Raw genomic sequence first — 144,179 nt, 5'->3', positions numbered from 1 at the left:
AATACTGATATTTTATCTTTAATGACTCTTACTTCACACAGAAAATAATAAACATTGAGCCTTTATTCTGTAAAACTAGTGTTAAAGACACATTTGAAATTTTAAATCTACTTTTTATAATTAATGTTAGAAGGCATAGCACCCAAGAAATTTCACTAATTTTTAAGGTCTTAATTTCAAAACTGTGAACTGGAAATAAAAGAGTTATATTAAAAATGTATAATTGCAGTTAAGAGGTACACAAAGAAATATGTTCTAACCCCTTCATATGACAGAGTTGTTTAATCTAGGCTGAGAAAATGTTAGGGTTTCCAAAAATCTTTAAAGTAGAAAGTGACAATGATCTAAATTATCAGTAGTTCTTTAATTACCCTGAAGGCTGATATCAGACTTGGACGTTTTAATTTTCTTCTGCGTTGAATGAGGCCTACATATGTCCTCATGGGTAATTTTTTTTATTATTTTTTAATTTTATTTACATCTCAAATGTTGCCCAATCCTGGTGCCCCTTCACAGAGTTCTTCACCCCAGCCCTCTCCCTTTTGAATCTGAGTAGTACCCCCCTTCCCCCAGGCCCAGGCATCCACCATTCCCTGGGGCATGAAATCTCTGCAGGATTAGGAACATCCTCTCCCACTGGAGTCAGACAAGGCAGTCATCTGATACTTATGTACTGAGGGTCTCTGACCAGCCTATAATTGCTCTTTGTTTGGTGGCTTAGTTTCTGGGAGCTGCAACCTAATATTATCTCATATACTTACACACACACACACACACAAACACACACACACACAGAGTCACATATATATTATAATTTTTTACCATGTTACTCTCCTTAGTACCACTGAAATATCAGTAACCATATATAGCCATTAACTTTTTGTTGTTATTTTTGCAAAATATAGAATTTTAAATAAGCATATATAAAAATTAGATTTGGAGCAAAATAACTTTAATTTTTTTCAAGTGTTTCATTTCAAAATGATCTTAGAAGACTAGCTGATAATTTTAAGTCTGCTTTAATTGAAGCTATAGAGGCCCTCTCATAATCAGAGCAAGTACTTCTAAGTCAATGGTATCATCATCCTATTATACATCTTACTTGCCCGGGGGGTGAGGGGAGAACAAGAACAAAACCAAAAACACCCAAACAAACAAAACAAGAGTGTATTTAAATAATCTCTACACTACACTAGGTTTTAATAAGTGAGGATGGGTAGAATCAATTTGATAAGCATGGAAGCTTGGGGCAATAAATTTAACATATCACTAGATACAAAACAATCCTTACATTTACCATTTCTGCAAAACCGTGATGTTACTGCTCATATGTGGATTTATATTTCTTTCAGTCACATATTTCTTAGTCTTAGATGAAACCATTGAGAAAACTGCTCATGTCATATTTTTTCTCCTCAGATACAATCCATGCTTACACAAAAAAAAAAAAAAATCTCACAAGTCATCTTGTTTTTGAAAGATTTGCAGCAAGATTTTCTGACAAGATCGTTTGGATAAATTAACTTCAGATCCATATCTGAAATGAACTTCGTCCACAGTGAGTTGTATCCTGGACTCTGCCATCAAACAGTAGTTGACATTCATAAGCATGCAGAAAGGGCTTCGGCCAGATGCCTACTGAGAAAATACCTGTGATTACAAGAGTTATGGTGAACCATTTTTTTTTTAATTTTTAATTTTTATTTTAAAGCTTTCATGCTTCTGTACAGTTCCCACTGAATGGAAGTCATTTAACTCAATACTCTGCTTATATGTTCCTTTAAACTCTTCATAGCCATTCCCTGAAACTAACAAGCCAAAAGGCGAGCAACTTTGTTAGATTAACTCTCTCTTTTTGTTTATAAATGGGTTACCCCACCACAGTTTTTCCCTGTTGAAAATCACTATTCTTTAGGATATGTATTCGAAAACTACAGCATCAACATTTTTACACTTTTAATCTTTACAGTTCCTTAGAATTAGTGGTTGAAATTAAATAATGATGTTACCTGCATGACAATTGAAAAGTTTGTTTTGCTTTGTTTATATTCCTGCTACTCAGAACATTTTAACTTGTCTCATTTTACTGCAAGCTGACATGGAGAATACCTTGTAAGTTTTTCAATTGTTGATGAGATGGACACTGTGAACAGTGGGACTAAGAAAATTGAGCCTTTCTTATAGATCCTGGCTTGCTCTGCTGAATTGCTGTCCTAGTAGACATCAGCTGTTCTCTCTGTGTGTTCACACCATGAAGCTGAACTGTGTAGGCAAGGCTGAGTCAATTTAGACTCTCCAAGCCTTGCATAAATTACCACAGGTGAAAAAAGAAGTGAAAGAAATCACCGGGGATCAAGGACAGCTTAAAATGGAAGCCATACAGAATCAGCACCAGATATAAGTATGCTATGTTCCATTAATATGCCACAAGACATTACCAACTAGCATAACGTGTTGGAGATCCAGTATTGGAAGGGAATCAGAGGAAAAAAAAAAGAATATTTGTAGCAAGTCCTGGTTCTTCCTCAAGTGAAAAGCATATTATTTCACTTGGATTTGAATTCCCATTCCAGTTCAACTTGTAATCTGAATAACATCAAACAACCCCTAACGCTATCCTTGTTGTGGAATCCTGTGTTAACATGTGCAAGCCAAGGAAGTAGAACAAAGTAGCAACATGGAATTCCCAATAGTACACCACAGGAAACGGGCCGGTACAAGTAACCATTGCATTTATAGAACAAGAAAAGAAAGGAGATCATTGAAAAAAAGAAAAGAAAAGAAAAGAAAAGAAAAGAAAAGAAAAGAAAAGAAAAGAAAAATCTTTCTCAGCATCAAGAGGTATCATGAGGCATCATCAGACTGGCTCACAGAAAAGCACAGCTATGGAGTTTTCTTTGAATATTTATTTCTAGATTTCACCTTCTAGCTGTATAGGCCACATATTATATTTTTAAGTAAACCTGTTTTTATTAAAATGCACATACCAAGTTCTCTAAAAACTAATCAAATACCTCATAAAATGTTTAATAAAAGGAAATATATTGGAATTTACCTGGAAGTTGATGACTTTAGATATTATAAAGATATTATAAACTCTTTGAAGAAAAGGTTGCAACATCCTCTGGTTCAATTGCTGATTGAAGTCTGTTGCTGATTTTATTTCAACTTTTGAAATTTACTCATCAACTACAGTTGTGTGATCCGAAATGCCTGATGGAATTGTGAATGTTTATGCATGAAATTAAGTGTCTTTAATAAGAAGAAGAAAAGCAAGAGAGGTGCATCAAAGTTGCTAAAGACATTACCACATTCCAATAACTCATAAAGACTACCGCTGCCATCTTGTGTCTTTAAGACTATTTACCTAAAACTTATATGCACATTTTCAATCTGATTGTAAACACAATAGCTCAGTAAAGAAACATTAGGCAAATACAATTCAAGCAGCAAATTTTTGACATTATTTTTACTTAAGCATAATTATCTCTAAAAGCAAAATTATGAAATGAAATAAAAATAGATAGCTATAGTGTGTGTGTGTGTGTGTGTGTTTCTGTGTGTGTGTGTGTGGTGTGTGTGGTAAGTGAATGAGGATGTCTGCAAGACAAGGACAGGATATTAGTATCACATAAATTGGAGGTAGAATTGCAGGCAGATAGAGATAAGCACCCCTGCACATGTGCTGAAAATAGAAATTAGGTCCCCTAGAATAACAGCAAATTTTTAATCCACAAAGTCACATCTTCAGCCTTTAGGATTCCTTTCTAATGTCACATACTTTGAGTGATTTATTTTTAATGTATGAAAGATTACAAAGGAATGTATAAGCAAAGAGATAAATATTTACATAATATGTTGGTTTACATAACAGATATACATTAATAATCAACATATTCAGTTCGCAGAGCATGTACTTTATTTTTCTCGAAATATAGCCCATGAACTGATTAGAGAAAAATTGGTATTTTATAGCATTTTTTTAGGGAAAAAAATATTTCTATTAAAACAAAACTGGGGATCAGATGCATTTTATAATCACACAATTAAGTACTTGATACAGTCTGTTCATTTTTCCTCTCTTACATAAAGAACCATATCTTTCGTAAAACAATTTTTTTCAGAGCATTTGACCATTTACAAGCTAATGTAAATTTGCCATTTGAAGGAGGCAACGTGAAAATGATTATCCTATGAAAGTATGGAATACTCATTGAATACATTAAGATGCAGCACGTAGAATAAATGTGTATGTACATAGAGATATAAGAGTATATATTACCTAATATAATGTTTAGTAGAGCCTTTAGAACCCAAACATCGAACAAGGAACCTGATAATTTTCCAGATGGAGACCTGTAGCTCTTAGCTGCAGACCCAATTCAAGGCCAAATATTGAACAGCCACAAAAGTAAATATCTTAAGCCAAGTTTTTTTTTCATACAATGTTTATCTGTCTTTCGACACCATAACAATCTCCCCTGAAGATTTCCATATTCTCTTGTTTAGTAAGAAATACAATTTACAAAAATCAATGATGTATGTACATGTATTATGAAGAGAATTGTTCTTTTATGCATCCTCAGTGAAATGAATAGGTTGATGTATTGGACAATACAGTCTATATAATGTTATGAAATACTTGGTGCGCTGCTACACTTTGTTCAACAATTTATTTCTCAATTTGAGTTGTTATTTGTTCTGAACAAATCACACAGGGTGATTGTATTAACACACTCAGATCTAGGTTAGTAATTGACTGCTGCTGTCTGTGAACTAAAAAAGCAAAAGAAAAACAGTAGATAAAGAAAAGACATTTGGCAACGATTTGAGTTATTCTGAAGATTTCAGACTAAGTGAGTTTCTGGTTATGTATTTCTATTTAAATAAAGATACAAAATAGGAATAAATAATAGCCATAATTTAACTTTCACAAATAGCTCTTGCATGCAATATTCTGCTTGTTTCTTAAAACAGTCTTACAAGACAAGAGCTATCACTGACATTTTGCAGATGTGACCCGGCCTTGAAGGGGTTAAATTACTCCAACAAGCCCACAACAGGCAAATAATGAAATCAGGCTCCAGACAGACTTGTAGATTATACATTTTCATGAACTGTCACCATTCTATTACACTATAAGAGTTCTTTCTTCCCCCTAAACATTTGTAAAAGTGATTTATTTGTCTTGTTAGGTATTTTTGTATCATTGCCCAAAGTAGAGATTTGCCTTGTCCCTCATGGGTATATTTCTTGAGATTGTTGAACGTTAGGCAATTTTGTCTGCATATTGAATAAGTAATTTAGAGCATTAAGCAAACCTTTACAGTTGGCATCCTCCTAGTGCTGATAATTCTTTGTTCTATGGCCAAATGATATCGTGGGATGAATATCATTGGGGAAAATTTCACACACAGAAATTAAGAAAATACTAAAATGAATCTCTGATTATCTATCACGCAGCCTCAAAAACTTGTCCATCTGCTGCCATTTCTGTACCGATGCTACTCTCATCCATATATTTTTTAATTTTCTTATTAATCATTCTATTCATTTACATCTCAAATGATATTACCTTTCCAGTTATCTCTCCACATCCCCCGTTTCCACATCTGCCCTCTTCCCCCCTCCCCTTTGCCTCTAAGAGGGTGCTCCTCCACCCACTCCAGCTTCACCTCTCCAGCATCCCCCTACACTGAGAAATCAAACCTCCACAGGACCAAAGACATCCTCTCCCATTGATGTCAGACAAGGTCATCCTCTGCTACATATGTATTGGAGCCATAAATCCTTCCATGTACATTCCTTGGTTGGTAATCTATTCCCTGGGAACACTGGGTGGTCTAGCCAGCAGGCATTGTTCTTCCTATGCTGTTGCAATTCCCTTCTGGTGCTCCTCTTTCTGCAGCTCCTGCACTGGGGACCTTGAGCTTTGTCTGATGGTTGGCTCCAAGCATCTACATCTATATTGGTCAGTTGCTGGTGGAACCATCCTGGGAACAACCTATACCAGGTTCCTGTCAGCAAGCACCTCTCGGGGTTTGGTGTCTGCAGACTGAATGGATCCCATTTGTCTGTGTTCCAATTGTCAGTCTGTGCTCCAATTTTTGTCCTAATCTTTTCTTTGGACAGGAACATTTCTAGACTAAAAACATTGAGTGGCCCCATAACTTGACTGGGAACCATGTCTATCTTATCCATATTTACTCAGCACTCTATGGAAATGTAAAAAGAGGATGTCACCTGTGTTAACAGCCTTTCCTAGATGATAATGGCGCTATTGGGAGATGGTAGGCATTTTAAAGGGCAGGCTTCAGCAGAAGGAAACTGAGCATCGAGGACATAATTCTGTCAGGCCACAGGTTGAAATTAGGAAGTCAAACAACTATGAAAAGAAACTTCTAACACCATAAAGGGAAACAAATCTTTCTTCTCTTGACTTGCCCAGTTTGTTAAAATTGTAAACAGCAAAAATCACATACAGTAATTGCAGAGCATAAGAACACAGACATGTTGATTCTTAAAGAAACATCTACCCGGTTCCATCCATTTACCTAAGAATTTCTTGAATTCATCACTTTTAAAAGCTGAATATTACTCTATTGTATAAATGTACCACATTTTCTATATCCATTCCTCTGTTGAAGGACATCTGAGTTATTTCCAGCTTCTGGATATTATAAATAAGGCTGCTAAGAACATTGGTGGAGCATATGTCCTTGTTATATGTTGGAGCATCTTCTGGGTATATGCCCAGGAGTGGTATAGCTGAATTCTCAGGTAATAGTATGTCCAATTTTCTGAAGAACCACCAGACTGATTTCCAGAGTGGTTGTGCCAGCTTGCAATCCCACCAACAATGGAGGAGTGTTCCTCTTTCTACACATCCTCGCCAGCATCTACTATCGCCCGAGTTTTTGATCATTGCTATTCTGACTGGTGTGAGGGGGTATCTCAAGGTTGTTTTGATTTGCATTTTTCTGATGACTAAGGATGTTGAGCATTTCTTAAGGTGCTTCTCGGCCATTTGAGTTTCCTCAGTTGAGAATTCTTTGTTTAGCTCTGTACCCCATTTTTATTAAGGTTATTTGGTTCTGTTCAGGTACCTTTCTCCTGTGCCTAAGTGAGTTAACCCAATCACAAAAGAACATACATGGTACTTATTCACTCATAAGTGGATGTTAGCCCAAAAACTTGAAATAGCCAAGACTCAACACAGAGACCACATGAAGCTCATGAAGAAGGAAGACCAAGTGTGTATGCCTTGGTCCTACTTAGAAGGAGTAACAAAAATACTCAAGGGAGCAAATATGGAAACAAAGTGTGGGACAGAAACTGAAGGAGGGGCCATCTGGAGACCATTCCACCTGGGTATTCATTCCAGGTACAATCACCAAAGGTAGACACTGATGTGGATGGCAGGAAGTGCATGCTGACAAGAGTCTGAAATATCTGTCCTCTTAGAGGTCTGCCAAATCTGGCACATTCAGAGGCCGATGCTCATAGCTAACCACTGATCTGATCAAGGGTTTCCCAGTGGAGAAGTTAGAGAGAAGACTGGAGGAACAGAAAGGGTTTGTGGCCCCATGACAAGAGCAACAATACCAACCAACCAGAGCTCCCCAAAGTCTAAACCACCAGCCAGGGAGCACATAGGGAGAGACTTATGACTCCATCTGTACATGAAGGGGAGGATGGCCTTGTTGGGCATTGGTGGTAGAGAAGATTCTTGGTCTCATGAAGGATGAACACCAAGTTGGGGGGGGTGGATTAAAGGGTGGGAAGTCAGGAGTGGGGGGTAAGTGGGGGCACATCCTCATAGGAGCATGAGGAGGGGGAATGGCATAGGAGGTCCCTGGGTGGCGGTGAGAAGAGGGGTTAGGGGATAAACACTGAAATGTAAATATAATATCCAAAAAAAAAATATTTTTTTTAAAAAAGAAAGAAACGTGTACCTGTGTTCTGGAGTATAGCTTGGTTTGTTTTCTGGGGATTGATTTCTTCTCTTAATACACATACTTAAACTTACATCTAAGAGAGTTTTTTATAAAGTTCAATCCTGCTTAAAAACAGAATGCAGAACTTGGCAGAGGATGTGGTTGCTCTTAATTCTTACATTATGTACCTATGATCTGATTTCCTTGCCTGGACCTCCTTTTCTCTTAGTTGCACTTCAAATAAAAATGCTTTTCTCATAGTTATTGGTTCAAGAGTGTGTGGACATTAACAGTCTCCAATCTTCTTTTCAGCTTATAGCTATTGACCACACTACCTGTGAACACAACACAGAGTACATATTGAATTTTCTTCAAATGTTGGGTAAACTTAGCTATGCTTCCCTGAGCAGGAGGCTCTGGGGAGATCTAAATACTACCACCTGTCAGTTCCAGCCTTTTGGTTACCAAAACACAAAGAAAATAAAAACAATGCTGATGGTGATCATGATGATGATGTTGTTGTTGTTGATGATGATGATGATGGTGATATTGATACTGATGATGATGATGAAGAAGAAGAAGAAGAAGAAGAAGAAGAAGAAGAAGAAGAAAAGAAGAAGAAGAAGAAGAAGAAGAAGAAGAAGAAGAAGAAGAAGAAGAAGAAGAAGAAGAAGAAGAAGAAGAAGAAGAAGAAGAAGAAGAGGAAGAAGAAGAAGAAGAAGAAGAAGAAGAAGAAGAAGAAGAAGAAGAAGAAGAAGAAGAAGAAGAAGAAGAAGAAGAAGAAGAAGAGAGATGATGATTTAACTTTGCAAAAAAAAACTAAGTAGGAGAGATGAGATGGAAGTTTGACAGTGGTGTGTTGCGAAAGAGAGGAGAAGATAAGGGAATATGGTCACAAAAATGCATTATATACTTGTGGAAGACTGTCAAAATTATATTAATACAAAAGAAAAAAGTATTTTTTTATGAACACAATGTTCACTTGCTAGGCAACCATAAGATATTTCTATGTGTGAACTCAACTGTATTATGAGTATTTTTTGTACCGTCTTCTCAGTGATATGTTCTGGAATAGGTTCACTTTCACATAGTGAATAGTAAAAGTACAAACTTAGCTCATTCCCTTTCACATTCATATATAAGGTAAAAGTGGCAATAATGTATTAGTTACTTAGTGTTTCTGATGGTTAATCTAACTGAGTTATTTTGTTCTGATTGGATTTATTAACATTGCATGAACTGATAAATATTCTCAAGGAGAACAGATAATATGTTTTTCTTATTTTTGAACCCATGGAAAGAATGGTCTCCCAAATTTTATGAGTTAAGGATTCAGTGCTGAAATCTCCAAATTCTCATTAGAAGTAGAGGTAGCAAAATTAGACATTTCTTGGCCCAAAGTCTACATTGCATTTGTTTAGCCTAATTAAAACATTGCCTCCTATATAAAGAAAGAAGTACCTCAAATATCAAGATGTAAAAATTATAAGGCCCAGGATACATACATACCCTATTCTCTCTCTCTCTCTATCACACACACACATATTGCATTCATACATACATATTTCATTCACAAACTCACATTCACATACATACTCAAATATATTCCCAAATATGCACACAAACATTCACACACATACACACACACATACTCAAATATATTCCCACAATACACACACACACATTCACACACATACTCACATATATCCCCCCACACACATTCCAACACTTACACATATTCACACACACACTCATATGTATTGCCACACATATACACAAATTCACACACCTCACAAACATTCACACATACAATCACACATTCACACACATCACACACACTTATGTCACACACACTCACATACACACTAACACACATACATACATATACTACACATACACACATACACTCACAAACCATACATACCCAAACATACACATTTACACACATACTCACACATATATGTACACACAGATATGTTGATGAGACTTTCCATTACATTGCATGAAAGCTGTATCTTTGTCTTTTCAAGTGTTAATTTTGTACTGACAGAGAGTGAAATGCTGGCAGGATTTTGATATTGTCATTTCTATGGCTGATCACTGGATTTCTTCATGTACATGCTTGCTCTTTCTTGCCTGCACAAAAGAAGGTTAGGTAACCCTCATTGCCTAAAGGTAAATCTAAGAATCGGTTGGGCATTGTCTTTGTGCTGGTTGGTTCAGACTGCAATATGTTTTTTGTATAATAAAGCACCTGAAGGCCAGACCTGAGGCAGGAAGTATGGGGGTGGGACTTCCCATCAGAAAAATGAAGACTTAGGAAACTTGAAGAGACAAGGCAGGGACGAAGAGACAGGGATAGGAACAGAAGGGAGAGAACAGATGTGTAAGCAGGCAGTGAAAAATGTGAGGAGTGAAAAATATGCCATGGTGGAAAAGGTAGGATGAGTTTAGATGAACTAACTGAGAGAATGCCCCGGCATATGGGGCATAAGCTTTAAATTATGTAGAAGTCTCTGTATCTTATTTAACCTGCAAGCATATCAGCAAAAGCCCCACATTATATACATACCCCTAAATAAAAATAAAATAAATCTTTTAACAATATCATTGAGGGGCTAGGAGTATGGCTCAGCTGATAAAGTGGTACTTGCCACAATATGACAATCTGACTTTTGTTCCCCAGCATCCATATAAAATGCTAGCCTCTCATATAATGCCAGCACTGAAGTTATAGAAAAGCAGATGCCAGGGGCTCCTTTAGCAACCACAGTAACTGAAATGTGAACTCCAAAATCAGTGTAAAATCCTGTCTTTTAAAAGTAAGATGTAGAACTTGTTGGTGAAGAAGCCCATGTCTCAAATCAACCTCTGACACCCACATAGATGGGCGCACTTATATATAACATGTAGATGCACACACACACCACCTACATACATACAAATTAACTTTGGAACATTAAACCATAAAACAAAACATTAACTATTAGCTTGTTTCAAATGTTTCAAGGTTGTGAGAGCAGAGACCATGTAAAAGGGACTAATAAGTGTCTGCATAAAAGAGACCTCTGATGTTGTACTGTGTAGCATGTGAGATAGAGTGGCTTAGGACATGCTGGATATGTGTCTCTCTATCACAGAGCCATTGGAGGCCCACTGACAAAATTCTGTTTCTTTGTGTGAAAACCAAAACAACAAAACAAAATCAAACAAAACCAACTACTGCTACAACAAAAGCATCCGATTTTCATGCAGAACTAGCATGCTGGTTGTGCTAGGATACTACCTGGCCAAAGGACTATCATAAGGAAGAAGGGGTCCCCATGAGTCATGCTTAAAAATAGAGCAGAAATCTTTCAGGAGATACTGTCCTATATCGTCCCAAAGTTCCTAGTACAGTAGCTTAATGAGACATGGCGTTTGGATACTTGGTTTTATGACCTACTCAGAAAAAGATAGCTTCCATACTTTGTCATATCTCGTTTTCTAAGCCTCTGTTCCCTAAAATTTGGGCTTGACTCTTTCTCTAAAGCGCCTCTACCAGCCCTGAGGCTGCTTGTCCACCATGTGGCTGACCTCATGTTGACTTAACTCACACAGCTTAATTTTTCCTCTAGTCAGCTGCCAGGAATTACAGCTTCCCCACCCTGGGGTTTTACTTTGAAATAGTAATAAAATTGTCCTTGCGCTTCTATTTGAGTACGCTCTTAAATTCTTTTATAAATAAGACAAGAAACCCAAGGGGACTCTGATTTTCCTGGCATCCCATGGCAATCATTAAAGCATTCCTAAAATCTCCAGTAACATTTTTAAACCTAAGAGAAGGGCTACCATGCATATATATATATATATATATATATATATATATATATATATATATATATATATAAACAACTGAAAGGACTAAGATAACAATTATGACAGAATGCAATGTCCTCACCTATGAAGGGCTATAGTGATTAAGAAAATGCATATACAAATCTTAATAACTTAAACTGCACAGAAGTGACAGAAGAGTCATTGTGTTAAATTACATGAAAAATAATTTTCCACATTTTAACATAATGATTAACATTATTCTGAATGTCATAAACACCTTTTGTCTTTTTTTTACAAGATTTTATTTATTTGAGTACATTGTAGCTATCTTCAGTCACACCAGAAGAGAGCATCAGATCCTATTACAGATGGCTGTGAGCAATCAGTGCTCTTATCCACGAGCCACCTCTCCAGCCCCACACCGTTTGTCTTTCCAGTACTCATGTGATTCCACTGAATCACATAAACCAGTAGTTTCACAGTTGCACTATTCTAGGTATTATGTAGAATTAATTAATAGGAATTCCTGCTGTCTACAGTCACATCAGAAAGCAATACAGTTTGCCTCAATGCTTTCCCTCATCTATGGAAAGAATTTCTCAATCAGTTTTCTCAGTAATCACCTAGTAGTATTAAAAAGTCACTGCATTGTTGAAAAAAAAAAAAACCCTCAAAGTTTATTGGTCAATTGAAGCCTTAGAGCTAGTTCAGAGTTGTCTTCATACATTCAAATGCTAAACCATAGGCTTAATTGTGTCTCTGGTTAATTGAGAGCTTTTTTGTTTGGTTGGTTTTTGTTTTGTTTTTTGTTTTTGTTTTTTTGTTTGTTTTTTTGTTTTTCAAGACAGGGTTTCTCTGTGTAATCCTGGGTGTCCTGGAACTCACTCTGTAGACCAGGCTGGCCTCGAACTCAGAAATCCACCTGCCTCTGCCTCCCAAGTGCTGGGATTAAAGGCATGTGCCACCACTGCCTGGCCATGAAGGGAATTTTTAATGAACAAAATTAAATGAACTTTCTAAAATATGTCTATCTCAGTAGGAATTCATCCAGCATGTTAACATTAGCAAAAATGTGGCAGAACACCCAAACAGTGGGGTAGAAAATCTTTGAAACTTGACCATGCCTCATTAGTGGACTCAGAGGACCTGTTACAGATGGCTTCATCTCAAGTAAAACAGGAACTAAGACATTGTGGAAAGATGACAAAAACAGGGTATATATATATATATAGGAATAATCAGGAGAATATGTATCTTCTGCGGTTTTATGTAAAATGATATTTTATATAACAATGACATGAATATCTTCCCTGAAAGTCATCCATTTTCACTAGGGATTTTTAGAAAAGTAAGAATCCTACAGAAATATTCAACAGCAATGCAAATGGAAACCTAAGACTCAGCTTCATCTGCCCACGGCAGCCTGAAGAAGGATTCTGAGAGACTTCCATTCAGGTTGAGCAGAGGTTATTTACTTTATTGCCAAGGAGGCATTCATAGGTGTAAGTCACAAAGTATATTAAACACAGTCTGAAAGATATGAATTGTAAATACACAAATTCACAATTATAACAGACCACTACTTTTTACTCCTTTTATTGCAAACAGAAACAGTAGCAATTGTGAAACTAGAAAACCCAAATAAGGGGACAGTTAGAATAAAGAATTGTACACACTTCTGTATCTTAGCATCAGCATTTGTATGGTTTTGTTGGCTTCTGAAATAACTCTGTTCAATGGGGATCTAAGGATCTTTTATTTAAAAGAAATGAGATACTTAGGTTCATTACATATTATTTGAGCTAATAAAGTAAAACCATAAATTACAAGGTTTGATAAGGGAGATAAGACATTCCTTATATAAATATTTATAGTTATTTGTGAGATTACAAATAGGTACATGCTTCTATATAATGAAGGAATAAAAGCTGGTATGCTTAGGCTTTAACTCATTGTTATCTTAACATTATTATTTAAATGCCTCTGTATAAAAGTACTACTATTTCTATTAATCAACCTTCATAACATTTTTTTAAATAGATGTGAAGTTCTTCATTCTGGTGTGGCAGGAGATTTGAAACTGATCCCACGGGGAGGAGGTTCTTTTCCCTTTCATTGCCCATTTAATGTTAGTTTTATCTCAATTTATTCTTATTAAGACAATAATAGAATAAAATTAACAGTTTGATAATGATTTAGTATGCAAACATTCATCAAAAGAAAATCAGGATGGCTACACGAGTAAAACTTAGGTTTCAAATGATGAATATTATCAGAGAGTTTAGCTAATCTGATAATCATAAAAGTGTCAATTTATGAAGAAGACACAGTCATTATAAATGGATTTGACAGTATTACCTTTAAAAGTATAAAAAAATCTAAAAATATGAGAAGTAAAAATATGAAAGGTATAAACAGAAAAGCAGACAAATTTACAGCAATAGCCACATAGTTATAGATAATTCTATCACTCACTAATAAACCAGGTAGAAAATCAACAGGTATAAAAAGATTTAGTCACTCATATTGACCTAATTCATTTTTCTATTTGTTGCACATAATTCTATTCTAACATACTTCATTTTTGAATTTCAAAAAAATACTTATGAAGGTAGACTACATTATTTCTAATATTTTGTGATTCAATACATTTTAAATATTTTAAATTTTTAAATATTTTTGATCATACGACAATCCATTTCAATTGAAATATTTTCATTTTTCTTTAACTTATATGTAACAAGGTTCTTTATGAGATTTAAGCAAAAATTATATCTTTTATAAAAAATAATTAAAATCTTACTTGGTAACAAAAAATAAGCAAAATACATTTCGACATTTATTATTATTTTATAAACTTGGGCAACAGTGACTAGTTCACTATCAATAGCATATGAAGATGTCTGTTGTCTAAATACCTAATCTTTCCTCTTAGGTAGATCTCTCTAACATTCTTTCCCTACTTCTAGCTTGGTGAGTCTTCCTGACCTCCCATCCTTGCATCTTTTCCATCTCTAATACCAAACCAAGATTGCATGGCTAACCTAGCAGTTTTGACAGACCATCAAATTTCTGGGTTCTGTCAGGACTCTCCCTACCTACTACCTCACCCATAGGCATTTCTGTACCACATCTAGCCTTCTCAACCAGCCAGATCTATATCTATCTTCTAGTGTTAGATCAGGAAGTACATCTATACACCAGTGTATTCCCCTCTGTACATCTAATGTATGCTACCTTATTTAGTAGGGGTTTCTATTCCTGCACAAATATCATGACCAAGAAGCAAGTTAGGGATGAATGGATTATTTTCAGCTTAGACTTCCACATTACTGTTCATTATCAAAGGAAGTCAGGACAGGAACTCAAACAGGTCAGGAAGCAGAAACTGATGCAGAAGCATGGAGGAATGTTACTTACTGTCTTGCTTCACCTGGCTTGCTCAGCTTGCTTTCTTATAGAACCCAAGACTACCAACCAAGGGATGGTATTACCCACAGTGGACCACGCCCTTCCTACCCCTCCTCTCTAGATCACTCATTGAGAAAATGCCTTACAGCTAGATCTCATAGAGGCATTTCCTCAAAGGAGGTTTATTTCTCTGTGATAACTTTAGCTTTTGTCATGTTGACACACAAAACCAGCCAGTACATTACCCAAATCATTTCCAAACTCTAGGTTTGAGCTGCTAGCACATCCTTACTTCTATTCAAACATACTTTGTTCATTGTTCAAATTTAGAACTAACTAAACAAATTCATATGTCTATACTTCATCATATACACACACAAACACACATAACACAATGTAAAAACTGACACTGGAATTTTCCCTCAAAAACTCACCAGTCTTGTAGAAAAGTTTTCCAATGAGGATTACCCAAATGAAGCCCAAGACACACATTTAGAAACAAAATAAAAAACAAACAAACAAACAAACAAACAAACAAAAAGGCAGAAGATCTAGACCAAATGAATAAGGAATATAAATGCTATTTTAAAATAAAGGAAAAGAACATATGGAAAGTGTGAGACACCACAAATAAAATAAAGCCTTCAAATTCTAGGTATAGATGAGGCCCAAGAATCTGAAGCCAATGGCATAGACACTAACCACTGTCTTCAACAAGATCATAAAAGAACATTTTCCAAAGTTAAAGAAGGATATATTCATGTAGACAGGAGATGCACACAGAACATCACATAGAAAATCTAAAAAAAGAAAATTTAGAGTGTATATAGTTAAAAGACTATACACAGCAAAAGACTACACATAACAATGAAAGTATATTATATTGAAATGCTCAAGAGGACAAAAAAGCAGAACAAAACAAAACCCACTATTCACATTAAAAAAAAAGTATTCAGAGTAAGAGCTCTTTTTTTTCTATAGAACATTTGAGAAAAACTTGGGCAATATATTCCAAACTCTAAATGATTATGATTTCTATGCTACAATAATATAACATGTAAAACCTGTAATAAATAAAGGTAAAAGAAAAATCTTCCATATTATAAATAGCCTAAAAATAAAATTATATCCAAAAAAATCAAAGAAAATACAGGAAGCAATATGTCACAGTGAAGAACAAACACAACAATGAGACTGTAAAAATAAATTTGTTACCATTATTATTAAACATAAAGTACCACTGAGAATACAAAGAACACATTCCAAAATCAACTATATTATGATCTTAATTAGCATACAAATCTCAATAAACAGTGTAACTGTCAGTGGCCTCCATTCTCTAATCAAGAGGCAAAGGCTGATTCAATGAATCAAGGAAACAAGTCTTATATGTTATCTACAAGAAATATATATTACTTCTAATTATAGACAGTGCATTAGACTAAAATGATAGACAAAATTTCTACAGTAAAATGGGACCAGGATGTCAGTAGACATCTCTTTGTTAATATCTAACAAACTAGACTTCAAACTAGACTAAACAGAGAAACCCATGATTCTAATGAAGAAAACAGTTAACCAAAAAAAAAAAAAAAAAACCGAACAGAATTCAAAAAATATATATATCAAACTGTGTTGTATCCAATTTTATTTAAAATAAAGAAAACTATGTAACACTGGATTTAAAGGCACAGATTTTCCAATTCATTAGTAGTGGGTGATTGTGAGAGCCAACTTATTCAATCTAGATAGGATCATCTGAACAGAAACTGTTAAGAAACATCGGAATTAGTTGTTATCATACAATGAATGAACTTAACAAATACGTACAGAGCAGTCTACTGACACACCAAAGAATGCACATTGTACTCAGAGGCACATGGAAGCTTTTCTAAAACCATAGTCTCAGACATATCTTTAAAAATTAAAATTATTCAAGTCATTTATTGCATCCTATCTCAACCCAGTGGAAAAACATGGAGAAAAAAAAAGACAAAAATAGAGAAGAGCTCAAAGAGGAGTGCAAGGTAGAGTTAAAAAGAAGAAAGGGGATGAAGGAAATGATGTAATTATTATAATCTCAAAAATAAAATAATTAAAGCGTGCCAAAAATAAAGTACATAAAGCATTTCAATTTCTTAGAATACTAATACTTTCTGTGAAAAATAGCAATTGTAGAGTGAAAAATTATGAAGATCATTTTATAAAATATATACAGGCTTTTTCTTTACCCCTAGACCTGAGCAAAATAATGCAGGTTCACTAGTTCCAGAAAGCGGAACTGAATGTAAGATTTCAGGCCTTCACTGTCCCAGGATACATTTCAGGAGGAGTACATTATCCCTGAGTCAGAGGACACTTGCTAGATTAGCATTCCTCAAGCCTCAGGGAAGAGAACCCACCTGTGGGTGGGGAAGGTTTAAAGCAGGAAGACACATTCCTGACTACAAAGAAAGATGCAAGTCATCTGGGTGGTCCCAGGAACTGGCAGACCACAAGATGAATGGTTGGGTGAAGTTACATCCTTACAAAAGATAAGTGTACTTTCTACTATTTTTATGTTATATTTCCTTAGCAACCCTTCACCCCCTCCTCACTCTTCAGGTTTGTGGTTTCCCCCTTTAAAAACCCTTCTCAGACTGATTGGCTTGGTCAAATTCAGCTTCTGCATGGGCAAGCGATTTGACTGTTGGCTAGCCAACTCTCCCTAATAAACCTCTGCTGATTGCATCCAGGTATGGTGTCTTGTGATTTTTGGGTGGTCGTGACTTCCCGAGACTTGAGTAAGGGTCTCCCGGTTTGGGGGTCTTCACAATCATTCTACATTATCCCTTACAGTAAGTGAGAGGGTAAAATGTTCTTCTTTCTACCATTTTCTCATAGGCTCTTTACATGACCTGCATACCACACTGACACTATGTAAATTAGCATAAATAAGAGCCATTATTCATTTTAGTTATGTGCCCATAAAACTTTGTACTTGTAAGATACAGTAAGTAATAGGAAGAAATTAGGGAGACCTCACAAACAATTAGAAGTTTTTAAAGTATTAAGTGATCTCAGTTCTTATGTAATAAACAGATAACAAGATACCTGAAAGCCAACAAAAAGCAAAACAAAAGAAATGATAATAATGTTGCCCAGAGTTATAATTACAGGCAGAACAGATTTCTCTCTCTCTCTCTCTCTCTCTCTCTCTCTCTCTCTCTCTCTCTCTCTCTCTCTGTATATCTGTCTTTCTGTCTCTGTCTCTCTATTTCTCTCTATCTATCTCTGTCTCTTTCTCTGCATGTGTGTCTGTTTCTGTCTCTATCTGTCTCTGTTTCTCTCCCTCTCCACCCTCCCTTTCTGTCTCTCTCTCTGTCTCTGTCTCTCTCTCTCTCTCTCTCTCTCTCTCTCAACCCTTGGTCTTTCACCTTAGTCCCTACCCTCTACTTTTTTCAGTTTCACTTTTCTTCTCCTTCTGAATGAAACCTTAGAATGCTTGCAAGTTTTCTGAATCATGAGTTATGTCGAGGTGAAAGCTAAATTTGTGTGTAAGCAGCATCTACACATTACTATAGGTGTGCAATTTTAATGATGTGGATCTATGTTTATAAAAGAAGAAAGTGGAATTACTTTCCAAGAGAAGCTATTTAGCAAATCAACAGAAAATAGATTCCCCCAAATTTCAAAGCCCCAACCTATTTTTTCCTTTGAATTTCTACTTTGCAGTATTAAAAATCATGTGCAAACCTTTACACAGAATAAGGCACTCTTTGCGTTTTTAGTCATGTAATTCCAGCTAGTATAAGTACTTACCTGAAACTATACTCAGTAATGCACCTGAATTCATGTTTCCTAAGCAATGACAAAAAAGCTATCATATTCATTCCCCCAAATGTTGATTGCCCACCTTGGTTTCTGTTTCACATATATTTGTGTACACACATAAAAAATGTGCTAAAGGCAAAATAAAAAGGAATTATAGAAATAACAGCATTCAGTTACATTGATTTTGACTGGGAAAACATTCCATGTGTCTATATTTTTAATTTTTAAAAATAAATTAAAAATAAATTTAGAAATGACTGATCTACCTATTGTAAATATAACCAGAAATTTTAGATCTTTGAGTCTATAAAAGTGGGCTCTAACATGCTGTTTAAAGAGAAAGGTAATGATGAAAACCTGACAGACAACTTATTCGATATGACCACATTAAAAGAGGTACTAATAAAGGGTGCTAGTGAACACAAACTTGTTTTGAAGGTATCAAATAGAGAAAGAATTAGAATAGGGAGCCGAAGTGTGTGTCTAAGATGAAGATGATCTCCCTTCTGAATCTGAAACACAGGCCTCAGAGGCACTTATGCCTGATGGACCAATCAGGTTCTTTCAAGATAATTTCTGAAGAGTTAGAGTCCATTATCATGGACAATGGTAGATCATCTAGGCAGGAATCTGTCTTTTGAGGCTGATTTTTCTCTAGATCCATGGTAACTGGAAGTTAAGGACAAGGAGTTGTCTCTGACTTCAGCAGAACGAGAGGAAACAAACATCCAACATGAAGGCGGAGATGGTAGACTTTCAGCTATTTAAGTGAGTTAAATGTGGAATGATATTATTTTGAGTTAGAAAAATTCAGCATCTATAGCCTGTTATGAAAATTGCTTCATGCATTTATGCATGCTAATGTGTTGTTATCTTGCAAAAAATGAAGAGTATGGATTTTGTTTTGCGTGTGGTAGTTTGAATAAAAATGCTTTCCAAAGGTTCACATGGAGTAGAGCGGTTAGAAGGTGTTGTGTTTTGGAGTTGTGGGGTTTTTGGAAGAAGTGTGTCATTTTTGCATCCTGTTGTATGTGAATCCAGTTGTGGAGCTCTCAGCTACCTCTCCAGCATGCTGTCACGACTCCCGTCATGACAATAATGACCCAAGACTCTAAATTGTAAGCAAAAGTTACCATGGTCACTGTGTATCTAAACACAGTAATAAAACTAAGACATAATCTGATATAAAATTTATTTTGAAAAGCCCCTGTTCGGGCTTTCCTTTGTCTCATATTCTGATATAATTGGCATTTCCAAGCTCTACAAGGAAGATCATTATGTATATAATTAATGTTCTAGCATTTATCCACTGCATTGTTAATTAAATCATGCAATTATTCTTTAGTATTTTATATTTCACCACAACTGGCTTTTAGTATGCACACCTTGATCGCTCACCACAGATTGACCTAATCAGTTATAAATGACGTTTACCAGGTAAATCGTTTCCAAAGCAATGCCACGGACACCACGCCCCGAGACAGCAGTTCACATGGTGACAAGCGATATATTTTTTTTTTTTTTTTTTTTTTTTTTGGCACAATTCATGCTGGTCTTTCTCCAGTTGGGATGAACAGCAATTCACAGTCTCAGCTTAATGTCTGCAATGATGCCTCCCGATGAGTGAGAGCTTTTCTCAGCATGACTCTTATTAGCATTTTTCTGTGCTTGGCAATAAGCAACTCAATACTCCCCATAGCTTCACCCCTTCACTGCCCCCAGCAGAAGGCTGATTTCTTTAAAGAAGAAAGCATTCTCTACTGGCTGAACAAAACACTTAAAAAAAAAAAAAAAAAAAAAAAAAAAAAAAAGAATCTTGCCCTACTGGAGACAGGTGAAAGGCAGCAGAACAAGAGACTACCTCCAAGGGTTCTTTGCATTAATATGTAAAGCAATAATCTGTAAGTAGTACTTTTTGACAAACAACAGGTGGCTTTTCACTCTGAAAGAGGTAGTATCTCATTGTGAATCAAAGGTACCCTGTGGTTCTGCCATCACTTCTCTGAACCTCCTACCAGCTCAGGGGATATAGATATCAGCACCTACTACAGCAGTCAGCTCTCCTCCTCCAAGTCGCCTTGCATGCTTAAATTGAACTTCAATGGTCCAGCAAGTTGCTTCATCGGGTGCACTTTCCTTGCACTCTAAAATCACAGGAGGCCTTTGAAGTGAAAAGGCAGGCTTCCTAATCAGAGAAAAGAAACCATAATAAGGAATTCTCAGAAATATTCAACACTGGAATAAGCACATACATTGAAAGCATCCCCCTCTCCCCCACCAACAAGATCATACTTAACTACCCAGGACCATGTGCATGGGACTGAGATAATGAACATAAAATTCAGTTATGAAACACATTTTAATAAATAAAAAAATTCTTGTCTAGCTGTTTAATTATATCTTGTTGAGTATGGCAGTACATTTACAATAATGGAGTCATAATATCCAAAGACTACATAGGACATTTTCACTTTATGTATGTGCTATACACTGTGTTAGCATATGTGACATAAGGTAGAGCAGAAAGAGCTGAACTCATACTTCCTTCATAAATGAAACTAACATAGAAAAAGCAAAAAAGGAGCCACTGCACCGATGTTTTATATTTAATCCCATTTTTAAACAGCAAAAGGTCATAGATGTTTGGTTAGCACGTCCTTCTTTCATATAATGAATAAATTACCTAGAGGAGTCCATTGTGATAAGTATATTCACCTGAAGTTATACCAAAACATTTTGCAGTTGCTTGTATGCCCAAATATAATTTTATAATGTTCAGCATTGACACAAAGCCTTCATACACGGTAGACAAATGCTATACTTCACTATATTTCTATTCTTCAGATTTATTTTAATAAAATATGTATTGTCTTCATCCCTATTATTATCTGTTATGAGTTTTGACAAGACTTAGATAAAGAAGACAGTATGACATGTCAGAATGTAGAGAAATCCTAAAAGATATTGTAGAGTGAAAAATTATAAAGGCCATTTTATGAAATATGTGTAGATTTCTTTGCCCTTAAACCTGGGCAGAAAAATGCAAGTTCCAGAAAGTGGAACTGAATGTAAGACTTTCACTACCCCAGGACACATTCTGGGTGAAGGACATTGCCCCTGAATCAGAGGACACTTGCTGGATTACATTCCTCAAGCCTCAGGCAGCAGGCCCACCTGTGGGTGTGGGGGGGCCCCCGAAGCAGGAAGACACATTTCTGACCATAAAAAAAATTCAAGCCATCTAGGTGGAGCTGTGAATGGAGGAAGTGAGAAATATTTTGTAATGACGGTATAGGGGACAGTGACTTGGTAAGACTACATTTTTGAGAAAAATGATTGTACTGAGTAATTTCCATGGCTATTAACCTTTCAGGGTGGGTTTCTCTGGACTGTTTCACTATTCTTATGTTATGTATTCTTAGCAACATCTCACCCCCTCCCCACTCCCCTGGTTTGTGGTTTTCCTCTTTAAAAGACCCCTTAACCCATCACTGGAGGCCAAACCTTGCTCTTGAAAGAGAGCTTGTGGTTTGACCGCTGGCCAACTTCCCTAATAAAGCCTCTGCTGATTGCATCCAGGTATGGTTTCTTGTGAGCTTTGGGTGGTCGTGATTTCCTGAGACTTGAGGAAGGGTCTCCCGAGTATGAGGGTCTTCAATATAAATTTCTACTTACTATGACATAAATCAAATGGAAGACTTATAAAAATTATTAAATTACTGACTTCCCTACAATGTGATACACAAAAATATTTTAAAACTTCTTAATCTCTCTCATGTATCTTCTTAAAATAGCCTTTTTAAAAAGCATTCAAATGGATCAGCTGTTTAAATCATCTTATTTTCTTATTCATAGAATAGTAGCAATTTATAAAGAACAGAAATGAGATTGACTCACAGTTTCTTCTACTGGGTTTCCTTGTCCACTATTAATATGAGAGCATGTGCCAAGCCTTTTGCAACATGATATGTCATGTTTGGTTGATATCCTTGGGAGGCCTGTCCTTTTTTGAAGGAAAATGTGGGAGAAACGGATATGAAAAAGAAGGTGGGTGAAAGGGGGAAAGTCAGGGAAGAGAGAATGTTAAGGAAACTGGGAAGGGATCCTAACATATGAGAGAAAAATTCATTTTAAAGCATGTGTGCAAAAAATTAAAAAGACATAAGCATGTGACCTAAGATTTTGAAATTGTTCACACTAGAATTACATCTTTTTGACATTATATTTAACGTATAAAATAAAGAATTTGCAACAGTCTATTCTAGCTTTACCTACTGTGGTTTTAAATTTCTACTTCCCCAATGAAGTAAGTGAACCCCTAAGACTTAAAAGGAGTTTATTTAATGATCACTCAAGTGAAATGTATTGAAGTAAATTACTTCAGAGTATTTAATGTGTACTTTAGAATTCTGAAATATGCCAGAATCAGTTTAACAATTTAAATTGATGATGGATGTGTCTTTATTGTGTTTATATGTTGCAAAAAAGGGGTTATTAGTACACAATTCTACAGCTTTGGTAGTGTAATATAAAATGCCACATCCTAACAAGGAATTTGTATCATTTCAACTCATGAAACAGATACCAAAGAGGTTATAGTTTAAGTAGGATTGACTATCTTATAGAAAGTTCTGACATTCTAATTTGCAAAATAAACTTTTCATGATAGTGCCATTTTGCCTTTCATATTGTCAGAGCTTTTGTGTCCAACCACCTTTTAATTATTGTTTAAAAATGTTTTTACATATTTTTATGTGTTGGGTATTTTGCCTGTATGTATGTCTATGCACCATGTGCATGTACTATTTGCAGAAGCCAGAAGAGGGCATCAGATAGCCTGGGGAAAGAGCTAACAACTATCATCACTTGCCATGCGCTTGCTGGGAACCAAATCAGGCTTGTGTGTGGAATCCACAAGTGCTCTTAACTCCTAGGACTGCACTCAGATTCCCCTCATCATCCCTTAACCTTAAAATTCTGACCTCTAAGCACTGCTGCACTGATGACTAAGTTTTCAGCACAAGATATTTGGAAGAAAATACATACAACCTAAATCAGGACACAAATATTAGACTAACATGTCTTCAGAGATTGAAAGTATTGCAGCCTGTTTGTTTGTTTGTTTGTTTTTGCAATGTGCCACATGTTGTCTGCTATAATGATATTATAGATCTAGATTTTGGACTGAGCAGTAAAGTAGCTGTGTATGAAATGTGAGCTTGCTAGATATATGACTTTAGTTGGAAGGGATTGTTTTCAATAAAGGAAATAGACATCTTAAATGAAAAAGATCCAGTATCTGTCAGGTAGCCCTATATATAATATGTTTCTAACGTCTGTCTGTCTGTCTGTCTGTCTGTCTGTCTACCTATCTATCTAAGCTAGCTATCATCTAGCTATCTACCTATCATCTACCACTCTATTACCTATTTATCTATCATCTATCCTATTTATCTATCATCCTCTGACATGTAACATACAAATTTACTCACATAACAATTTGTGTTTTTCAGCATGTAACAGTAGGAAATAATTTAAGCACCTGTACATTCTTTCTCTAACTTGCTAGTGATCCTTTTAAAATAAACTTCACCTGCAAACACACCGTATTTGGAGAATAACATGTTTATCATTCTGGAAGAGCCACATTATAATTAAATACATGCATTACCAAAGTCACTTGTCGTAGATGTAACGTAGTTACAAATAAGCAGCCAACAGAGTGACAAAAATAAATAATGAGCGCCACATCTCGTGATCTCAGGCTGTAACAATCGTAACTGTGTCTAAATTTACTACTTAGTCTCCTGTGGTTATCTGGGCATATAATTCACTAGGATAAATTAGCCACCTAATTTAATATAATTATAAATCTGTTTTTAATCTAAATGTTTCACTACCAAGAAAACACTGTAACATTCCTTTAAATGGAAAACATTCAGACAAATTAACAAATATGCTTTAAAAAAATGAAGATTGTTGACTGTGATTGTTGTATAATCTGGTTTCACACCCAGCATGTGGAAAGGAGATAAGAAGCTGGAGAGGCTGGCACAGACTCACCATGTTCTTAAAGTACTAACAAGCTAAACACCATAATTTAAAATATTTATACAAAACTATTATGCAAATCACATATGGGTGAGTATTATTTATGGGTTTCTCCCATGTAGTAATTGCTTTGATCTGATAATCTCTGTTGGAGTTGGACTTTCTAAAACTTAATACATTCTTTCTGGAGCTTAAGTCATGTTTAATAGCATGCATGAATATAACAATGCTCTTCCAGATTCATGCAAGTTTGTTCAGACATATGCCCGTTAGTTGTTTCTTGATCAAAACAAAAGTTAACATATTGCATAAGTTTATTTTGTGATTAACAGCTACCGAGCTCTGGTGAAGTGCAGAATTATTTGAGTCACGCCTTTCTAAATAACTAACTATAGACTGTATTGTTGTCTAACAAGAAACATATAAGACAGCACTTTGAAACAGGGTAACACAAAATTGGACTATTTAGTTTCTAAATGTTCTATCTCAGAATTACTTTATTATATGCCATTAAAAACTGTGCTTTACTACAGATTGTCTTTGTCAGTCTTTGTATTTTTCTTTGTTGGTTTTTAACAGTAATTTTGTAAACCAAGTTGTTCTTAGACTCCATTTAAAAAACTCAGATGAGTTTGGAATCTAGTATGCTTGTTTCCCCACCAGGTATAAACAAAGTCACACCAATAATTTAAAATGGGATATTTGAATTGAGAAATATTTCCAGTTGAAAATATGACAGCCACAGCAATCAGCATGCAGAGACACATTTTTGTAGTCTGCACAATGTAAAACAAAACAAACAAAAAGTCTCCAAGAAAACCAAATACACAGATACAGACACAGACACACACACACACACACACAAACAAACAAACAAAACAAGAAAAAACAATAAACTTGCCTAGCAAATAAAAGGATGATGCAACAGATGCAGTGAATTTAGGAAACTCAAAGGCTATATCTATAGTGAAAAAAGATCTAAGGCAAGACAGGTTATTATAGGTGGAAGCTACATGGTAAAGTTCAGAAAACAAAGTTCTTAAGCTTATTTATTCTGTGTTTTTTTTCCTCCCCTCTTACGAGTATTCTGTTAGCTAAAGGACTATACTCTCTTTAGAGATACCTTTCCACTCTCAATTGTCAGAGCATTTAAAGATTTGTGTTGGGAAGAGACAAAAATGTTTTGTGAAGTTATTTTACCCAGAGCTTCTGAGTCTACTGATTTGCATAGAGAATTGTGTGTGAGAGTATATACATAAATCAAGAAAAAACCAAGTTCTTTCCCTCTAGTCTCAAAAGGAGTGATTGGTAAACACCAGATTGGACCAAAATGTGCTTGCATCTTTCACCTCTTGGCTGCTCTTTGAATCAGCCTGTCTGCCCTTGACATATGTGATTGACAAAGAGTAGTCAACCATACCAAGCTAAAGGAGGGGAGATTTATAACTGTTTAATAGAAGCTAGTCATAAAAAACAAGCTTCATACAAGGATGCAGTAAAAAGGTTCGCTGGAGTATGTCACACATTATGGTAATATTTTATTCTTTATTTTTTAAAAAGGGAATTATCAAAAAGTCATGAACACAAGGCAAAACGCTTTTTAATTCATGTATAGATTTTCTCTATAAATAAAAATATGTACTGTACGTTTTCAATGTGGATGAAGTAAAAAATAGCTATTAATTTAAAATACTTTTTCAGAATATTAATATTGCTACACAAATACAGTTTCATTCATGGCTTTAGTCAGGTAATGAAGATATAATTTTTAATCACAAAAAACTCAAGGTAGAATAGGCATGCCTAAAAGTAATTTAAAATAAAATTAGATGTGAAATAGAAAATAAGTATAATATTTACTTTTCTATCACTTCCATAATTACTTTAGGGCAATTATAATAAGTTTAACTAAAAAAACAGAGAGAAAGCAAGTATGATCTGGGTTGAAAGTGTGGTTCAAAGGAGGTTTTTCATTCCTACATCTGTTAAAACTCAAAATTGAGCAAGGATGTCACTAGCCCATGTTGAAGGACCAGTGACATTTTTCATGTGTTTTTTACAAAGAGAAATGGCCATGTTTTCTACCAATACCATTAATATTACTTACAGCCAAAAAAAAAAAAAAGTTTCCACCATATTTCATAATATGACCTTCTATATAAATAAATAGTTGACATTATTAGATATTGTATTTTAGTACTGATATCTAAGTTAATTTTAAAGTTAAACTGTAAAATACACCCAATATTCTAATTCCACCAATTATTGACCATTATGTGTTACAGGATTTGATTTTAATGTCACCCCGCATTTAGCTGCTACTATAACTCTTATTTTGGTCTGATCAGTCATGGTTTTTTTTTTTTTTTTTCATTTTTTTTTTTTTTATTTTATCGCCTTGAGAGATTTGAGATATATTTTGTAGTATGTTCTTCAAATTGACCAGGCCTGATATGAAAGTAACTAAGACTCAGTCTCTGTGATATTAGAATATCATATTTGATTTATCATTAACTCTCTTAATATGATTCTCAGAATATAATGAAAGAAAAACTGAAAAAAAATGTTCAACTATATTCCCACCATTTCACTGTTTTTATAAGATATATGGAGTTTCTCCCATATGAGTATTAATTTTCTATTGTATAAAAACTTCATATTCAGATCAATTCATTACAATACAGTTTATTTCTGTTACTGTCTCACTGATATTAGATGCTAACCTCCTACCTGGTTTTAAGTTTAAGGACTCTTAGCTTCTGCCACACCTCCTGTAAAATGGCAATTTCCCTGAAACTTATTTCAAATTCAGTCATGTTCTCAAGCTAGTCACAGGTCTACCAAAGGTGGAGTACTTAAACACAGGTACTTTTAGTAACACAGTACCTTGCAAAGAATACAGATGAACATGGAAATAGACCAGGGTCACGTGGAACAAATCCCCAACATCTTTGCTGCCCAAAGAGGTTCCATTAATCTCACTAGTGCACGCATTCAGCATGTCTTGACTTCATTACTTAGCGTGATTGATTAAATCATTGGCCTGTACAGATTCACTACACCATCAACCACTCACCCTCCCTGGAAAGCAAGAGGGTAAAATCTTAATTTCTCATCTGGTAATCACCTTATAGGCTCCCAGGGCATCATCCCCCATTCTGAGAATATTTGAGAGCCCATCAATCATCACCTATCTCCTTAGCATGCATGATTCTATGAAGTTGTACACACTCAGTACCATTTCTGCTTTATCTTCATGTATTTTTTAAGCTTGAATGACTCATAGTTAACCCTGGGACTAGAGGCTGCCTCTTTTGTTTTCCATCAACCTTGCTGCCTCAAAGATTTCATTAAATTTTGAGGCTTTAAATACAGGTATATATAGATGAACCTCAAGACAACAAAAGATGCTGTACTATGTCAGCATTAATATATGAAATAAATAATGCAACTTCCACTTCAAAGCCTTTAATGCATTCTTTGCTTAAGAAATATCCTGGTCCTAGTTTGAGATGAATAGTGGTCACAGAAAATATTTATTCATGCAAAGTTATCAGGACACATTGTGATAGTCAAGGGTGACTTTCAGGCTGTTGTTTGCCTAGTTTGACAGCACAGTGAATGCCAACAGATAGCCAGACATATGCTAGTGAGAGATTAAGCATGCTCCCTTATTGTTAGAAAAACATTAATCATGAATCTAAGGCATTGGTCTACATAGATCAAGGGAAATGTTCTATCAATCAAAGACAAAATATAGAGGTAAGATTTTCGGAGTGTGTAAAGAACTAAATGAATATATTATATGTATACATGTGCACATGTTATAAAATCATCATAATATTTGCTGTCATCCACTCACCTAAAAACTAGCTGTATAATAAAAATGGATCAACACCACAGAGATTTACATGAACATCTCACCAAGAATAACTGTGCCTAGATATGTAATCCGAGGCTTTTAAATAAGAAAACTACATCACATGAAACATTAAGCTTTTTCTTGAGAATCTATTCAATCATATCAATCTTGAGCTATTTTATTCACACCATGGTTGCCGCATGAATGAATAAGACATGTATTTAAATCTGAATTCATGATAAAATGTCTATTATTGTAATAATTAAAGACTGGGGTTACATCAATAATTAAGTCACTATTCTTTTACTAAATCTCAGCTTTACCTGTGAGTTCTACAGTTTTGTATCTCTTAATCTGACAACATTAACTTTGAAAATATTAGTCCAATCCTAAGTGTTCATTAATTTATATAATATTTATTTGTTGAGTAATTATTTGTAGCCATAACATTAACGTACATTCGAATAACATGAACAACAATACATACAAGAGTTCCTATAAGAGCTTATTTTTTGGTAAAGAAGCAGCAAAGAAAATTGGCATTTCTAGACAACATCAGTTCTGCAAAAGCTGCTTTAGTGGATATTGGGACAAGTGGATGTAGAATTATCTCAGTTATTCATGAGAGTACGGCAGGTATCAGGATGAAGACAATACTTAACTTAATTTCTGAAAGACAGCAAGGTTAGACCCACTAAAGAAGTCCTCGGTGTGTCTTACACCACTAATAGAGAACACTGTAGAATGAGTTATTTATAATGATAGAAAAATGTGTCTTGGGCTAGACAATGAATCAGAAGTAGATTATTTATCCAACATGATAAATCCCCTGTGGTTCAAGCATCATACTCTATTAAACTGATAGCAAATTTTCTGTTATAGGAAGAAATGTTGTCTTTTTAATGAATTCTTGTTATTTATTTCTACATGTTATTTATCTTAGTCCATAAAATTGGATTAGGTGGCCCTTCCCATAGTTTACTACAGTGGTCATGTTGTCATGCCATGTTTTTTGTACATAAATGTTGATAACTTTTCAAATTTTATTTTCATCACAGAATGTAATGACTTCTTTCTACCTTTTCTTACATGATTTCCTTAATCTTCTTTTTCTTTCTTTTTCTTTCCTTTTTTAATTTTTTTCCATGAAGTTTTCAGTATAGTTCAGGCTGGCCTTGAACTCATAGCTATATTCCTCATTTTGTCTCCAAAATTCTTGGATTAAAGGCATGCACTACCAGCTCTGGCACTCACACACTCTTTTTTCTTTTCTTTCTTTTCTTTCTTTCTTTCTTTCTTTCTTTCTTTCTTTCTTTCTTTCTTTTTCCTTCCTTCCTTCCTTCCTTCCTTCCTTCCTTCCTTCCTTGCTTCCCTCCCTCCCGCCTTCCTCTGGCCGTGCTTCCTTCTGTGCTTCCTTCCTTTTCTCTTTCTTTCTTTCTTTCTGTGTTTCTTTCTTTCTTTTTTTCTTTCATTTCTTTTTTCTTTCTTTCTTTTTTATTGGATATTTTATTTATTTACATTTCAAATCTTATCCCCTTCCTTGTTTCCCCTCATAAACCCCCCTATCCCATTCCTCTTCCCCCTGCTTCTATTACGGTCCTCTCCATGCCTGCCTTCCTGCCCTGGAATTCCACTACTCTAGGACATCTAGCCTTCAGAGGACCAAAGGCTTTTTCTCCCACTGATGCCAGATAAATCCATCCTCTGATATGTATGCAGCTGGAGCCATGGGTTTCTCAATGTGTACTCTTTGGTTGGTATTTTAGTCCTTGTTAACTCTGGGGCGTCTGGTTGGTTCATATTGTTGTTCTTCCTATGTGGTTGCAAACGCCTTCAGCTCCTTCAGTCCTTTCCCTAACTTCTCCATTGAGGTCCCAGTGCTAAGTCCAATGGTTGGTTGTGAGACTCTACATCTGTATTTGTCAGGCTCTGGCGGAGCCTCTCAGGAGACAGCTATATCAGGCTCTCACATACACATGGAAGCTGAAAAACTCTACTCAATGATAACTTGGTCAGGGAAGAAATAAAAAAGAACTTAAAGTTGTTTTAGAATTGAATGAAAATGAAGGCGCAACATACTCAAACTCATGGGACACAATGAAAACATTGCTAAGAGGTATTCATAGCTCTTAGTACCTCCAAAAAGAAACTCGAGAGAACATACACTGGCTCTATTTCTATTGTAAGAAATGAAGTTAATAAAATTATTGTTCCTATAAGTTAATTACTAATATTAATACACTATTTTTCTAATCACCTAGGATTATGCACATTAAATAATTATCCCATTTAACCACGAATCAGACTTCTAAGTAATATGAAAATAATCACTCTTTTACCTATTGAAAGATAAACTAGAGAAGCATTTAAATATTTCCAAATATATGAGGTATAAACTATCTGTACTATGACTTGCAGTGATTCTGAACAGAAATTTGTAATTTTCCTCCATCTCACCAGATACTTGTGAGGGAAGCAGTTGTTACACTTTTAAGCACTTAAAAGGTTTTCCATCATTAAAATTATAATTAAAGACATATGTACTTATTTTAGAGTCACATTGTAATTCATGCCTCAAGCAGAAATTTTTTATCCTTGTTGCTAAAATCTTTACATAAAAATAAGTAATAACAGTAAAAGTTAGTGCATATATATATATATATATATGCATACATATATGTTTGAAATGCAGGTACGTGAAAGAAACATTCAAAATAATAAATTACCTAATCTGACATTTAAAAATATAAACTAGTATAATACTTTGATAAATGATAATAAATAAAATTGAAGAATTATATCTAATTGTAGAGAAATTCAAATGGGGGTTTTTCTAGGCTCTGACTTTTAACTCTCTGATGACAATGTGATCACCATTATTCTGAAGGGACAAGTGATGAACAAAGAAGATCTACAGTCCCATAAATTTCAAAATTATACTCCCATTGTAGTTTTCTTAAAATAGAAAATCCAGAAGGGCATTTGTAAACCCCTGATTAATTGGAAAACAGGTCGCTAAACATTTTGTTCCAATGAGAAGAGCTGCAGAGATAGAAAATGAGATGATATAATTGGTGTTCTTGTCTACATGGTATGAAATATTCAGGAATTTCTTTATTCTACTTGAATAATGTCTATTTATAAAGCCTAAGTATAATTATATTAAAAACTACATTCTTTTAAAAAGACAAACATAAGAATTAAAATCTCTCAGTGCAGATATTGGAACAGAAGTTCTAGTACTTCAGTTCATCAGCATGATTGGCATGCTACTCTACCCAGGGTTGTGACAAGTATCTTGTATTGGTCACTGGGAAATTAGTTGTTGACTATTAGTCTCCATCAAAATCACAAACTAGTCAAGTCACAGGTTTCCTGGGTATACAGTAACACTAATTTCCTAACCTTTACATTACTTTTACTTGTGACATTGCTTGGAAACTTTAATAAAAAAAGACACCTTCATTCTTTTCTTTATAAAGAAGTTCATAGGAATTATAAGAGGAAAAATATCTAAGTAAATGAATAAACATTTTGAATCTGTGCAGATTTAGTGCAAATGTTTATTTTGATAGAGGTAGAATATGTGGCTAATAAAATTGTCAGAATAAATTTTATGATTTTTATGGTTTAAGCCATAAAAGAAGAAACCTTAAGGTTTCTTTTGTGGCTTATCTTAAAGTAATGCTGTAATTTATATGGGACATTTATAGGTAGTTAAATGTGTCTTATATCCAAGAATATAATTTATTTTGATGCAGACTCATTGTATGACTGGGAAAAGTATTACATAATAATTTGTTAGTTTCCTAAAATGATGTTTATATTAAAATTTTCTGTGTGGGGAGGTTAAAAGTCTTTAAAATATCTTAAAATGCCTAGACATAAATTCATTCAACACTATTTTTTTAAGATGTGGAGCAATTTAATCTATGAAGAAAATGAGCATAGATTTAACAAAAAAACCATGCATTCCATTAACTATTGTTGCTCTCTTCTTAATATTGAACTATCACTACCACACTGTGAAACATATGGGTTCCTGCCACCTCCCACATCTTATTTCAGTGACTTTATTTAGTTAAATAATAATAGAAATCCAGCATGACATTCTGTATGTGATATAAAAAAGGGACAACAAGGAAATGAGATATGATGTTGAGAAAGAAGAAAAATGGGAAAGAAACCAAAGGGAAGGGTGAAGTTGTTCCAAGGGAAGCAGTGTGTTAATCCACAGCACATAAGCAAATGCACACAGTCATCCTGAACGTTTCTGTGTGAGAGGTTATTATCAGTATTGATTCTACTTTACAAGTCTGCAAGTTCTTTTCCTGCTTTCCCCTTTGAGATGGTAACATAAAATCTATAAATAATACTCATCCAGAGAGTCAGTCTCACTAGAAGGATCCTGAGAGCAACAGCCCATTAATCTTATCACCACACTGGTCCACTCAGATACAAAATTTAGAATAGTCTCCTGAGGGTTTAAAGAAATTAAGCCCTTATCACTGATCTCAGCTCCCTAGAGAACTATTTAATGATAGTAATATAAATCAAGAAATAGTCATGCATGCAGATATATATATATATATATATATATATATATATATATATATAAATCCAGAATCACGGATATTGACAACTATAACAGGACAAAGTATGCTACTTAAAATTGTGGGCAAACTAAATATTCACAACGTCAATAGGAACAACTTAGTCACAATTATGACCCCAGTGCTGAACTTTTGCCTCCCGACTACTTACTGTCTATTATTGATTTGTCTCATGTGACATCTGCTGCTCTAATCCACCTCTGCTAGGCATGAACAGAAACAGGAGAGATATTTGAAGTAAATACAGAATGGAGTCAGAGATAACCAAGAGAAAGGGTACCACTTTCAGCAAAAGCCTTTTCATGGTCGGTGAGCAAAGGTTAATTTTCTTCACAATTTATTGAAACAGGACAATCTTTACACCAACCTTCAAGTTCTTCTTCCACTGATGGGAATAAAAACAAAAAAGAACAAACAATATGCGCAATCTATTTTACTACAAGATACATTTGTTTATTCTTGACCATTTCATTTAAGGATATGACAAAATAGATTAAAGATAACTTTCAATTGCTTTCATAAGCCAATATGAAAAGCTTTATAGGTTTTTGACAGTTTTTGATAGACAACTAAGTCTAGTTAGTGCTGCTATATGGGAACAGATATGGAGTTATCCACTGGACCATGGGGATCCTATGCCATGTGACCACATCCTCAAAAAGAATTATCAAAATCATAAAGTTATTCACTGCTCATTGTTCTGATATGCCCCACCTTCTCCAACTTGACAGAGTACCATCAAGGGGGTTCTTTAAACAACACATTATGTATTCCAAATTCTGGAGGCCAAGAGTATAAAATCAAAGTGTAAATAAGGTTGTACTCTGATGAACCCTTTCTCCATCACTAGAAGAGGACAGAAAACTCAACCTCCCCTCATGTGACCCTTCTTTTATTACTGCTACATTTTCTGAAGTAGCAGTCTCTGATTTCAATGAGCCTTGATTTTTCTTTCCAAAGGGAGAAAAAAAAAACCAAAAAACCAAGTTCCTCATGTTGTAGACAAGGGTCTTCATATGCATTTTGATAGGACACAATTGTAAAATACTCTCAAGGGTATAGATGGGCTATGATGTTCGAAATACTTGCTGGCTTCTTGGTGCTGCCCTTCATTGACATGGTTAATATTAGATAATCAGTTTTATTGTTCATTATTTTGTTTCTTATCAGTAAATAGAGACTAGAACAATGATTGTATCCCTTGACATTTTGTGAATTGAAGATGACTGTTCGTTTCAGTGCATGGTAACTGGGTAAATACATAAGGGTAACTAATGAAAAGTTGTTGTCAATATAATTGTATTGTTTTTAACAGTGGTGTATACAGAGGAAGAAAACTGATCTTTTTGAATTGTGCAATTATTTCCATATGCATGAGGACACAATTTTGTACTTTTGTACCTTTGCTTTCATGTCAATAGAATGAGAATACAATGTCATGTCACAATTCATTTATCACAATTATGGTTTTGAAATGTAACTGACAATTCAAGCTCATTTTGAATCAAAATGTTCACCTAATAAATATTCATGTGAGAAAAATAAACAAAATCAAAACATTTTTTTTAAAAAAAAATGATATAACAGATCCATCTACAGCTTTTGTCATACCTGTTTCTTCATCACAATATGGTACCAAGCTCTAGACCAGAAGAAATGTAATTCAAGAGTATACATGTATCTACCTTTAGAATATCTTCTTGTCCTTAGGGTTTGAAGACAAGATCACAGCTAATTAGAATGTATTCCTTCTTGCCATTTTTTTTTAGCACAAGATCAAAGTTACATAGACATCTTTCTGGAAGGTTTTCTCAAGGATACAACTTCTCTTCACAAACCTGCCAATAGTGGGTCCACCAACTCTCAGGAGCACCTTAGACTAGGAGCTAAGTCTTCAGCACTGTTCGTGGTGGATTTCAAGTCAAGTTATATCAGTGTTATGAACAAAATGAATAATAAATAAATTGGAGTATTGTTTTATTCCCACCCTTAATGCATGATATTAGAAAATGACATTTTTTTTTACTTTATTTGATTCCTTTCACCATAGCCTTCCTTATATTCCTCTTTGAATAGGATAGAAAAGCTCAAATTATTACATCATGAACATCTGTAACTAAGATTGAACTATCAAAAATAGAATATATGTATAAAGAATATTTAAAAATAAATTATAAAATTACATGTGGATATTTTGAAATGTCTTTTCCATATTAAAGTTACTCTAAAATGAATGCATTTAAGTCAGAATTTTAAAATTATTAAGATGAATAAATGGTATGCAGATAGAAATAAGACATAAAACCTTAATAAGTAATTATGCTGAATATCAATTTGTATTCAGCAAAAACTTGGTAAATTACTTTTAGCATCTATAAAAATTGTTTAATTTTATTTCTAGTTGTCTTTATTTTATTTTTTTCTTTGTTTTCAGAGGTGTATTTGTGGGAATATATGTATGTCTGTGCATTTGGAAGTTATAGGTCAAAGCCAGAGTTATTCCTCAGTCACTTGGGATATTATTATTATTATTATTATTATTATTATTATTATTATTGTTATCTGACCTACTGAACCAGACTGTAAGAAATTGACTGGATATGCTGTCAAGCGAGCTCCAGGTATCTCCTGGTCTTCACTGCTCCTCCTTCTGGATTACATTTGCTTCCACAAGGCCGGAATGTGAGTAGGTTATTTGGATTTGAACCCATACACTGACATGAAATTCTTCTGTACATAATTGTGCCCACTCAAAATCTGTATGCCAAGCCTATCTACAATAAGAATGTCTTTTAAGCAAAGTCTTTTGAAGAGATAAAAGCCATAAAATCTTCACCATGACACTTGACAATCACTCTGATGATTTTCTATATATAAATTGCTGGTTCAAATTTTGTTTTCCTTTAACCAGGAACAATAACAGCAGACATATGTATAAATCTATAGAAATTCTCTCTAGTTTCAGTAAACAAGATAACCAAAGAGATTTCCACATCTTTGGTTATATTTTAATAAATAAAATGTAATTAGCACATGTGTTTCAGAGGACAATCTGTGCTCTGCGCACCAAGTAGTTCAAGACACTTGGCAAGTATGAAAATATATTCTCAGTTGTTGTGTTTTCATTACAATAGCAGAAAGATATTCTTACAAGAAGAACAGATGATAATGTATACTGAGAAAACTGTAATTGACAGAACAGATACAGAAGGGGTCCCCATTGTAAATCTCAATCACAAAGCATGCCCAGACTAGAAACTTCTGGCTCCATCCATTTTCAGTAGTGGATCTGCAGGCCAATTGTATTACTGCAAGTGGATGTTACTGTCCTCACTGGAATGGACTAGTTTCATGAAGAGAAATTACAAAGAAATGTTTGACACTACATAGGACCAAGAATTGATGAGTTTATATTGCCCTGAATTACAAGTCAGGATTCTATGTGAGGAAGTTACATGCAAAAAGCTCAGCAACTGACCTTCCTTTCAGAAGGAAAACCTAGGCTCCCTTTGCCATTTGTTGGCAATTACTCCTTTACTGACAAGCTGGTCAAATGTATGAACAGCATTAAAGAAAGTTCTTTTATTTTGACTCTCTCATCTAAAAGGAAATTTTTAAGCCACATATAGAACACCCATATGCACAGATGTTCTGGCATTATAATGTGTCAGTAATACCCAGCAAAATGACTTCTCATTGGCTTATGTTCCTCCCAGGAGAAACTACAGATGAAGAAATAGTCAAAGTGAAGCAGCATAGGCCTGTCTCTTTCCACATTTTCTCATGGTCTTTTCTTATCTGGGCATGATTTCTTTTCTTTTCTTTTCTTTTCTTTTCTTTTCTTTTCTTTTCTTTTCTTTTCTTCTTTTCTTTTTTTCTCTTCTTCCTTTTCTTTTCCTTTTCTTCTCTTTTTTCTTTACGTCATAGTTTGTCACAAATACAGGGGGAGAATAATGAAAGGCATAGTGATAATATATCACTAATCAAATATTCTTAAAGAACCATTCCTCAATTACAGATTCACTTTTACTCCGCAGTTCACAGCGGATCTCCTGTTCAAGTCACTGACAACTGGCAAACATTACTGACTTCTTTTAGAGCCTGATGTGGGTGTTTTTATCTATTTTCAGATATTCATCCTTTAACAAATTCTTAAAGAAGCCTTACAACATCATCCGAGTTCAGAAGCAGTATACATTTACGGACAAAAGGAAAGCACAAAGCTTTATGTTGTGTTTTTTCCTGTGTTTACAGTTGGAAAGAGACTGTGCACTCTTCTACTTGACATACAGTACTACTAAATCAGAAATATATATATATATATATGTGTGTGTGTGTGTGTGTGTGTGTGTGTGTGAAAGCAAACCACCAATGGCTTACTAGTGAATATTTTGATGTTGAAATAATGCTTTATTCATTTTCTTCCAATTTCTTTAAACTTACAATTAGAGATTGGTGAGCAACCAAATAAAAATCAATTAGAAGGAATTACTTGTAAGTCAGTTGAACCTTTCTTGCTACCGTGATAGTTAACTGACAAAACTACATGCTCCTCCATTTCTGATCATCTATGCCAAAGAATTTAAACACATACAGTCTTGAGAAATTCTTAGGGCCACCTATGGTGATTGACAAAACCTTATGAATATATCCATATTATAATACAGTAGAGGATCATATATAATATTTGTTATTAAAATTTGCATTTAGTTATTTTGATGTTACTCAGTTAACTTAATAAACTATGAGTTTGGATTTTTCTTTCATACTTTTCAACTGCTCTATTGCAAAGAATCTCACTGTGAAAATGGATAACTTTGGGCTTTGTTTGAGATTAATTTAGATACAATGCCAAAGACACAACACTTAAATGAAAGACTTAAGAACCTGGACTTCATTTAAACTATACTATTGTAGAAAATTATTGCAAAGAATGAAAAGTTAATCTACAATATTGAAGAATATATTTTAGAGACACATAAGTAAGTTAATCTACAATATAGAAGAGTATATATTATAGGCACATATGTAATGTAGTACTAGTTAAAATGTAATAGAAACATTGAGATTCAATAGAAAGAAAATGCAGATCTCAAGTGAAAGATAAACCAGGGGCCTTTACAGGCATTTTACTAAAGATTAGTAAATGGTAAATAACTAAAGAAAAGTGATGCTACACCATAGAACACTTGTGAATTGAAAGTTAAACACAAAAATATAGCTCTAGGTATAGCATACGTTGCTCAATACCCACAACCCTGACAATACCAAATGTACTGCAAGATGTGCAGGCACATTAATTGTTATTTGTTCTAATAGGATTACAAAATGGTATCAACTCAAGGGAGTGGACTGACTAAACTTTCGCTCGAGTGGGTGGAGGAACACCGTCATAGAAGCAGGGGAAGTGGGATTAAATAGGAGGTTTCTGGTGAGGAAACTGGAAAATGGGATAATATTTGAAATATAAATAAAAAATATTCAATAAGTAAAGTAAAAAAGAAAATATATATTTATGCATATGCAGAAATGTGTAAACCATGTAAGTGTTGTAGCCATATATGGATAGTAAATGTAATCTTAAATTTTCTTTTCTTTGATTTTGCTTGTTTTGTCTTTGTGTTTTATTTTTCTTTGTTTTGCTTTGTTTTATTTTGGACAAGATCTCTTACAGAACCAGGATCTTGCTAATTTGTATAGACTGCCTGACCAGTTGAGCTATGTACATCCATAGCTCTCTGCTTTTTGAGGCACTGTTCCAGACAAGGATCACTGAACTCTGCTTTTTCTATGAATACTGGGAATGGAATTTGGGGCCTCATGCTCACACAGTAAGCACTGTACCCACTGAACCCTCTTATGCCCTTAACTAATCATGAACCCTGCACTGATAAACCAGCTGAGTTCTTTCCAAAAGCAAAACACAACCTCTCAAAACAAAAACAAAAGAATGATTTTACTTTTTCCAAAACTGAAAGTCTATTAATGGACTCATTTCCTTAAAAATAAAGAATAAATTCAAAATTTGACTTAGTATTCAAAGTAAATTTTAAAGTAAAGGATCACATTGAAAAACTGGCTTATATTTTCATCTGATTATTATTTTTATCACAGTGGCAAGTGAGAAAATTCAGAATGCCAAGCAGAAGAAAATAGTTACATGGTCATTAAGAAGATTAAATCTTTGCATATTTTTCTTATCTATCCCTCACTCATATTGAAGAACATTAATCAGAATTCTTAAGCCATAGTAAATTGTCATAATTAGTTCAAACACAACTACTCTCCAGTTATTGTTGGTTAGTTTATTTTGTTTTGGCTATAGGACGATTCTCACATAAAAGTCCATCACTCAACACATATACTAAAAATATGCGTAATATGTAGCATGAATCAGGGATTGTGGTTTCATTGGATATTTTGATATACCTCCTAAGTAATGCAGCACTGCAAAGCTGAGTTTATTTTTGTCAGGATGAAACATTAGGAACAAGCAAGAATAATCCTAGATGAAGAGAGAGCCCCTGGGTAATTTGCAAACATTCCTAGTACTCTTCTTCTTCTGATGGTTAATTTACATTCTGGGTAGGAACACAGAGATTCCTGGGGAATTGCACTTAAGAACAATGGACTGTGGTTGCAGCCCATGACTTCCATCTGCCTCTCATCTCATAATAGAAAAGGCAGAACAATTACTTGTGCAGTGTTTAGTGGTTTTAAGATCATGGGAAGAATGTAATGCAGTCAGAGTCTCTGAATAATTCCCTCTTTGATGCAGCAGGTTCAGAATATATCCCTTCTGAAATTTCTGCACGAAGTTCTTTGCCATTGGAATGATGTTACTGCACAATAGCTATCAGGTGGTGTTTCCAAACCTTTGTTTCATTTCTTAGCCCATGCCATAAACCTCTGATTTTCTTTAACTCCCTGTTATATTAGAATGACTGTGTCTTCTCATTGTCACTTCTTTCTGTTAGAGTCTTAGAAAATGAATTTCTGTTGTTCGTACTTCTCACATTAGAAAGTTTTTCTTTAGAATTCATATAATCAAAGTTGCAGCCTGTTTAGTGATGCCATTTATCAGGAGAAAAGTGTCTTCAATATTGGCTGAAGAGATATCACCTAACAGGAGGGATGGCATCTCTTTTCCCCTTCAGAAACCTTTGGTATTTTCTACAGTCTCAGACCAGAGGGAATCTCCTCTAATGATGGCTTAAAAGAATGACTATAATCTTATAGCATAACCCTATGATGCACTTTCTAGCTAACTTTACAACAGCCAAGCTAACTGTGAGCTAAGCTAGCCTGCACCTGCTGGGCTCCCACAGCAAGCCTCTGTCCTTGCCTCTCTAGGAAAAGCCTGACTCCAGGAAGCTTGCAGGCACTAATGCTGATCTCTCTACATAGTTATTTCAGAGAGCCAGCTTCACACTCCCTCTGCCATTCCACCTTCTTTATATATATTTTAATTTTTGTCTAAACAGACCCTCCCACATGAACATACTTCTACACTGCAATATAACATAATCTTTTGCTTATTTACCCATGTTTCACTTGATGGTGAGGAATCCACACAATGTGTCCTGGTATACCCTTTCTAATCAACAAGCTTGAAGCAAATGTTGTTGCTCTTTTTATTACCTAAGGTTTCAGTTTCTGTTTTATTATTACCTTGCAAGAAGGTAATTCTATCTTTCAGTGGGTTACATGCTGGACAGTCCTCTGGGAGCACATCAGCCCAGTTTGTAAAAGACAGGAGCAGAAGTCAGATACGACAGAGTGCTGGTAGCTTTTTCACATTTAGTAGGTAGCATCTTGAAAAAGTTTGATGATTCTCTGTCCCTATGCACTAGCACAAAAGCTTTGCAGCCTTTGGCATCATTACCCTGGAAGATGTCTATAAATGATTCCACTATTGTCTGACATATCTTAATATACAGGGGCATTCTAATTGGCAAATCCTTGGGCTATAATTCACTCTTACAAAATTTGTCTCCTCTTAGTTCCCTATCCTTGAGTAGAAATCTCTTAAGTGACACTGTGTCTATGTAAATATACAACCTATGTGTGGTTTTTATCATGATTTCCTTGATATCTGATAGAACATAAATTTTGCTGGTTCCTTCCTAGCCTTGCCCCAACAGGAAGGCAAATATTCTAGAGTTATCCTAGTGGCTATCAGATTATTGAGACAATTCACTCCATGGTCCTCTTACTGGATAAAGAAAATTGTTGAAAACCAATGTCAGCCAGAGTGGTAACTTGTGTCTTGGAAAAAGAATTTAGAGTTCAGACAACTTATCAGATCTCTTTTTACATTTTATTTATTTATTTATTTATTTTTAGAGGGCTGACATTTTATTAAAGATGTTGGTTCTAACAGATTTTCTTTCCCCCCCCCTCTTTTATTGGATATAATATTTACATTTCAAATTTTATCCCCTTACCCCATTCCCCCCACCACCCAGGAACCCCTTATCCCATCCCCTCTCCTCCTGCTTCTATGAAGGTGTGTCCCTACCTACTCCCCACTCCCACCTCCCCACCCTCAGATTCCCCCCCCCCAGTGTTCAGACTTCATGGGACCAAAGATCTCCTCTCCGACCTATGCCCAACAAGGCCATCCTCCCCTACATATACAGCTGGAGTCATGTGTCCTTCCCTATGTGCTCCTAGGCTGGTGGTTTAGACCCTGGGGAGCTCTGGCTGGTTGGTATTGCTGCTCTCCTCATGGGGCCACCAACCCTTTAGGCTCCTTCAGTCTTCTCTCTACCTTCTCCATTGGGAACCCTTGGTCAGATTAATGGTTAGCTGTGAGTGTCTGCCTCTGGGTATGTCAGACTCCGGGGGACCTCTAAGGAGACAGCCTTTTCAGGCTGCTGTCAGCATGCACTTCCTGTCATTCATATCAGCATCTATTTTTGGTGATCTCTTTTTATGAGCAAAATGAGACAATATAAGGCCAGGAAGACTGACTGTGACAAAGACAGTTTAGCTATGCATACGTCTGGCCCTCTAAAACTAAAGCTTATGTCTGACACTGGAAATAGAGTTGTGATGATGTCACTGGACCTTTTTGTTTCTTCTCTCAATATATCAAAACTGAATAAATATTTCCTTGTATCTTTTTTATTATTGTATCTGTCTTTAATTGGACAACCAAGGGTAAACAGTGGAATCTGGCTAGTTAGTGGGATTCCCAAGGCACTCTAATTGGAATAATACTTACAAATGGCAAATTGTTTCAATTATTTCTCTAAGATATGTTTGTCCATTCAACATTTTGGAATATGCCATGCTATTAACATGATTAAAAACTCGAGTCCATATGAAATATATGTGATTTAGATAGAGTTTAAAATGACTCCTATTATAGAAAAACACCATCTATAAATCCTTAGTAGTTATTTGAAATGATAAGTCTCCTTACTCCAAAGTCTGGGCCATGGTTATGTCTATCTCCAAAAAGCCAGAATATAGAGGTGGCATAGAAAGGATAATAGTGTGTCTTCCAGAGGGAATTTTGTGACTGCCAAAAAAGACTCGGCTTTGTGCTAATCTGCTTTCCTCTTTCTTATCCCTTGTGAAACCTGGCTGTGTGCAGCATCAGAGTAGTGCTGGCAGTGTATCCAATAAACAAGATGAGGAATCTCTCTCATATCAGGCTCATAGGATAATAAAGACATTTTAAAAATAGGGCGTATAAGTTTTTATATTGTGCATAAAGGGTTGCTGCTGGTAGATAAACATTCTTTTTCTGTTTGCCAGGAGAGGTAAATTCTCTGTTCAGGAAAACAAATTTGTCTTTAATAATGGAATATGTGTAGCTTTTCTTATTCCATGGATAGGCAGTCTTTGACTCCTTATTGAAAGAGAGTAGACTCAATATAAAAAAAACAAATTCTAATTATAAAACACTCTTAACCTGCTGAGACAAATTCACAGAGTAATAAGTCAAAGGAATAGCAAATTCACATCTTATCTCAAATTTATTCTACCTTTAAAATAGGAAGCATCACATGGCCATAAAATGTTAAATGAACCAAATTGCTTAATGAACGTCTCAGGGCAAGCTTGTCTAATTCAGATTTGCCTCTGTACTTCTTTATGGACTAGATGGTATACAAAATTTTAATTTCTCCATTACATCATCAACATCCAAGATAATGAAGTTTTGACATATCTAACAGAGAGTAAATTTAATGAAAAAAACCATATACACAAATTAAATTAGATTTAGATGTTTTTCCTACTTATCATCAAAATTAAAAGTGTAATTTAATATGGATTTTAAATTAAAAACAGATGGCTCACATCTGTTCTGAAAATGGGAGAAAAACCATTTCAGTTGAAAAGTATAAGGCATTGTGTTAATGTCAGATTAAAGAAAATATGGTGAATGTATTTTAATTGTATCTTCATCAATATTTCTATATATCACTAAAAAGTAACAAAGAACAGAGCAGTGTGTTTACCCATGTGCAAAGGGCTTTAAACATTAGTTTTATGAATTCTTAAGTAATATATATCCTTATCCAGGCATAAAAAATTACTCTCCACAAGTGGTCCAACAAGGTGCATGTATTGAAAGAACTGGAGAAGATGCTGCAGTTAAGCACTAGCAGATTTCAGATGATTCCAGCCCCTTGATCTATGCATTTTGAGTTATCATTTCCCCTTGAGTGATAGGAATTATGGTGCTGTTATCCATCAAAATCGGCGACACATGATATCACAATACATGTATGTTATTATTTGCATACAGCTGCATCGTTCAGTTAGGAATAGAGATAGGATCCTCTGTTGGTTGGAGAAACTTGAAGGTCGAGTGCTGATACACTGAGAAAGCCCAAGTTGGAAAGCAGCCTCTGAACAAATGCCACAAGACAGGGTACCTCCTTGGCCACAGAGTGGAATTAGTTAAGTTGTGTCTTCAGTGAAAGGAGACTAGAAGTCACACTCTACCCACTCAGACCTAAATCGAGACAATAATCCCTGGCTTATCTAATGTTGAAGGTCAAAGATGTAAAATTTGAGACTCCTGCATTCTAAAGCATATGTTTGAGATGATAAATGGGTATTCAGTTAAGCCTGTAGATTAATGGCAATATTATTATGTACCAACTGATGAGTCATGTTACCATGATCTCTCTACACTCCATCTGATATTCACTGCCACTAAAGTAAGTCAGATCTTCTCAGTGATGTTGCAGGAGACAGATGTGGAGTCCTCAAAATGGCTCAGGGTCACACAGAGTTTTTCAGCCCTGCCTGCTAAAGAAAATAATAGACACTTTATAGACAAGTATCATTTTAAAAATTCTGAAAGTATTAGTGAGAATAAAAATTACTTTTGTCAAGCAGAATGGTACCCTGAAGGAAATAGTCTCTTTTTCTCATCAGCTCACTTCTACAATACATCAGGAAACCTATGCATGGGGCATCTTTCAGGGTGCTATTTTAAGAACACTGAGAGCACTATCTCTAAGACAAAGAGCTCACATTAGTTTTAGAGAATGCCACCTTGATACAAGTAAGCATATGGCTAAGAATATCTTCCAAGTTGAAATCTCAGGTCAGACCTGTATATTGAAGACAAAAGAAATTACGCTGATTTCTATAGGTAAAATCTCTATTATGAATTTGTTGAATTATGCAGACTAGTAATGAATGAATCAGTACATAAAAACAATCTTAATATATATTTATATGCTATTTTAAATATGTCACTATAACTTATAATTCATAGATGAATTTTGAAGAAATTGTGATATCAGAAAAATGCTTCTTGACTTTGGTATCAATTGTGAGTAAATGTGTTTTTCCAAGATATATGCTAATACAAATTTGTTGTGTTGGGATAACATTTAGTAAACAATTATACAAATTAGGAATTTTATCTTATGCTTTTTAATTTCTACAATTTTATTAGCTTAATTGATTTCTTTAAGAAAATGATCTAGAAGTGTAAATGCATTGCTTTCCTCTTGTCAGTTGTTTTTTTATTTTCTTTACTGCAGAGTATGTCTTCTAGATAATTGATTTATATACTCATTATTATTGATATAACTTCATCTTTCTCAACAGATACGTATTTAACTGTTTTTTCTATGGCAGGTAGATGATAATAAGGCACATAATTACAATTATTATTTGTGGTTCACACTGCAATAAAAGTTAAAAGGTAAGAAAATGATCAATAATATTGTTAGAAGAAAAAAATATAAAGGCTGGATATTGACACATTGTATAATGTTACAATGTTGCTTACAGTGTGCTTTCAAATATATCATTCTATCACTCTGGCCAGACTTAATGACAGAAAAGGCAAAAGTCTTAACGGAGATTTCATATGAGTACCTGTGAATAATCTAATTCAGTCATCATCATTTGTATTGTCTGTGACGAATTCTGCTTTGGTATTGAGCATGCTCTCTCATTGATAGGAATCTTAATGCAAGATATCTAAATGATGAAAAACAAAGGACACGAAAGTGGTAAGTGGTTATTATTTTGAATACATTTTCCTGTGTCTCTGTAAAATTTCTGATATCACATGGAGCAAAGATGGTGTTCTAAGTCCTCTCCATTCTCATTAATGCCTAAGAACATCTAATGTCATTTACTTAACTGACTCTCATACCAAGTATAGTCCACAAAGCCTAAGGAGGAATCTGGAGAGTCTAGGATGAGATAATCATGCATTCCTATGTTGTGCACAAGCTCTTCATTAGTGATTCTTCCTTTTTACCAGAGGAGATTTCTTCTCTTGGTTGAGAAGTGTATCATTTTTACTGACATTTTAATAATAATAATAATAATAATAATAATAATAATAATAATAATAATGAGCTAGTAGATGCAATCTCATCCGGCCCAACTTGGCATTAAACTAAGGAGGGAGAGGAGGAGTACTCGCAACTCTGGATTCTCCTGCTTCTATGACCTGAGTGTTTATATATCATGTGTGCAAATGATTTGTGAAATATTGTAGATGAAACCCAGGGTTTCTACATCTTAAAGAAGTAAACTACTGAAGGAGCCTCATGGCCATTTCTACTTCCTTCTTTAATTTATATGACATATAAAGAAACAGTCTAAAATGCATATATGTGAATAGCATAAATCCATAGTGTTGTAGCTAATTTTATTTGATATGAGAAAAGGCAGAGAAAGATACCTCTTAATAGTCATTTGACATTTTAAAGAATAGTTAACAAAACAAACTAAGCAGTGCAATGAATGTAGGAAGAGACCACACTTCAAATTCTTTGAATCTCTTCTCATTTCTTTTCTCCTGATGTTTTGATTTACTACTTTAATTTTAACTTTTCTCAAAACATTTTATTTCTTGAGAGCATGAGGTATAACATGCTTGTCTACACAAATCACTTACATATTACAATTCCAGACATGAACTGAAAAAAAATGCTACTAATCACAAATCTAAGAACATAAAGGATGAAGGGTATTTGCTAAGGTGCCTATTACACGCTCATAGAACATAGTAACTCTGACTAAATTTTAAGATAAAGAACTGCCTGGTATCAGTACAAACTTCATTCATATTGAATTAAAAATATTTCAGGGTCATGAGCACTTTTAATACACAGTAATTTTCTAGTTTCACATTTCATGTGTTTATTTATGCAAACATAATTAATATACAGAAAATATATACAAATTTTATTGTCTATTTACTTTGCATTCTAGAATTCATGATTTCATTTAGTTGTCTCATTACTGTGAAGGAAAACATGATTTTCATTAAAAAGAGAAAACTGGTAAAAAAAAATGATCATGGCCTGAAAATGAGATTTATGAATATGCTGTATTAGAAACAGAGCATGTTTGTGTCTTCCCACAATGTCAGAAATAATAAAATAATAATAAATTTCCAAGAGGACAAAAGATACATCATTTTTTTTAGACAATTTATTCCTATTTTGGCAATCTGGTTGAGGCAAATGTATGTTTTTTAAATCGGATTTTAATTACTAATATTGTCTGTCATGTCACATGTTACATAGCACACAGTAAATATGTATTTATATTTATGTATCTGTTCATATCGTCAGCTTATAGAATGATTGCTAGTTAAGGATCATATAACAGCTATTTAAAGAAGGTGCATATGTGGACTGATATGTATAATCCTCATTTATGAAATTCCAACAGAAAACTGCTAACTTCCTCTGGGGCATTGGCTTAGTTAAGTTTCTCTGATCATGATAACACAGTGAGCCTATCTTACTGCCATCTACCTGCCCACTTTCTCCTCCAACAGCACCTGAATCTGTACCTCTCTGATCCTCTTTGTTTCTGCAATGCTGACTCTACAGTGGACACAGCTTTATTCTTAAGATTCTTCTGTCAAGAGCACTTTTCTGCCTGCATCTTGTCCTATCATTGTCTTATGCACAGCACATGTACACATATCCAAGAAGGCACCTTATTTTCTCCCATGAATTTCCACATACATAATTATTGATCAGTTCAGGCTGAGATTTCAGGTTAAATTTTATTATAATTCCTTGCTTCCATTGTTTCATTGTATATAGCTAGATCTTTGTTAAAATAGTAATTAAGAAAATGAATTTACATAAAATTTAGATAAATAGTCAAAGAAAAAGAAATTTCACACAATTTCTAGCTTGTTTTTATATTTCTTTCAGACCTTGCTTTCTTTTGATCAATTTAAGATTCATTTAAAAAGTGTGGTGTAGGTTTAAAGTACTATTAACTTGCTGGTAATATATTCTCCTTTGTCAAAATTAAGTAACTGTTTACAGTAATTCAGATATTGAATTTAAATTAGTCAAAGGTGTGAGAATCATGTATTACCATCAATTCATCTTGTGCCAAATAATATGATTGGAGTTTTGTACATTAGTCATTAGACAGTAATTGTTAGAAGTTAATTTCTCATGAATTTTTCTTCAAAAATTAAACTAACAAATGCTCAAACATAACATTAAAATTGCTTCCTAACATATTGATATATTTATGCTAATGTTATACCAGATAGTCTCATCTGTTTAGTAATTTATCATTGCTCCCACATGGTTGCAAAACTTTCACTTAGGCATGGAAAACTGAAGTCCTGGATCTTGGAAGGGAAACTACTATTGCCACTACACTAAACCAGCATAATCATTGACGATTTGTAAATGATTGTCATTATACCCACAGATAAATGTAGCCCTCTACCCTATTTAAGGAAATTTCTCTTTGCAAGACTAGGAGCCCTTTAAAGTAAACAATAACGACATAAAATGCAGAGTGGTGGAACCCAGTCACAAACATGAAACAACTCCTTCACCTAGGATCAGGAGACATCTTAGACGACAGGTCCTCTTAGAGATCACAAGAGGCAGACAATGAGGGAATTTGCTGTAATTGTGTCTCCCAGAAATGTCAGAAACTGCATCCATGAAGTATCACCAAAATAACTTCTAAAAGATTTTTTGGGCATCTGATGTTTAAAAATAAAATTTTTAAAAATTTTATTTAATCTTTATTTTTTTTAAACACTCCAGATTTTATCCCCCTCCAGGTCCGCCCTCTGACTGTTCCCAATCCCATACCTCCTTCCCACCCCTTGTCTCCACGAGGCTTGTTCTCACTCCTCACCCCCCATCCCACCTGATCTCTAAAATCCCCAGGTCCTCCAGTCTCTTGAAGGTTAGGTGGATTATCTCTGATTAAACACAGACCTGGTAGTCCTCAGCTGTATATGTGTTGGGGGCCTCATATGGTCTAGTGTATGCTGCCTTTTTGGTGGTCCAGTGTTTGTGAGATCTCGAGGATCCAGATTAATTGAGACTGCTGGTCCTCCTACAGGGTTGCCCTCCTTCTCAGCTTCTTCTAGCTTTTCCCTAACTCAACCACAGTGGTCAGCAGCTTCTGACCATTGGTTGGGTGCAAGTATCTGTATCTGACTCTTTCATATGCTTGTGGGATCTTTTGGAAGGCAGTCATGATAAGTCCCTTTTTGTGAGCACTCCATAACCTCAGTAACAGTGTCAGGCCTGGGGACCTCCCCTTGAGCTGGATCCCACTTTGGGCCTGTTGCTGGACCTTCTTTTCCTCAGGCTCTTCTCCATTTCTGACCCTGCAATTCTTTCAGAGAGAAACAATTATGTGTCAGAGTTTTGACTGCAGGATGGTAACCCGTCCCTCACTTAATGCCCTGTCTTTCTGCTGGAGGTGGTCTCTACAAGTTCCAGAGACCTGGGAGTTCAAAGACTCTCAGGACTCAAAGGGAGGGACCTTAGATGAAAAGCCCTACAGTCGGCATTTTTTTAAAAATAATAATTAAAGACCCTTTGATAGGAAGATGATACAACACACAATGGGACATGTTGTAAAATCACCCATGAAAACCTGGTGAAATAAATAATGAATAAGTAAAAGAAATGAAAATTCAAAGCCCATGAATAAAGTGTTTTTCAAAATTAGATATAATTTACAAAAGAAACTTCTTGTTCCATTTGTACATCACATTTGTATATATGAGAGAAGGGACTTGTGGCATGAACACTGCACCACTCTACCTTGATGCCCCTGTAAAGTGTTTAAACATGATTGAGAAAATGTTGAACTATTAACAATATGTGAAACTGTAATTTATCATGTCATGTTCTTGAGCTTTCTGTTTAACTATACGTGGGAAATAGTAAACATAATGGCAAGATGAATCTCTTCCACTTTGACAACCATGACAACACACTGGACAACTCAGTGTTCTAGGTACAAAAGAACTTAAGCTAGAGCAATATTATATTCCAATCAGAGACTGGTTTATATTCTGTTGTTTAGGGGCTTTATCATTTTTAAATGTGACAACAGATGCTTCCTGCCTACTGCTCTCAGAAAGCATGGATCCTCTGTTATGCAGTTAGATTTGGTTAGTTTCTGCTGGTTGAGAACTAAGTTAACATTCCTAAGAAAATGTAGAAGGAAAACTCATTATCAGGAAAAAATGGCTTACTTTAGTTTGGCTATTTATTGCTTTACAATAAAATTTGATAAAATATGGAGGTAGTTGTTTAAAATAAGTTTAAATTTAAAGTTGGGTAATCAACAGCAAATAAAGCAGGAAACAGAGCAAGAAGAGCAAAAATGTGGAGAAAAGTACTTATGAGTATTTGATTTTAGGGGTAGGTGGGGTTTAAAGTAACTAACTCTTTCCTGTGTTCTACAAGATGAAAGGCTCTTGTATTTGAGCTAGATTTTTTTGTTCTGAAGAATAGTTGTCATAATAAAAATGGTTAGTCAGAGTAGTCAAATAAGCCACCCAATTTTAGTCTCTTGTGTTATTATAGGTTATTATAATGTGCTAATCCTTAAATATTTTTAAAGATAGTCCAAAATTGGAAGCTTCATGATTTTTTTAAAATCAGGTTTATTTTCTATCTCAGCTTCTACCAGATTCTTTCCTGCTCCCCACTCATCCAAAATTATGAGTTCTTTATCTCTTTCCATCTCTCTCCACATCTCTCCTTTTCTCTCTGTCTCTTGAAAAAAATTCAAAATAAATAAAAACTAACATAAAAGTCTTTGAGTAAAATAACTACATAAACTTTTAATTTAATACTTTTTGATTTATTTTAATGCAATTAAAATATTTAAATATTTTAATTGCATAAAATATTAAAATATTTAAATTGTTTACTGTTACAATGATATGAAATAAAAAATTAAGCTGGTAGTCAAAATCTATAAATTACATTGAAAATATCTTTATAAAGGACTCATTTTTTCTCTTTAAATAAAGACATAAAATCTCTTCTAAACACATCTAAATTACCTTATATGCCTAGAGCAAATTAAATATTAATTATTTTTATGCTATGCTGTTGATAATTATTTTTAGAACACAATTACTATTCTATTGATATGTGTCATATATGTGATATATACATATGTATATATACATGTATATAACACACACACACACACATATATATATATATGTATATATATATATATATATATATTTACACACACATGCGCATGCACAGGCAGGCACATGCATCAGAAGCATGTACATACCTGCATACAGAGACCAAAGAAGGATGTGAGTTGCCTTGAAATCTTGAATACTCACTCTCTGCCTTATTCCTTTAAGACTGCTTCTCCAAGTATAGGGAGCCCACAGGATTCTCCTCTCCCTGTCCTCCACAGGTCAGAGAACACAGGTGCAATCTACCAAGCCTGGTAGTTTAGAGCAATGGTAAAGATTCCAACTCAAGTACTCCTGTTTGCCTAGCAAGCTCTTTTTACATTTGAGCCATCTCGTTCAGTCTGGAGCACACATTTTGCCATTTACCTGTTTTGTAGTTAAAATATAACACACACAGGTTTTATTAAGTGTAGTAACAACAGTGGAAAAATCTGCTTTTCAAGTCTTATTTTCTGATTTTGTGCTCCTTAAATAAGTACTGAATTGGTTTAATTTTTAACCAAAGCATATTCCAAGATCTGAAAAGAAAATGGGCTCATTTCCATTTTAAATGTCACTGAAATGAAAATACTGAAGTCCTAGATAAATAATTTTCTTCCATAAAGGTTAAATATCTGCCAGGAATATTAGTTGAGTTTTCTAAAAAAATTTCCCTTGAAGTGGCATTGCTGTCAAAAAATAATAACAACAACACAAGTAAATGAACTGGTATTGTGCTGAAATCAGTGTCAGGACATTGAATTCATTGAATTGCTATGATCTTAGTACAATTGGAATGTCAGCATGAAAGAAAATCTTCATTTAAGCCAATTTTATGAAACAATTTTTGGTTCTACAGTTTATTTATATGCTTGCACACTTGAACACTCTCCTGTAATCAGCTTAGCTAGTAGATGAGACACGCTTTAAACACACCATTATAACACAGTGTCAAGTACTATGTTGGAAACATTAATACTGGACTTGAGAGCAAACGGGGCGGGGGCGAAGATGCTTTCCTCAATGACTCTGGAAAAGGATTCACAGAAAGAATGGCTTGATGTTTATCAGGTAAGGATGTCTTTATTAAGCTGAGACACTTCCAAGAATAGGAAATCGGCGAAAGGCAAAAATGTTCCAAAAACTCAGAGGATTTATTTATACAAATGGGGGTAATACAGCAAACGATCTGAAAGTTTACAAGAAGGTCTTATAAAGTAGTGTCTCCAATAGGAATGCTACAATCTGTATAGCTACAGAGGCTTTGTATCAATTACGGTGCTTTGAGGAAAAACGGTAATCACCTATGGAAGGTGAAATAGAATATACAGTATAGAGTTATAGAGAGACCAGGGAATATGGAGAGGAATGATTCATGGAGGGACAACTAGCATTAATGGCTATTAGAAGGGTTTTAGGAAAAGCTACTACTGTAGAAATGTCATAATAATAAATGTCTAATAAATAAAAAGACATAAAAATGACGTTACCAAATACTGGTGGGAAACAATGTCTCAACTAGACATTGTTCACTATCAAGGGAAACCTCCAGTGTTAGAAATGGGTGACATCTAGTTGAGTCATTGGGCAAAGGGTCCTCATGGAAACCCTCAAATCCATCAAGCTATTTCAAAGGCAATTTGTTGCACTCTACAAACTGAAGATTAGCACCTGTTGTTGAAGGCAACATTGACATATATCACTGAATATGGAGAAATCAAGCTGACACATAACTAGTGCCTTCATTCTCACTGAATAGTGTTCATGGTACTTGGAAGTACACTATCCATTCAGAAGACAAAAGTAACTATCAACTCTGCTACATAACCTTTGATCTATAATTGTGTCCTGCTGGCAAGATCTGTTATTATGATAGTGGCACAAACTTTGCGGGATTAGCCAACTATATTGAATGGAAGAAGGCCCAGTCTACTAGGTGGCATCTATGTCCAATATTGTTTGGGTGGCCATGAGTCTTAAAATTATTTAGTCATGGATCTAGAGGCAACCCAGTTACTATTATTCTGCTGAAGGAACATTGCTTTAAAGTGTCTCTGGATGACATTCTACAACATTTATAGATCATTGTCTCACTCAGTCATCATCAGAGAAGCTTTCTCATGCTTATAAGCTACTGAGCTTCCCCAGTAGAACATAAATAATAGAGATAAACAACTGGACTGCAAAGAATCCTAAATTTTAAAACCATTAAGAATGCTTTCAAAAATCTTATTAGATTCACAATGATTCCTGTGATATAAATTAATTTGTACATAAAATAATTGAAGAAAATGACTTGCTTAGTTCAAGTAAGGCATTCACATCCCTAATTTTTGTCAATCATTTGAACAATCTCTATGTTCTTATAGATTGGATCAAGACTAAATCATTTTCTTACTAATAGCTTAACTTGGCATAAATCACAGTCCCATATAGTACTTCTAAATACCCTTCCCCATACAGAATAAAGTTTTCAAGTATGGCCAATATTTAGGTAACATTTGACAACATTTTCAAACATTTGCTAGTATCTACATTTTCCCATATTAGAATTCTAATTTTCCCAAATAAATATAATTTTTCTCTTTCCATAGGCCATGGGACCCAACTCAACTTTCCAGTGAGCTATTGCATGTCAAGACAGATTGATATAGATGAGTCTGCCAGAAGCGAGCAAAAGAAAGGAGGATTTCTTTTGGCTCAATGCTTTTGAAGTCACAGTCTATCATAGCAGGGTAGGAATAGACGAGCTGTTCCTTCTGCCAACACAGGAGGGTGTGGCAGTGACACTGTACAGTAGAATATGAACCAGAGTCACAACAACCCTACAATATCTACCCTTAGTGAGGTAATTTTATAGTCAGATCCAAACAGTTAAAAATTACACAGATCATCCAAACTAACACCAACCACTGTCCTGGAACACACAATCAAAATGTAAATATATTTGTGGAAATTTTCAGATTCAAATCATAATACCATTTTATGACCTGATCTATTTGTCTTTTAAACAGACTCTTCATTCTTTCTTCAGTTTATCATGATCCAGTTCCTAAGAGTGTGGAAATAGGGAGAACACCAAGGAAGAGCTGGGCAGATGGCATATTTCCCCTTCTCATGCTCTTGTTCTCAGACTCCATGAATCTTCACTCCCAGGCACTCTATACCCTCTTCCTAAGCAGTTCTTTAGTTGTGACTCTTGGTTGTATAATACAGGTCTCTTGCTATCATATACCAGATAGGAGACAAAGCAGGCAGGTTTAATCCTGACTCCTAAGCTTAGAAGTTTCAATCAACCATAATTGCAGGAATATTACCATAAGCCAGCCTTGTAACCTAATAACTCTAAATTTGGTTTGCTTTTTTCTGGTTTTAAAGATAACCAACACTGCTGCAGTTATAACTTATGAACCACACTAATATTTCCTTTGTAACAGATTTATGTCTGTGTATAGTAGTGAGTTGTGTATATTAGAGATCCTCCATTATCATTCCTACAGTGTTTATTTTTCACACAGTTTTTATTTATGATGCTACAAGAGAAAATTAAAAAGAGTAGTCAATTTGTAAAACTAACATATGAAATTTAACATTGATGTTTTCAATTTAAATTTCTTTTAGTGTCTGAATATTCACCAGGAATAATTGGTTGATTCTTTAAAGTTGTGCTGAATAATTTCTCTTAATTACATAGTGTGGACTATCATTATGATTGAAGAAAACTTTAAAAATGAATGAATTATTATATATACTTAACAAAATATAGCTAAATACACTGATTTAGACACTAGTTCAGGCAGGTAACATAGAGATATAATTGCTATTTATTTCAACATCATCTTCCAATCAGATAAAGTACTCCAATATGTTTCTTACATACAAATTAAAAATCGCATTTGTGTAGCAAATTGGAGGAAAAGGGAATACAGATTTTAGCTTCAAGAGATATTCTTGTTTAAAAACAGTATGTATAACACTTAATTCATGTTAATAAGTAGTTTTAAGTAAATTAACTTGAATCTTGAATGACAGCATAAGTCTTCATTTTCATACCATTTCTAAAGGTATAAATGTAAAACTAAGATCATTTGGATGATAAATATGACTGATTGATAAAAATCTTTAAAGTGATCATTTAGAAAAAATGGTATTTTAGAAAAGCAGCCATCATTTAACAAACTGTGTATTTCTTGTAAATACACTTTTCAACCCAATCAAGTCAATTCATTTCTTGAATCTACAGTACACAGACGCACAGCGTGTTTACTTTTCAGAATGGAAATTAGGTGAATTGTAGGAATTATTAGACGAGAATTGCTAAATGAAAACCTCAAATCAATAGACAGAATGCTTACTTTCTAGGTATCTCTTTGTGCATGTAAGAAATGCGTTCATGAACACACACACACACATACACACACACACACACACACACACACAAACCTTCATGTTAAACAAACAAATAAGCAACAACAAACCCCACTGCATTTAAAGCAATACTGGCATTTTTTTTTTACCATGATCTAATCATAATATTTGCAAAGATAAATAAATGTATCCTGAATACATTTTGATGCAAAATATTTATATACAAATTGAACACTAGTAATAGGAACATTTCAAAAAACATCAAGAAAAATGACATCTGTTTCCATAACTCTGCTCCTCAAAAATAGGCTATTGAGCATTTTGGAACACACCCAGCCAATAACACCCAAATCTGCCAAGTATCATTAAACTGGTAAAGAAGATATTAGAGAAAGTCATATGGAAACCGTAGCACACAATAAAAAAAGATGTGAATGTAAATAAAGAGTGAATACATGCAAGAGTAATTTTTATGCTGACAAAAACTGAATTAGTACCAAGGTACTACAAAAAACTTATCACAACAGTGTTTTTAAAATCTGTTCTGAACAATTTAAACACCGAATTATAGACCACTCAAGACAGAGAAGCAGCAAGCACAGGAGATCTTTACATCCTCTGATAGCTTCCTCAATTTTTTTCTTCAGGGACTTAAAGTTCTTGTCATGTAGGTCTTTCAGTTGCTTGGTAAGAGTTACAACAAAATATTTTATATTATTTGTGGCTATTGCAAATGCTGTTGTTCTCCTAATTTCTTTCTCATCCCATTGATCAGTTGTATAAAGGAGGGCTACACATTTTTTTGAGTTAATTTTGTATCCAGTCACTTTGCTGAAGGTGTTTATCAGCTGTAGGAGTTCTCCAGTCAAATTTTTGGGGTTGCTTAAGTACACTATCATATCATCCACAAACAGCCATACTTTGCCTTCTTTCTTTGCAGTTTGTATCCCCTTGATCTCCTTTAGTTGTCTTTCTTTTTACAGAACTTCAAGTACTATATTGAATAGATAGGGAGAAAGGGCAGCCCAGTCCACTAATTTTAGTGGAATTGCTTTAATTTTCTTTCTATTTAGAAAGTTATAGCACGTGCTGGCAAAAATGTGGAAAAATGAGAACACTCCTACATTGCTGGGGTAGTATAAACTTGTAAAATCAGCTATACCATCCCCTGGGCTTATTCCCAAAAGATTTTCCACCATCCCACAAAGACACCTGCTCAACTATGATGATAGCAGCTTTGTTTTTAATTGCCAGAAACTGGAAACAACCCAGATATCCTTCAACTGAAGAATGGATTAAAAAATGCGATACATTTATAAAATGGAGCATTTATCCAGCTATTAAAAAGAAAGGCATGATGAGTTTTGCAGGCAAATGGATGGAACTTGAGAATATCTTCCTGAGTGCGGTAACCCAGAAAATGCATGATATGTACTCACTTGTAAGTGGATATTAGCTGTAAAGTACAGGATAACCATGCTACAGTCCACAAACCCAAAGAAACTAAACAAAAAGACTCATCAGAGTATGCTTGGACCTCACTGAGAAGTGGGAATAAAATAAACATAGGAGTCAGATGGAATGAGGGAACTGAGTAGGAGTGGAAGTGGTCTCAGGATCAGGTGTGGAGAGGGATAGGAGAGATGTCCAAATAGCCACAGGAATGACTGGAAATGTGGCAGGCATCTTGAGGACATGACAGAAACATGGAATATAGGATGCATACAAGAATCAATGGGGGTAACCTTATCTGTGACTCACAGCATTGGGGATATGGAACCTGAAGAGTACTCTTCTGTATTCAGGTAGAAATTCTCCTGTATTCAGGTAGAAACCCCAGTGGAGAGATGGGGACACTAACATATCCACCAAACTTTAGACCCCAACTTTTTTCTATCTACAAGAAACATAGGAACAAACCAACAGAATCAACTAACCTGGACCTTTGGTGCTCCGAGAGAGTGCACCACCAATCAAAGGGTACATGAGCTGGACCACCTACCCCTGCAGATATGTAACAGATGTACAGCTTTGTCTTAAAGAGGGTCTGGAACCACTAGAGTGGGGGTTATCCCAAAAGCTGTTTCCCGTCTGTGGTATATGATCTAGCTTGCCTGCCTTTTCTGGCCTTAGTGAGTGAGGATGTGCCTAGCCCTTCAGAGACTTGATCTGCCAGGAAGGGATGGAGGGAGGATACTCAGGGGTATCTCCACTCTCTCAGAAGAATAGGGGGTGAAGGATGGAAGTGGGAATTTTGGAAGGGGTTACTTGAAGAATGGGAGTGAGCCAGGTGTGAAGTGAAAAAAAAAATCTCAAAAGGAAAAAGAAAAAAACCCAGCATGTACTTTCTATTGGACAACAATAAAGATACTGTGTCAGAGAAAACAGAGCTAGAGCTCCTATCAAATCATAATGTTCCAACCACATTAGCAGATAATGCTCAAACTTTAGCTTTTGCGTGGGGAAAGTGCAAATGAGCATTTAAAGATGGTATCCGAACTTTACTTAGCCTGGTATATACGTAAGTAAGACAAAGTTCTTTAAAACGTTTAACCTATTCTTACTACCAATGTCACCTAATGCAGATTCATGATTTTTAAACGAAATAATGACTGGATATCAAATATATATTAGGAAATATTCTAGATACTATAAAGAATTCATTCAAAATTCCTATTTTTAGAAGGAACATATATCTGAATAAGTAAATAGTCATTTATAATCAACTTGGGTTTGGGAAGTTCAGTGGTTTATGAAGTTGATAGTATGATGACTTTTTGTGTGCTAAAAAAATAAAATGATTTAATTAAAAATTTAAAATAAAATTATAAAAAACTTTTTTACAGAATAACATGGCTTATATATAAGTTAATATATTCATGTTCCTTTATATTTATATTCATAATTCCATGTATATATCTTCATAATCAAAAAAGTTGGAGTTCCCATTTTACATAAACTTTTTGGGGAAGAATATGCATATATTAGATGAGAGAGAATTTGAGATGACATTTTCAGACTTTAAAACTTATTTTTTCTGAAAGCAATACAACTTTTCTCTTCTTTTTCTTTGCAGTATTTAGAGATAATTTTCAAATATTTCAAAATAAGAAGTAGTTTTCCAAATATGTCTTAAACATGTTTGTCATTAATTGCCAATAAGTAAACTATGAAAAATGTATACTTTCAATACTAAATTGTTTGTTAAATACTCTAATAACAATGTAGGCACAGGAGGGACTAGCTATAACTGTTAACAAAATGTTGCTCAATGTAAAATATCCCTAAAATAACCAATTGCTTTTACTACATTCCATCTAACCAACTCAATATTGGATTCCTTTGGTAGTATCTAAAACTGCAAATGTGTGTACTGTTCTCTATGAAGATCCTTGTAAAGAGGATACAAAGTTTATGTGAACAATATGACTTTTTCTATTCCAAATCTCAAAATAATATTTTTTTTTCTTGTGGAACTGAGAAAAATAGAAGCAAACAAGTCCTTTAAGAATCAAATTATCTGATTTTATAAGAAATCCATGAAACTAATCGGAATTCCTTTTTCAATAATATATTTATGTCTTCATGGGGGAAAATTTTTTAAGTAATAATTATTTATAAACCATAAGTAAAGATGCAAGTCGGTATCAGGTAACCAGAGTTCTAATTTGTAATATTATAAATTCATTATATAATTTATTACTATAATTTTTAATTTTCACCCTCACATTTTATTCTTGACAATATATAATTGAAATGTAGAATCAGATTAAAGATTCTTGTACAGCTTCTAAACTATATTTTTTTCTAAGAGATAATTATTTTAAGTTCCAAATCATAGGAGCAAATAAAAGACATTTTCATTGTTGTTCATTAAAATCCTTTGATTGCAGAGAAATAAGTAACAACAGAGGAATACAAGCTGGGGCATAGTGAATAATAAAACACAGCATGGGATTTTTCTTTATATTTTTAATAGCTTATAATTTGCTGGCCTTCATGAACTTGTCTCTGACTTATAATTTAATACATAGTTATATAAATATAGTAAAATGCTAAATTTATTTTTAGTTTTAATTAACCAATAATCAACAGCAATTTAAATTCTGCCTAACAGTAGTTTATCTAGCCTTGATTTTGATAACAGAGAAATATGTATACTGAGTTTACCTTCACTTAAGAATGAATGCTACTAGTTGACAAGCAACTTTATTTTTAGACAGCCCTTAAATAACACACTTAAATCTTGTTCACTTTATTAGGAAAGAGTTATCATTTTTTTTTCAGAGAAAAGAATAGAATAAAACCCATTGAATAATAAGAGAGAAATTTCTTTTATGGAGAGCAATGTGCAAAGAAAATTAATATAATTAGTATAAATTGTTTCAACCTTGGCATTATGGATTTATATGAATCATAGAACTACTGATACCATGACATCTCTGATAGATGAGCAACCATAGGTCATTTGAGTACAAGTAACGGTGATGTTTGGAATTCACTCAGCCCATGTCATTATTGGAAGAGTAATAACAGATCAAAAAATAAAGACATTTTCCATAGTAATATTTTGTGGTATTTTGAATGAGAATGGTCATCACAGAGTCATATATTTTGGTGTTCAGTGAGTGGAACACTTAGGAAAGATTATGAGGTGTGTCCTTGTTGCAGGAATGGGCCACTGGAAATGGAAATTGAGGTTATAAAAGCAGGCTTTTTCCTCTCTCTCTCTCTCTCTCTCTCTCTCTCTCTCTCTCTCTCTCTCTCTCTCTCTCTTTTTCTCTCTCTCTATCTCCTGCCCAAGGCTAATGTTCTAAGTTCTTACTTATTCATTGAGAGCCATGTCTACCTGTCACTTTGTTTGCTACCATGGTGATTACTGTAAAGCTATAAGCCAGCCCTTAGTTAACTACTTCTTTTTATAAGTTGTTACATAGTGCTGAAAGTATTTTAAATATATTAACATATTTTTATCTTTTATTCTTTCTGTATTCTCTGAGACATCCTTTATTATTAAGAAAGATTAGACTTGTACCGATAAATATGCAAGGTAGAGAGAAAATAGTTGATCACATACCAAGTATTTGAAGCTAGAGCTAATACTGTGTGTCACCTCTCTGTCACTGTGAAGAAATACCCAATATAAGAATGTTATGAGGACAAAATTTTGATTTTGTATGAATCAGTCTATGTCTGATATACTTTACTTTTTTGGGCCAGTGGCAATTCAACAACTCTTCAAAGCATATGTGTGAGCATATATCTTTACCTGGTATCTGGGAAGAGAAAAGAGGGAGAAGTAGTTGGAAATATCCTGATTTTTTTTTCTTCAGTGGAAATCCCCACATGAAACATTCTTGTGTTATACACAATTGCATCAATCCTCAACAGCACTGTTACAAGTTAACAATAAAAACTCTGAGAAGTCAGTCCTTGGATATCAAACTGAACCCAATATAAAAGTTGCTGATACAATTTGAAGACATTTTCAACCCAGTTGTATAAGTCTTCCCTACATTATGACATCTTTAAAATAAGATTTAAAATAGAGAAAGCTTGGAAATGATATTTGAAAATGACCTATAAAAATCATAAAAGAAATGATTTTCTTAGACTAGTGAGAAAAGACTCTAATGATCATTCACATCCAGCAAATACATAGCACGTACAGTCCTAAAGGATATGAACTTGAAAGTGGCTCAGTTGTAAGGGGCTCTGTGCTCTTGTAAAGGACCAGGGTTCAGTTCCTAGCACCTACATGGTAGCTTACATTGCTTATAACTCAAATGATAGTGTATGCTCTGTCTCATTCTGGCCACAGCCTCCATATCACCAGGTACACACATGGTATGCATACGTGTATGTAAACAAACACTCATACGCATGAAAGAAATAATAAAATGTTTTAAATTATACAGGATGAAAGGTAAAAATCTCATAGTATCAAATAGTTTCTCAGCAAATATTTAAACAATACAAACATTCTCTCAAGACTGAAATGAATTCAGAAACTAGTTACATAGATTACCAAACAAGGGTTGATGACAAATGCTTTAGAAGTCAGTGTTTAATTACCTCCCTCAGCCTTGTTGGCAAACTCTGGTCCTGAAGAATCACTTTATATGTGTCACTTGGGCCAAGAGGCATGCTAGAGAGATAGGCATTAAGATAGAGAAGGAAGACAATCGATTTCCAAGTGACATATAAAGGATACAGAAAATTGAATGCCTTCTCATCATTAGGTAAGAGTAGAAATGCTAAGACGTACAGTCCTAAAGGATATGAACTTGAAAGTGGCTCAGTTGTAAGGGGCTCTGTGTTCTTGTAAAGGACACATACTGTGGCATATGCCAGTATACTATACTCATTAAAATATAACTTTATACACAATCAAGGCAAAAATAAACCAATAACTTTGCTACAATTTTGTAAAGGAATTTAATGTGGAGTTGCAGTATTCCAGGAATGTGGATCATATCATACATGTTATTTGTCAACAGTCCTTACTCACATGTACCATAGAGTGGATTTTTAAAGGGTAATAGAATTTTATTACTTTGGCTAAATACAAATGCCCTCACTAGTTCTAAAAGAAATCTCCTATGAGTCTCAAAACATCACATAGTAAATACTTTAGAAATATCAGTAAGAGGGAAAAACAAACATAGCAAGCAACAAAATTGTGGAAGAGACAGAAGAAAGATATTTGGGGCAGGTAGATATTCTGTTTAGAGACATACATATCTTTGAAACAAATCATTTTTATTTTTTCCACTTTTATTCCTTTTTGTTTTATGACAACAAAACTGTGCTTCAATTTTTAACTTTGTGATTATATTATGTTAGTTCATAGTCATATTATTGTCTTAGGTCAGCTCATCACTTGTGAAAGACATAAGGAACTATAAAAAGAAATAAAATAAACTCATACTATCAGTGTTAAGTAAAGTGGATGAGTTCCATATGTGAATATATTTAAAGACAGCAAAGTTCAATTTAAAAATCCTGAGTAGGTAGTTACAAAGATTTTAAATAAATAAAACCACTTCTGCCAGAAGATGTCTCTTACCATCTTCTGACTATCAAGATGAATGTTGAAAATTATGTGCTATTTAGGCAGCAGGCAAAAAAAGACACTATTGCTACAAGTTTTTATACAACTCACTAGTTTTAGAAACATTTCTGGTATAGAGTCCATGTAAATGACTAAACATGGCCTTGTGAAGTTTCCATTCTCTGCTGAAAAGGTGAATTCTCAAAAAAAAAAAAAAACCTTATTACAAAATAATTTAAAGAAAAAAACAAATATTCTAAAATTCATCAAAGAAAATTTCAGTCTATCAATATCCTTTACTTTATAAAGAAGAATTTACTTTCAGGTTTCAGTTGGAAAAAAAAAAAACTACTGTGGTCCTGTTTAGTTATTATCTATTTAATATTGTAACACATTTTCTTTCTGAGTTTCTACCTATGGAAAAGAGGTTTCTCTACATAGCCCTTGCTGTCTTGGAACTCATTGTATAGACTAGACTGTCTTCTTTATCCTTCTTTACCCTTCAGAAAAAAAGCAGACCTCCCAGGATTATCAAGTATACATGGCATAAGAAGTTGTGATAAGACTAGGACAAACATATATGCATTCAATAACAATTAGTAGGAAAAAAAGAGGCAATACATTTAAAGAAGTGATGAGAAGGGCATATGGGAGGGTACAAGAGGAGGAAAGTGAGGGAGAAATATAACTATGATGTAATTCCAAAAAAAAGGGAAAGGTAAAAGCAGTTTTATTTTGCTTCATAATCTGCAGAGGCTAGGTCAAGAAGTTATATTTGAGGATGACCTTCTGAGATCAAAAGTGGCTTGTGTTGAAGAAGAGATTATATGCATTACTCTCTCTCCCTCTCTCTCTCTCAAGATTCAGAGGAACATAATCTTAATGATCACTTTTCTCTCATATCTATCCTCAAACATACCATCTAGAAATAGCATACTGGGATTAAATTACCACTTTTTAAAACTTCAAACAGAAATTTAAATTTAAGATATGGCATTCAACAAAATTTCAAACAAAAAGACTCTTAACAGAATGAACAGAATATAAGAGTAACACTGTACATTTCTTTCTCATTTATATAATCTGTGCCCATTCAATGGTCATTATGTCATTGTTTCCATCAGCAAAATCCTGTAATGTATTACAGACACATCATGTTAATGTTTTGTCTCTTCAGACAGCCATAACAATGTTTCCAATTCCCCACTTATGGGCATTATGTTAATCACCAAGCACCTAGATTACTGTAAATAATGTCTTGGATCTAGAAACTCTAATTGGTTCTAGAAATTACTATTCTTCCTTAAAATAATCTGCTTTTGCCTCTTGAACAAATTCTATTGTACTAAGTTTTGTCACCCATGTTCTAACACTCCTTTATCTGTTAATGGTTGTACTTCTTATCAGTCAGTACTTGTAACATATGTTTAAGACAAAAACATCATTTAGCTAAATCCAGATGAAACAAGATAGTTCAAGTATTTTTATCTTCTGGTAAGATATGTTAGCCAATTAAAGAAAATGAAGCCAATCTACCAAACATATCTATCAGGTTATCTACCAAAAAAGTTTTCAAATATCCACAAGATGCAAGACTGATTTGATTTTTACCAAAATAGAGTAACAGAAGTGGTTTTACATAAATTATGTCTAAATGATATAAATTAATTTTTCATTTAAGTCAGCAAAAATATGTAGAACTTTATAATACATGATAATTATTCATCATGTAATTTGATATTAGGTATTTTTTTAATTTAAGCTAAAATGTCAAAGATATATTTATTTCATATTAAAATATAAAACTCAGATAGATGGTCCAAATTTATACATCTTTATTATTTCTACAGTTTGAGAGAAACCTGGACCTTCATTTGGTTTCATTTGATTTTCATTGTTTACTTCTGCAAAATCACTTTAATATTATGATGTATGACATCGTTCCTGCCATGATTTGCTCCACAATGTACAAGCTCAGATAGAAAACTATGGATGGACCAAATCTTCCTTCAATGTCCACCTTGATGAACCATTCAGTTTTCTGGCTTTATACACAAAAGCAGAAGTAACATAAAAACACAGCTGTATCACAAAAAGCTCACCCAGGATAGGGTTTACCTTAGAAACGCTTCAACCTTTGAGCTCACCACACAGGTAGAGATGATAAAGAATGTCTTCTTCAGGCATCTCAGTGGTTCTGAGCCTCCTCCAGCAGTTTGTCTGGTCTGTGCCTCTTCCATGTAGTTTTGTATGCTTACCATTTTCTCTCAGCAGTCCTTTCTGCTTATATAAGCGTGAGGAGAGGGGGAAAGTACATCTCTCCAGTCTCAGGGACTCTCTGAAGTTCCTGATCAATTTCAGCCTGAGTATTAAGGGGCCTCCTTACAGAACTTCTGGATTCTTAATGAGTTTCTCCACAGGGTAAAATGCTCTACCTCCCTTTAGGAGATTCTGAGTCTTAATAAGCTTCCCTCCAAGACTGAGTACATTACCTTTCATAAAATCGCCATACAACAACTGCTAGATGGAATGTACAATTCAATTAATTTTAGATCATAGTGGTTTGATGCAGATGACTTTTATAACGCATTTGCCTGTAATTATAACATAAAAAGTTTAGTAAATCAGAGGAATTAAATTACACTATAAATGAAGGTTATCTGTGTCAATGTTTTAAAAGCATCTTACAAGCTCTTTTGAATAATACTTCACCTACTTCTATTCATACATACTTTCTTCCTCTGACAGTTTATGAGAATAATTCAAAGAGATTTTATGTGTATTTCATCTTTAAAAATCAGAATAGAATCAGCATGTTACAATAATATAATTTTACTTGTTTAGATTTTTTTGAATGAAGATTTATTCAGCATGGAGGACAAATTTAATAGAAAAATGGATCAACTTTAAAATAATAAAACAAACATTCCATAAAATGCCATTATGATCTCATTTATTTTTTCCAAGATTATTCTTGACTGAAAACTTTTTAAGCACTTACTTAACTTGAGAAATTCAGCAGTGAACGTTAATCTTTTATTATACATTGTCTCTCCATAAAGATGTTTTAGAGCTATTTTGATGTTAAAATATTTTGTTCAGTTGTTTATTCTCACAGATGGGTTTAAAATATTGCATTTCATTGTAACTATTTGTGAATACTGTTTTGATCATATTTATCTAAAACTAAAATCTACACAGATAAATTGTAATATAATGACCAATATTGGCAATGGTCTCATGACAAAGGAATTCAGAAGGTTTGTTTGCATTCTATATCATGTGTGTCCTTTGCTGGTCTGACTCTCAGGTTGGTGTTGGAAGGGCTGGGCATGGTTCACAGAGTTCTCCCTAAGATCTTATAGGACAACTAATTCTAGATGCCTATAGATCCCTATGTGCCAGGCTTTATATTATCACTTGGAATTCTACAATGAATGTAATAGATTTTTTTAAAATTCTAAGTCAAAATAAAGATAATACAAAGACTGAGAGTTGATTTGTAATACTTTGCCGAATGATGATAATTTTGGAAATCTCTTTGTGAGAACTCTTTTAGTGTGACTGGTGGTTAGGGGAAGTTTTAACTTTGGGATTCACTGTAGAGTGTGAGACAAAAAAGAGGCATAAAGAATGTAGAATTAAGTCTGTCTTCTATGCTTTTATTTTCTATACACATGAGAAACAGAGAAAGTAGACAAAAATTAACATACTAAACATGAATTATTAGTATGAGGTTTCATTCTCTTGAGAAAAGATTATAATTTTATTATTAAAGAGGAATTTTCAATATAAAGCCAACTGCAGTACAACTCAAACTCTTTTAATAATGGGAGATACTTAAAAAACTTTAAAAATACCAATTCCCCTGGACTTTCTTCAAACGGAATAAGAAGGGATTTGCATGGGGAAACACTGAGAGAAATTAAACTCGCTAACCTAACATCCAAGGTGTTTTTTTTTTTTTTATTAATTTCAAATTTGAGGAATATCATAAAGTGTGATTTCCATTTCATCATTGTATAGAATACTCCATTTTATTTAAGTGTTTTATGTTGATAGCACAAGGATGCATGGCTGCTATTAAATATATATCTTTTAGACAAAGTATGGAATTTTGAGGAACTCCTGGCAGATAGTTCATTATTTAAAACTTGATATTCTAGAACTGAACAGATGGTAGAGTGAGAAAGAACACTTACTACTCTTTCAGAAGACTTAAGTTCCAGCCACATGTTCTGTGGTTCACCACTCTCTGTAACTCCAATGGCACAGAATCAAATACATTCATCAGATCTCCACTGGTACCCTCCCACACTTGGTGCATACACATGTGCACACAGATTCACTAAGTAAATTAAAGCTAAAATCTCACATTAGATATTTAAAAATAAATTACTTGGTAAGAGTTTAAAATTTTATTTCTACTTACATCTTTGTAAACAGTATGATATGCTTATAAAAGTTAGATTTTTGTATGAGATCTGTAGTAACTTTTCTTAATCTAGACTTTACAACGATTTCAGATATGTTCAGCTCAAGAAGACTGTGCCTAAGTGGTGACATTGCAAATATTTCAACTTCTTTTTCCTTTTATAGCAGAGATATTATTGAACATTATTGTGATATTTATCGGTTTCCATGTTGAAAGTCAGTGATGATATAATTCTGTTTCTTGTTTGCTAATATTACTATTATTGTGATATTTTTGAATAAATCATTTTAGATCTATTCTCTTTACCATGTGAGATATATAAAAGTCTGGTAGTTGAGTGAAGTTTGGACAGGCATATTACCTGTGTATGCTAGTTTTCAGTAAATTCAATTGACTGGTTGGGTTTTGTTTTTGTTTTTTGCTTTTTTTGGTTTTTTGTTTTTTGTTTGTTTGCTCATACCTATAACTGGAAGGATTATGCATCAAGAGCATGTAGATTTTGTTTATGGTAAGGGAGTCTTTTTAAATATGAAAATTATTTTTAGATATCAAGAACAAGATCAATGGCTGCGAAGTATGGCAATGTCCTGACACCGATAGGAAGAACCACAAAGGGCCTAATGAAACTTCTAATGTTTACTAATGAGTGCACTGTATGTTTATTGTAAGGATGCTTGCAAAGCTTTACACAAACAACATCATATATCTAATTGTTGGGGGGGTGGTTTGTTTGCTTGTTTTGCTTTGCTTGTTTTTGACACAGTATTTATGTACCCCTAGCTGTCACAGAACTATGTAGACCAGGCTGGCCCGCATTCAGAGATTCACCTAGCTCTGTCTTTCTAATGCTGGGATTAAAGGCATTTTCTAGTAGGCCCAGCTGAAAATTATAAAACTGAATGTGTTAAATTCATTCTTCATATTATGTTTCTGTTATATTTCGTTGAGTGGTTTTAAGTATTTAAAGGTACAGGAAATTTGATTTTTCCACCAACTATTTTATGGGGATTAAATAAAAACAAATGACAGAATAAATTCTGCTACGTGTGATAGATGCAGTAATAGAGATCTTAGCTCAAGATATAGTTCAGTTGTAACAGGCTATGAAATGAATGATTCACTTTCCTTTAGCACTGTGCTCTGTCTTTTTAATCCCATCAACTGTAGATTCTTTCAGTTTTTCTGGTTTATCGCTTGTCTCTTATATTTTGACTTATTACATGACACTGTATATATTTTGTCTGGTATAGGTATGAATTTTATTTTCACATGCATTGTGGATACTTATTCCAGTATTTGTTTCAATGACTTGGAATAGCTATATTTTTCTAGGTCTTGAATAGATTTACCAAGGAATACCTAAGACTAGTTTTATAGCTAGTCTTAGTATAGGTTAGCTATACTGTCTGCTAACCAGGATTTCTGCTTCTCTCTTTAGCATCAGGATTTGGATTTTTTTCCCCATCTTGCTGTGTGCGATGGGTGATTCTTTGTTCCCATTTGATCCATCCAAGGATGTCTAAATTAAATATTCATTCTATATGCACATATGAGAGTTCTCCACATCTAAATTTAAGAAGGTGGTAGAGGGTGGTAGGGGGTAAAGACAAGAGGCACTCATCATTCTCACTTCCTGCTTGAACATGACCTTGGAATTCTCATCTTATTTCCTTCTGTCCTGTTGGTATTGCTAGCTATAAATTCACTACCTTTCTGACTGTTACCCTATGCTAACCACATATGATCCTTCAAACTTCTCCGGGTCTTCCTCTTGTATACACCACAATATAGAAGTTATTAGCTTCTTTAAAGTATGTTTTTCTCTAATTCTGTGCATAATATGATTTTATTTTTGGCTATTTTGTTTATGAATTTTAAGTTGTTTTCATTGTCTATTCTCCTTGTTAATCTCTTTCCCCAATCAGATGAGAAAATAGGAAAGAATAAACTTAGAAAGAGATAGAAAGAAAATAAATGCCAGGGAGAAAAGAAGGGAGGCAGGGAGAGAGTGAGGCAGGGAGGAAAAAGGGGGAAGGCAGAGAGAGAGAGAGAGAGAGAGACAGAGAGAGAGGCAGAGAGAGAGACAGAGAGAGAGACAGAGAGAGAGAGAGACAGAGAGAGTAAATACAGCTTACTTACATTAGATATCACAACACACAACATCACAGTCCTGGAATACTCTACATCATTAAAGTAAAAAAAAAAAAAAAAAAAAAAAAAAAAATCTCATTCCTTCCCCAGGCCTTGTCTGAAATGTTGAGCTCCTTCCTTTGATCATTTAACATACTTTAGACTATAACCCAAGGCTGCTTCTTCAAAAGACAGATAATTTTTACAAGCCTCTATTATCAGAGCATTACAGTGAAAGTGCTTCAAGTTTCCAGTATATTTTTGGTGTGGAATTTGCTCCTCTTCAGTATTTGGTAAACTTCAGAAGCCATTGCTTCACAGGTTCTCAGCTCCACTTCTTCAGCCCAGTGGTTCCACAGAATATTCTAGATTTCTCTCCCTGTACAATTGTCTGGAAACTCTTCCGAGATAATAACCCAGTTAATAATAAGGGTCACACTATTTCCATTTCTTATTGTCTCTGATTCAGTATCAAAAAAAAAAAAAAAAAAAAAACCAACTATGGTTTGCCAATCAAAGAGTATAAAAAGAGTATACAAGGGTGGGTTCATGGCTCCTGTTACACTTAGAAAAGGACTGCCTCATCTAACATCAGTGGGAAACAAGGTGCTTGGTCCTGTGGAAGCTTGATGCTCCAGAGAAGAGAGATGCTAGAGTGATGAGGCAGTGGGTGGGTGGTAGAGCACCCTCTTACAGAAAAAGAGCAGAGGGAGAGGGTTGGGGTGCATGAAGGGAAAACTGGGAAGGATATAACATTTGAAATGCAAACAAATAAAATGATTAATTAAAAATAGTTTAGAAAATATTGAGATATGAAAGGAAAATCTGGATGCCAAGAGTCTCTCTGGCACCCAGCTAGTTATGTTTATAGAACTGTTATGACAAAGGTAAGACAACAGAAATTTTAGATGTATGTATATATATATATATATATATATATATATATATATATATATATTTACAAGCAATCCCAGATGCATAATAAATCTCTCCCACTGAATTGCCAAATTAGAAATGATAACAATAACAGAACTCAGAATAATGTGTATTGGAACAAATTTCTGGATGACACTAGAAATGTACTGTTTAAAAGCAACATGGACTTTGATTTGAGATTTAGAAACTTGTCACCATGCCATGAAGATTGTGGGATCATATACAAATTGTTTATCTATAATGGTCCAATGTTCATCTTTCTCATGAGATATCTTCTGTGAACTACATTGCCCTTCCAAATAAAGCTCTTAATTCTGTCACAATATTTTCCTATAATATTGACTCAAACTTATATTCATTTTATCACATTGGGAAATCATGCCTCCTATCTATAAGAGACACTGAGTATAATCTTAAATAAAATCCAGTATTTGCTTCCCCTGTGTACTCTGCCTCAAACTATCAGCAAGTAACCACTAAATACTGCATTGTTTAAAAATCACAAAGAAATCTAGGAGAGCTCCCAAGTATCTGCCACAGGTAATTTATAAATTATGTATTTTGTATGCTGACTTGGGATGTGAGATGGTGATGCTTTCTATCCATGCAATCTGTAAAGAATGAGAATGTAAATGTAATAAATAACAAGAACAACATAAAATCATATTAAATACATGCACTGTACATTTAATATAGAGTAGTTGTCAAAGAAAATGTCTCCATAGGCAAACAATGTTCTTTAGAAAATGAAAACAAATTGTTGTCAGTCATCTCATTTGTAGCATGCACATCTTCTGTTCTATTTATTTAGAAATCAATCCTGAGGAATTCATGCAAAGCACTCCAGAGTTCGGAAATCATTTACTAATCAAAGAAAAGTCCCTAGTCTACAACCGTGGGGAACTCTTTTCTAAAATGAGAAACTCAGCAGACATTCACAACATAAAGAAACTTAGAATAAAACAGGGCCAAGACCATATCGCGAGGGGTCGGTGAGAATTGAGGCTATTTTCAGAAGAGTTGGCAAGGGTTGTTTTTCTTCATATTTAACCAATATACATAGCAACAAATTAAATCAGTGCTTTACTCTGGAGTTATTTAGAATTCCTGTGGACAAAAATTAATTAAATCTAAAAACTTTTTGAGAAATTTGTTATTTTTTAATGCTGGAAGTAAATTGGATGGGAAAACTTTTAATTGAAAATGTGTTATATAAACCACATACAAAATTTACTCTTCGTATCTTAAGTTTAAAAAAACTATTAATACAAAACGTTATTATATTGCCACTTTAAACTGTGGGCCTGAACTGAGTTATGTTTTTCATATTTCCTGCAAAAAATGCATCATGTTTAGCCATATTCATTACAGCTACTGGTTTCTAAATTTCAATAAAATCTTTTTTATACCATGACTCTGCATATGGAAATTTGACTTCTATCAATCAAAAATATAGAAAAAAAGATGCAAGTTTGTATGTTGAAAATTTTCTTAAAAATTGATAAATGACCTACTATTTTGTCATGATATATATTTGGAAATGAATTGGATCCAAGTTAAAATTATTATTTTAAAATATTAAAGAATACCCATTACAATAAAAGAACAAGTAAACCTTCTTTCCTTTTCTGTGTATCTCTCACACACATACATGCACACACACATACACACACACACACAGAGATAGAGAGATAGATAGATAGAGAAAGAGAGAGAGAGAGAGAGAGAGAGAGAGAGAGAGAGAGAGAGAGAGAGGGGTTGGGAGAGCATTTAGTGTACTTGCTGAAGTACAAAAAATTCAACAGACTAAGGGATTTGGGGGCAAGATCCTACGAAGCTAAATAGTAAATTTAGATCCAGGCATGGTGGTATATAACTTTAATCCCTGGAGTTAAAGCCAAGCAAATCTCCTAATTCAAGGCCAGTCTGGCACTAAGTAGGTTCTAGGTGAAGAAATTCTTAAATCCAGGCAAGGTGGTATACACCTTTAATCTCAGCATTACAGGAGACAGCCATGCAGATCTCTGAGTTCAAGGCCAGTCTACAGAGCTAGTTCTAAGAAAGCCAAGCTTAGGCAGAGACAGAGTCAGAAAATCAAAAGCTGGCAATAGAATAAGGAAGGCCATGTTCCATCCCAGCAAGAAGCATAACTCCTCAGCTTCAGCCATGTGGCACTTGCTTTATATTCAAGAGGAGCAGGAAACTACTGCAACAATTGATGCTGGTTAGCTGGAGCTAAGAAATTAGTGGTGATTAAGAAAAGACCAGCATCTCATATCTCAAATGTAAATAAGAATATACAATTAAAAAAAAAAAGAAAGAAAGAAAGAAAGAAAGACCAGCATCTGAGAGCATAAAGAAGCTGTGTTCCAAAGATAGCCAAGGTCATTCTTTGAGCTGCAGCTGGACTTGGTAATGTGTAAGAATTACCCAGGTGATACTGGTTTTACAGGCATGAAGGGGTCATGAAGAGCAGCTGAGGCTCAGCACTGAGGGAGGCCATCAAAGGCCATTGGTGAAGGTGCAGCCTCAGTTGCAGTTGTTCCAGGACTAAAGCATCATGCAAAGGATTTGAGGTTTGGCACCATGAAGAGAGACTATGAGAGGCTATTGGTGAAACCTAATTGCAGCAAAAGACCCCAGTGTATTGGAGATGCCAGTACCATGGGATGATCCTCACGAACAGCAGCAGCAGTGGAATGGAGTGCTACAGAGGGCAGAGCTGGAGAAGTGACACACCAGCCCTTTGCAAGAGCCCAGTATATTACCTGTGGATACCAGACATTGAAACAAGAAACTGTAACACTGAAGTTGCCTTGCAGACTCCAAGGTGTTCAGGATGCCAGAGTTGTGGGTTATCTGCTGAGGAATGCTGTTAACAGGGAGTGGAAATAGCCCAGGGGAAAGAAGTTTGAAGCAGTCAACAACAACAAAAAAAGATGTAAAAGGATTTGGAGATCTAAAGACCGCTTTGACATAGGCCTTGAAGATGCAGAGTTTGGAGTTTGCTTAGCTGGTTTCTGGTCTTAATTTGGGGGTTACAGTTAAGTGATTAGATGAATCTCAGGAGAGGCTTTGAACTTTGGACTTTTAACATTGTTGAGATTGCTATAGACTATGGGGACTTTGGAAGTAGGACTAAATGTATTTTGCATTATGCTATATTTACATATGGCCCCCATAGACTCATATGTTTGAACAAGCTTATGGGATCCAGGGAGTGGAATGTGATGGGTTATACATGCTTGGGCCAGGAGGTGGCATGATTAGGAGGTGTGGCCTTGTTGAAGTAGTCCTGTCACTATGGGCATGAGCTTAAGACCCTCATTCTAGCTGCCTGGAAGTCAGTCTTCCACTAGCAGCCTTCAGATGAAGATGTAGAACTCTCAGCTCTATCTGCACCATCCCTGCCTAAATGCTGTCATGCTACCACCCTGATGAAAATGGACTGAACCTCTGAACCTGTAATCCAGCTCAAAGTATATGTTGTTCTTCATAAAAAAAAAAAAGGATACACTCCTGTTATTTCAAATGTGTATATATGTATGCTTCTTGTTTCCTATTCTCTAGTTTCCTGTCACTAATACATCTGACAAATTGACACAAAACAAATCCTGTCTTGGTCAGCTTCATAGATTAGAATTATAGAAATTCATGTCTGAAAATGAAATACAAAGGATCACTTCCTTCTTTTTGAAGAATTCAGGTGGGACTTTTCCAGCTCCAATGGACTCCTGACCTTTCTTGCATCTCATCCTTGGATCCCATCCTTTCAAGAACCTTCATGGTTTCCACTTCTGCCTTCACGAACTTTTTGACTTTGTCATTTGTGACCCTGATGCTGTTCCCACAGCTTGTAATCTTTCAGTCCTTTCATTAATTACAATTGTCAAATTATCTTTCTTATGTTAGTTCATGTAATGGAGGAAAGTTTTTACTATGTGGCTAGGTTTGGATATTTCTCTTTTTCCTGTTTACTTTCTCCCTTTTAATCTTTTGTCTATTCTAAGTTGAGTAGCTCCTCACAGGCTCCCATTGCTGTGCTCTTTGTCACAATAATAGAAAAAATTTAAAAAATACATGGAATATTTATACATTCTGGAGATTTGCATGAGCCTTATTTTTTCTATCTCATACTACTTTGAATGTAATTATGGTGTTTTCTTCTACATAGTTATGCAGAATATTTCTAGTAGAAGGGTAATTACATGGTTATGTATGGATATTTTGACCTATTGTAACATGCATGGTTTATATTTATACTGTATGTAAATAAGATCAACACAAATTATCTAATAGTAACAAAGATGTGTTTTATTTAATTATTGCATGAAGAGGCTTGAAAAGGAAAGATAAGCCAAAAAAGACATGACAAAACCTTTTGGATGCATATTAAGGTATATTTCTAAAAAATGCTGGTTTCATGAAATGACAATATTTATACTAAAATTTAGTATCTAATCATAGGTTCTTGATAACATACTATTATTAAATTCCAGACATCAGATATCTGAATTGTAATATTTGCCCACATCAAATGGTAAAGGTCAGTAAGCTTATCATTAGTGACTAACTTTCACAGTACTGAAACTATAGGTAGAAATAGGTAGTGGCAAATACTATAGGTAGAAATTAATTCTAATTCACACACAGCTTTGAACACTGACAAGAATAAAATTGACTGAAATGAGATGATAGCTCACTAGTGAAATAGTGGAATGAATATTATAGGAGAAACCAATCACTTTATAATTGATTTAACCCTCACTCCACAAGATGAAACCCATACTTTGAATCATTATTCGACTAAAATCCTGAGAAAAGAGGTCCTGGGTTCTAGGGGAGATCTACTAGCATAATGTGGCTAAATGTGCATTGTGCTAAACAGACTTTTAATGACTTATTTTAATACCCATAGATAATATATGTCTGAATTTTAGTCTGAAAACCTTTATGACTTACATGTTGATTGCACAGTGACCCCCAACTGCCTATAGTGATGAAAATAAGATAAAACAGAATGCTCAGTTTTAAATGAATCTTATATACTGCATTTTTCACTCTTGATGCTCAGGGATAGTTATAGAATAGAGCACAGCTCTATTGATGCTACAGCCAGAGGAAGTGCATTAATAAAAGTAAACAGTGTCTTCTGGATGCAATTGGGAAAATGCTTAGATGAACTCTTTTTGAGACTGCGATGTACGGCAACAAATTTCACATTTTTATGTTATGTAATATCTTCTTTCCAAAACCAAATTGAAATAAGTGATAAGAAATTAAAAATAAATTGAACTCTAAAAACAAGTACAGAGATAAATATTAAAAAGTTTCAAGTGTTAAGTAATGAAATCACGAATCAGTTGTCTAAATCTAATGTTATCATCCCAGTAGGTAGGCTCATTAGATGGTCAAGCTTGTCTTCATCTAGACACTGAGTTAAGCATTAGCTCGAAATACACAAAGACAATTTGAAAACAAATACAGAAAGGAAACTTAACCTAGGAAAGTAACCATACCCACACTTGGTTTTTGGCTATGGGTTCTTTTAGTTATGTTTGTTGGGCTGTATACTGGTTGGTTTTGTGTGTCAACTTAACACAAGGTGGAGTTATTAGAGAGAAAGGAGCCTCTCTTGAAGAAAGGCCTCTGTGAGATCCAGATGTAAGGCATTTTCTCAATGAGTGATCAAGAGGGGAGGACCCAGCCCATTATGGGTGGTGCCATCTTTATAAGAAAGCAAGCTGAGCAAGCCAGGGAAAGAAATCCAGTAAGCAGCACCCCTTCATGGCTTCTGCATCAGCTCCGGCCTCCAGGTTACTACCCTATGTGAGTTCCAGGCCTGACTTCCTCTGGTGATAAACAGCAATATGGAAGTGTAAGCTGAATAAATTCTTTCTACCCTAATCTTGATCATGATGTCCTGTGTAGGAAGTAGAATCCCTGACTAAGACAGGCTATGTGTTTGCAATGCTTTATGTTTGAAGCAAGGGAAATGTCTTAATTGGGTTTTACTGCTGTGAACAGACACCATGACCAAGGCAACTCTTTTAAGGACAACATTTAGTTGGGACTGGCTTACAGGTTCAGAGGTTCACTCTATCATCATCAAGGCAGGAGCATGGCAGCATCTAGGCATGTGTGGGGCTGGAGGAGCTGAGAGTTCTACACCTTCATCCAAAGGTAGAGAGAAGAAGATTGTTTTCCAGGCAACTAGGAGGAGGGTCTTAAAGTCCACACCTATAGTGACACACCTATTCCACCAAGGCCACACCTACTCCAACAAGGACCACCTCCTAATAATGAGCCAAGCATATACAAACCATCACAGGGAACATATAAATGCTATCGCAATAATTTGAATTTGTCCAAAATATAATAAACTTTTTAAACATTGTGTTCATAAAACACGATGTCTAGTTTACACACTAGATCTTAGGTTATCTTCTCAATCAACATTAAAAAGTAAGAAGACCACTCCAATTTATATAAGTAAAGTTTAACTCACCATGATTTCTTTTTTTCTGGCAAAGGAAAACTTTATTCTTGGAGGAAAATTTTTCCATGATTGCTATCATACATTGTGCTTACCCTGTCGCATTATTTCTTCTTTTGAATATCTAATGTCAGTTCCTTATGAAATAAGGTGGTTGGAAAGGAAAAATAACCATTGTTGAGTGCAGGTCCCTTAGCAGGTAAGTTATACGATATTACTCTGAAAACAGAAGGTATTAGAAAAACAGGCAAAGGAGGCAGTCACAGCACATAAGCCTAAAACTGAAGTACATGAATGAAGGCTTTCTGACAAAAATATAAAACATCATCCAATATTTTCTTTTATTAAAATTCACAATTTTCTGCTGCATCCTAAAGGAGGGTGTGAAGCTGATTGCTGTAATGACGGTAATAACCATGACATCAACATAGCTTTTTTTTTTCATTTTTATAACTCCCTTAGAACAAATAATTTCCGTATGTATATTCTCTAATCTAAACTCTTTAAAATGTTTGCTTTTATTACATCATGGAGCAAGCATGTTTATATAAATAAAATAACTGTTGTTATTTTACTGTCCCTGTATGTTTAAGACATACTTTTATTTTCAATATCCCTAGAGTATACATATTTTACAAAGAATGTTTCCTTTAGATCTATGCTAGTATGTACTTAAAAATACACTCTTTTTCTTTGAAACATTTATATATCTATCAATTATATCCCAAAGATTCTCTGATGTGCCTTCCTTTGTTAATGCAATTTACAAATTCAATCTTATTTATTATAATTATATATTTTTACACTGGAAAACTGTAAAGTATCATTATAGCACAATCATATCCAAAATATTTTAAACATGTATTTTCTGCTAAAATACATTCTAAACAAAGTAAACAATTATGCACCAATACGTTTTCTTTGTTCTATTCCAGTGCGAAGAGGAAGGTTATATTTTTCTCTAAATTTTTTATAGTTTTTCTTCTCATAAACATTCCAGTTAGGAAAACTAAATACTAGTCCGTAAGGAATGCTCCATGGAGTATATAGTGTCACAGGAAATAAACGAAAAAGGCTAAAACAGGAAAGAATGCAATGTTAGCGATGAGATATAGTTGTGGCATGGCTTCCGGAAGTGTTTTCAGCACTCTTTAAAAAGCTGGAAGAAAATAAATCCTCCACAAAAGAACAAAACTGTTAGTTCCCCCCATTTCTTCACACCATATCAAACCTTGATTTCATTCATCATTCTCTCTGTCTGTTTTCTCAGCCAGCTGCTGCTTTTTCACAGAAGTAGAAACCTAGGTCTGTGCCTTTCAGTTGCCTAGGCAGCTCTCTAAGGAAAGCTGTTCAGAAGCACCTGGATATCAACAGTTCACGTTGCTTTTTCATCTTTTATCAGTACAGCTGAAAAGGAAAGTGCCCCAGGAAAAATGCAAACCCCATGTGTTTTGGCCTGATGATAATAAAGAAAATAATTTATTAATGGATTGTCATACACACCTATGAGAATCCTGTCAACAATGTACTAGTGATGTCATTGAATTTTATGGCAAATTACAAAGTGGAAATTCCATCATGTGTGTGCTGTACTTTACACAGCTCTTGCCCAAAATAAATCCTGAGTTAAATTTTGCCTTTGTAAACAGTCTTCTGCTCTTACCTTGGGTTAGCTTCTTGAACCTGATTCAGTCATTTATCTTAGACTTTTTCTCTGATCTAAGATTTATAAAATATAGTTCAAAGTTACTGTGTCCTATTTTTCAAATGATGGTATATCTTGCAGAAGAATAAAACAGACATGAGATAAAAATGTACGCATCTAAAAATTGATATTTGTCTGCATTATTACCATTTAAAGGTACATTTACTGAGACCAGAACATAGATGAATATGCACAACAATCAGATCAAGACATATAAAGTTTTATTTATTTTATATACATGAGTATTAGAATACACTTTTTATGCTTATTAATTTTTTCTCTTAAACAATTTTTAAAATGTATTTTTGATATTATATGTATCATGTCAGCATTATATTCATTTTTCTATGCTTTAGTGAGTCAATTTATCAATTAGGTATCAATTTTGATTATTTTTAGATAATCTGCAAGATCCTTGGTGCCTAGTAACACAATGTTTGACTTTTACCTAGAATTTACATTCAATCCAATTACTGATATACTTTGATTTTCATTCACTTCTTTTTCTATATTTTGTTTCTTCAATAGTAATCTCTTGCCTTTTGAAGTTAAATCACATTTCACTCATTCCTCCTTATCTTATTTGAAATTTTCAGTTAATAGTCCATTATCTTTTTTGATAGCTATGTTTATAGTTAGAAAATTCATCTGAAATTTACTTGCTTTTCTGTGCAAAGTGAATTTGTTTTAAATAAAAGATATTTTAAGATATGTTTGAAAGTGTCTCATTGATTAAATCATTTTATATTTTGGTGTGCATATTTTTATATATTAACTTTCTGGATGCACTTTATTGTATACCTATTCTGTTAAAGCTGCTTTGAAATGGCCTTCTAACCCTCAAGGATATGCAGTTATTTATTTAGAGCAGAGTTCTTCAACCTCAATATTATTGCTGCTTTCTGCTATATGATCACTTGTGGAGATTATAATAGAGTGTTCAGCAGGAGTCTTCAGGGGTTGTACTGGGTATGCATAGCATTTATCTCTAGTTCTGCCCTAGCTGTGCAACCAAAAGTACCCCAGATTTTACCAAACCTTGTTGGAAGGGAAGCACATTCTTTCATTACTGACATAAAACTGAATATTTTTATTGACTAACTTTTGATTCCTGATATTATTTATCCTGAATTTATTTAAAAAAATACTTTATTAGCACAGACAGTTTATGATTACAAACCATCTAAAAATTAGTTGTTTCTACATCTGTCTAGACTAATTGGATTTATTCTGGAACCTTTCCATAGCACCAGTGGATTTTCACTACAGTCAGCAACTGTTCACGTTTATATATGAGGTAATCAACTCTCTTTTTTAAAAAATTTCTGACAATTGTATAAAATTATATTTGTATTGGTATCCACTCTATTATTATCCCAGGTCTGCTGATCCCTTATCTTTCCCAACTTGAAATCTTTCTTTGTTTATGTCTTTCTTTTTCTTTCATTTTCCCCGTAAACATTAAATAATATTCCTAACACAAGAAAAATTGATAAAACAGGTTTATACCAATTTAATAAGGTTGACTCCTTTCAAGGTTATATTCTTGAATTTCCCATATCTGCTAACAATAATTAAGTCAAAATTTTAAAATATAATACCATTTTTTCAGAAATGTAGTAATTTCAGCTTAAAATTTGGAATGTGCAAATGTAACATCTACTTAACAGAAGAGTCTTGAATAGACATCAGTAAGAAGTGATTCATTTCAGCTTGAAAAGTCCAGGTACTTAAGGAAGACCACAATAGCTGTTTTAGTACTGAGAGGTCCTCTGTCACTTTAATCAAACAAACAAGAGAAGTGGAATACACATGGATTCTGGGATTTGACATCCTGTTTCTAAAGTGGGGAAAATACTTATAAGACAATCTGTAACTATATATATACTCAAATTCTAACTTTGGAAAGGTTTCAAAGTAAGTCTAGTTAGTGTAACCAAATATGGAAACAACTGATGATTAGATAGTTGTCATAATAAACTGTGCTAATAAAGTTATTTTTCTTTTCAAAATAAATCAGAGTAAGGAACACAAGGAATCATAAATCAGTCAATAAACATATTCAATTTAATGCCAGTGATGAAAGAATTTAGTTTTCCTTCCAACAAGGTTTGGTACTACCAGGAACACTTTTAATTGTGTGTGTGTGTGTGTGTGTGTGTGTGTGTGTGTGTGTGTGTGTTCTATATCTATATTCTTATAATGTCCAAGTTATAACACAAGTGATATCTGGACTGGGGACATTGTAAAAATGACACATTAGCATAATCAGCGGTAAGTCCACAAGCAGAAAGGGAAAGTATCTTTTATTCACCTGATGTAATCATCATTTCAGAGGCTTACTGCTGAATAAGCTCACCCTTTCTAGTTCTTTCTGACCTCTGGCTGGCTGGTTCGAATGTCTCTTCACCTGACACACACAGTCTGGCTTCTCTGGGCTTCCCACTGAACTGTTCTACTTGGCCTCAAGGAAACAAAGGCAATTTATTGTAATCTTCTAGGTCCTTCATATTCTCTGGCTTCAACAGTCTCTGTATAAACTCAGGAACAAACTCAACTCCTCTGCACTGCATTCACTCAACTGAGTTGACTCAACCTGTACTCCACTGCAGTCTGAAGTCAAGCAAACTGCACCAAACTGACTCAACTGAACTGCTCTGAAATGCAATGACAGATCCCAACTGACTGATCACCAAACTGACTATTCATTTAATTGCTCTCTAATTAGATGTAAACATTCAAACATTGCTGTTTCCTTCCATAAAACAACCTTACTTTCATTCTTTAAGATTAAATACGTGTACTAAGAGAGTGTTTGTATTCCAGCCAGATTACACTGTAATCCAGGGCATGTCTGCATTCCAGTCAGGTCACCTAGAAAGTCTTTGTAGGTGACTCTTGCCAGGCAGCCATGTTGCTGAAATAAAAGTCCTCTACAATATATCTAACTTGAATTGACTCTTAGATTAATCAAATTAATCTAATTTAATTAATCAAATTTAATTATACACTCATTACTAGCTTACGTTGGGTAGTCTAAATTGTATAAACATACAAATAGAAGTATTTTGTTGATGGTACTGTTGTGGTTCCCAGAGAGAATTGTTGTGTTATTGTTATTTCCAGTGGTCTCAGTATAGGTAGATGTTTTAATATTATCACTTTAGATTTCATTTCCTAGAAGAAATTAGGTGCAAACCAATGTACCACTATAAAGAAAACTTCCAGGAACCACATGGCATGTATTCCTAAAACATAATACTCTCTCGTTCCTTGAAAACAATTTAAAAAAAAAAAAGAAGCCATGAGAAGCAATCAAAAGTCTCACCTCTGTATTCAAATTGTGTAATGTCATGTGCCAAAATGACAGGCAGAACATGTAGACCACTGTTAATTAGAAATACTACTAGGAAAAAAGCAAGATGGTTATTATGACTTGTTGACTTTACTGGTGGGGTTGAAAGTGATTACGTGGCTCCAGAGTACTGAGTTAAGTTACTAGGTATCCACAACCCAGAAGTGTGGAGGGCTGCCTTAGGCTAATTACCATGCACTGTGTAAGAGCTAATAGCACTTGCACTAAGTGACTGATGACGCTTAAGTAATGGATTTTCCTTTAGGCGATAACAAATCCTGTTATGCTTTTACCCAAATGAGAGGAAGGAGAAGGTTTGTAAAATTCATGAATAAGGAGCAAAATCTTGGTGACATGGGAATAAATTGAGATGTTCTTTTGATTGCTCCTATGAAGAGAGCACAGTGGCTTTATCTGTTTTTGTGAGTTGTTTATTCTGTAACATTTTGTTATTTTAGTACCGCAGGACATCACTTATTTTAAAAGTATGTTTACCTGTAACAAATATTGTTTTTCACTTTATAAACATTTTCCCTTGGTTTTTCTAAAAACACTATTTTAAATAATATATTATTTTCATGTTACTTTATATTTTCAGTTAACCATTTAAAATAATATTAGACACTTTTAAAAATAAGTATTCCAGGCAACATATATGTATGCACATATGCATATATGTATATATGTATATATATGTATATATGTATATAGGTATCTATATATGTATATAGATCTGTATATATGCATAACCATGTATTTGTAAATATATATGTACAAATATTTGTATATATGGCTACATATGTGATTCTATATACATAAATAATCATATATACTTACATAATTATATATGTCCTTATTTTAACTTGTACACTTTAATTGTGAAATAAATAGTAATTTTAATAAATGTAATTTGTAAGTGTGTATATACAGACTTAAAGTTTTCTCTTTAATATATCAGATTAAGATATTTTTAAGTAGATTTTTTAATCCCAGAGTTCATGGTTAGATCTTACAAATTACAAAGAGTTTCTTTTTCTGCAGATGAAATCATCACAAACATTTATAAAGAGAACAGATTCACAATCCATACAGATAATCAGCACTTTTCTTCTGTCAGGAGCAGCCTTGCTTATACACTGAAGGCCTAAATTGACCGTGGGTCTGAGTTGGCCATGCATGCCTGCTAACACAAAGTCTTGGTCTCTGTGAAAAAACACTGACCCTAGAACAGATAGCTATAGACCTTGTAGACAAGTAGCCTTAGTGGAAAATTACCAGCCTGGATAAGAACAAGTACCCATAGGTCTTGTCGATAGGTAGCCTTGGTGGAAAGAACCGGCTTAGACAAGAAAAAGTGAATCATAGACAGAGTCATAGTGACCTGTTCCCAGCTTCTTCACCCAGCCAATACCCTGTTCTGAAAGATATATGTACTTCCCCTGAGAACACCCACACTCCTGCATCATTCCCTTCCCCACATCTTGCCTCTATGTGTATATAACCCATGTGTGAAAAAATTAAAATGGAGGTTTGATCGGACTATAGGCAAGCCACTGTTCTTTGTGTTCCACTGTCCTTCAGTTCTCTCTTCCATGTCCTCCAGAACCCAGTTCAACGCCCTGTAGGACTGGGGCATTCTCCCTGGAATCACCATTGAACAGGTTACTTCGAAGTAAAATTTACAGTGACAAATTAACATCTAACATGCATCCAGTGTAATGAGTGTAGAAATCAAACTTGCAATGATACCCTACTTTTCACACCGAGGACAGCATTTGGGAAACATTGGAATGACCCAATTGCCCTGTTCTCAATATGAAGCATAATGTTTTGAGATACAGATAATGGTGATACATTTCATGTAGCTCAGGTTCTGTTCTGAACGTCATCGTCATCTAGAAAGAAGAATTTCTCCAGCCCTGTGGCCCTACATATCATGTGATTCCCCAGTATAAAACTCAGGTGCTCTCTGGGTCCTGTAATGTGTAGTTGTTAAATATGCAAGACAGACTTTGCTTTCCCAGAGCAGCTAAGCTAAGCCTTGGAGGATCAGTTTGCAGTGGAGTCCAGGTCACTTGTCTTGCTACTTCCCTGACTGTAAGTATTGATGAGTGTTCTGTCTCTCTACTTGCAGACAAATTGATAACCAGTTCAGAATGCTTCTACTAAGAAACAAAAATGCCTGGAAACAGGAAGATAGGCACCAATAAATCTTGGGAAGTGCATGGACATTTGGAATGGCAATTAATTATGAAAAGAATGTGAATTTGCTTATGTTGAGTGTATGTGTGTGTATACATATGTGTGCATATGTGTTCATGTGTGTATATAACTTAGTATTTACTCTTCTGCTAATTTAGATGAATGCATATTCATGTATTTTAAAACTTACATTAATAAAGCAGGTATTCTAAATAAAGCTAAACAAAGGCATTGGTATAAGCCCATACGTTGAACAAACAATAAATAAATTGTGATATTTTAAACAACATAATATTACATGGCCATGGAAAAGAATTGTCTACAACTGAAGCTGGTAACGTACATGAACGTAGCAAAAGCGTAATCTTGAGTAAAATATAATAGCTGTAAATATTTTTATTGTATTATTAATCCCACAGGGTGAGAATTAAGAAAACTACCAAAAGTTTGAACCAGATTTGAAACAAGTTTTATTAAAAGTACTAGCCAAGATGTTGGATACTGGCCAGATTCATAACCAGGATTCTTAGAGATGGCTGCAAGTTTTATTAGGGACATAATGGCAAAACTCATAAGACTAGTTCACCTGAATGTTCATTTTTTCAGACCCCTCTTTCTCCGTGTTTCTGATTATAATGAACCACTAGACTTTTTGAATACAATAGCATGAGGAATCAAATCAGAAGCCATGATGACATTTTTACTCAGAAATTCAGGCACCTAGCATAGTATCTCACAAATTATCTAGTGCATTGCTTAGATGCGGGAACAACCACCAACATATGAATTCCTCATTTGTCTCTGTCAGAATTCTAACCCCACATCCAGCCAGCTGCAGCATTCATTCCAGGAAGATAGATTCTGGTTTCTCCAAGATAGCAACAGAATGAACGTTAGAAAGTATAAAAATTGACACTGATTTGTCTGCATATTTGTGGTGTCCAAGTTATGCTTTTAGGTTCCAACCTGCTATGGTGGAGACCACTGTATTAGTCAGTTTTCCTATAAATGTGATCAATTACTTGTCACAGCAACTTAAGCAAGGAAGAAGGCATCGACAGTTTAAGTGTATATCCAGTGATGGAGGAGAGTGCAGGCAGGCAGGAATTTGAGGCAACTGCACATGTTTCATCAACAGTCAAGACACAGAGTTTCCTTTAGACAGGAACAATTCTGGGTCAAGAATTTTGAAGATGGGTGGGGGGACTCATGCCTCAAATGGGGACAATGTTTATCTACTGGAGGTGGCCTTTTCAGGTCCAATTTCCCCATTGTTGAGCATTTCAGCTAAGGTCACACCCACTTGGTCCTGGGAGCCTCTTATATCACTGGTATCAGTGATTTGCTAAAGGATCTCCTCCCCAACCATCCTCTACTGGGTAAGATATAAGGGAGACAGAAGAGAAGCCCAGAAGGCCAGAAGAATGAATATGCGGTTTTTAACATTGTTTTCAAAACCACTGTAAATTGAATATTTTTTTTTATGATTTTTTTTCAATTTTCAGAATTAACAGTTATGATGCATGCACCAGAGTGGGTTTGTTATTTTTGAACATGCAATAAAGATAGCTAAGTACATTCTGTATATGTACATTGGATATGTAGTAGGACACACAGACGTCTTAAGACCAGTGTATCTATCCTAGGAGTCTGGGAACTAAGAGAATGCATAAACAATAATGAGTACAAAAAAGAAGAGAAGGAAAAGGAGGGGAAACTAGTTAGAATAAACTGTTCACTGTGTGGTGAAGAGTATAATTCTCGCAGTTTCAGAGTGAGAGGCTTTTCTCCATGGACAAAATCATAAGATACAGGTTTTGAATAAGTGTTTTAGTATTTCTAAGAACAAGATTAAAATGATGCATTTAAGTTACTTTGACATAAAGCCAAGCAATGATGAGAGAAGGGAAGAAGAGATCACTGAAAGCATGCTATCAATTTAGAAAACAATGCACACAGTCTAATAGACTTCCCTTCTAGCCTGATAAGCAAAATTCCCCTGGGATTCAGTATTTTTTTTTAAATAAAACTCTATTGTTTGTTAAAATATAATATATGTTTAATGTTTGCAATTTTTTCATTTGCCCCACTATTTCTTTTCTTCCTTTTTTAAAAAAGATTTATTTATTTATTTTACGTATGTGAGTACATTGTACGCTCTCTTCAGACATACTAGAAGAGAAAGCATCAGATCCCATTACAGATCATTGTGAACCATCACGTGGTTGCTGGGAATTGAACTCAGGACCTCTGGGGGAGCAGTCAGTGATATTAACTTCTGAGCCATCTCTCCAGCTCCCTGTCCCACCATTTCTACTCAGTCTCAAATATCTTCTTTCAGAGCTGTGAAGTATCAGATCTACTTGTAAAACAAATCCAAGTTCCTGAGTCCAAAAATTGAGTAAATCTTCATTTCCAGTTCATTACGATTTTGGTTTCTGTTATTTCTGTTAAAAAAATGTTAATTCTTTGACTCCAGGTATGTTTCAAAGCAATTGCTTGAAAAAATTGTTGTCCTTATTTGTTTATTTTAATGCTTTTAACTTGTGTATCTTAATTCAAATTTTCCACTGTTAGGAAAAAATGTAACTTTTGGTTCAACATTATAAAGTCTCAGCTCCCTGGATTTCTCTAGTTTCTGATCTTGTCACAGTGTTATTCAAAGAACACCCTACTGTGAATTGGAGCATGGGAGAATCTCAGCACTGAAGAGGCAGCAGGAATGACTTTCTTTCCTAAAAGTTTGAAATCTTCCTGATCTGAACGTACAATAGAAAATACACGCTGTCTATAGTAGAAATCTGATATATGTTACTATATTCCATGGATTTAGTACATTATGCAAGTTAAGGGAGACAAATAATTATTTATATATTTCCTTTGTGTGTGTGTGTGTGTGTGTGTGCTTTGTATGAACTTGCATGTGTATTCACCACTGTCTGCATATGTGTATGTGAATGCCCTTGGCCATGGAGCATAGAGGTGTCAGATGACTTGAAGCCAGTGTTAGATGTAGTTTAGGGCTGCTGAACCAGGATGCTAAGAAATGCTAGGAAATAAATTTAGGTTCTTTGCAAGCATAGGATAGGTTGTCCCCTGCTGAGCCATCTCGCTATACCCTCACTTATTTTTATTGTGTTTCATTGTTTTTTCCTGGACTACATTAAAAGTAGCACTTCCATGTTATTTTTAGCTGTCAACGCACGTACAAAAAATGGCCCAAGCATGTACATGCAAAACCACTCACAATTTTACACATATTCAGATCAGACACAAATCTTGAAAATGTACATATTTGTGATAAAATACTTTAGTAATATATTAGGTTTTTAATCATTTTCGTTGCTATTTTATGTGTCTGAACTGAAAGAGAAATTTGCAAGGTAATATAAAAATCCTTGATTGAGAACTTCAGCACAGGGGTAATAGGGAGGTGAAACCCAGGCTACTAGATTTGAGGTGTGACTATGCATAAATCAAATTTAATGAACTTTCATTGGGTCTCATAAAGGGAGTATGTGAATTATTTAAACAAATACTTATAATAACTATGTATTTTGTATGTGTTAGGTATTAATAATATTTTTGTTGGAGTTATTTGGTTTATTTTCCAGTAATCTCAATCACATTTACTGTCTTATTATATTCATATTTGATCACTCTGAAATGAAGAAAGGCCCCATAGTATGGATCATTATTGGTTTAAAACCATATGGTCAATTCATTTCATTTTATTAGTCTAAAGGTTAATGTGTGATCTAGTAGAGGCAAGGGAATATATGAGAAAGGGTCATAAGATAAATTATGCAGGACATATTCTCCCTGAGAAAAAAGTGAAGTGTGAAGGAAGGGAAGGAACGTTAATGTGTTCTCTGCTTTGACAAAGACTGAATGATTTCTGAAATTTTGAAATGCAGTAGCTTGCTTCTAATCTACAAGGACGAATTCCTTGTTTGGATTACAGCAAATATTCTTTTGGAATTCATGTTTTATTTTTAATAACTTTTAAGAGTCAAATTTTTGAAAGTACTGTTTACCTTCCACTTATGAAATAATTATAATAAAAATATTAGAAAGAAACATCATATAAAGCGCTCATTGGGAATCTTCTGTCACAACATTACTATTTTATTTTTCAAAGTAAAGATTATATAATAGCAAAACAACCATTTTTATAAATTCTGATAAATCCCTTAACTTGACTATTGTATACCTCATAGAATTATTTTAAATGGTTTAACATTTTTTCATATTGCTACTATTTCTTAAAAACATTGATTTATCATAATTAGCCTTTTTATTGAGAATTTCACAATTGTATATAATGTGTTATTATCAAATTCATCAGTCATTTCCTCCCCTCAAATTTCTCCCCACTCTACCATGACTTTTATGTGACATTCAAACTGAATCCAAATTCTTTCTCAGAAATGTCACTTGTCCTTTCTGTAATTACTGCAGTTGACCTTTGCACACCACAAACAGTGTATCAGTACCATGCCAATGACATTGAATATGGTCTGACACTTATTTCACACAGCAATAATAGTAAATATACTGTTGGAGATTTTGTTCTTTTAATAATTTCTATAGAAGAAGGCACAGCTCTATAAAAGCAAAGAATAACTCATCCAAGCTTACTGAGCTAATCATGGATAATTAGAAAGCACAGGTGTCCAGAATGACCATATTACCCATCTTCTAAATTAAAGTACACACTTCATAGTGTTGAAGTAAAGTTGCTCATTTAATGGTGGCTGCAATCAGAGAGAATGATAGGGATGATGGGACCCTGGTAAGATAGAGCACGAAGGGTATACCTTCCTTAGCCCTCTCGCATCCTGAGTAGACACAGTGTCCTAATAGCTTTCTTAAGTTTTGAAAGTCAACTTTTCTGAACTCATTATCATTTCTCAAAAGATCCTTCTTTGAAAACATTTCCAAATTCAAATGCTGGCTTCAGAGACGAAACAAGAGCACAGTTATAAGCAAAATTTCCTCTCATATAACAAATTGTCTAAGAGAGAAACCAAGATCCCAGAAAGAATAGCTTAGTTAATTCCAAAGCCATTCAACTTGATTATCTCATATTTTTCCACTAGAAATCACCCATTAAAGGTTTCCAGTGTTCATTATAAACAAGCATCTAACTTATAAATTATCAACAAAAATTTAAATAGATTCAAGCAATAATCCAGACATTAGAAAATTTCATAGATATTATATAATTATTAATGCAATAATTATTTTTACTGGGGTTCCAGTGCATTGTCTGAAAGAGGCAAGAAGAGTGAGGAATTTATCCTGGCTTCCAGTGTGATGGTATAGCCTAGCAGACTGAAGAATTCAGGATAGCAACAGTGTGTAACTGAGATATGAGGCTGGTGTTTTTGATTTCTTCCTTTTAGTGAGTCTTGGAGTCTACTGGTTAATACTCCTGGGTCTTGTATCTTCAGTTTAACATCAACGTAAACATCTTCATAATATTCATAAATGTGCTTCTATGTGATTTAGAATACTGCCAAGTCAATAATCAATGTTAACCACAATGGTTACTTTTAGGGATTTAAGATTCAAGACAAGCTGCTTAAAGTTAATTGCTTAATTCCTATTTTAGGTATTTTAATAACTAATAAAATTTATTAAAACAATTATTTTCTCATTGTCTTCTATGTTTTCTCTGCTATCACTCAAAGGCTATTTTCTAGGACTGGAGTCTAATTAAAGACACAGTTTCATTTAAGATTTTTCTCTCCCACTAGTGTTCTCTAAGAAATTTCAGAGTAACTTTCATGTCTCATAGACATTATGTAACAAAAATGAGAGTATAAGTATGTATGGAGAAAAAGTATCCCCATCATCATCAATTCTGGAGTATGAATCTGCTTTCCACAACAGCAGATAACAGCCTTTCTTAAAATGTTCAACAGTAATCCTGAGTGAAGAACCTTAGCACTAACCTTCTTTTACTTCTGATGCTTCTCATGATACCTGTCGAGTTCCCACATTCTACCTGGGTCAGTGCTGTTCATGACCCATCCTAAATCCACAGCATTTGGGCTTACAAGCTATTATGCTTTTTCCAGAAATAAGAATACTTCCTACCTGTTGTGGCGTTACCTCATAAAGAGACATGAAGAAGCATGGGTCTCTGACACTGCTATATTTTCTAATGACTGCTTAAAAGGACTAGAATATTTTATGTATGTCTTTGTGATCAATGTCTCTTATAAATAAGAAGACAGAAGACAGGAAAGCTATGGCAGATTAATTGGTCAGTCTTCCTTTCAGAGGTGGGATGGTTTGAAACAGTCTTTTGGGAAATTTCTTAGAGATCACAGGCACGCCCTGAGTTTTTCTTGCTCAGCTATCAAGAGTTTAATGGCCAATCACTTTGTATTTCTTCACATTTGTTATTGTTACTTTTCAAATCCCTTTACTTGGTCATTTATCCTTTCCTGGAAATTTCCCAGTCCAAATGATTTTAAGCACATTGCATCTCTGCCTCAGGCTCTGTATATTGTGGAACTCAGATAATAGTGTCTAGACTCTACAATTCTTGCTTCACCTACACAGATGCTGAGAAGTAGGCCCTGAGTTGCATTTTATCTTAAAATACATGATAGTTTTCCATTTTCTCACTTTCTACTAAATGCATGTTTTATACATGTGAACCTGCTGACTTCTCTGGAATATATATATATATATATATATATATATATATATATATATATATTCTTTAAAAGACCAAATTTCTGTTTCTCATCTGGTTCCATGAAAGAAAAACTGTCAGAAAGAAAATACATAGAAGGAAATTAATAATTAATATATCATTTTAAACCATTGTTTACTTATGAAAACCAGTAGCAACATCTAATTTTTTATGTAATTGGCATGCATTATAGTAAATTAAAGACCTATACTACAAATTTAATAGTTATTTTATGTAGTTTAAGGGAAGAACCGGAGATAGGAATAAATCATTGGTACTATGAAGAGAATGAGAAACAAAATTTATATACAAAGCAATAAAGACTGGAGGCAAAGAAGCTAAAGAACAAAAATGAAACATGAAATTCTGAATCTTCAAGGTATACTACTGGTTTCCTTGAGCTTAAGAATCTCATACAACAGATGATCTGTTAAACTGGAGATTTCACCCAAAAGTATTTACTTACAGGAGGTCTAATTCATAATACTTTCCAAACTGTCATCCAATTTAGAGCAAATTGCCTCTGTGAGGAAAGACTATAGTGAACTCCTTATCCCTATGGATGTTTGAATGGAGACACTCTACTTCTCTCAGGAAAAAAAAAATACAAAGAGTAGCATGGAAAAGAAGATGTTTCACCAGCACATATTTCTGGTTATTCAGCAGAGCTCTTTCTAGACTTGACTTAGTCTATCATTGTGCACTAGATTGATGTCTCTAAAGACAAGGGGAAGTTTGAACTCTCTGTGATCTGAATAAGTGGCCTGGTCTCAGGGGAAGAAGCAGCTTGAAGTCTGACTGGGTAGCATCTTGGGGAGTTTTTCCTGATCCTTAGGTAAAGTCAAAATACCTAAACCAATCATTTATGTATATTCTATAAACGTGACTTAAACCTGGAACAATTGCAGGAGCCATTAAGGGGAAGCTAAAAACTAACAGGTAATCTTCCTAAGATGGTTCAACCAGTGAGTGTTAAAATTAATTGCTGAACCTCTTCTTTAGGTAAGCCCAAGGAAAATTTCATTTTAGGTATGATTCATGCTATTAATATGCATTTCCTGTTAATATATATATATATCAATCAGTAGGTATTACCCCATACTTTTCAGCAAATCTTTGCAGAACAATGAAGATATACTATCTTATAGTGATACTATATAGACAAATAGATGACATCTTATTTCTTAATGATGACCCAATAAAAATTCCTAAAATTATATTGGCAATTATTAAGCTCTTTTATAATAGGACTGCTTTTAAGTCTTTCTGATGTCAAAACTACAGTGAGAACTCTGCCAGTCTTCAAGTGTCAGAAGTTAATTGCTTCTGAGGTAACAAGCAGGCATCTACAACTTGGAGCACATTCCAAGAGGCTATAAAAAACCTAACCAAATGTCATAAAGAGGGAACTAAGGATAGGTGCAAGGACAAAAGATAAAATATTGACTGGATTTATGTATATGAAACTTCACTAATACCTTAGTCATAAAAAATATGGCTTTTAAATCTCCATGAACCTGTAGAGTTGGTGACAGATTATGAATGTTTAGCCAGAGAATTACTCTTAATGGATATGCACATAAACATTCTCCATTATAAAGTTCTTATTCAAATTTATTATTTGAATTTATGAATAAACTTGTGATGAATGATGTAGTAGTAGCAGCAGCAGCAGTAGTAGTAAAATAGATAAAAAAAAAAAAACCCACATGAGTCTAAAAAGGACAAAAGAAACATCTGGAAGAAAAAAGGCCAAAAAAAAAAAAAAGCATTAGAAAGACACAGATATAGGAATATACACACACATATACACACATACACAGAAATCCCATAAAAGATCAAACGAGAAGCTACAAGATATAAGCAAAGAATGTGTAAAGTTTAAAATTATTAGTACTAAATTATTATTAGTAGTAGTACTAAAATTATTAGTAAATATTCAATAAAGTACTTGATAAAATGTTTAGTAGTCATTTACGAAAGAAGTATATATTAATCAGAAAAATCCATCTTTATGCAAAAGTATGTTGCAAATTAAAAGGAAAACATCTTATGCTATGACAAAATAAATGTTTATTAGTTTCTGCATTTAGGATATATTTTTCCTTTTAATATTATTTAAAATTCCTATCTAATATATGAGGTTTAGAACTTATTTATATTTATTTGAAATCCACATATTTAATCTTCTCTTTAAGAAAAGAGTTTACTAATAGCTGGCTACTGGATTTCATGATAGAGACCTCATAAGCTGCATAAGTTTACTTACACTATTTAGAATCATTCCCATGTTAGGGATTTGATATTCTGAGGCCATCATAACAAAGTACAATAAATTCCACATATAAAAAATAGCAATCTATTTTTCATAATTTTAAAAGCCAGAAGTCCAAGGCCATGGGTTTGCTAAACTGATTTCTCCTGAGCCTTTTGTTTTTGACATATACTTCTTTTTTTTCTTTCTTTTCCTTTCCTTTCTTTTCCTTTCCTTTCTTTTCTTTTCTTTCTTTTTCTTTTCTTTTCTTAGGATAACAATCACATTGAATTAGAGGTTACCTTAATGCCCTAATTTAAATTGATTTGTTCATCAATTTAATCTACATTGCACTCTGAATTCTAAGGTTAGAAATATAAGGAATTTGGAATATAAGTAATGATCATTTTGCACTGAAAATGTATATGGTTTTGCTGCTCTGCATTCTCCCTACATTCGTAATTTAAATATATAGAATAAAACATGCTTTAAGAAATGAATGATGAAAGTATGTGAGAGATTTACTAAGGAGCTAGATACAGGAATTTGGGCACTCTGAGAGGATGCAACATTTAGTGAAATTGAAATGTTTACTCAGTACAGTATGAAGGACAGTTCAGATTCAGTATAGTAGAGAGAAATGAGAGTTGGAACTCAGTTCCAGGGCTAGAGAGGTGTAGTTAATTTTACAACACTTGCAAAATAATAATTGTGAGTCTTGAACTGGATATTCAGCACAAAATAAAAAAAAACTCAATTAATTGAAATAAATCATCCAATCTTTTGAACCATCCATATGACTGGGCAATCAATTCCATTCATTTTTAAGGTTGCTAACCAATTTTGGTTTTGATCAAACCAAACAATATGAGAGTTTCAAGAAGATTTCCTATTGAGTAAATAGTTTTTTAAAGTTTATGTATTATTTTTTAAAGAAAATTTGAAGCATTTGTTTACAGTGTTTCTCACTGTAATTTTGAAAATGTTATTTTCATTACTTTCTATTTTTTAATCTTTTTTTTTTTTTACAGTCCAGACTTTATCTCCCTTCTGGTTCACCCCCTCACTGTTCTATATACCATACCTCCTCCCTCTATCTCCATGAAGATGTCCCAAACCCCTACAACCATTGCACCAGACCTTCTCACTCCTTGTGGCCTCCAGTCTCTTGAGGTTAGGTGCATCTTTTCAATAATAAAAAAAATGCTATTTCCAACCCTACCTATACTACTATTGATGGTATCCATAAACTTATAAACTTAAAGTCAGTCCTGATTAATGTTTAGCTGTGAAAATTTCCAAGCATTTACTTAAGTCTCTTCCTTCTTAAACTAGAATATATAAAATAATAATCAAAATCAGTGTTTAAACTTTTATGAGGAGTGAGATTACCATAGATGTGAGACATTGGCTCATTTCCAAAAAATTTTAAGGCACATAGTTTTCTGTTCTATGATACATATAGTGTTATCATCCCCTAAATGAGCTAGATGAAACAATGAATGTGAACTCTAATTTTTTTTCTATTGAATACTGGACACTATTCTTGAAACTATCAGGTTGAGTAGGTCGGAGAGTTGTGGTTACATTTTGCATGACAACATAATGGATATAAACAATGATGCTGACTACATTTAAAACATTTATTTACTTTTGGAATACATGTTGTATATGGTATGATTGAGCATCTTGTCTGTTCATTGCCATACTTTAGCTAGGACTTTTGATTGGGGAGGACAGAATGGGGGTTACAGAGAACAGGAACTTGTACCCCCAAACCCCACTTAATAAGGTAAAAATGTTGAACTCCTATGTCTTTCACAATTAAAGGTCAAATATTATATTCAATAGAGAGAGTATATAGGGAAACAAAGTTTTCACTAGACCAACAAGTCCAAACAAGTCATTGTATAAGCCATTGTTTCTCATTCAAAACATGAAAAGACCTTATGAGTAAACATTGTGAGTTAAGTTCCAGAGCCCAGCAATTAAATGTTTAATATAACTAAGGAGTTACATGATAGCTTTGTTACCTAGTGTAAGTCTATTTATACTTACATTGTACTACAGATTATTAAGTGTTTAATAGTTCACTAAATGCAAAACATAGAAACCTTTCCCCATTCCTTAGATCTCAAAATGAGATTGGATTTACTTAATTACAAGAACTTTTTGAAGTATGTTTTTAGGTTCTATATGGAAGAAAGATAAAAGGCAGGCTGTTAATCATAGCAGAAATTAGACGTGGCTCCAGTAGAGTGGGTAGAGGAGCAAAGGTCCTGTCTATCATTCACAGGTCTGTCAACTTGAAGTATTCTGCTATGTATTTGTTCTACTAGCATACAATATTCACTTTCACAGACTTATATGTTAGGGTCATATATAACTCAGAAACACTGCATGTGCTTTCAATTGAATTAGAGAAAATAAAGATGGAAATAAAAGCTTTGCCTTCAAAGATAAAAAGAAATAACTAAGATACATGTGACACAAGTGAGTTTTTTTTATTGTTCATGAAGTTTAGCTGATTTCTTTAAAGTAAACTTAGTATACACACATAGAAATTTCAAATAATACCTGTGAATGCACTTGTTGACTTTTGATGTTAGTTACAGTGAGCAGCTAACATCTTACATTTTGTTATAATATACATATTATCTTATTGATCTACTATTTGATTGTGTTTATAAATACAGGAAAATACAAAGGAAATATCACCATATTTTAAGTAAGTAATTGCTAACTTTATTTACTGTACTTGTTGATATTTGAATATGGAAATAACTATAACTGGTTCTTACATGACCTAGGGCTATCAAACAATTTTTCATGTTCCTTACTTGTATCAAAATAACACAGATCAATGGTTTTGGCTACTTTAGTACTCTTGACTTAACCTATTTTTTGTGCAATTTGTTGGTTAAACTAATCATAACTATTTTTAATTCAAAGTTCAGAAAATAGTTTTGCTAAGAATTATTTTGAAAGTAATGACAAGTGCAATTAAATATTCATAGTAATAACCTAGTTCTAGAAATTGTATCTTAATAATTTATTTATAATAACAAATATATGATATATTATAAAAATATAAATAATAATAATAAATATTTTTCTTATAAATGAAATATACAAATTTGCACATTATGATTCATAAATGTACATAGTCTTTTATGTAGTGCACAATGAGTCTCTATAACAGGACTTCAGCACTACAGACTCTGATACAAAACAAGCAGCACTTGTTTTCGATGCCTTTGTTATTTGATGTTACTTCTACTTTGTTGACAGAAAATATACAATTTCATGTAATGTGTGCCTCAATTGGAATCTTTTATTCAATGAACAGCCTGATTATTATTTTTCTTTAACTATTTTCTTTAATTCTGCAACAATTTCAACATTTAAAACTATTATTATAGTCTAATTTGATTTAAATAGAGTAATCTGAATGCAGTTTTCATTTCTTCCCTAGGGAAAAAGAAAGCACAAAGAAATGTTTACTGATGATTGAATCCCATTACTATGGCATTTGTTGTTTGAGTAAAAGATTCTGCCGTTTTTACAAAGCACACAGTTGTTAAGGATAAAAATATCAAAATGGGTGTTAAAGACCTCCCCAAATACTTTAAGATACTGTTAAAATAAAAATGAAAAGTTAAAGACCCCTATCCAACAAAAGTAAAAGATAATAATTCCACCCACTTCTCCCAGAAAAAAAAATAATATGAAAAGAGTCTAGACAAGAAACTATTGAAAAGAATTCTTAAAAATTGTGATTGGGATTCTCAAGTGTAGCTCTTCACAGATGAGGGCTTCTGATGAGAATTTTGGTAGGAATGGATTTGATTTTCTTAAAGGTGCTGGCCAGTGCTCCAGTTTAACTATGCTCCAGTGAGTATACACTTAGTGTATAGGCAATACAAATATATAGGCAATACAAATCACATTTGGTTTATGATTTTTTTTGTTCTACTTCTATTGTTTTGAGGAATGTCACAGGGGTTGGGGGTGGATCAGCGAGGGCTGGAAAGTATATGAGATCAGGGTGTATTCTGCAAACATTTCCAAGTAATTAATAAAAATATGATGCTCATAAATTAATAATTTTAAACCTATAAAAATAAATATGTTTATGCATGTTTGTTTTTTGAGACTATGTCTCCCTACACAACACTGGGAATACTGTGACCACCCTGCCTTAGTCCCTTGAGTGCAGCTTATGGGAGTTAAGCACACCTGCTTATTTGGAATTCTTACTGATGTCACACATGTCTACTCGCTCTCAAGAACTAAGGTATACTTACCAGATATTTCATACTGAAGTGTAATCATATTTACATATTATTTAAGAATTTTCAGATGAATATTGTTTTTATAAAAACTGAGCTATGTAATTCAAATTTTCAGAGAATATCAACATTTCATACATGATTTGTAAAGGGAATGTAAGCTGTAATAGCATTTTATGAAAACCTTTCTGCTTGTCTGAGAATTGAAATAAACAATGAGGAACTTACCAATGTTCTATTTACTAAACCGACTTAATAAAACTTGCATAGCCACTGAAATTCAGTTTCTGTTAATTTTAAATAGATGGTAAAAATCAAAGTGACTTTAGGCTGTGGTTTCAATAATCTTGAAACACATTCCACATGAATTGTCCTGAAGTATGAGTGTGGAATCCCATAGTAAATAGCAGTTTGTCGGAAGGATCTTTGAAAAGTAATGTAGGAAGGAATTACACTTTAAACTGGCTTCTTTCCCTTAGTCTACTTGTGGTATTCAAAACAATTATAAATATTAACTTATAAGGAGTCACATTCACATTTTGGAATAGGAATGATACCAAATTCATCAGCTGATATGAGGCCCCCAACACACATAAAGTAGAGGACTATCTGTTCTATTCTCAATGAGAGAAAACACACCTAACCCTGGAGAGACTTGAGGCCCTAGGGAGTCGGAGGCCTGGCAGGGGTTGGGGTGAGGTGGTGAGGATAAGGCCATCTTCTTGGAGATAGGGGAGAAGGAATGGAATGGGGAAATGTTAGAGGGCAGATCAGGAGGGGGATAACAACTGGAGTGTATAAAAAGATTAAAAAATACTAATAAAAAATAAAATAATCCATTTGAAGTATGAAAAAATTGAGATGTTGTAGACATGGTAAGTAGTTGCACAATAATCAGAAATCCTGTTGAAAATTGAAATAGAAAGCATTCTTAATAAGGTAACCTGAAGTTGTTTATGTCTTATGTGCTTTCATGATTATATAGATTCTGTGGTCCCTGTATGTGTAACAGGGAGGTGATACTAAAGAAAGGGGAGTTGAAAGATTGGAAAGAGATGAAGTGAGATATTGGAACCTAAGAGTTAAACCTTGTTTTTTCTCTAATAAGTTATTCTCTATATTTTATTTCAGAATTGATATATTTTTATTCATTATTATTGTTTCGAAGTAAAGGTAAATTAATTTATTTTTCTTTTATTCTTAATATAAGAGTATTTTTTTCTTTCCTTTCCTCCCTCCAAACCTACATTTTGTTTGTCATTATATATTCTCCCATGCTTATTATATGCAAGTCTGATCAAATTATGAGTGGAGGATTGTCTTTACCAGTTCTAGACACATGAATTCAAGGGCTGAACAGAAAGTTACTTCCAACCAGATATACTACTATGAGGCTGGGATAGTCATGTGAAATCTGAACAGCCCCAATCTGACAGTGTATAGTCATACTAAAGAATTCTATTTTCTGGCTATGGTGCTCATATGCTCCATGAACTTGCCTTTGCTAGTCATGCATGTCTCTGTTCCAGGTATCCCACTGAAAGCTTCTTATATCACCTTGGTTCTGTTCTACCCAGGGAAAGAAAAGACCCTCTGCTACTATCTTCAGTCAATCTAGTACTTCATATAACATAGACTTCTTTCCATACTCATGTATCTAACATGCTTAGCTTCTACATTGTTACTCATGAGTTGCTAACACAAAGAGAAACGAGTCCTGGAGCTTGAAAATCGGAAAATTTGTAGACTTCACTGTCTTAATATGATTTTAATTGTTCTGATAAAACAACTACTACCAAAAACAGTTTGAGAAGGAAAATATATATTTGCCTTACATGTCCTGGCCATAGTACATCATCAAAGGCAATTAAGGGCAAGAACACCAAAGAGAAAGATTAATGAAGAAGAAGAAGAAGAAGAAGAAGAAGAAGAAGAAGAAGAAGAAGAAGAAGAAGAAGAAGAAGAAGAAGAAGAAGAGGAGGAGGAGGAGGAGGAGGAGGAGGAGGAGGAGGAGGAGGAGGAGGAGGAGGAGGAGGAGGAGGAAGAAGAAGAAGAAGAAGAAGAAGAAGAAGAAGAAGAAGAAGAAGAAGAAGAAGAAGAAGAAGAAGAAGAAGAAGAAGAAGAAGAGAGAAGAGGTAGTAGTAGTCATGGAGAAATACTGTGTTTAGTGGAGTGCTCTCAAGGTTCCCAAAGACTTGCTCAACCTGTTGCTGTTGTTGTTATTGCTGCTGCCATTGTTGTTTTATAATTCAGGACCACTTACTTGTTCAGGGATATCACTATCCTCAGTGATGTGAATCACCCACATTAATATTCAATGAAGAAAATGGCCCCACAGACTTGCCTATTGCCTAATATGATGATGACATTTTTGATGGTGACTGTACCTTGGGTCAAGTACACAAAAACCATAACCAACACAGTCACATGGATAAATCTTAAATGCATCCTCATAGGAGGTAATCTCATAATGTCAGGGGGCCCTGCAGCTGCCTCAGCCATGAGACTTATAGATTTTTCATCTTTAGTTAGTTTTACAGAGTGAAATATTGTATGCTTAGGGAGCTGATCTGATTTTCTGCATTCATTTGATAAAATGTCATGAAAGGAATTCTCACTTTTCTATAGTATCTCTCTAGTGTTAAGATATTATTGTTTGATTTACAAATTTAAAGTTCAATATTTTTGAAGTAATTCTGGTCACAAAAAATTACTCAATAGTGAACTTACTTTTCTGGATACCCACCTACACCAATAACCAAGTTCTTGCTGTTTAATTTCACTGACTATTAGCAAAGTGCTTGAATGACAATAATTCAGCATGTTTCCCATTAAAGTCACAGAACTTTATAGAAATTGAATTGAGAAATAATTGATAAACATAGTTGTTCAAAAATTCACAAAAAGTAGCATTTAATGTTAAATATAGATACATGGAAGAGTGTTATCCTACAAAATTGAATACATACATGAAAATCTGTTCAAATCCACATACAAGGGAATAAATATTCATTGAAGTACTCTTGAGACAACCACATAAAAAGAAATAAGCACAAATTACTTCTAGTTTATAAATTCCATTCCAAAACAACAACAATAACAAAGCAACTCAAGGTATTGAAGATTTATCTTATCAGCTAAGAGCAGTTATTTTTATTGCAGACTACCAAGGTTTTATTCCTAGAACCTACATGGTGGCTCACAACAATCTCTAACTTCAATTCAAGAGAATCCAAAGCCTGATTTTGATACACTTGGTACACATATGCACATACAGGAAAAACACTCAAATAATTTCTTTTGAAAAACAAAATGAACAAATAAAAACAAAAATAAAACTAACCAATTATAGCACAAAAACTTTATATTCAAGGGTACTGTAATGCGTGTAACTTGTATACTTATCTTCAAGAATTAAGTGAGTACAGGTTACATGGAGAAAGTAATGGACTGCAGAGTGAAAATTCTTAAAAGACCCATATGTACCACACCCACTTCTCATGAGGATAAGATATTATTCCAGAAAAGATGAGGAGGAAGGGATTATCAGAGACAGAGGCAGTGGTTGACTACAGTAAACGAGAACTGTCTTAAACTTAAAGTTGTAGTTACTACATGAGTGAAAAACACAAAACATCAAGCCACACAAAATCCCATCATGGATGGGAGGTAGTCATGAAGTCCCATATCTTGCTGAGGAGTTATTGGCATTGATGCCAGCAAGAAGAGTCAGGTTTGCTCAGTGATGCTGGCCCTGGAAGGCTGAGTGCCTGTGCCAGCTCATCTCAGACCCATACTGGCAGCACTACATAGAATCAGAGTCAGAGGGTTTTATCTTTTTAGTTTTTTCACATAAAATTTGCATGGTAGGATGTAAAGAAGGTATTAGAGAAGAGGGGAAGGTTGTTGGCTTTTAAAAATCTGTATATCCATGTGTAGAATTATCAAACAATGAAGGTTTAAAAGGTAAATCATTGATAAATATTAAACTAACTTTAAACATAGACTTTTGTAGTAATTTTTACCAAAGTCTTCAAAAAAAAAACAAAAAACAAAAAAAGGATTATCACACAAAGACTGTGAATGGGTCCAGATGGTGTCAGTTAGTTAAGAGTTATAGGCAAATACTGATTGGATGGATGAGATCATTGACACAGAGCCAACTGGTAATGATCAGTAATAAATAGATTTCTGAATTTAAGGCTAAGGAGGAGGAGGAGAAAGAGGCTGAGGAGAAGGAAGAGGAGGAGTAAGAGGATGAGGAAAAGAAAGTGGAGGAAGAGAAAAAGGAGGGGGAGGAAGAGAAGGAGGGGAGGAGGAGGAAGAGGAGGAAGAGAAGAAAGAGGAGGAAGAGGAAAAGAAAAAGGAGAGGGAGAACAAGGAGGAAGAGGAGGAGGGGAGGAGGAGGAAGAGGAGGAAGAGGAAGAGGAAGAGGAAACTTCAATATATAACCAAACCTCATTAACAGCATTACAGGTTGCTTTCACATACTACCCAGTTTGTGACTTTCTGTACTACCTAATATTGTTCTGGTGAATAAACAAAAATATAGAGAGTGACTGAACTTAACTATTTTTGAATATCACAGGAGTGAACTACAATTAGTAAGTTAAGCAAACAGCAATTTAGGCTTACACACACACACAGAGAAAGATAGAGAGAGAGAAAGAGAGAGAGATTATATCTATATCTGTATCTGTATCTATCTGACTGCCTGCCTATCTATCTATCTATCTATCTATCTATCTATCTATCTATCTATCTATCTGAGTGTGTGTAGTTAAAGTGTGTAGAGTGTTGACAATTATTTTGATAAATGGCACCATTGTTTTAGGGTGTATATTTTTTAAGTGGTAGTATTTTAATCTGAGTATTATGAACTCTAAAGGAAAATAAAAATCATATAATATTTGTAAATACAGATTTCTGTGTTCATGTAAGAGATTAATTTGAAGTTATGATTTTGTCTTAAACATACCATGGCTTTAATAAAAATTGTATTATGTCATAGTGATGATGCTCCAACATATAAGACAGATACATGCTCCACTATGTTCAGAGTAGCCTATTTATAATAGCCAGAAGCTGGAAAGAATCCATATGTTCTTCAACAGAGGAATGGATACAGAAAATATGGTACAATTACACAATGGAGTACTACTCAGCTCTTAAAAACAATGACTTTATAAAATTCTTAGGCAAATGAATGGAACTAGAAAATATCATCCTGAGTGAGGTAACCCAGTCACATAAGAACACACATGGTACGCACTCACTGATAAGTGGATATTAGCCCTAAATCTCAGAATACCCAAGATACAATTCACAGACCAAATGAAGCTCAAGAGGAAGGAAGATCAAAGTCTGGGTGTTTCAGTCTTTCATAGAAGGGGAAACAAAAATACTCACAAGAGGAAATATAATAGAGACAAAATGTGGAGCAGAGATTAAAGAAAAGGCCATCCAGGGACTGCCACACCTGGGAATCCATCCCATATACAGTCACCAAACCAAGACACTACTCTGGATGCCAAAAATTACTTGGGGACAAGAGCCTGATATAGCTGTCTCCTGAGAGGCTCTGCCAGATTATTACATATAAAAATGTGAATGCTTGCAGCCAACCATTGGACTGAGTACAGGGTTCCCAATGGGGGAGTTAGAGAAAGGACTACAGGAGCTAAACGGGTTTGCAACCTCATAAAAAGAACAATAATATCAACCACCCAGGCCTGCAGATCTTTAAGTGACTAAACCACCAACTAAAAAGTACACATTGAATGACCCAAGGTACCAGCTGCATATTTAGCAGAGGATGGCCATGTCAGGCATCAATGGGAGGAGAGGCCCTTGGTCCTATGAAGGCTCAATGCTTCAGTGTAGGAGAATGCCAGGGCAGGGAGGCAGGAGTGGGTGTGTGAGTGGGGGAGCACCCTTATAGAAAGAGGGGGAGGGGTAATGGGTTAGGGGGTTTATGGAGGGAAAACCAGGAAAGAGGATAAAATTTGAAATGTAAATAAGTAAAATAGCCAATAAATTTTTTTTTTTTAAAGTGAAGAAGAATAGAAGGGGGAGAGAGAGTGAGATCTCTGAATTAAAAAAAAAATACCTCAGAATCCCCTAGCTTAAGAAAAACATTCATTTCTTGTCCTTATAAAGAAAAAAATTATATCATTATTTGATTTGTGAGTCAAAGAATTGTGAATTAATTCAAAACTGTATTTCCCTGAAATACTTTTTTTGAATAATATTATTAAAATCATATACCATATGATGGAGATGAATTGAACAGATTAGATATAATGCCGTTTTATATTTCTAATAATTCTTTCCTATATAGATGCCAGGCTCATTGTAGTAAAACCTTAAAAATTTTCCAAGAGTAATAAATCTAATGGGTTTTAGATTTAATAGCATTATTTTTTAATGTAAGATAATTTCTGAAATTGGAAACTTTCCACGGAAATATATCAGCCTGTCATTTCCTAATGTAATGTTCATTTCAGTAATATTTGAACTTCTGAATAGCCCTCATTTCAGCAGGTGACTTAGCTTTTTTCCTTCACAAACTGCACTTTCTTGACAAGTCTTTGACTAATCAGTTACGTGAATGAATTATGTGCTCCTACAAACTCATGTACATTCGAGTGTTTGACTATGTCTAAAGCAAATGTTACAGGTGTTATATTTTGTGATGAAAACAAATGAGCCTAATATAAATATTAAGCTATCTGGAAAACATTAAAAGATAGGATTATATTACCCAATCAAAATGTATATGGTGGAGACCTAATCTTTATTACCTCAAAATTGGATTTCATAAAATAGATAGTTGTATATGAAATATGTTAGGGAAAGATTGCTTGCATTGATCTTTCATAGGCCATGGAAGATGCAAATCTACTGATATAGGGAATTCTATTTATTGTCTTCAGTAACTTGGGACAGGAAATCATATGTTAAAACAACCTCTTTGTGCTATTTTTTTCAAATGGTACTTCTTTCAAAATTATACAAAAATTTCAAAACAAAAAAGCAAATATTTGTCACTTTTGTTAAAAATTGAATGTTCATGACATTAATACAAATTGAAAAGTAGAACCTCCCATGTGTGATGCATCACTCAATGCTAATTTACTATTCAATCAGAAATTATAAAGCACACGCATTAATGTTTAAGTGACATCAATTTTTACTCATTTGGAGTCAAAAATAATTCTCAGAGATCATCATTTGTCCTCAGCTGTGCTATTTTCCCATGTTACATTCCCTAGGAAAGGCAGGACTTAAACATCTATTGTACAGTCATCATAGAAATAAATTTACATAACCAATTAAAGTGCACATGTAAAAACGTCAGTACTGGCCTGTTTAGTTCCCTTTAACGTACCCTGACTATTCGTTAATAATTGTCATATAATCTGAGTAAAGTACAGTCTTTTCATGAATCCAGTGTGGGCATATCAGGAAAGGTATATATTTAGAAATGTAGGGAGGCATGAAATCTAATCCTTCTACAGTTCTTTGTTTATGAACTTCTGAATATTAAAATCTAGTGTGATGTCTGAATGTGAGACTTCTTAAGGAAACCTTAATGTTTCATTATTAAGTGATCAAAGCACTTGAAAGTATATTTCTGCAAACCCTAGAGGAACAGAATATTAACTGAATTCTAAGATTTTAAAGACAAAAACATGAGAATGATAAAAGGACTCTTTAATTTAAGACTCAAGATTATCATTGTGCCATATAGTCACCACAACGACTCTATGCAGGACAGTGTTATCCTCTTGCTTGGAAAATACCTGGGAACATTGTAAAAGGAATGAAAAAGGCAGATGATAGCTGGAAGGGCTGTGAAATAATATTATTTTTGAGTATGACACTGCCTATTCAAAAAGTATCTCAAGATACTGAAATTACTGGTCCACACTGGATATGTGAAAAGTCATCGCTGGGCAGTGGTGGCACACGCCTTTAATCCCAGCACTTGGGAGGCGGAGGCAGGCAGATTTCTGAGTTTGAGGCCAGCCTGGTCTACAGAGTGAGTTCCAGGGCAGCCAGGGCTACACAGAGAAACCCTGTCTCGAAAAACCAAAAAAAAGAAAGAAAAAAAAAAAAAGAAAAAAGAAAAGTCATCATGACTTGAGAATGGATTTATGGGCCTATCCTTCACTTCCAGACCAGTGATTGCTGACGTTAATTTTGGGGGAGGACCCAATGACAGATGTCATTGTTTGAAGCAAATCATTTATATACTTAACCAGAGAAGAAAAGGATGGCCTGGACAATACCTACCAGGGATCATTCGAAGGACACACACAGAAATCTGAGGATTTTCTAGTAGGTCCTAATTCTTACGATTTCAAAGCACTTTCCAATCTGCAGTCCTAGAAAAAAAATTATTATACTGACATTGAATACAAACAGACTACCTACAAAATACAATTCAAATGTACTAAAAATCAAAGTAAAAATTATAATCAAAGAAGAAATAATAGAAATATGTTAGGGATGAATCCACAAAGGTGAGAACTCATGAACCACTACCTCTAGAAGAGTACCAAGATATTTCAGGTTGTTTTAGATAACATAAACCTATGAGATTTTGATAAAATTAATATTAATATAGAAGAAAACTGATACACAATGGAAATGGTAGTAATCAGTATACTGACAAGGATAAAGAGTAAGCGGTTCTGCTTAAGCAATATTTCATTTGAGAGTTATTTTTGCTAGTGACCTAACTTTATTTCCAAATGAATAACGAAAACCTTAAAGAAGTAGAATGTCTCACACACAGTGCCTCAAGTCTCTAATTTAGGCCATTGCAATGGGATATGCATGAACTAAAACCAAATTTCTAATTTTCTTAATAGAGTCAGCACAGTAGAATGTCTAATGAGCTAGTTATTTTTTACTTGAAATTTTCAATTTTCTTTAATTGAGAAAGTATAAATTGTAGGGACAAGCATATGCTTCATTCTACCTAGCACATCTTATATTAAGCCACAAGCACTTCAGTCACTTATAATCCCTTTTTATTTCAGGGCCCAGATGCTGAATTTCAAATAGACAAACCAAATAGTTGGCTAGCTATTGGCAAATTAAATATTCATGAATGTGTGCACACACAAGTGCATGCTTGTATGTTGTATGCATTTTTCATCTATGCAGATCCTTAATGAATTATGGAATTTCGATCTAGCTGACAGAATCACGAGCACAGGATGCTTATTTCTAGTTTCATTTGCCAAAGCAAATTGCTTTGATTATAACAATAATACATTCAAGTGATTTTTCTATTTTATAATTTTAGTATTTCAATCCAAGGCTTTGACTCACCAAGACACTATCTAGAGAAATGGAATGTAAGCCCCCACACTGCAGTTTTCTTACCCGTTAAAGAGATATTATCTTCATATATATTGCATCACATAACAGTTCTATCGTTTTGGTTAGCAACCATTAATTTTCCCAATATCTGCATTATGTACAATTTTAATTACTTGAGTGTAGCACTATAGTAGCACACCAAAACACTTTACAGGATGAAGTCATCCACAATTCTGATATAATACTAATACTAATACTAATACTAATACTAATACTAATACTAATACTAATACTAATAATAAAATAATGTAGAAGTGTTTTGAGTGGAGGCATGTCTTCTCTAAAAGGTCCTGGAAGCTCATAAAAAAGACCAACACAAAAGGTCCTATAAGCTCTTAAAGAGGCCTACACAAATCTTATCCTTGAAGAAATTATCTTTCAAATAGTATTTACCATATATATATATATATATATATATATATATATATATATATACTTTATTATATATATATATATATATATATACTTTATTATATATATAATGTGTGTGCGTGTGCATGTGTGTGTATATGTATATACATATATATATACACACATATACATATATATGATGTATAAACCAGTACACAGAGTACTAGTCAGTACTTTATTTAGTAGAAAAAGGTTTCTTTTAATAACTAAGTTGTGATAAATACTTAATAAATAATCTAAAAAGCATAAAAGCTTAAAAGTTCCCATTATTTCTCATAATATATGTTGGCATCACTTCAGTACCTTTATTTTGGATTTTTCTACTACTTGCTAATTAATGTTTCCAAATTAAATATCTCTTGTATACTCCAAAGCATTTTTAGTGCCTAATGAACCAATTTTGCTGTTTTTGTCAATATAGATTCATCTTTTATACCTCTCATTTAAAAAAATAATTAAATGAGCATTATTTAAAATGCAAGCATGAAAAACAACTTTCAAAATAAGGAAAATGTTTTTATGTATGTGTATGTGTGTATGACTTTATTAAACATTTGAACTTAAAATGACAAAAGAATTATTAAACAGAAGAATGTCATAAAATTAGCTTTATATAATATTTTACTTTCTTCTTAAATGTTATATAATTATTATATCAGTGATATAATTAATGTCAGTACCTAAAAACATTTTTTCTCAATATTTTAAATTTTTAAAGGACCAATACTTCTATTTCTACAAGTAGTTTGTTCTTATACAGTTAATGAAATTAGGATTCTTACCTTTGTGGCTATTTCCCTAAGAATGGAATTCTTAGTAATTATTCTCAACACTTATAACTTACACAATGTTGCATATTTAGAGAAGAAATCATAGATGGCATTTAAAACATTGTACAGACATACTAATTGCCACTATGATACTCTTTGTTTAAAGAACGTTAACATTCACAAGAAAAAGAAAACCAACCAAGAGTGGCAGCTTATTCTTAAAATTTCAACCTCTGGAGAATCTTAGCCCAGAGCCCATATAGGGTACAATTTGAGCTCTTGGCCAGTGTCGATAACATAATGATACATGGTCTAGCTAATTAATTAATTAGTTAATTAATTAATGTGATCATTGAAATTTTAAAATATATTTTAAATTATTTTGCTTCTGTTTAATTTCAATTTAAATATTTAAATTAATATATCTAATTATTATATTAATCACATAATGTGATAGTTAATATTTTAAAGTATACTCAGCATTCTTTTCTTTTTGCCATGATTATTTCTAGTTTACCACTCTTTGGGAACTAGTTATAGTTCTAAACAGAACCCAAATCCATGAAATCTATGCTTAGTGATTCAAGTGTGATATGAGTCATTATTTTAATATCATATTTCTATGAAGAACTCTTCATATTTTATTGGATTTTTTTCTTTACATTTCAAATGTTATCCCCTTCCCTAGTTTACCCACTCTCTGACAACCCTCTATCCCACCCTCCCTCCCCTGTTTCTATGTGGGTGTTCCCCACCCACCCATCCACTCACATATTCCTGCCTTTGAATTCCTCTATACTGGGGCATCAAGCCTTCACAGGAACAAGGGCCTCTCTGCCCACTGACGCCCGACATGGCCATCCTCTGCTACATATGCAGCTAGAGTCCTAGGTCCTTCCATGTATACTCCTTGGTCTGTGGTTTAGTTCTTGGGAGCTCTGGGGAGTCTGCTTGGTTGATATTATTGTTCTTCCTATGGGGTTGCAAACCCCTTCAGCTCCTTCAGTCCTTTCTCTAACTCCTCCTTTGGGGACCCCACTGGGGACCCTGTGCTTAGTCCAATGGTTGGCTGTGAGCATCTGCCTCTGTATTTGTCAGGCTCTGGCAGAGCCTCTCAGGAGACAACTATATCAGGCTCCTGTCAAAGAGTACTTCTTAGCATCCGCAATAGTGTTTGAGTTTGGTGACTATATACGGGATGGATCCTCATGTGTGACAGTCTTTGGATGGCCTTTCCTTCAGTCTCTGCTCCACACTTTGTATTTGCTCCCATGAGTATTTTGTCCCCTTTTCTAAGAAGGACAGAAGTGCCCACACTTCGGTCTTTCTTTTTGAGCTTCATTTGGTCTGTGAAATGTATCTTGGGTATTCCAGAGCTTTTCAGATTTTAAGAAGCAAGATTTAAATTATTTCTGAATCTTCGGTTTTTTTTGTTTGTTTTTTTAGAACATTCACCGATATTGCAGTTTAATATTATTGTATCTGATTAGCTGTCAAAGATTATTGTAAACCTTTTCTCTATATACTTGCTTTACCTAGAGAACCAGAACTTATGCTTAGATAATATTGTGCTGGTGTGGAGAGTATGGATAACTCTTGACTCCCATGGAATTATCTTAGCACAAAAGATATGATACTGGAGAGTCGGGACATGAAAAAATTAAATAGTGATATAATATATTATGTAATTGCTTTCACCAGAATAACACTTTTATGTTGGTTTTGTGTGAATGTGGTCTTGAGGTAATAAACCTTAGAAAGAAGGTCTGATCATCTGAGCCTTTTGTTCTGTAAGCCTACATGCCTACTTCAGTGTGTGTGCATTCCTCTGTGTGTGTGTACCTATGCCCAGTGGGTGTAACCTGTGTGTGCTGGAATAAGCTTGGGTATGTGACAGCAGCTACTTCCTTAACTAACTGCTTGTATGCTGCAAAATGAATTAAGCCTCATCTCTCAAAAACTCCTTCAAGCCTCTTCAGCTTCCTGTGCTTCCATAAGCCACCTTTCCCCTGGCATTAATGCTTATACGGCACATGTTATCACTTATATATTCCATAGAACATCATTTGTAGATTTGTCCACTATTCTGTTCACAGCTTACCAAAATTGCTACACCTTATTAGTGTAAAGCATGTCCTATGATGTTTAAAGGAATATGATGAAGACAGTCAGCTGGAAGCCACAGTATCATAACTATGACTGGGCTCCAGATCTCTTTACAGAATAAATTTTCCTCAAGAAGTTTATATTATTTATCAAACATGCTCTTTTCAATCACATGAATCCAGAATATTGTGAGGCACTGAAATAAACATTCAATTGCTTGAAAGGGGGTCTTTTCACAAGACCCCTTGTACTTAAATCCTTGATTATAAACTTTTAAGTATTCATGGTTAATCTCTCTCTCTCTCCTCTCTTCTATTCTGTGTCTGTATTTTTTATGTTTCTATGTTTGTCCCAGTTTTTTTGTCATTCACTAAAACACTTTTAATAAAGGCAAACAATCTTCTGCTTGTTTTATTTTTTATTTTATTTTGTCTCCTTTTATTTGTGACATGGCCATTTTATGTATTATTAGAATTTACTATCTATACTATGGTGGCCGTAATTTCGTAGATATCTGCCTGCATCTGCCTCGAGAGTTCTCCGACTGAAATTGTGCTTGACAAGACATGGTTCACCTCCATTTTCAATAAGTTTTAACATCCATCATGCTAAATAGTATAAAGTACTATAAAAATAATCAGAAACTTGTATATTTCCTGACCTAAGAAAGTGTATTTCAAAAGCAAAGAACATAGAAAAAGAGTATTTATTCAATATTATAATCACAAGTGCCAAAACCTTGACATTTAAAGAATTCATTTATCACACAAAACAGAATTACCTAATGTTTGGTAGCTAAGTGATTAAACTCTAGACTCTCTACAATCTGTAAGGTAAGACCTTTCTTGCTGACCTAAATGTAGGGCAATCAATAAACATGATGCCTAGAGACAGAGATCACTATACTTAAGTACCCTTTCCCATTTAGGCTGTCATTTATTCAAGGGAACTTACTCTCATTTGCTAGATGGTCCGAGGTAACTCTATCTTTAAGTACAGACAAAGAGCCAATTTTCCTAACCATAGGGAAAAATCAATTTATATTCATAGAACAAGATCAGCTAATAAAGTATTTTGTGCCCAGTAGATGTCATGAGTTAAGTACTGTATGGCATGTCCCTCATTAAGTGCCACCACCTCAAATGTCATTGAGGTAAGTAGTGATGTTGGACATTTTCCAGAATGCCAATGAGGGCTTATATAACTCATAACCTGAATCCTGTAGAAGCATACATCTTTGTTGAATGTTCAAAGCGTTTACCTATGTTATTTGATTCTTTAAAAAAAAAAAAAGTGTTACTCAATACCTGTAGTCCCAACACATAGTTTTCTAAACAAATTGTTAAGTGAGTTAAATGAAAACTTAGGAATTTATTTCTTTCAGTTTTGAAACTTGATTAATTGAACACATTTTATTTTCAAAATTTTATCATTGCTGGAAAATTAAATTTTTATTACTGAACAATGAGGTATATTTACTTCATATGTGGTTTGCATTTTATGAATATCCATGCATATATATTTGTATATATACATAAATATATATAAACAAACATTGCAAGGTAATTGAGGTAATTTTGTAGTGTCTCTTTGTTCACATTATTTAGATGATAGTTTCTTTGTGACCTTCTGGAAAGCCAGGCAAGAAAAAAGGGGCTGGGACAATGGAAACATTATGTGCTTTTAAGCCTTAGAGTAAGAGCAAATTCATTCAAACATGTTCTGTGAAAGATGTGTCATTCATTGTGGAACGAAACCAGAAAATATCACTATTAAGCAACTTGACCTCAAAACCAAACACAATTCTGAGAATCAAAAGAGAGGAATGGAAGAAAGCATGTACTATGCTAGAACAGAATAGATGCATAATTAACGTATAAAGGAAGCCTGTCTTGTGGTCCAAAGCAATTAATGGAATGGCTAATTCAAATGGGTCACTGGAGGTCTTAAGTCTAACCTTGGAGGTTGAAGCCACATATATCAAAATAACATCTAGAAATGTTCAGATTTATCTTGTACTATCAGCTCAAAAACATAAGTTACATTTGCTTAGTAGTGCCCATGTTAATTGTAGGCTGTCTCTCCTGATCAGCTTCCTATATATTATTCTCAAGTTTCTCTCATAGTAGTATCTGACAATGTTCCAGAAACTTAGAGAATTCCATGTGAGCTACCACAAATAGACTGATGTCTTTAATAATACACTCTTGCAGTTCATTAATATTTTTCACGTTACCTGCTAAGTGACTTGATGGATAACCCAGTGAAGGTGTTGTAGAAGAGAAGCAACAGCTGTTAATACTGAGTAGAAGGCTTGATCAATCATTCTAAGCTCCAGAAGCAATTTTTCCTAACATATAATTCTACAGAATTTGCCTTTGGATTTTGATTTTTTCATTTAACTAAATATGTCTTTTTTTAAAAATTTTTAATTTTGTTTTTGTTTTGTTGTTGTTGCTGCTGCTGCTGTTGTTGTTGTTTTTTGAGACAGGGTTTCTCTGTGTAGCCCTGGCTGTCCTGGAACTCACTCTGTAGACCAGGCTGGCCTCGAACTCAGAAATCCGCCTGCCTCTGCCTCCCAAGTGCTGGAATTAAAGCCATGTGCCACCACTGCCCGGCCTTAAAAATTATTTTATTTATTTGCATTCTAGCTGTTTTACTCTCTCTTAGTCCCCCCTCCCAAAGTTCCTTACCCCATTTCTCCTCCTCCTTGCCTCTGAAAGGGTGCTCTCCCCTTCCAATTATCCCCTTTCCCTGGGGCCTCAAGTCTCTCAAAGATTAGGTGCATCTTCTGCCACTGAGGCCAGACCAGGCAGACCTCTGCTGTATGAGTATAGGGCCTCTGACCAGCCCTTGTAGGCTTCCTGGTTGGTGCCTCAGTCTCAGTAAGCTCCCAAAAGTCCAGGTTAGTTGAGACTGTTGGTCTTCCTATGAGGTCACCCTCCCCTTTAGCTTCTTCAATCCTTCTCCTAATTCAACCATAAAGGTCCCTTACTTCAGTCCATGGGGTGAAAGTATCTACAACTATCTCAGTCAACTGCTTGTAGGTCTCTCAGAGAACAGCCATGCTAGGCTTCTGTCTGTGAGCACATTATAGCATCAGTAATAGTGTTAGGTCTTGGTTTCCTGTCCCAGCAGCCTCCATGAGATGGATACCAAGTTGGGCTGATCACCGAACCACCTTTCCTTCAGTTTCCTCCAGTTTTTGTCCCTGCAGTTCTTTTAGCCAGGAATAACTCTGGATCAGAAATTTCAACTGTGGATTGGTAAACCTACCCTTCCACGTGACGCCCTGTCTATCTACTGGAGGTATACACTTTGAGTTCTCTCTTCCCACTGTTGGACATTTTGGCTAAGGTCACCACCATTGAATCCTGATAGTCCCTTACCTCCCAGGTCTATGGTACTTTCTATAGGGTCCCCGACCTCTCACTCCCTAGAACTTGCACATTTCCCTTCATTCTCCTTCTCCTCTGGGCTTCTTTTCTGTCTACTCACCCTGCCCCATACCTGATCCTGTTCCCCTTTTTCCCTCTTCCTCCAATCTCCCACCCAGGTCGCTCCTTTGCTCTGCCTTCCATGATTATTTTGTTTCCCCTTTTAAGTGGGACTGAAGCATCCTCACTTGGGCCTTCCTGCTTGTTAAAGTTCTTCCAGACCATGGATGTATTCTAGGTATTCTGTACTTTTTGGCTAATAACCACTTATCACTGAGTAAATACCATGTATGTTGGTATTAAAATAACTGTTAAAATGTTTTAATAATAAAAATATAGAAATTGAATTATTATGATTTTATATCCCTATTCTCTTAACCTCTTCCCTTCACCTCTTACGATGTTCCCTCTGGCACCTTTCAAATTCATGGCCTATTAGCCTATATATTGAATTTTTAGTGCTGTGATTACATATATATGTATATATATGCATATATATGTATATATGCATATATATGCATATATATACATATATGCATATATATGTGTGTGTTTATACATATATATTACATATATAGACACACACATAGATACACACATGTGTACACATACATATAGGCATATATACATATATGATATATACACACAAAAATGCATACATATGCATGTCCATCGATTTAGTGTTATTTGTATATTCATCATTGCAGGGCTGAACACTAGATACTGGCTCACTAATTAATGAGCTAATTTTTAAGCATGGTTTTCTCTCACTAAGTATTTCTTAGTTGCTTGTGGTACTTTATGTGTCATGGGGCCATGTGAAATTTCCCTTTTATGTAACAGCATGTGTATTGCTTTCATCCTTATTCAAGCACTGTTTAGACAGTCATAGTGTTGACTTATTATGTGTGAACTTCCCTGTCAATTCCCAGACACATGGTATCTCAGCAGATCTTATGGTCTTCTGGCTCCTCTAATGTTACCTATTCCTCATTTACATTGTTATTGGGCAACAGATGTTTTTTTTTTATTTTTTTAATCAACTGGGGATGGATATCCCACAGCCATTTGTTCGATGCATCTTAACCAATTGTTATTCTAAGATGGTCTCTGTCTGTTGCAAAGTGAAGTTTCTTGATTATGTGGTAGAACTATGCTTATCACCACATTTAAGCTGAGTATTTGAGTATATGCAATATATGGAGTTAGGAATTATGCTGTTTTAGAAAAGCATTGGTGGTAAATCCTCCTCTAAAATCCGTATTTTCAATAGTCAGTATATACAGCAAAAAATAGTCATGTTTAAGGAATGAGAATATATCATTGATATTCATATTTATTTATTCATCTGAACAAAATTTCTATTGATTTTTTAACTTATCTTCAATTATATTGTAATTGTCACAACAAAAGATGTATTCATATAGTTCATCAAAAGTCTATTTTGTAATATGAAATAAAACCAAGAAGATGAACTGTTAGACTAATGAATTTGTAGTTCAGAAATCACTGAAAACATTATTTATTAGTCATTGAGAAGTAACATGTTGCCAAACAGGATTCCATATAATAAATGACTGCTAAATTTAAATTTATATATTATAATATTTCAAGATATTAATATGTCAATACTTAAATTAATGATCAATATATTATTCAAAATGCAACTGAAAAACACAGTATTACCTACTACATCAGCTAAAGGAAGAAATATTTGAATAATGTGTGTCAGCTAAAAAGAATATTGAACGAAGAAAAATATATTATAATACACTCTGGGAGGTGATGCTCATTGAGTAGTGAGTTGATAACTATACATTTTCATAACTTTAGATATAAGAAACAATTGTGGGAATAGATTTTAAATGCCCTGAGGCAAGAATGACTGAGGAATGTTGGGTCTGACATCATTACAGTTATATTGATGACAGCAGAAGAACTAAATATCACTGAATATGCTTAATGCTATTAAGAGATATAAAGCCAGAAAAAATATTTGGGGACCAATTTCACAATGTGCTGTATGCAAAAACTGGTCAAATTACCACACTTAGCCAGCCAGTAGCAGAGATTATTATAGCAGAATTTCACCACAGAAGAATAAGCCTAGGGTGTCATCATTGTAGCTGTCCTTCCTATTCTTTTGTAGGCTTGTATATCCTACCCAAATATATTTCTTTTCTTTACTTCTTGGTATCTGTATAGAAAAGTTACATGAGGTCCATGTGTATGTTACAGTTTCATAATTTTCCAAAAGACTTATGAAATTTGAGTTTTAAAACCCAGAATTTGATTTTTTGTGGAAATGTGGTTGAGGCCATCATACATTATGCCATCCATTGTCATGGATATAAGTGAGTGGAGCCAAACAAACAAAAGAAAGCACACCTAGAAATATAAATAAGTCATTTAAGAAATGCTTATTCTGTTCCAAGGAAAACCATGTCCTTAATCTATGATCATTATCAATGTCACTACTGCTTTCCTCACCATATTTGTTTATGCTACCAGTGAGCTCAGATCAAGTATATGCCTCAGCCAGGGATATGTTAGTTCTCATATATGTATCCTCAAGTGCTTAACTTTTTTAATTTGTAATTTGTTCTTTGTTGAGGCTTCATAAACTCTTCCTTATTTGTATGTGAACTCTGGGAGTCATCTGTGACTACGAATTCCACGTGTGGCTAGTTACCTTGACTTTCAATTGAGTTCTTGGAGAGAGTTGTAGTTAATTGCAATGCTACTTGTAGATATGTTTCTCAGGAAAAAGGGAACCCGAAATGAAAGGGAACAGACTTGTAGAAACACAGGTCAGGAGAGGATCTGCATGTTCTAAATTGTGGCCATAAGGTGTGGCCCTGGCGAATTAAAAAAATGGAACTGGGAAGGGAAAATTAATGTTGAAGGGTGGTTAGAAAACTGGAGAGACAGTGGGAGGTAGTTTTGATAAAACATATTATGTTGGGAGCCAACTTTTAGCAGAAAGCGGCTATCAGCTTTGCAGCCATCTTGAGCCATATACCCTGACATGAGACTTGGATTACAATAGCCTACAACAGCTGAGCACACTCTGATAACATCTTGCTTTAGATACCCAGGACTTCTTTGGGTGTGTGAGATTAAAGGTGTGTGAGATTAAAGGTGTGTGACTTAAGAGTGTGACTTAGGGATCAGATTTAGAGAAAAGACCTAAGGGCATGACTTAAAGGTATGACCAAAAGGCATGGCTTAGAAGTGAGACATATAAAAGGTGAGAGGCAGACAGGAGAGTAGAGAACAATTTGGAGTAACAGATTCAGACACTAGGAGTAGGAGTAGACATTAGACTCGGAAGAGAAAAATTGAGTACAACTAGGAACTAGGAACTAAGAACTCAAGACTTGGGACTTGGATTAGGAAGAGAGACTGAAGAATAAACAGGATTGAATCACACTCTGTCTGGTCTCCATTCTTCCTCTTCTTCTTCTTCTTCTTCTTCTTCTTCTTCTTCTTCTTCTTCTTCTTCTTCTTCTTCTTCTTCTTCTTCTTCTTCTTCTTCTTGTTTTGTTTTTGTTTTGGTTTTTGTTTTGTTTTTCGAGACAGGGTTTCTCTGTATAGCCTTGGCCGTCCTGGAACTCACTCTGTAAACCAGGCTGGCCTCAAACTCAGAAATCTGCCACCCTCTGCCTTCCAAGTGCTGGGAGTCCATCCTCACTCTTTCTCTTGCTGAACCTCGACCCTCTGACTGGAGCGGCAGCTTGGGCCGGGATACAGTGGCCGCCAAGCTCGGAGTGGCGAGGGCCTCAACATTTTAGGCTGCCCAAAGTGGAGCAGCCTAGGGGGCTGCAGAAAATGTTTTGGCCCTCTCCAATATTATACATAAATATGAGGCTCTAGGCAATAACACAATAAACAAATGTGATATTCCAAATAATTTTTTTGGCATTCTTGAAGTTTCCAAAATGTTGAGGTGGTAGAAATTTACTCCCATCCCATCTTTCTGGAAATCTAAAATTCGAAAAGTTTTGGATTTAATGATATTTTTTCCACTCACATAACTTCTTTCTGTTTCTGACATATTCATGTTCCCTCTGTTTCATAAATAAATTTGTACAATTTCAGAGACATCTCTGTTTTGGCCTATAGACACTGTCAATCTTTGAAAAAAAAATTAGAGGTCAGCAAGGATCCTTCTGTCATAGTATTTTAGATATGACTTTAAGTATTTTGATATCTGAAAGTTCTTCATTATCACAACAGTCTCTCAATCCTTCCTAACATGTTGCCATTAAACTGTAAATTAGTTTTATGTCTGTCATCTGTGACACTCCATGTAATTTGCTTACTGTTTGTGTGAATTTATTAGTAGCACTCTTAAGGGTCCAAGGTTCATTATTGAAGGACAATAAATGCATATTTTTCATGAAAAATTTTCCTGGGTTATACATTTATTTAAGATATGTACATCAACTTTTCCCATATTTCTTATACACCAGGAACCTACACATTGATATGGAATATATTATCACATTTCACCCTTTTTGCATTTAAAACTTTGCCATATTTATTGTCTTCCCTAGTCAGCACATATAAATGAAATTATTTTAAAGATTTAAGTTGCATTTCATAAAGGTTTCTTTCAGTTTCTTTCTACCATTGTGAATATATGTTCTCATAATATCCAAAAGACACAAATTCCTTCATGGCATAGCATATAGCATATTGTTTTATAGTGATTTCTGACCTTTCCTTATGTCATTTAATAGATTATAAATTCCATGCTAACAATGCCAAGTATTAAATTTGGTTATAATTCTTGGTGCTTCTAAGACAAATGGTAGTGCTAAAATGAGTCTAAAATGTTTGAGCAAAAGTTAGAAATAATGTAGGTGTTTAATTCACAATGATATTTTTAAATCCTACTCAAATATATTAAACTGATATTTTCGTTTCATGCTAAGAATCCTTCAAGTTGGCTACCAGACAATTTAAAAATTCTCATTAAATTACATTGCATAGGAACCAAATATTTGCAGACAGGTATTACAAGTACATGTCCCTAGTCAATGTGAAAGTTTACATTGTCCTTGACACTTAAAATGTACAGGGCTGGTCCAAAAAAATTATTATTCTGTTAGGTTTCATGGTAGAAACAAACTATACCAGACTTTAAACCTTGTCCTTGGTTTATAGAGTAAGACTAACTACTAACTACAAACACTGTCAAGTGTAGAGAATATTTTCCAATGGGCATTATGAAGCAAAAAAAAAAAAGTCAGAAAGATTTAAACTATAAAAAATAACCTAAATGCCTGTCGTTTGTCTTGAGGGTGAAAGGCTATGGAACCTTGGTACTTGAGAGATTTCTGAAAGTAGAAATATACACTCAAATATAGACCTCTAAGGAAAAGTAGCATAAGTGGTTAAAAAAAAAAAAAAAAAAAAGGAGGAGAAATATATGACTCCCAAGAAGCAAAAAGTGGTGAGAAAAAATTATACTTTGGCTCTTATTCTGAGTTTGACTGTAGCTGAAAATTATGAGGAAATAAGGGGTTTCTATTATGTGAATGCTGTAGAAAGACCAAATCAAAGAGAAAAGAAAAAACACAGTATTCATATCTAAGTAATTGTTTTAAGAATAGCAATTACAACATTAATTTAGAGCAGACCTGAGGTAGTTGGGGAGGTGATAAATGGTGAGATTCTGTAAAATATACACCATGCCAGGAATTTGGCATAGGAGAGAAAGGATTCTCGGATGACAGTCACCTAGTGTGTAAATAAATATAAAACAATTCTGAAAAATTAAAGAAGGGAAGTATAGAAGTATTTGATGAGGATGTAGATTTTGTGTATGTTGGCTGACTTGCTCGTGGTATAGTGGAAAGGTGATATCATGTAGGCTATGAGATATCTGAGTGCATACTATGAAGTTGCTTAAACTTTTGGGATTAATTTAATAGTGAATATTCAGGTTAGCAAGACACTAGCTAGAGTAAAATTCATCAGTAACATGAAAGTACTCAGAAATGGGAGAAGTTGTAGTAGACTCTTCTCTAGATGACTCAGGCAATGTATCAAGAACAGACAAAACTTTCAATAAAAATATGGAAAAATATTGGCCAAGCAATGAGGCTTAGTAACTGCATCCCCATCCCACTCCCCGACTCCCCTACTCCAAAACAAAAACTAATACTAAAACTAAAACAAACAAAACAAACAAAAATAAAAACTGTAGCTTACAAGAAACTAGAGAAAGTTTTTACTTAGAAAATGGTCAATTTCTTGACCCTTTTATTTTTGTACACATCTTTAAAATGAAAATGAAATTTTTTAAAAGTCAATAAAAACATTCTCATAGCAATTCAAGCTCCAAGTATTTGTGTTTTTTATCAAACTCAAAATTAATTTTTAAAATGGTATAACTGTTGCTCTTAATTAGAACATTTTGTGGTTTCTGCACTTACTCTGACTTTCTTCTTGTCCACTGATAGCAGTAAGATAGGCAAGGGTAATGGTTTCTATACTGCTAGGACATTCTGAAGTCACTTACTAAGCAGAGCATCATGGTAAACAACCCCACAAGGCCCATTTCTGCACAGCCTTGAAGGCCAATTATTTTGGATGTGGTTTGCTTACAAAGGGAATTGGTTGATGCCAAACATCAAATTTTGCTATCATGATGTCAAATTTCAGTTCACCAAGAACAGCAAGAAGACCAGAGCTTTTATGCCCAATGATGGCTGGTTAAATTGCGTTGAAGAAAATTGTGAAGTTCTGTTTGCTGGATATGGTGAAAAAGGCTATACTGCAGTGGTTATTATTGGAGTCCACGTTAAGTAGCCAATATGCCCCTTTTGGCCTTGTACAAAGGCAAGGAGAAACAAAGAGTATACGTTTTGACAATTGAAACGCAGTTATAAATTTTCATACTTTGAATAAAAAGAAACATTTTGGACATGCACGATTACACATTAGCTTATAAAAATTCTATATTTGATGAGAATAAAACATTTATTTAAAAAGTGATATTTCCAAAGAAAAAATTCAAAGAAAGTGTCCATTAAACATTCAGTATCTGACACCAGTATGAACACTTAGGACCATTTCAGGGAATCCTTCAAATTTAAACTACACTTTATTTTATTTTCAGTTTTGAATCTTGAAAGTCCTATTATAAAGTATTCTGTTCTCTATAAATCATGTAAACCAGCACATGCCATTTATGACAATAAAATTGAAGAAAATATTCTAATGACTTCTTAGTATAGACTAGCACCTTAAGATTCGATAAACTCTGAAAATTATGTCAATTATATGTCTATTTTAATAACTATAAAAGTATAATAGCCCTCAAAGTACAAATCATCTAGCTACAAAATAGGGGGGACATGCACACACACATACCACAATCTCCCACTCACATACACACACAGAGAGGGAGGAAGAGAACTATCATCTATTTACATAATATATATATATTTACATATACATAGATATGCATAAATATAGATATATAGAGAGAAATGATAGATAAATAATAGATAGATATAGAGAAAACATGAGATATTTTTCTCACAGAAAACCAGCAGGCACTTCCACAAAAAAAGATGTACTATCTGATTTCTGCACAGATAGACCAGGCCATACCTTAATCCCCTAGGCTATTATGTTTATCCAAAAGTCTTCTTCCTCAGACCTTTGTTTTGACTGTTGTTTCTCCATCAATATAGCCATCCTATGGGAGATGTCACATATGTGTACAATCTTCTAGTGACCATTGTACTATCTGTACTGCCAAAACACACCTGATTCAACAGACTAAGAAATACTTCCTAGTCATACTTCCTATTTTAATCACTCTTATACTATATATTTTCCCTCAGGAAAAAGGACCTATCTTTATGGAAGAGGCCATATGGGCCATATGTATTTTAAAGAGTTTCAATGTGATTATGTCTTCAATTTTGTTGTAAACAAGAAATTGGATTAATTATTAGCAAGAATCTTTTTTCCATAATCATGGTGTCTTTAAATATGTCTAAAATAAACTGCCCAATGTCAGACTTTAGAAACTTGAACCAAGAACCAATATGCTAACACTGTCTACTGAGTAGTGCTGAATTGAATTTTCTTTTTTCCCTCATATAGAACATGACTCTGCTGCCCTAGTGCATTATATATATATATATATATATAACACATATCTATATGTGTATATATATGTGTATACATATATGCATATACATATATATCTATATATGTAGATATGTGTGCATATGTTTGGTATATGTATATATGTGTATATATAAGTATATATATATATTTGTGTATAGATGTGTATATATATTTATGCTTATAAATGTGTATTTCTGTAGTCATAGTAACAGGAAAATATTAGTCATAGTAACAGGAAAATTATTAATACAGATAGCATGACTTTGTTTATTTCTATTTTAAAAACTGGTTAATTTTTGCTTCTTTTGTAATTGAAGCTGAAATCCTTTAAACATAGTACTGTGCATTAATTTGAATTACCAAATTCTCTATGTCATAACATAGTCCCATGTGTGGGTTAGTGTTTTTATCAATTGGGCACAAAGCTTTTGGGAGAAAGCAACCTACTTGAGTAAATTTCTTCATGTGATCTGCTTGTAATCAGTCAAGTCTATGAGGCACTTCATTGATTATTGTTTTGGAAAGACATGGCACTGTGGGAGGCTCCATCCCTGAACAAATAGTATTGAGTTGTATAAGGCAACAAGATAAGCCAGGTAGAAATATTTAACCAGTACATTGCCCTCCTCCATGACTTATGCAATAGCTTCTTGTCTAGGATTCTGTTTTTTGTTTTTGCCCTAACTTTGCTCAGTGAATGTGACTTAGTGTTTTATTGCTATGAAGAGACACCATGACCACTGCAACTCTTAAAAAGGGCAACATCTAAACTATGCTAACTTACAGATTCAGAGGCTTAGTCTATTATCATCATGGTGAGAAGCACGATAGCATCCATGCAGATATGGGGTTGGCAAAGGAGCTAAGGATTCTACAACTTGGTCCAGAAACATCAAGGCATCTATACCATACTGGGCAGAGATGGTGGTTAGGAGAATTCAAAGCCCAACCCCACTGGGGACATACTTCCAACAACCACACCTATTCCAATAATACCATGTCTTCAAATAATCCCCCATGGGTCAAGCATTCAAACACATGAATCTATGGGGGCCATACATCTTCAAACAACTAAAAAAGGACTCTTACTTGGAAATAGAAGACAAATAAAATGTTTCTTCCTCTGGTTACTTTTGTTCATGATATGTTAAACTCTAACTAAGACATCACACATTCAAATTTTCTATGATAGACATATATAGCAATTGATTTAATGATGTTGAAATTACAGAATCCATTTCTCAATTATTTTCTTTCAATTATCTGATCTAAAATGTCATACTCAAATATAGATAAGATATGCATTGATATTTTTAAGCAAAAAAAGTAAAAAGAAGATAATTAAATACAAAGATTTCTATATATTATAGATCATTTACACAGACATTTCAGTAACATGTTTGAAGGGAAAGAATTAAAAATTTCACAGAAAGAGGATCCAAGAGCAATGAATAATAATGAAAACTAAGTTGAGAAGAATATTATTCTCGTTACTACTTGAAATACTTTAGAGAATGGAATTTATTTTATTCTGTGTTTTGAAATGCTTTTGAGTGGTCATCTCTAATGGAAATCATGAAACATGATACTTTTTTTCTTTAGGATAAATCCATTTACTGTAATTTCCATTCCTTTAAAGTGCTTTTGCACTGATTTAGTTACTTAATGCTATAAATGTTTCAGAATTTCACAAATATTTTAAAACGTTGATGGATTGCAAATTGCCAAATGGATGTATCCTCTGACATAAATAACAGAAAAGTCATTTCAGATTGCTTATTTCATGTTCTTCATAGCCACTTCTGTATGAGAATCTAAATAATGACTCTCAATGCATCCCTCTGATCTCAGGTTGTAGCTTGAGTCATCTCTCAAGGCTTTGATCTTGTAATTATATTTGCTGAGGGAATATTCTAGGATTACCTTAATTCTGTAGCTTAAATGTAACCACAATAACTAAAGATAAGGTAAAGTCAAATATTGTAGAAGCTTCTGGCCAAATAAAAGTACAGCTGAATGTTTAGTAAGAAATTACAAGGTAAACACAAAACAAAAATATTGTGAATTCATGGGACTTTCCCTGAGTAAGCCAAGTTGTGGCTTTTACCTTTATTTTCTAACAGGGGTAATTAAGAATTGAGGTACTCAACACTTCAACTTTAGAACATATTTTTCTTTTCCTCAGTGAACTTAGACATATTGCATACTTAGATATTAATAGCTATTTAACTAACATTACATGCTATTTTGATTTAAAAGTTGTTATTATGATACACGACAAGAAATAGTTACTTTATAACACGAGTGACTTTAAAGTTCAAGAAAAAATGGACCAAAGTGATGGATTTAAGTGAAATGTATAAATATTATTTGCAGAAATCAATAGTTTCATGAACTGTGATTTAGAAAAAAAACTCTCATACATTCCTAATAGACACTGAGAACTCTTAATATTTGAAGAAGATATAGACGAGGACATAGCACACCCAATTAAACAAGTTTGTGTGCTGGAGATGTGACTTACTCCTTAAGAAAACATGCTGTTTTTGCAGAGGACTTGAGTTTGGTTCCTATCATCCATGTCAGGTATCTATCTAGTGACCAACTGTCACTTCAGATTGAGGAATCCAACTCCAACATAGAAAGAGAAGCATAGCAATAGGAGGTTCAACCAGATCTCTCAGTACATCTGCAATTTAGAAAACAAGACAACAATGACAGTGTTCAACTGGTTTTCACCTGTGTATTCATTACAGGACTCTACACATGAAAGGATGACATCATCCACTTTCAGTGTGTTTTTTGTCCTGTTTCTGGAAAAATTTGCATAGACATAACTAAAGGTGTATTTCCATGGCAATTATAAATGATACTCAGTTTACAATGCACCTTAACTATGACAGTGACCTAGGACTGAACAATAGTAAATAAAATAAATGACAGATGAAAATAGTACAAATAGAAATTTTAATGCTATTTTGCAGAATCTTTAAACATGCGTGCACACATACACACACAGATACACACACATATACACACTGAAGACACAATACTGTTTCTATGTTTATAAAGCAATGATTCTTGACCTTCCTAATACTGCAACTCTTTGATACAGTTTCTCTAGTAGTTGTGATTCCTAACCATAAAATTACTTCATCTTTATCTCTCTCTTTTTTTTTTTTTTTTTTTTTTTTTTTTTTTTTTTTTGTTTTGTTTTGTTTTTCGAGACAGGGTATCTCTGTGTAGTCCTGGCTGTCCTGGAACTCACTCTGTAGACCAGGCTGGCCTCGAACTCAGAAATCCACCTGCCTCTGCCTCCCAAGTGCTGGGATTAAAGGCGTGCGCCACCACTGCCCGGCTCATCTTTATCTCTTAACTGCAATCTTCTACTGTTATGATCATAGTGTAAATATCTGATAGTCAGGAAATCAAATGTTTAACCCCTAAAGGAGTCATGACCCAAAGGTTGAAAAATGCTGTCGTAAAGTTTACTGTATTCCTGTTGACATCAGTCATAAATCAGCTCCAATTATAATTACTTCCAGAATACTTAATTTATGAATATTAGTATTAGGGAATTCTACTTCATCTGTTATCCCCATATACCAGAAAATAATTACTCTTCATAAGTAGGTTTTTGATCATTTGATTGTATTTTCTATCTTTCCTAGTCATCATTCTCAGTCCCTACATTTTCTAACTTTTATCATTATGTTTATAGATCTAAATTTTTTCCTGTAACTAATGATATGGAAGATTTTGGTTAAATGTAGAGTAAGTTACAGGGAAGATTCAATTGTGTTTTTACAATAACCATTAGCAAATTAGCCATACTACAGGAATAATATATCCAGTTAACTTGTTTTCATCATATTTTCTTCTTTCTTCTTTCTGGGCAGCTACAATGTTAAATGCTTGCTGGTGTCTGAGTCACATAATTTAAAAGTCCCTTTATTAGGTTATTTTGTGAAAATTTCTCTATCCTAACCTACCAGTCCTTAACAGCTATAGATGTCATTAAGACAAAAGTCATCAACTTAGTATTCATGACATTATATGCTGGAAAACAAGAAAAAAATTAATCAGAAATGAGCACAACTCATAAAAATGAAAACCATAAATATTAATCCTCTGAGGCCAGATCCAATTCATCGTATCACAGTAGGAATCATGGAATTTAAGGGGAAACTAAGTATTTTCTGCATCATTGAGTAAGGACATTTTCTTCATCATGAAAATAATATAGAACTGAAATCTTAGTCTATCTCATCTTATTAAAATAGAATACAATCAGTGAAATCCTCTCAGGGATCATTCATTATAAATAGTGTTGCTGCATGGATACTTCCAATTTCAGATAAAAATAATAGAGAAATTATATTCGAATTTGTACCAATACATCCAAGGAACCAAATTGTGGACTGTTCTATGAAGTGAAAGAGTAAGTCCCAGGGTTTTCAGAGGCCAGATTTCTATCATCAGAATAAATTCTTTAAATAAAATGCTTCTTTAAAGTTTACCTTACAATATGGAAAACATAGGAATTATGTCAGTTATTATTCTTTGATGGCTTTTCAGATGCTGCATAATAGCAAATGACACTGTTATTCATTAATTAAAATAACAATTACTTCAAGTCAAGCATTTTGCTACATATAACTCAAGAAGTAATTTTTATATAAATGTAAGGATTAATCTAATGCATGTTAAAATACTCTTTTGTTTAAATGCTCTTTTGTTACTTAGAGAATTCTATAAAGTAAAAATTATTCTCAGTAGTGACAATGTTCATCTGGTCATCAAGAGCTGAAAATAAGCTATCAAAATCACATTTGAATATCACTCTTAACTTTCCAATGGATGCAGCACATAATTTATTCCATAAATATAATTTTGGTATTTTGAACAATCTTGCATAATATTATGATCTGCTCAGATGTTATTCACATGATTTGAAAAATAATATTAAGGAAAAGAACCTGAACAATAACAGATCACTTTATCACATTTTTCACTATTGAATGCAAATACTTCTGGGCTGATGGGTCCAAAACACTCAACATATCTCCATTCATTAAGTCCATGACAATTTGTCTTCTTAGAAAAAAATGCCAAATATTTTGACATCTTAAAAGAGATAAAGACATATACATTAGTATGTAAAACACAAAGAAGGTTAAAGCACTGACTATGTGAATTGGTAATACAGGCAGAGATTCTATAAAATAAGAAAATATTATATAGAAAATTCAATGTGTATACCAAAAAAATGAAAAAGAAGTATAAAGAGCATAACAAGATAGATTTTCCTTTCAATTTATTTGCACTCTTCTTTTGTACTATATTGAAAATAGATTCTGTTCTCAAACAATGTATCTTGATTATAGTTTCTCCTGCCTCTATTCCTCACAGTTGGTCCCCCACTCCCTTCCCTCTGGATCTTCTCAATTCTCTCTCTTAATAGAAAAGAACAGGCTTCTAAGACATACCAACCAAACATGAAAAAGTAAGACATTATAAAGTGAAAGAAAACTATCCTATTGAATTTGGACACTGCAACCCAACAGGAGGAAAGAGTCACAAGAGTGGGGACAAGCATCAGAGACCAACTTGTTCTCACAGTCAGCCATCCCATAGAAACACTAAGCTAATTGCTATAATGTATATGTGGAAACCCGGGCAGACTCATGTAGGCAAGTTCAGTCTTGAATAGGCTTGAGTAGACTAAATATTCTTGCTAATTCAGTCTCTGTAAGCCCACAGGCACTTTGCTGAGCTGATTCAGAAGACCTTGTTCTTCTGTTGTCCTCCATCCCCTCTAGCTCTGACAATCTTTTCATCTACTTTTCTACCAGATTTCCTGAGATCTGGGAGGAGGGATTTGATGGAGACTTAAAAATAGTCTTTATCTGGATGATGACTGTCTCTGTGTCTCTGTATTTGTTCCTATTTTTCTACTTAAGGAACCCTCTCTGGTAATAAATGTATAAGACACAACAGGATATCACTAAAAATCATTTTACGATTATTTTAGAATGTTTGGTTTTACACCGGGTCTTTAGACTATCTAGTCTAGTCCGTGGTTACTTAAGTGGTGTTGAGTATAGGTTCCTTCTCATAGAGTGAGCCTTAAGTGAAATCAGAAATCAGAATGTTTTTTTTTCCTGGTTCTTCAAGTTCTATGCCACATTGCCTGGCATACTTTACAGTCAGAACAGGTTGTAGGTTAACTGGTTTGGTTGGTGGTTTTGTTCATCTTTTTGTAGACTGCAGAATAATTTCTGGACCCAAGGAGACTAGTATGTAGCCCTAAGGGCCTTATGGAGCCATGACCTCACCTTTCCATGTTCAGTGCATTGTGTGAGCTTTTTTTCTTGGGATTGGGGCCCAAGGTATTACTTTGAGGAGAGTAACCCTTTGTCTTAAAAATAACCTGGGTTTTAAAAGGACCCCCTTTTCCAAAAACTTAATTGAATGAAGCCCACTTCTACCACTAGAGGAAATCTTGGCTGGCTACAAGAGATGGTGCACTGGCTGGTTTTGTGTGTCGACTTGACACAAGTTGGAGTTGTCACAGAGAAAGAAGCCTCCCTTGAAGAAATTTCTCCATGATATCCAGCTGTAAGGCATTTTCTCAACTAGTGATCAAGGGGAGAGGGCTCATTATGGGTGGTGCCATCCCTGGGCTGGTAGTCCTGGGTTCTATAAGAAACTAAGCTGAGCAAGCCAAGGGAAGAAATTCAGTAAGCAGCACCCCTCCATGGTCTCTGCATCAGCTCCTGCCTCCAAGTCCTACCCTGTGTGAGGTCCTGTCCTGACTTCCTTTGGTAATCTACAGCAATGTAGAAGTGTAAGCTGAATAAAAGCTTTATGCTCAATTTGCTTGTTGGTCATGATATTTTGTTCAGGAGTACAAAACCTGACTAAGACAGATGGCCAGTTGACACTCGATGTCCCCATTACTCAATCTTCATTAGTAACACCTGCATAGATTACAGTAAGTTTTTATTGCACTAGGTGTCCATGTTATCCCCCCAAATGCTTATAGATTTCAGTCATTTCTCATTTCATTTTTTCTTTCTACCCTACCTCTCCAACCTGAGACACTCGATCTAGTCTGCACCTGTCCTCAGTTTGTCCATCAAATTTATTCTTTCCCAAGCCCAATCCCTCCTAGACACCCCCTTTTCTTTACCTACCCTGTCTTTGTGTACAGGTGGTAGCTCTGTTATCATTGTCTTAATGTCTAATGTCCATTTGTAAGTGAATATATACCATGTTTTTTATTTTTAACTGGGTTATTTCACTTGTGATTATGTTTTCTAATTTTACCCATTTGACTGCATATTGCATAATGCCATATTTTAGTAGCTCAGTAATAATCCATTCTGTAAATTACCACATTTTCTTTATCCATTCTTCTTTTAGGCAACACCTAATTTTTTTTCCAACTTTCTGGTTACTATGCTTATATGTGACATAATTTACAAATGGGCCTTCAATGAAAGTCAAGCAAGTACTTTTTCCTTGTAATATACCTGAATTGAATTGGTAAGTTTTGTATTTGTAACTTTTTAATGAATTAATATACAGTAAAAGATAGCTTTGAAAATGACGGTGCCTGCCACTATTCGAGATGAGCTGAGTAGGATCCCTGGTAAACAGAAAGAGGAGAGAATCAATTTTAGACAAATTTTCCTTTACTCATATGCCATGGTCCATGCACACATATGTGAGAATAGGCACCCACACACAAAAACAGACACACACGTGCACACACACACACACACACACACACAAGTTTAATTACAATTCCATACCTATCTTAAAAATATCCTTAGGAAAAATTTGTACCTTTTATCCTAACATTGCCACTGTGCTTTAAAAATGAAACACATCCCCTTACATGATTTATGTAACAATGAAAAATAGAAAGATCTGCTGCTAGGTGAGAATGTACAGTCATAGGTCAGTTGCCTTCCCGTCAAATCCTTGCTCTAATTCTGCTTTAATTTCTCCAAAAGGCTTTGGTTTGGTATACGATAACATATCAGAACCTCTGTGAATACTAGTTCATGTTGTATTTCATGGATGTACTAACTGTGTTTCCAATGCATGGGAACATACTTAATAAAACATATCTTTGTTTTCTACTGTAAAATAATTTATACCTAACCTGCCCATATATTGGTAGATTTAATTTTACAGACAATATATATAATCTGCTCTGTGTTTTCCACTTAGTTATCCCAAACACAAAACATACCTAGCACGTTCTCTTTGCACTTTCAAATTGCTTTTCTCTCCTGTCTTGAACGTGAATTTAGAAATGGCAGAGTCTCTATAGAGGTAGAGGGTAATTTCCCACAAGACCTGGCTAATTTATAGCTTTCAACACACCAATGACCCCTGCAATTTGGCAGTTGCTTCATTAATTTCTCTACACCTGCTCCATTTATCTTGAAAAAAAATAAGACAGATAAAAGGCATGGTTTTTTTTTTTCAGTGCTGCTATTGTGAGGAGCAATTCTTTACCCACTCCTAAAGTAAATTGTACCCCGCATCATGGAGAACAAAAGTACAGCACTGAAGATAGACGGTCCTTGTTTGTCATGGGGATGAAAAAGAAAAGTTTGAAAGGTTACATATTTAAAGTATTATTATTATTAGTAGTATTAGTATTAGTATTGAAAAATTAAGTTTACTTAAGGAACAGTGCACTTTCAGTAGAGGTTGACATTTCAATCTCATAATTTCAGGATTTGAACAAAAACTAAATAAAAATTAATATTTTTGGATGCCCTGGGGTTACACAGATACCTTCATATCTATTGACATTTTTAGCTGTCTATCTACTATCTAATTACTGTTAAAAATACATAAAAATAGGTTTAGTCTAGGTCTTCAATATGGTCACTGTATCAAACAAAACATTTGCACAAATTATAAACTCTAATGGGGTACCTAAGAAGGACAAAAATGTAATTCCCACCACTGAAAGAAGAATTAATTAAAACAGTAGATTTTAATGTTAAGTTAGTAAATCCTCTATTTTGCTGAACAGTATAAAAGAAGGTGTTTGCTCATTTTTTAAGATAGAATATAATTACAATAATTTTTTCTTCCCTTCCCTTCTTCCAAACCCTTCTATACATTCCTTTCTTTTCTTTTTCAAATCTATGACTTTTTTTTCTCTAATTGCTATTGAATGAATAATTTTATTTCATTGTTATTTCAACTTCTAAAGATTAGAGTCCATGAAAAAAAGATTTTGCAGAAAATAAATATAATAGTGTCATCTTTACTAGATCATCATTATGCCTTGAACGGTAATAACAGAATCAGCTATTGGTAGCCAGAAAGGCATTTAAGATTTTGTATTTAAGACATTTTTATTATGCACATATATGTATATATGTGTATGTGACTATGTTCATGTATACATATTTATGTAGAGGTAAGTATATATGTATCTCTATGTGTTTAATGGGAATAAAGTTAAGTCAGATACATATTTCTCTTTCTAATATTCTTATTTAATGAGGTCATGGAGGGTTCACAGTCATATCAGACTGCATAATTGATTAATTCTTCCATACAATACTTATTTCACTAGTGCTAAAATTATTATATTATGTGCAGAACTACATGCATTATTTTCATACATGCATGTGACATATTTAAATCTTACATGTTGAGGACAAAAAAAAACACAATAAATAATATTTTCAGAGTCTCCCAGCCGATCTGCTCCCCCCTGGAAACTGAGTCTGGAGGCACCCTAGGGAGGTCACAAACTACAGAGCTGCAGGTAGGAGAACCCGCACACCGACGCCCTAGGCCTTAGAAGCAAAACTGGCAGTAGGGAGACTCCAGAGGGCACCTGGCCTCCAGACCCTGCCCCTGCAGAGAGCCACTCCCCTACCGCCCCTGGCCCGGATACCAGTGGCTGGAGCAGTCTCCCAGCCGATCTGCTACTCCCTGGAAACTGAGTCCAGAGGCACCCTAGAAAGGCCACAGACCACAGAGCTGCAGGCATCCTAGAGAGGACATGGCTCACAGAGCTGCAGAGCAGGGGACACTATATCCTGAAGCATCATAGAGAAGCAACTACATTCAGAGCAGCAAACACTTAGCTGGTCTACTACTGTGGAGGCACCCTATCCTGAAATATTCTAGAGGAGCCACTACCCAGAACAGCTGGAACTCAGGATCATAGAATCATCCAGACCCCGAGGAGTTCTGACACAACCAAGATAACTGGAAAGGCACACTCCAGTCAGAACCAGTGAGTGCCAGTAGCACTACAGCTAACAAAATGGCAAAAGGCAAGCATAAGAATGTAAACAACAGAAACCAAAGTTACTTGGCATCACCAGAACCCAGTTCCCCCACCATAGCAAGTCCTGAACACCACATCACACCAGAAAAGCAGGACTCAGAATTAAAATCATTTCTCATGTTGATGATGGAGGACTTTAAAAAAGACATAAACAAAACTCTCAAAGAATTTGAGGAGAACACAGGTAAACAGGTAGAAGCCCTTAAAGATATGCAAGAAAACACAACAAAACAGGTGAAGGAATTACACAAAACCATCCAGAATCTAAAAATTGAAGTAGAAACAATAAAGAAATCTCAAAGAAAGACTACCCTGAAAATAGAAAACCTAGGAAAAAGATCAGGAGTCATAGATGCAAGCATCACCAACAGAATACAAGAGATAGAAGGAGAATTTCATGCGCAGAAGATACCATGGAAAACATAGACACAACAGTCAAAAAAATGTGAAATGTAAAAAGCTAATAACACAAAACATCCAGGAAATCCAGGACATAATGAGAAGACCAAACCTAAGGATAATAGGTATAGATGAAGTTGAAGACTCCCAACTTAAAGGGCCAATAAATATCTTCAACAAAATTATAGAGGAAAACTTGCCTAACTTAAAGAAAGAGTTGTCCTTAAATATACAAGAAGCCTACAGAACCCCAAATAGACTAGACCAAAAAATACAGACACCTCCCGTCACATAATAATCAAAACATCAAATATACAAAACAAAGAGAAGATACTAAAAGCAGTAAGGGAAAAAGGCAAAGTAACACATAAAGGCAGACCTATAAGCATTACACCAGATTTCTAACCAGAGAGTATAAAAGCCAGAAGATCCTGGACTGATATCATACAGGCCCTAAAAGAACATAAATGCCAGCACAGACTACTATACCCAGCAAACTCTCAATCAATATTGATAGAGAAACCAAAATATTCCATGACAAATCCAAATTTACACAATATCTTACCACAAATCCAGCACTTCAAAGGATAATTGGTGGAAAACTCCAACACAAGGAGGGAAACTACAACCTAGAAAAAGCAAGAAAGTAATTTTCTAACAACCCTAAAAGAAGGTAGCTAAACAAACATAACCCCACTGCCAATAATAAAAATAACAGGAAACAACACTAATTTTTTCTTTAATATCTCTTAATATCAATGGACCCAATTCTCCAATAAAAAGACATAGACTATCAGATTGGATACATAAACAGGACCCAACATTTTGCTGCATACAGGAAACACACCTCTGTGAAAAAGACAGACACTACCTCAGAGCAAAAGGTTGGAAAACAATCTTACAAGCAAATGGCCCCAAGAAACAAGCTGGAGTAGCGATTCTAGTATCAAATAAAATCATTTTTCAACCAAAAGTAATCAAAAAAGATAAAGAAGGACACTTCATATTCATCAAAGGAAAAATGTACCAAGATTAACTCTCAATTCTGAACATCTATGCTCCAAATGCAAGGGCACCCACATATATAAAAGAAGCTTTACTAAAGTTTAATGTGTACATTGCACCTCACACAATAATAGTGGGAGATTTCAACACCCCACTCTCAGCTATGGACAGATCATGGAAACAGAAACTAAACCTAGACACAATGAAACTAACAGAAGTTATAAACCAATTGAACTTAACTGACATCTATAAAACATTTCATCCTAAAACAAAAGAATATACCTTCTTCTCAGCACCTCATGGTACCTTTTCCAAAATAGACCATATAATTGGTCACAAAACAGGCCTCAACAGATACAAAAAGGTTGAAATAATCCTTTGTACCCTATCAGACCACCATGGACTAAGACTCGTCTTTGACATGGACAAAAACAACAGAAAGCCCACATACATGTGGAAACTGAACAATGTTCTACTCAATGATAACTTGGTCAAGGAAGAAATAAAGAAAGAAATTAAAGACTTTTTAGATTTAAATAAAAATGAGGACACATCATATCAAAATTTGTGGAACTCTATGAAAGCAGTACTAAGAGGAAATATCATAGCTCTAAGTGCCCACAAAAAGAAAATGGAAAAAGCATACATTAATAACTTGACAGCACACCTGAAAGCATTAGAACAAAAAGAAGCTAATATACCCAAGAGGAGTAGACGGCAGGAAATAATCAAACTCAGGGCTGAAATCAACCAAGTTGAAACAAAAAGAACTATACAAAATATCAACAAAACCAGGAGCTGGTTCTTTGAGAAAATCAACAAGACAGACAAACCCTTAGCCAGACTAACCAAAGGGTACAGAGAGAGTACTCAAATTAATAAAATCAGAACTAAAAAGAGAGACATAACAACAGAAACAGAGGAAATTTAAAAAAAACATCAGATCCTACTACAAAGGCCTACACTCAACAAAATTAGAAAATCTGGATGAAATGGACAATTTTCTAGATAGATACCAGGTACCAAAGTTAAACGAGGAGCAGATAAACCATCTAAACAGTCGCATAACCCCTAAAGAAATAGAAACAGTCATTAAAAATCTCCCCACCAAAAAAATCCAGGGCCAGATAGTTTTAGCACAGAATTCTATCAGACTTTCCAGGAAGACCTAATATCAATTCTCTCCAAACTATTCCACAGAATAGAAACAGAAGGAACAATACCCAATTCGTTCTATGAAGCTACAATTACACTTATACCTAAGCCTCACAAAGAACCAACAAAGAAAGAGAACTTCAGACCAATCTCTCCTATGAATATTAATGCAACAATACTCAATAAAATTTTCACAAACCGAATCCAAGAACACATCAAAGCAATCATCCATCATTATCAAGTAGGCTTTACCCCAGAATGCAGTGATGGTTCAATATTCAGAAATCCATCAATACAATCCATTACATAAATAAACTCAAAGAAAACAACCAAATGATCATCTCACTAGATGCTGAGAAAGCATTTGACAAAATTCAACATCCCTTCATGTTAAAAGTCTTGGAAAGATTAGGAATTCAAGGTCCATACCTAAACATAGTAAAAGCAATATACAGCAAGCCAGTAGCCAACATCAAACTAAATGGAGAGAACCTTGAAGCAATCCCACTAAGATCAGGGACTAGACAAGGCTGTCCACTCTCTCCCTACCTATTCAATATAGAACTGGAAGTCCTAGCTAGAGTGATTAAACAACAAAAGGAAGTCAAAGGAATACAAATAGGAAAGGAAGAAGTAAAAATTTCACTATTTGCAGATGATATGATAGTATACTTAAGTGACCCTAAAACTTCTACCAGAGAACTCCTAAACCTGATAAACAACTTCAGTAAAGTGGCTGGATATAAAATCAACTCAAACAAATCAGTAGCCTTCCTATACTCAAAAGATAAACAGGCTGAGAACGAAATTATGGAAATGACACCCTTCACAATAGTTACAAATAATATAAAATATCTTGGAGTGAATCTAACCAAGCAAGTGAAAGATCTGTATGACAAAAACTTCAAGTCTCTGAAGAAAGAAATACAAGATCTCAGAAGATGGAAAGATCTCCCATGCTCCGGGATTGGCAGGATTAATTTAGTAAAAATGGCCATCTTGCCAAAAGCAATCCTTAGATTCAATACAATCCCCAACAAAATTCCAAATCAATTCTTCATAGAGATAGGAAGAGCAATTTGCACATTTATTTGGAACAACAAAAAACCCAGGATAGCGAGAACTATTCTCAACAACAAAAGAAATTCTGGGGAAATCCCCATCCCTGACCTCAAACTGTACTATAGGGCAATAGTAATAAGAACTGCATGGTGTTGGTACAGAGACAGGCAGGAAGATCAATGGAATAGAATTGAAGATCCAGAAATGAGTCCACATACATATGGTCACTTGATCTTTGACAAAGGTGCCAAAACCATCCAGTGGAAAAAGGACAGCATGTTCAGCAAATGGTACTGGTTCAACTGGAGGTCAACATGTAGAAGGATACAAATCAATTCATTCATATCTCCTTGTACAAAGCTCAAATCCAAGTGGATAAAAGATCTTCACTTAAAAGCAGATACACTGAAACTAATTGAAGGGAAGGTGGGAAAGACACTCAAATACCTAGGCATGAAGGAAATGTTCCTGAACAGAACACCAATGGCTTATGCTCTAAGATCAAGAATTGACAAATGGGAACCTCAGAAAATTGCAAAGCTTCTGTAAAGCAAAGGATATTGTCAATAAGACAAAATGGCAACCAACAGATCTTAACCAATCCTACATCTGATAGAGGTCTAATATCCAATATATACAAAGAACTCAAGAAATTATACTTCAGACAACCATATAACTCTATTGAAAAATGGGTTACAGAGCTAAACAAAGAATTCCCAACAGAGGAAACTCGAATGGCTGAGAAGCACCTTAAGAAATGCTCAACATCCTTAGTCATCCGGGAAATGCAAATCAAAACAACCCTGAGATACCACCTCACACCAGTCAGAATGGCTAAGATCAAAAACTCAGGTGATAGTAGATGCTGGCAAGACTGTGGAGAAGGAGGAACACTTCTCTTTCTCCATTGTTGGTGGGATTGAAAGCTGGTAAAACCACTCTGGAATCAGTCTGGCAGTTCCTCAGAAAACTGGACATAGCATTAACTAAGGATCCAGCTATACCACTCCTGGGCATATATCCAGAAGATGCTCCAACATATAATAAGGATATATGCTCCACTATGAACACATAGCAGCCTTATTTATAATAGCCAGAAGCTGGAAAGAACCCAGATGTTGAGGGAAAGAACCCTCAACAGAGGAACTGATACAAACAATGTGGTACGTCTACACAATGGAGTATTTTATTACTCAGCTATTAAAAATAATGAATTCGAGAAACTTTCAGGTAAATGGATGGATCTAGAAATTATCATCCTGAGCGAGTTAACCCAATCACAAAAGAACACACATGGTATTTACTAAGTGGATGTTAGCCCAAAAGCTTGGAATAGCAAAGATTCAACCTGCAGACCACATGAAGCTCATGAAGAAGGAAGACCAAAAGGAGATGCCTCAGTTCTACTTAGAATGAGTAACAAAAATACTCAAGGGAGCAAATATAGAAACAAAACATGGGACAGAAACTGAAGGAGAGGTCATCAGGAGACCATTCCACCTTGGTATTCATCCCATGTACAGTCACCTAAGCTAGACACTGATGTGGATGGCTGGAAGTGCATGCTGTCAAGAATATGATATAGCTGTCTACTTAGAGGTCTGCCAAAGACTAACACATTCAGAGGATGATGCTCACAGCTAACCACTGATATGATCAAGGGTTTCCCAATGGAGAACTTAGAGAGAATACTGAAAGAGCAGAAAGGGTTTGTGACCCCAGGAGGAAAGCAACAATACCAAACAACCAGAGCCCCCTAGGGTCTAAACCACCAGCCTGGGAGCGCATAGGGTGGGACCCATGACTCCAGCAGTTTATGTAGGGAGGATGGCCTTGTTGGGCATAGGTGGGAGAGGAGTTTCTTGGTCCCATAAAAAACGAACATGGGGGTGGTAGGTGTGCGCACTGCCTCATAGAAGCATGAGGAGGGGGGATGGGATAGGAGGTTTCTGGGTGGTGGGAGGAAGTGGAGTAAGGGGATAAAATCTGAAAGGTAAATATAATACCCAACTGAAAAAGAGAGAGCGATGAATAAAAGGGGAAAAAAAGGAGAAAAAAGAGAAAAAAAATGAAGAAAAAAAGAAAGAAAAAAAGAAAAATAGGAGATTTAATAACACAAAGGGAAGGATTTAGAAATTTAGGAGGCAATTTATGTTAATGGAAACAGCATCATAGAAACTGGAAAATCACACCCTCATAGAAGCATAAGGAGGGAGAATGGGATAAGGGGTTCCTGGGTGGTAGGGGGAATGGGTTAAGGGGATAAAATTTGAAATGTAAATATTACAACCAATTTTTAAAAGGGAAAAACAAGAAAAGTTGTTAGAACCAATATCTTTTAAAAAAATGTCAGCCCTTTAGGAAAAAAAATTTTTTCTTGATACTAAAACTTGTTCTGAGAATTGTATATTGCAGAATACACAGCCTTGGTGTATCTACTCATCAAGCATCTGAGCAGACCTGCCCAAACCTCCGATGTCCTGGAATTCCATCTGGATGCAGTGAAGACACAGTGTCAGAGGCTTATCAATTTACTCTTCCCTCCACTCCTCTTCTAATATCTCAACACCCATAATCAGCTTGAATAAGTTAACGAAGAGTCAGCGTCCCTATTCCCTGGGCTTGGGGACTAAGGGGATTAATATTGGTCTGTCTCTCTAGGGAAAGAGGTAGTGGTTTTGTTGGAACAGGGAGGATTAGCTAGGACTTATTGCATAGCCATAACCTATTGGTAGAAATCTGTATAATTAATATCAAGATAAAGTTATAATATCTTAAATGGTACAAAATTTACTTTGTTTTCAAATTGAAGGTTTTCACTGGTATTAGCTTCTTATTGATACAAAAATGAGATGAATATTGATATTCTCATGGGCATTGTGCCTGTTTAACACATTAAGGAATACAAGGCTTAGGCCCAGTCCTTCTTTAACTTTTTTAACTGATTTGGGATGGTTAGCCTATGAGTTAAGGGACTATAGCAAATTCATGGCTTTGAGTTGATTGTTTGGGTGTTTTCCATATTTTATTTAGAAACAGCTGAGAGGAGTTAATAGACAACAGTCCAGGTTACCTTACATGGATAGTTGGTTTTCAAAATGTCAGAAGTCCATAGAATTGACATTACAAATATTTCTATATTAATGTTCATTTTGATTAGAGACCTGTCTGCTCCTGACAGCTTCCTGTCATGGATTCTAAGAAGAAATTGAGCATCCTTGGAGTTACTCCAGTTGTGCGGTGACAGCCACTAGGCAAGAATTGCCTCTTTCCATCTACAAACAAATTACTGTCCAGAAAAAGACACACTTGTGGAATAGTCGACTGATTACATCTGCCTAGACAGAGTAATCAGCCCTTAATAATTCTGCATCACTAATGTCTGTCAGATGATTCTGGGCCAGAAGGCTGAAGATTTGATGCTCCAACGTTTGGTAGTATAGGGGCTTTCCAGGTATTCATTGGTCTCTATAAATTGGCTAAGTTTTAGAAGCTATGCTTAGTGCTTCCCATAATTTTAGTTAACTCAGTCATTCTGGATTTCTGACAGGGTTGAAGACCTATAGCCTCATAGCCAATCCTGGCTATTTACTTTGAGAAAAAAGATGTGAGTAGATGGTTTTCAGCTGACATTCATTCTAAAGCCAAGAAAAAAGCCAGGTTCAAAACAAAGTGTTTTAGTTAGGAGAGATGACAGAGGTTCTGGTTAGTCAACAAAATGATGGACTGGGTATTAGGACTATCTTGTACCTCACTGGTACAATTAGGAATAAGTATGCTCTAATTGCATTTTGAGAGAAAAGTTTTACTTATTTACTTTATATCCTCATTTTAGTTGCCCCTTCTTTCACCCCACTGAGTTCATTCCTCTGCCTTTCTCACCTATCTCCTCCTCCTGAGGCCTTCCATGGACATTATCCAGCTTGGCATGTCAAGTTACAGTAAGACACGGGGACATCTTCAATTGCAGATAGACAAGGCAACCCAATTAGGGAAAAGCATCCAAAAGCAGTCAACAAAGTCAGAGACAGCTCCTCCTCTTGCTTTAGAAGTCCCACAGGAAGACATAGCTGTACACCTGTTATATATGTGTAGAGGGCAGAGGTCCATTTCATGAATGCTCTCTGATTGGCAGTTTAGACTCTGTGAGCCCTTATAAGCCCTCCTAAGACAGACCACTGATAAAATTGAGAGTAGAATTTGTGCATGAACGCAAAATTTTAGAAATTAGTTTATTGCCATAGCAATTTAGCTACATTATAAAATTAAGTTATGCCCTATGGTCTAAGACCTCATCACCCATATCTTAGCTAACTTTATAGTATCAAGCATCAAATCATGCCAATTACATCAGTGAATCCATACAGCCTGAGATTTTGGTATTATAGTATGTAGTGTTCACATCTGGGTAACATTATTGATGCTTTTTCTACTTTACCAAGATTGCATGCAACTTCTGTGACTACAAAACCTATCCATTAGAGAAGAAGTTTCTATTCTAATATTAGTTACATTGCTCTATATCTTTCAACCAAGGTGTCTGGTGTCATCTAGCAAAAACAGCATTTAATCTGCTAGTTCTGTTGGGATTCCAACAGGAATGGCATGAACATTTATTATTCTGGGTCCTTCCAGACCAACAGTATTTCTTGCTTGGTAGGGGAATTTTAGTAGAAGGACAACATATTTCATGTTCCATGTTATCCAGGCATGTTGTATATATCCTCTCTAACTTTAAAATAAATCATATTTTAAATTAACTTACGAGTCATTTCCATATGACTTAATCTACGGTGTGCTTGGTTTAATTTCTGAAAGATAATCTAACGTGACATCTCCCTTCAATTGGTTTGAACAGTTTCTTGTGTGTTGTTATTGTTGTTGTTGGTGGTGGCAGTGGTGGTGCTGTGGCTGCTGCTGGTGGTAGTACAAGCTGTAGTAGTGGTGCTGGTGCTGCTGCTAGTGGTGGTGGTGATGGTGTTGCTGGTGGTAACGGTGATGGTGGTGGTAGTGGTCCTGGTGGTCGTGGTAGTGCTGGAGCTGGTGGTGCTAGTGCTAGTGATGATGCTGGTGTTGATACTCATGCTGGTGCTGTGGTTCTGATGCTAGTGGTGCTAGTACTGGTCGTGCTACAGTGGAATGCGTGAATATCACTCAGAAGGGGAAATAGAATTTTCATCAAGGGTAGATGAAGTGAGGAAACTTGGGGGAGGGGGGCAGGGTGTGGATTGGAACAAGAGGGTTGAAGTATGGGGAGAGATGATGGAGCAAGTACTAGGAGAGAAAAATGAAATACATGGTTGGACGCAGCTTTGCAAGAAACTAGAAACCTAAGACAGTAGAAACTATGAGGAATCTATGAGGGTGAACTTAGGTAAGACTCTTAGCAGTGGTGAATAGGGAACCTGAAATGGCCATCTCTTGTAACCAGACTAGACTTTCAATGGAGAAAAGGGAACATCAACACAGACAAAACCTTAGAACCACATTTTCTCCTACCTACAAGATGTGCAGGGCTAAACATAGAGTAGAAATTGAGAGGTTGGGCAACCAATGACTCATCCAACACAAGACCCATATCATGAGCCAGAGCCCACACCTGACACTATTAATGATATTCTGTTGTACTTGCAGACAGGGGCATACAATAACAGTTATCTGAGAGCCTTTATCCAGCAACAGAGAAACAGGTGAAGAGACCCACAGCCAAACATTAGGTGGAGTTTGGGGAATCCTGTGTAAGGGGGGGGGGGGAGGATTGCAAGAGCCAGAGAGGTCAAAGACAGTACAAGAAAACCTACAAAATCAACTAACCCTGGCACATAGCATCCCTCAGAGCATGGATGACAAACCAAAAATGCATAGGATGACCTAGACCCTCTGCATATTTGTCCTGGTGTTCATTTGGAACAAGTAACAGCAGGAGCAAGAGTGTCTGTTACCTGCCTTTTGACTTCTTTCCCCTAACTGATCTGCATTGTCTAGCCACAATAACGAATGATGAGCCTAGTCCTACTGCCATTTGATATGCCTTGGCATGTTGATACACATGGGAGTCCTCCACATTTCTGGGGGAAAAGGGAGGGGGTGTGGGAGACATGATGTGAGTGGGAGGGACACAGAAGAGAGGAGGGAGGGAGACTGGAATCAGAATATAAATAAATAATATAGATGTTGGAAAAATAGCTCAAATCAATAAACTTGTCTCAGTGATAGCTTAAACTTGTATATACAGGGATATGCATTACTCATAAGGAGCCTTATGGTAAAAATGATGAAAGCACAAATAAAGTGTCTCCTGGATGGCTTCCAATGCATTTATATTTTGTGTCTAAGTCGAAGGGTGATAAATTTGTGAAAACCAAATGTTATGAAATTCTTTTCATGGGGGAAATAGAGCTAAAGTTCTGCAACTTAGAACACCATTGAAGGATAATTCTAGTTCACAAAATGGCCATGAAGTTCATGAACTTATGTAAATTTTCATTAGGAGTTCAAATATAGAGTATAAAGTGAAGGTGTTATGCCATTGCTGATACTTTCTTTAAATGGAGAAATTTTAGGAGACAAAGTCACACTTTCATACTTAATCATTTCTACCTACTGATTATGAAATATAAATTCAAATGCATCATTTGGTAATATATCTTTGATACATGAATAGTTAAAATAAATGTATTTAGCAGAATTATAAAAAGCAAAAAAAAATGAATGAAAAAAGAAAAATAAATTATTCTCCTTACAAGATAAAGCACAGGGTTAGTCATACAAATGCACATTTGGTGCCAAGAATAATTTTAACATTGGTGGATTTCAATGAAACACTAAGACATTAGGAATTTCAAGAATATCTTGAGAACAAGTCTATTGCATTTATAGTCAATGCTTTGAGAAAAACTTAAATTAAATTTAATAAAATATCAATGTTATTAATGTTGAGATAAAATGCAAAGTACTTTAAAGTGCAAATGAAATAGACTCAGCAGATCTGATTTTTCCATTAATTTTGTTGAAAATTGTATCCACATATACAATGCATTGTGATTATATTCCCTCCCAATTTTTTCCTTTATATCTCTCCAACTCTACTGAACTTCTTCTTATGTTTGAATCTTCTCTCTGTGTGTGTATACGTGTGTGTGCTTTTGTGTGTGTACATCTGTGCAGATTTTATGCAAGTATCTAAACCTGCCATTTGCTATGACTTCAATGGTCATTTATATCCAGAATAAAGTGTTTGATCATGCATCTCCACATCCTTTGGTTGATGCTCAATAGTCTCTGGGTGGTTAAAAACCATCATGTTAAGTCTGAAGATTCAACATCCATTCATTCTCTGCATTTTGACCAGTTCCAGCATTGAGTATCTTTATCAACTTTCATGTCATCATGACTGTGGAAAGTAGCCTCTATAAGCAAGACTGCGAGAACTTTTAAATGGTAGTTAAAAATTCTTAGAAGGCAATTTGATGTCCCTTTAGCAAAACCTCAGAGCGCTTTTCTTCTTAATGTATTAATTTAAATACCTTCTTCCAGAAAATTATGAATTTGTATTGAAGACCTATCTACTACAGTTTTGCTGTCTCATTTGAGAAATAAGAAATCAAACATAAATTCATAACCATGTTCACTAGATAGTTATGACTAGTAAGCATTCATATACCCATAAATATGCAAACTTGCATATACATACCAAACAAACACATATACAAACACACAGAAACAGATAAATACACACAAATCATTAATAGACTTAGGTATGATTGCTTGTTAAAGCATAAAAAATGTCACAATATTTGCAAAAATGTGATAATGCTGGAGCAGCAAAGGAAAGAAGCAGCCTTACTGATGGTTTTTCTGTTACTTCAGTACTGTCTTGAGAGCTTTTTAGTTGTATCAAATGCACACATCAACATAGTCTATGACAAGCCATATTATTCATAAAACTGGTATGGTATGGTTTGGTATGCCTTCTTTACAGAGACATTTATTTATTTATTTATTTATTTATTTATTTATTTATTTAGTCTTTTCTCATATATTACATAGTGACCAAAGTTTTTCCTCTGTCTCACTACTCCAAGACTCTCCTCTCCTCTCTACCTGTGAATCACTGTTTCTCGACTTTCTTAAAAAAAAAAAAAAGCATCATTTTAAAGATATATTCAATAGGGTCTGCTCCCATGAAGACACAGTATCCTGAGCCATCCTAGAGGAGCCACTGTTCTCAGAGCAGCAGTCACCTAGTTGGTCTGATCCCGTGAAACACCATATCCTGAGATATCCTAGAGGAGCCATTGCACTCAGAGTAGCAGGTAAGGCCCTTCTTCCACTACTCTATGCCCCAGAGAAGCAACTGGGAGCCTGGGGCACTCAGGACCCATAAGCCACCCAAACCCACCCCTCCAGTATACCACTTCTGTTCCACCCCGGCTTGGGCCTTTTGGCTGAGGCAGACACCTAACTGGTCTGCTCTGGGGCAGATACCTAGCTGGTCTGCTCCCATGAAGACACCATATCCTGAGCCATCCTAGAAGAACCACTGCA

This window comes from Arvicanthis niloticus, chromosome 12 (assembly GCF_011762505.2).
Source record: "Arvicanthis niloticus isolate mArvNil1 chromosome 12, mArvNil1.pat.X, whole genome shotgun sequence".
NCBI lineage: Eukaryota > Metazoa > Chordata > Mammalia > Rodentia > Muridae > Arvicanthis > Arvicanthis niloticus.
The sequence above is the reverse complement of the archived record's forward strand: the minus strand, read 5'-3'. Positions refer to the sequence as shown.